This window comes from Monodelphis domestica, chromosome 7 (genome assembly GCF_027887165.1).
Source record: "Monodelphis domestica isolate mMonDom1 chromosome 7, mMonDom1.pri, whole genome shotgun sequence".
Classification (NCBI taxonomy): domain Eukaryota; kingdom Metazoa; phylum Chordata; class Mammalia; order Didelphimorphia; family Didelphidae; genus Monodelphis; species Monodelphis domestica.
In genome coordinates, this window is record NC_077233.1 from 264,613,486 (window position 1) to 264,729,699 (window position 116,214).

Sequence of the window (116,214 nt, forward strand, 5' to 3'; positions counted from 1 at the left end):
CTCATCCCAGACCCCCAAAACACCTTTCCTTTCTAGATATGCCTGTAAAATCACCAGTTGGCACTTCAAAGTAAGGGAACTGAGACAGGTGGCTCATTGGATAGAGAACCAGGCATGGAGACAGGAGGACTTGGATTCAAATCTGGCCTTAGACATTTCCTAGTTGTGTGACCCTGAGCAATTCCCTTTACCCCAATTGCCTAGCCCTTGCCCTTCTGTCTTGGAATTCTTACTAGGACAGAAAGGAAGAATTGTTATAAATGTATTAATTAAAAATTTAAAATAAGAGATAGGCCAAGGGCAGGCCAAGGAAGTCATCAGTAACCTTCTGAATTAACATGCCTCAAGAACTTACTCCCTCTTCCCTTTTCATGGGTGGAAGTTTCTTCCTGTCAAAGGAGTCCTTGTTGAAATCACTGACTAACCCCTGACAATAAATAGCAAACAAAAGAGAGCAGGGGGGGGGGGGAACCTGGATCTTTATTCATTCAGCCTGAGCCACATTTCATCAGCCAACTATGGGATCTCTATTTCATGCTGCTTGCTTTATGAAAGAAAAAATGTATTCTGGCATACTTTATTTTGTTGTGCTGAGCTTTCTTCTATTCCACAAATATTGCATTTTTTTTGCAAACTGAAGGTGTGTGGCAACCCTGCATCAACTGAGTCTTTTGGTGTCATTTTCTCAACATCATGGGCTCACATCATATCTCTTTGTCCCATTTTGGTAACTGTTGCAATATTTTATATTTTTATTATATCAGTTATGCTGATTCGTGATCAGTGGTCTTTGATATTACTATTGTAATTATTTGGGGGTGACACCAACTCCATCTATTTAAAATGGAAAGCTCAATTGATAAATGTTGCTTGTGTTCCGACTTTTCCTCATCTCTCTTCCTGTTCTTGGGCCTCCCTATTCCTGGAAACAGAACAGTTTTGAAAAGAGGCCAATTAAGAACCCTGCAATGGCCTCCAATTTGACCTTCCTAATTCATAGCTTTCATCATGCAGCTCTCCAGTTCAAAACCCTTTAGTGGCTTCCCCCTTGTGTACAGAACAAATTTCAAAAGTGTTCAAGCAAAAGGAAGTGCCAATCAATGCAGCAAACCCTATCATTGTCTTAATTTAAGAAATTGCCACAGCCACCCTAACCTTCTAATCAGTCAATAGCCATCAACATGGAGGTAAGACCCTCCACCAACAAAAAGATTAGGACAGTCTGGAAGCTCAGACGATGGCTGGCTTTTTTTAGCCATAAAATATTTCAAATTAAGGTATGTACTTTTTTTTAGACATAATAGCATCGGACATTTTAATAGACTATAGCTGTGTTGGTGAACCTATGGCATACATGCTAGAGTGTGCCTGGAGGGGGCTGCTCCCTTCCCCCTCTTCATTTCTCATCTCACCTGTCCCTCTGCCCAGCTGCCCAATGGGAGGGCTTCCTCCCTCCCCTGTCTGGTAGGGGACTCACATGTGGTGAGATGGTTTGGGTAATTGGTCTCTAAAAGGTTCACTATCACTGGACTATATAGTCCAGTATAAAACAGTAGTATAGTATAGCATAAACATAACTTTTTTTATACACTGGGAAATTAAAAAATTAATGTGACTATTGAGATATTTGCTTTATTGTAATATTCGATTTATTGCACTGGTTTGGAATTGTACTTCCAAAATCTCTGAAGTGTCACAAATATACAAACTTATTCCTGCCCTCTCTAAGACTTGGGAGGTATAATCCTCTTCCCTCTTTTTTTTTTAAACCCTTACCTTCCATCTTGGAATCAATATTGTGTATTGGTTCTAAGGCAGAAGCGTGGTGGTAAGGGCTAGGCAATCGGGGTTAAGTGACTTGCCCAGGGTCACACAGCTTTGAAGTGTCTGAGGCCAGATTTGAACCTAGGACTCCCCATCTATATGCCTGGCTCTCAATCTACTACCCAGCTGCCCCCTATCCTCTTCCCTCTTGTACCACCTCAGGTTGTGGGGAAGGGATCACCTTAAAATACTTTGTTAAGAAACTGAAAAATGAGGGGCAGTTGGGTAGCTCAGATTCAGTTCTTATATACATTCAAAGACCTGGGCCCCCTCATTATCACAGTGGGATCAGTGATGTTTCTCTACAACCTCAAAACAAACTTGAACCTATCAGCTGAGGCCTAACCTCCAAACTCTTGACCACAAGGTCACTTCTGCATTCCACCCCCCCATTTCCTTCTTTATTGCAAGGCAAAGGAAATTATGCATTTTGCTCCACAGCTTATCTTTGGAGGAGTTTCCTGATGTAACATACCTTTGAGTTAGAGAGTCTTGGGGGTGGAGCTGACCACTACATCTACTGAACAGACCCCCAAAACTCAGAGCCCTCTTCCTTTGGAAAAAAAGGGGGGGCCTGGACAAGGTGGGAATTATGGATCAGAAATGCCAGGGAGGCAGGAAATGGGACTCAAAAGTCGAACATGGAAATCAAGAACTGCTGAGTTTAGCCTTGATAACCCATCAGAAGATCTGAACTGATCCTTTGATGACTCAGGGGGAGTTGCAGCTCCAGGGAGGTAACAGCTGACCAAGTGATGGGTTGGACCCAGGAACACTTTTGAAATCACTGAGGCCATTATCTGTCCCACTCTCGCCCTCATCCTTCTGGTTAGCAATAGATGTGAGTTTGTTGGTTCCTTATGTGTTGTTTGCTATTTAGGTTTTATTTAACCACTCTGAAACCAGATATATTGCTAAAAAATGTGCTTTATTTTTGAGGCTTACAGAGCCAGAGGCAGACAGGAGAGAGAGAGAGAGAGAGAGAGAGAGAGAGAGAGAGAGAGAGAGAGACAGAGAGACAGAGAGACAGAGAGACAGAGAGACAGAGAGACAGAGACAGAGACAGAGAGACAGAGAGAGACAGAGAGACAGAGACAGAGAGACAGAGAGAGAGAGAGACAGAGAGACAGAGACAGAAAGACACAGAGACAGAGAGAGAGAGAGAGAGACAGAGAGAGAGACAGAGAGAGAGAGAGAGAGAGAGAGAGAGAGAGAGAGACAGAGACAGAGAGAGAGACAGAGAGAGAGAGAGAGAAAGACAGAGACAGAGAGACAGAGACAGAGACAGAGACAGACAGAGACAGAGACACAGAGACACAGAGACAGAGAGAGACAGAGAGACAGAGACAGAGACAGACAGAGACAGAGACACAGAGACAGAGAGAGACAGAGAGACAGAGACAGAGACAGAGACAGAGACAGAGAGACACAGAGACAGAGAGAGACAGAGAGAGAGTGAGAGACAGAGAGACAGAGAGAGACAGAGACAGAGACACAGAGAGACACAGAGAGAGACAGAGAGAGGGAGAGAGAGAATAAGACAGAAATAGAGATATCAACAAAAGAAACCATCCTTTATTCTAAAGAGGAAAGGCTGAAACAGCTGGAGCTGTGAGGACATAGTAGAAAGGATCTTGGCATAGGCATAGGGATTCAAATATGCCTAGAAATAAATTGCAAGTCAGATGGAGTAATGGGTTTTAAGGGACCGAAATATAAGAAAGCGTGCTCTTGTTTTTTAGCCACCAGTGACAAATCTTGGGAGAACTGGATTTGAGAGGAAAGCCATTACTCATTACAGGGAAGAAGCCGCTGAATGAAAGTCAGTGCCTCCTAGCACTTAGCATGTGTCTCTTAGAAAAGACTTAAATGTTTGACTTCACTGAGAGGAAAGGCCTTCTTTCCTTCCATCTATCCCATTTCCCCACCCATTTTGGCCACCAGTTTGACCTTCCTAATTCATGATAATTAATAAAAATAATAATTTAAAAAACATAATCAGCTTTGATCATGTAGCTCCCCAGTTCAAAACCCTTTAATGGCTCCCCCACTGTGTATAGAACAAATTTCAAAAGTGCTAACCTGGCTTTCCAGAAACTCCACAATCTACCCTTCAACTTCGAATTCCACTACTCTTTCTACACATCCCCATACACTAGACCAGCATTGGTGAAGCATTGGCACATGTGCTAGATGGTGGGGAGGGGGCACTGCTCCATTCTCCACTCTTCCCAGTGCCTTCGGACATTTTTTTTGCATGGCCCACCCCTCTGTCCAATGGCTCAAAGTGAGCACTTCCTCCCTCAGCTCCCTGGGATATGTGAAGGGCTCAGAGGCATGTTGAAGTTGCAGTTTGGGCACCTGAACTCAAAAACATTCACCAACGCTGCTTAGACAATCTGACTTTATAGTCATTGAGAATATATCTGTATTTTCTCACCTCAGTGCCTTTGGGCAGGCTGTTCTTATTTTTGTCCTTGAGTCCCCAGCACTTAGTAAGTGCTTAAAAAATGATCATTGAATTGAATGAATTGTATCATCATCTCTACCCATCTGTCAAGGCTCAACATAGCCTTCATCTTCTATGAGTGCTTCCTTGACCATTCCAACCCTTAGTGATCTCTTTTTTGCTCTAATTGCTACAGCATTAGTGCTGTTGGTTATAGGAGGTGTTCAGAGAGGACTAGCACCTCTGATGGGAGTGCTTGCCCAAGCCTTTTCAGAACTTCTCAGCCATGTTGGGTGTTCATCTTTCACTCTCCTCTCATCTGTGGCTCCAAGAAGCTGTAGTATGGGCAGCAGATCTACCCACACACATGTGAAGACTTCCCCTGTGGAAAGTGTGGAGGAGGATAATTTGTTCTAACAGCCATGAAGGTGCTGTGGAGCACATAGAGTTTGGTCAGACATGGAAGATGCCAGGATCATCCACTGCCTCCTGGGCCACCACCAGTCATTCTCACTTGTCTTATCACTGGACTTTGATGACTCTAGAAGAGAGAGTGAGACTGAGGCAACTCTGCCTCCTTTTAATCCAATTCATGAGTAAATCAAGACATCACTCTGTAATGTCTTTGGTCCTCTTTGACAACAGCATTAGTGAAAGTATTTGATCCATGGCACGTATTGTTAGCTTTCCTGTATATCAGTGGTCTTCTTATCTGCAAGAGACTCCCCCTCCGCCCAGTGGTTAGAGATTACTCTAGTGATGGTGATCTCTAGTAGAGTGTAAGAAAGACCCTTGAAAGTAGGAGTGGGTCATTTTATTTATTTTTCTTTATAACCCTAATACCTACTTGCTGTATCTTTTACATTCTCATTTGTCTGTGGGGGCAGGAGTGGGAAGAGGGTCTATCCTGTGATTTTTACCAATTTGAGGAACTCCCAGATTATATGGAAACTATTTCATCAGCATGGAAACTCCCTCCATTGACACCAATGAACAATTGGCAGTAATTTATAGTTTAGGAAGTTCTCAATGGTTGTTCAGATAGGGCATTCTGGAAACAGAACTTGAACCCAGGACTTCCCTGTGACCTCTTTCTAAGAACCTTGTACATACTTCTTGAGATGAATTGACTTAAGTTAAATAGGATTGAACTGCTAAATAAATCAGTGCTCTGGGGTCAGGGGAAGGAGAATGAGAGCTCGACATGCTCTGTGATACACATGTCTGTGGTAGCTTACTTTGATGCCCAACTGTTCCAGGTGTGGTGGATGACTCTAATTCCTCTTTGACTAGCCCTAGGACCCTCCACTGCACACATTTCATGAGAGCAACCAGACTTCTAAGTAAGGTACATGCTATATTCTCTGCTCACACTGGCTATTAGTCATGGCAGAAAGTGGCAGAGAGACTCTTATTCAGAAGTGGGGGGAGTAGGTAGGGAGAGGCTCTGTGGAATGGGAATGGGAGCCATTCTTGAGTAAAGGGCTATGGTGCCACCATCTCTGCTCCTTCTCGCCTGAAGAAACTGATCCCCATTCTGGGTAGGAGACGCAAGGAGCGCCTACGCTGCATTTTCTTTTTTAGTGTTTTATCAGTACTGTTTTTTTCTTAATGGCTAGTCATTTCTCAATATCCACCCCACCCCAACACTGAACCGTTCTTAGTAACAGCAAAATATCAACAGCAGCAGCAGCAACAACAACAGCAAAACCCCAGCAAAGCCAAATAACAAAGCAAATATACTTATGTCTCCCAAAGCCCCCAGCTCCTTACTGAGCAGAGGGAAGCGCATTTCATCATGTTTTCCAGGACCAAACTTGTTCATGGGAAGTCACTTAATTTCAACTCACTTTGACATTATGGATCTCAGCTGCCTGATATCACCCGTTGTCACTTTGTGTCTTTCCAGGCTTCTCTGAATTCTTTTATCCATTAATATTCCAATAAATAATCTAATAAAATCCATTAATTCTTATAGCATCTATATCACATTGCTTGAATATGGCATAATTGGGTGAATCATCCCCCCATTCGTAGACACCTACTTTGATCCAGGGGTTTTCCTACCACAAGACACACTGCTCTAATCTTTCTCGTAATGTGGAGTCTTTGAGCCCTCTGGAGGTACATACTCACTAATGAGCTGGCTATATTTTACTCATTGGGAGATTCTCAATGACCAAACAAAAAAGGATATTTTGATGAATGCAAAAAAGATCTCCTTTAGCAGGTCATCTTGCATTGCTTTGTTTTGGAATCGTAATGTTGATTGTTCTGCTGTCATTCGTTCACATTAATTCCTCTGGGTCTGGTTTTGATTGAGAAATGAGGTCTGTGGAGAGAACAAGCCATGAAAGGCAATATAACTGGGTCCAGCAGGAAACTAAATCTAAGGCTATGTGTCAATAGCACCAATGAATGAATTTCTTTCTTTTCCTTCTCCTTTCTCTTCCTCCCTAGCCCCTAGTTTCACGACCATTTCTATCCTGTAGTTCCTCCATCTCTTTCATCAGTTTTCTAGCTGCTACTTAGAAGCAGCTCTGAATCCTGGAGCCCAGAGCATCACAATGGGACAGACTCCACCGGGGGCCTCCGGTGCCCTTTTCCTGCTAATGGGTGAGTAAGGGTCACTCAGAACTGGAACAAGTTCTCCCTCTCTATACCTCAGGGTGCAAGCAGCCTCCCTCCAGGTACATCCCTTCCTCTTTTTTATTTATTTTTTTAAAACATAAGAGAAGAAGACTCCGGGTGGAGAAAGAGGTCAGATATTTTAGGGATTGGTTGGATGGAGAGGAAGAGCTGAATAAACATGAATAGAAATAGAAAGAGAGACTGAGGACGGGGTGGAGGGGTGGAGGAGTTGTGCTGGAGCCAGATCTTACCCTCTACCCATTTTTAAAATTTCAGAGTGAGCATTCAGAGTGAGTAGGTCAGGCACCAACTTTACAAGACAGCTTGATTTATTGACTTAGTTTTAAGAAGGTATTGCAGAAAATGTTAATAATGCAGATTAAATTTAAATGTGCAATGTGCATACATTTTTGGAGAGTCAATTGTTAAACTTTTTTCCTATATACACTTGAACTGAATATACATGAATAAAAAATAAGGGATAGGACTCTATAAAGGGACTGAGATTAGGGGGTTTAAGAACCTATTGGGAAAAGGATTAAACAAGGAGTTCTTACTTTTGTGTGTGGCTAAAATGTCTTTAGCAGTCTAGGGAGGGAAGAGAATAATGTTATATAAGCACCTACCATGTGCTAGGAAAACTATGCTAAGCACTTTACAAATATTATTTCATTTGATCCTCAGAAAACCATGTAAGGTAGATGCTATAATTATGTTCATTTTATAGTTGAGGAAAATGAGGCAAATAAAAGTTAAGTGACTTGTCCAAGGTCACACAGCTTATATGTTTCAGGCAGAAATTCAGCTCAGGTCTTTCTGACCCTAGTTTTCTTCTTTGATTTAACCTTCTTTTTCCTAGTTCTGATTTCCCAGGAAGTAAAATAATTTAAAGTAAATAACATTTATTTACTTTAATAATAATAACTATAGAGAATAAAAAATAACAAATAAACAAATAAATTAAAATAATAAAAATAAAATTATCATCAGATAATAATAAATCTTAAAAGTATACTAAAGTGTTTATTGTATCTAATGTTTGGAGGAGGAGGAGGAGGAGGAGGGATTGGAGCAGAGTTGACTCTTATCTGATTTCTGGAGGAGAAAAGATAGAAATGGACTATTTCCCTTTTGTGTGTGTATATATATATATGTATATATTCCCCCCCCCCAGGGAGTAAGGAAAAATAGTGAAGGTTAAATCAAAGAAGAAAACTGGTTTGTTTTGTTTTGTTTTTTAATGGAGAGATTGCATAACTGAGTAGAAAGAAAAAATGATATTGGGCAGAGCAATAAGATAGCAAAAGGGCAACTAGTTAACAGTGGGACACTGTAGGAAATCCAAGAGCTAGAAGAAATGGCATTAAAATTACCTTAGAGAAAAGTGTGATTGAGGAAAGAGCTAAGCACTGAGGGAAACTACAAACCTGGAATAAGTCTATGAGAAGTCTGGAAAGCGGTAAATTTTAGAAGAGAAATCTAAGGAAAGAAGGAAAACATTTCTCCTCACATCATCTCCCACCATCCCTCTCTTCAGGGCTAATCTCTTGTCATGGTTTCAATTTGGACACTGAGAATCCAACAATCTTCCAGGAAAATGGAGATGGGTTTGGGCAGACCGTGGTCCAGTTCAAGCAAGCTGGGTAAAGACTTTCATTACCTCATCTGTAAAATGGGCAGCTGGGTGTCTCAGTGGATAGAGTGCCTGAAGTCAAGAAGACTCTCATCTTGACTTCAAATCTGACCTTCATTTACTAGCTCTGTGACCCTGGGCAAGTCATTTGACCCTGTTTGTCTCAGTTTCTTCATCAGTAAAATGAGCTAGAGAAGGAAATGGCAAACCACTCTAGTTTCTTTGCCAAGATCAAATTGGGTCACTAAGAGTCAGACATGACTGAAAAGATTGAATAACAACAATAAAATAAAGAGCCTGGATGAAATGACTTCTCCAACCTCTAAGGTCCCTTTTAATTCTAAATCTATAATCTTATAATTTAGAAGTTAAGAGATTTAGAGAAACTTATCCAAAGCCTACCAGTCCCCTCTTTGATCTCAGATGCCTTTTCCATTTTTAACAGTTCAGGAGAAAATCACAACCATCCCTCTCTCAGACTCAAGAATTAAATAAGGATTAAAACAAAGCTCTGAATTACAGCAATTCTTTTTCTGCCTGTGAAAGCCTTCCCTTCCTCTATCTAGATTATGTTCCCCATCTCTTCCCCTTCCCAGTTCCTTCTAGAGAATATCGCTTTCTCCTCCATCTTTATTGCTCCCAAGCGGGAGGTCCTTTGCATAGCTTGTCCCTTATGGTATTATTAGATTCAAGCTTCTCCCCACAGAGTGGTGATTGGGGCGCCCCTAGAGAGAACGTCGCCTAACCAAACAGGGCAACTCTACAACTGTGAATTTGGCACTGGCACCTGTATGACCATTCCCATTAATAGTGAGTAACAGCCCCTGCCCTGGGATGCCATCCTTTATTCTCGCTGTTCTCTCTACTCTAGGACGTTGGGAAATACCTATTAGGATGCCAGGAAACCCCGCTGTTCACCCCTCAGCCTCTGCTCTACCTCCCAGACTGAGTTCCTTGTCTAGAATTCAAGGTGCCTATTCCCCACCATTTAACTGGAACTTTGGCACCCATCCCCATTTCCCTTCCCTCAAAATGTGTGTGTGCACACGCCCATCTAGATAGTTTTCCTCGGACTCTCCGGACACTCTGTGTTTCTTAGGATGGAGACATCCTCCACTGGAGCTCCCAGTACAACGGTGCATACGCCCAAATAGTTGATAGCCCCCAATGCTACGTACTCTCTGTTGTGTGACTATACATGTCTCCGTCCTCTTCTCAGCCCCCCCACAGGCAGTAAACATGGCCCTAGGACTTACTCTGACTGCCAAAGAAAACTCCCAAAAGCTTTTGGTAAGTCAACTCCTATCGTGGAGTCCAGAAGGCAGGGAGAGGTGGGGCCTGGACAGTCCAGTGTCTAAATGTGGCAAGAGAGTTTCCCTCAAACTCCTTCTACTCCCCAGGCCTGTGGTCCTGTCGTCCGCCGAACATGCAACGAGAACGCATATGTCAATGGCTTGTGCTTCATGTTGGATTCAGACCTGAAGCAGGAACTTAATTTCCCTGAATCCCTACAAGGTAAGGCCCTAATTGGGGTGCCTGGATTCTTGGGGGGCCTCAACTGTGGTGGAACTGATAGTGCATACATCAGTGAGCCACAGCTCCCAGCAGCCTGAAATCAGCTTCTTTTACAACAACAAAGACACAATATCTCCGATTTAATCTCAATGCTGAGAAAGCAGAGAGTATTTGTCCGGTGTTGACCCGGGCTTTTTAGGGGTGTTACATCAGACCCTCAAGGACACCCATATTTGATATCTATAACATCAGTTATAGATAGAGGCCACTTTCCAATATAGGACATATGAGTATCCCCAAAGGGGTTGTTAAAATACTGAAATGCTGCAATTAAACAGAGCCCAAGAGAACTGTGGGCCAGATCAGCACCATCCAGAGGATTCTTCCTGAGGTCATCCTATCCCTGAGTCCCAGGCAGAACAAAGATTCATCCATCCATCCATCCATCCATCCATTCATCCATCCATCCATCCATCCATCCATCCATTCATTCATTCATTATTTCAAAACTATTAAGCAGCTACTATGTATCATTCATTCATCATTGTTTCAACAACTTTTAAATGCCTGCTATGTATCACACATTTATTTAACATTGTTTCCACAACTACTAAGTGCCTATCAAATATCCATTCATCATTGTTTCAACAATGTCTACCATGTATCATACTAGGCACTGAGAGGGGAACAAAGAAAAATTATAAAATTCTTATATATTATATATAGTAGTATAATAATAAATTTATTGTTAAAATTATAAATTATAAAAAAGTATATAAAATTACAGAGACTAAGGATAAAAAGACAAAGGCTTTGCTCTTTTGGAGTTTACACGTGTGCAAAGCTACCATTACTTGAAGACACAGAGTGATTTCATCAGCCCAGAGAACTCTCAGCTTGGGAATGCCTTCCACAAATGTATCTCTCCACTTACTGCTAAGAGATCTGTCCTAGGGAGTTACCTGAAGCACACAGAAGTTAAATGACTTCCCCAGGTCACGCAGGTAGTAAACATCGAAGGTAATATTGGAACCAAAGTATTTCAGATTCTGACCTTTATCCTTTATTTACTATCATACTATCTCTTTCTACTGTAATTTAATAAGTAATTAAAATACAGAATAGAGACTAGGACAAGAACATAAGAAGGGTAAAAAGGTGATCTTTCCCAGAAAGAAATTATTTAAGATTGAATGAGGGAGGGGGCAGCTGGGTAGCTCAGTGGATTGAGAGCCAGGCCTAGAGACGGGAGGTCCTAGGTTCAAATCCAGCCTCAGACACTTCCTAGCTGTGTGACCCTGGGCAAGTCACTTGACCCCCATTGCCTAGCCCTTACCACTCTTCTGCCTTGGAGCCAATACACAGTATTGACTCCAAGACAGAAGGTAAGGGTTTAAAAAAAAAAAAGATTGAATGAGGGTAAAGGGAAGGGGATGGCTGTGGAGGAATAGTAAAACTTCACTGAAGTCTTGAAGGTTAACCAGGATTTCAATAAAAGGAGATTGTTACAAATTTTGAAAAGCTTCAGGGGGGCAACTGGGTAGCTCAGTGGATTGAGAGCCAGGCCTAGAGATGGGAGGTTCTAGGTTCAAATCTGACCTTAGACACTTCCCAGCTGTGTGACCCTGGGCAAGTCACTTGACCCCCATTGCCTATCCCTTACCATTCTTCTGCCTTGGAGCCAATACACAGTATTGACTCCAAGATGGAAGGTAAGGGTTTAAAAAAAAAAGAAAGAAAGAAAAGCTTCAGTGCCAGTCTACAATATGTAGATTTTACTTGGCAGTCAACAGGGAACCACTGAAAAGTTTTGAAAAGAAAAATGACTCAGTAAGATCTGTGCCTTAAGAAAGATTAATTTAATAGCGGTGTGAAGGATGGATTGAAGGGAGGCCATTGACCCAAGATGACCTATTAGAAAGCTACTGGAATACTCTAGGCTAGTAGTTCTCAAATTTTTGAGTCTTTGGATCACTTTAAACTCTTAAAAATTATTGAGGACCACAAAGAACTCTTGTTTATATGGGTATACCTATCAATATTTACATGTTAGAAATTGTCCATTAGTAATTAATTAAAATGACAATAATAAGTCCATTACATGTCAACATATAATGTTTTTATGGAAATAACTATATTTTTCAAAATAAAAAATTATAAAAGTAGCATTGTTTGACTTTTTTTGCAAAGTTCTTCAATGCTTGACTTAATAGAAGACAGCTAGATTCTTATGTCTACTTCTGTATTTAATCTGTTTCAATATGTTATGTTGGCTGAAGAATAAGAAGATAAACTAGCCTCCACCCCCAACACACACAAACAATAGCAGCAGGAATAACAGCAGACACAGTGGATAGAGCACTGGACATAGACTCAGAAAGACCTGAATTTATATCCAAACTCAGATACTTACCAGCTATATGGTTCTAGGCAAGCTGTTTTACTCTTATCTACCTCAATTGTTCATCTGAGAAGGAAATGGGGAAACACTAGAGAAGGAAATGGCACACCACTTCAGTATTTTTGTCAAGAAAATTTTAAGATCACAAAGAGTCAGACACAACTGAATGACCATATAACAATCCACATACGTACATACATGTATATGGCCAGGAAAGAGTATTTCAATAAGCAAATAATATCTTATGAACACATTAAAATTTTAATTCAAAGATATTGTATGTTCCTAATTACACATAATAATAATTTTCAACATACATTTCAAAAATTATAAGATCCAAACAATCTCCTTTCCTCCCCTCACTCCCCCCCACCTGGAGATGATAAGAAATTACATGTATTATCATGTAGAACACAATTCCATATTGATCATTGTTGTAAGAGCACATTTATACAAAACCCCCCAATAAAACAATACATTGATGCAAAAGATGTTAGGCTTTGATCCACATCCACCTAGCTGCCCCACTGGGAAACATACGTGATGTCAAAACAAACTAAAGCAATAAAAATTTACGTATAATTGTTAAAAGACAAAAAATATATACAAGATGAGAACACATGATTGAGTTACCTTCTACACTGATGAAAGACCCATGTCAGCAAGATCTCAAACATTTAGAAACTCATTCTCTGAAGGAAAGAGTACTTAGGGATACCAGAATACTTAGAGGTAATGCATTAGGATTCTAGGGAAGAAACAGGGTAGCTGGGTTTTTTTTTTTTAACTCTTACCTTCCATCTTGGAGTCAATACTGTGTATTGGCTCCAAGGCAGAGAAGAGCAGTAAGGGCTAGGCAATGGGGGTCAAGTGACTTGCCCAGGGTCACACAGCTAAGAAGTGTCGGAGGCCAGATTTGAACCTAGGACCTCCCGTCTCTAGGGCTAGCTCTCAATCCACTGAGCTACCCAAGTGCCCCGGTACCTGGGTTTTTGAGTGGACTTATCTAGGGACGTAGGTTAAGGAAATATCAATTGGTTGTGTTCTAATCTCCCCAAAAGCCTAAACACACACACTGACCATGTAATTTTTTCCCTCCCAAATCTATTATTTTGTATCTGAGTGGCACAGTGGATGGAATACCAGGCCTGGGGTCAGAAGGACTCCTCTTCCTGAGTTCAAATCCAGCCTCAAACACTTACTAGCGGTGTAACCCTGGGCAAGTCACATAACTCTGCTTCAGTACCCTCATTTGTAAAACAAGCTGGAGAAGGAAATGGTAAACCACTTCAGTATTTTTGCCAAAGAGAAAAATTTCAAAGGGGATCACAAGGAGTTGGACACAACTGAAAATGACTCAACCACTATTACTTTATGATTATCATTATCTGTAATAAGTAATGTTTCATTTCTTGCCTTTGCCCAGAATGCCCGAAGCAAGCAAATGACATTGTCTTCCTGATTGATGGCTCTGGTAGCATTAGACCTTTGCAGTTTGTACAGATGAAGAATTTTGTCATGACGGTGATGGACCAGTTCAAGGGAACTGATACGCAGGTGAGGGCTTCGAGATGAATTGGGAGATATCCAAATTACGTTACTAGAAATAAGTCGGAATGGGAGTTGGGGATGAGAAGGATGAGCAGTGGGTTTGGAAGTCAAATCGTTTCAAAAAGTCTGATAGAACTGGAGTAAATATCTGGTCTTTCTGGACAGGGGCTCTGAATGGGGACTTCTCTAGAAGCAGTAACCCAAGACATTCTCCCCAAACTCTTCCAGTTTTCTCTGATGCAGTATTCCGATGACTTCAAGACACATTTCACCTTCAACAATTTCAAGAATGATCCTACTTCAAAAAATCTGGTCGGTCCGATTGAGCAGCTAAATGGGAAGACCCACACAGCCTCAGGCATTAGAAAAGTAGTGTAAGCTCTTGATTTACAAGTTGGAATAATACAATTTTAGAGTCTGCAGCGATCTTTGAGATTATTTGGTCCTACCTCTTACACCATGTAGAAATCCTTCCTATGGGATCCTCGAAACATGGTCTTTCAGTCTTTTTATCTAGACTTCTGACAGAAATATTCCCAAGGAGGGATGTTTCATTGTTGGAGAGCTAGTTCTAGTTAATAGTCCTTTCTTATAATGGAAGCAAAACCTGCTTCCTTATAACCTATGGAGGCAGCTTATACAATGGATGCTTTTGGATTCAAGGACCCAGGTTCAAATCTTGTCTTTCACCCTTACTGAGTGACCTTGAGCAAGTCACTTGACCCCTCTGCCTCAGTTTCCTCTATAAAATTAGAAGATTGGACAAGAGAGTCTCTTGATCTAATCTTTGATTCTAAAAATCCTATGTTCTTTCACACAATATTCCTAATGTAACCCCACAAAATACTAAAGAACTAGAGTAGTTCCTCTATTACAGGGAAAGTGGGGCAGCTGGGTAGTATGGTGGATAGAACACTGGGTCTGGAGTCAGGAAGACTCATCTTTCTGAGTTTAAATCTGGCATCAGACACTTACTAGATGTGTAACCCTGAGCACACTAAACCCTATTTGCTCAGTTTCCTCATCTATAAAAGGATCTGGAGAAGGAAATGGTAAATCACTCCCATACCTTTGCCAAGAATACCCCAAATGGAGTAAGGAACAGTCATACATGACTCAACAACTCCAATATAACAGGGAATAGGGTTCCTGCTCCATAGAGTATAACATTTCTATAGAGTATAACAGACTGACATAAAAAGACTGATTAAAATCCTTAGTCTTCTGTTCTTCTGAGTTATTTTTATCTGTTCTTTGTATATTAAGGAAGGTTCAGATCGTCCTATCTAGAGCATTAATGAATACCTCCTCAATCTAGGAGGTATCTTGTGACATCTAGTGGGGATCGTATGAAATAACAGATATAAAGCATGTGGCAAATCTTAAAATGATATTTTCTTCTAAATATTTAATGTGATTGTGATTGTATCAATCAGTTCTTAATATTATTGTTATTTAGTGGAGTGCCATGGGATTCTGTCCAAAAACTCAATTTTATTCAATATTTTTATCAGTTGTTGGATGAAGGTTTCGATTGCAAATTTATATAGATTTGCACATAACACAAAGTTAAAGCAATAGCTAACAAGACGAAAGACAACCCAGAAATCTAAAATGAACTCCATAGATAGGAACAATGGGCCAAAACTAATAAGATGAATACCAGATCACAAAATCTGAGCATTCAAAAGGACTTACAAGTCATATCAAAGATATTTCTAGACAATAGTTATCTCTACAACATTTCCAAGGTCATCCAACCTTCGCTTAAACACATCCATTGAGGGAGAGTCCAGTATCTCCACTGGTACCCAATACTACTTTTGTATTTCTCTAATTGTTAAGAAGCAAAGCCTAAAACTGTGTCTTTGCGACTTCTATTCACTGCACCTAACTCTTTGGTCAAGCAGAACACATCCAATTCCATTTTCACATGACAGAATTAGTAAACAGTCATTCAATGAACATCTAGTAAGGACCCATTTCATTCCAAGTCTAGTGCTAAGTGCCAGGGATATAAAGCAAGCCAAAAAAAGACCCTGCTCTCAAGAAATTCACAGTCTAATGGGGGAGACAGCATGAAAGCAATGGCCAACAAATGTAGTGAACCTTCCACACACACCTGGGAAAAGGAACTCTTTTCCCATGAGTTTCTGGAAGGTTCACTACATCCAAACAAAATGTCTATAGGAGAAATTGAAGAAAATCAACAGAGGGAAGACAAAAGCATTAAAAGGGATAGCCCTTCATAGACTCGAAAAAAATTGGGGTAGAGAGCAATTATTCAGGGTACATATTCAGCGTTTCAATCAGTATGACTATGCTAGAGACTCACTTTAGATACCAAGTTCCTTCCTAAAATATCATGCCTAGAACAGAACAAAATATTCTAGATGCTATGGGACATTGAACACCATGACTCATCCCTAGACAATAACAATAATAATAATAACCAAATAACAATTTGAAATACTTATTATTAGTATTTCATATATTACTCATGTAGTATCTATATTTATTTTAATATATTTGTTATTATAGTATAATTACACAAAATACTGTCTGAAATAACATGTTATTAAATATGAAAATATAATTAAAATTATATCACATATAATATTTTTTAAATATAAAAATAGCATAAGAATAAATAAAAATCGTACACACACTTATAAATATTTATTTAATTATTACTTATGAATGATCTATTATTTTAATATATTTGTTGTTATAATAATTATTTAAATACTATAAAATAATAGCTGATCAGTACAACAATAATAATTATAATTATAATTATATATATATGAGATGCCCACATATATATAATTATCTATTTAATTAATATATATTATATTTATATATATAATTATAAAAATAATAATAAATAATAACAAACGTATTCAGATATGTATTTATAGGATTATTATTTATTCAAATATATTTATTATATTATGATAGTTATATAAAATACCTACTATAATAAGTATATTGCATTATTATTTATTGTGGTGAATAGTTGTTCATTATTATTATTATCATCCTAAAATATGGTGTCTAGAGCTGAACAAAATACTCTAGATACTAGATATCTGGGGCAGATGGTTTACTAAATTTAGAAAAACTAAGTTAGTTACCAGGAAGCCAAGTCTCAATCAAGATTTGTAGCACATGATGCACGGGAAGTCCATAGGCCATGGAGAGAGACTGGGTTAATGTAGAAAAGCCCAATGGAATATGGAATCCAAGTAGCTGAGGGTTCCCTGACCATCAAAATCAGAAGGTTTTCTGCCTTTTCACGTTAGCTAGCTAGCTAGAACAATTCAAATTTTCTTGCTCAACCCTATCCCAATGGATTTAAAGTACCTTGACCAGGTTTGACTGATCTTTCTCATTGTTTGGCAGAAGTAATTTCTCTGGATGAATGAAGAATCCATATTCCATAGGGGCTTGAAACTCAATCCGAACCTTTTCCTCTTCTCTGTTATTGCCCTCCTGGGGATGAAAGTTCAGTCCCACATTTGGCTCAAAAGTTAATTGCAAAAGAACAAGATGAGAGAGTCAAGACTAGACAGGACCTGGGAAAGTTCAAATAGGCTACGGGGCAAAATGAGTCAGCTTTGTAACCTTACTATCATCTAATGTAATCCTGAGATATGGGATTAGAAATGTAGTTTGAGTTCTGCTGAATTTTGGCTTAGTCAAATGGCATAGAATATATAATTTGGTTGTGGGTATCTCATTTTAATCAAGATATTGCCAAATAGAGCATCTTCAAAGGAGAGTGCCAGGATTTCAAGATATTTGGAAACTATGTGCTATGAAGAATGGTTGATGGTTCTGGGCAGCAATGTGCTAGAGTTCTCTTTTACCAGATCTGAAGAGCTTTTTTAAATTTGCAAGAGCTCCTGAGTATCATGGGTTTGTTTTACTCTTTTCCCAGCCTGTGTTTTGCTCTGATCATTATTCCCTGGAATCCTGCTATTTTCTCATGGTATTGAGTGCTGGCTTCTCAGGATCTCTCTCTGGGTTGGCTAAGGCTAGGGACCTCCAAACTTTCACTGTGTCCTAAGTGATCTAGGCTGAAGTCTGATTATTGCCTCTGTAGTCTGTACTTACAATTCTCTGGCCCAGGTTTAGATCTGGGAGACATAAATTCAAGCTTGTTCTGGGTTGAGATGCTAATAAATAGATCACTGGCATATTTCAAGTCTGTGTTGGGGTGGAGTTTGGGATATGTGTGTGTGTGTGTGTGTGTGTGTGTGTGTGTGTGTGTGTGTGTGTGTGTGTGAAGTGTTTATAGAAAATCCTATAAGATTTGAAGTTATCCTTCGGGCATCTTAAGGATTTTTGTTTTTATTTTTTTTGCTTTAACATAGTTTTGAATTGTGGCAGTCATACACTTAACAATTCAAATGTGAGTTTCTCCTTTTGAGAGGTCTCTGAATCTTTATATGTAAAGTATGTCACTGTTTTCATCCCTGTAAGAGGGTTTCCCTTTCAATTCTCTACAATTAATTTTTTCTTCAATCACTGTAAATTTAAAGCTTTTGCTTCTTTATCTGTTCTCCCATTCTGCGACTTCCAAATATGTTACTTTACAATCTTGCTACTTCATTTTTTGCTGATCTTGAGGTTGTTGTCTCATTTATGTCTTTCTTCTCTCTACTATATCAATTCTGATCGTGTTTCCATTTTCTTGACATTTTCTCCATGCTGATTTCAAAATTACAAAATTTCATTATTACTTCCTCCCAAGATGTAATCGTATATTTCAGAAAGTCCTATATTGTTTCTTATGCAACTATGGATGTTGTTTCAATATACATTCCTTCTGAAAACTTCTTCTGTCTCCTATTTCAAAATGCATATTCATTGTGTGAGTGCTCTCAGTTTGTTCACTGTTCATTTTTTATTTTTATGTGAGAATCTCTGAGAATTTAATTTCAACATTCTTATTGGTTTGTGTGTGTGTGTGTGTGTGTGTGTGTGTGTGTGTGTGTGTGTGTGTGAAGGAGATTATAAAAGAGTAGGTTCCTATATAACCATCTACTCTGATATCTTTTCCAAAGTCCTCCTCAAACATTTCCCCTTCACCCAGGTCTAGAAAACTAATTTGTTTGGTTGATGTTTTGTTCAGGTACCTGTAGTACCTGGCACAGAGCCTTTTATTTTCTTATTTATTTATTTTAAACCCTTACCTTCCATCTTCGAGTCAATACTGTGTATCGGCTCCAAGGCAGAAGAGCAGCAAAGGCTAGGCAATAGGGGTTAAGTGACTTGCCCAGGGTCACACAGCTGGGAAGTGTCTGAGGCCAGATTTGAACCTAGGACCTCCTGTCTCTAGGCCGGGTTCTCAATCCACTGAGCCACCCAGCTACCCTCTGGTACAGAGCCTTTTAAAATTAAGGAGGCACTTCATAAATGATGGTTGTAATGGAACAGTGGTTAATGGGCCAATGGTTATTATCAAGGAGACACCTCTATCTTACCTCAGGAACTGACTAAGTCCTTCTTCCATGCATCCCCTCTCCTAGAATTTATTATAGCTCAGTCCTATATTATATTCATCTTCTACTCTCCTTTGCTCCAAATCAAGCACACCTCAGGGATCAGCTAAAAATGTGTCATGTCCCTTTCCCAAATTCTCGGGGCCTTCCCCTCAAAATCCCTTAAATCTTTAGGGGAAATTGAAAACTGTCTCCCTTTCTTTCTTGAACAGACGAGAACTATTTCAGGAATGGAATGGAGCCCGAAAAGATGCCAAAAAGATCCTCATTGTTATCACAGATGGTCAGATACAAGGCGACTCCCTGAATTATAGAGATGTCATCCCCGAGGCAGAGAAAGAGGGAGTCATTCGATATGCAATTGGGGTATGGCACAAGGAGACTTTCTCCCTGGTTCTTTCTCAAGGATAGTTATTCTTGCCTTCTCCTCCCTGCAGTTTTCTCTTAAGACACAAATGCACTCTAAAATTCCTTTGCCAACCCATGAACCTTATTGTCTGCTAACAAAGGAAACAGAGTTGAGATTCCCTTTCCTCAGAGATTTCCAGAAGTTGAGAACCTGCTCCCATGCTGACCCTGATTCTGCTGCTATTCCCTGTTCCCTGCTAATAGGTGGGATATGCCTTTAACACTCCATCTGCCCGACAAGAACTCAGGACCATCGCCTCCCAGCCAGCACAGGAGCATGTGTTTCAGGTGAATAACTTTGATGCTCTGAAGAACATCCAGAACCAATTGCAAGAGAAGATCTTTGCCATTGAAGGTGAGAAGTAGTTCCCAGTGCCCAAGATTGGGGCCGTATCTTCCACCCCCACCACCCCCACCCCCGCACATGTCACTAGATCTCTGGTCTCCTAAGCCTAATTCCAAAGTAATTAATTTTATATTATTCTTTCTAGTAAGCATTCTCCTTCCTTTTTACCAAAACACAAGTCTTTTGATTTCCAGCCTCTAAATCCTTTCTAGTCTGTTCTTTGGAATTAGAATTAACTAGATTCTCTTCCCCTAATTCTCCTTATGCAGTTCTCTTTTTGTTGCTGTTGCTCAGTGATGTCTAATTCTTTGTGACTCCATTTGGGGTTTTCTTGGCAAAGATATCAGAATAGTTTGCCATTCCTTCTCCAGCTCACTTTACAGATGAGGAAACTGAGGCAAAGAGGATTAAGTGACTCTCCCAGGATCATACAGCTTAATATCTAAGGTGGAATTTTAATTCAGGTCTTCCTAACTTCAGGAATGGTGCTCCATCCACTGTACCACCTAGCTGCCCACACAACCTTCTCTACCCTCTCTAAATTTGGGCATTTTGTCTTTCACAGGTACCCAGTCAGGAGGCAATAGTTCTTTCGAGCATGAGATGTCTCAAGAAGGCTTCAGTGCCGTATTCACCAATGTGAGTGGATTTTACACAAAGCCAGGGGAGTGAGGAAAGGGAGGACAAGTTTTGTAAACTAGGTTAGGATCCAGAAGGATGATTGGAAAGTCTGTAGGAATCATTTCTCCTATCTGGAGTACCTCATCAATTCTTTCCATGGCAGAGAAAGTGGAATGTGAGCACAATCCTGCTAAGTAATAAGGATTTCCCCTCTAGTTCTAATATACCCTTTCCTCCTAGGATGGGCCTCTACTGGGTACAGTGGGGAGTTTTGACTGGTCTGGTGGAGCCTTTCTATACCAAACACAGAATAAACCCATCTTCATCAATACAACCCGGGTGAACTTGGACATGAATGATGCTTATCTGGGTAAGGAAGATACCCTCATGTTTGAGAGCATGAGAGTTCTGAAGAAGAATCTTCCCTCATTTCAAGTGGGATCCCCAAGAGAGAATACACTCCCTATTTTGCGGGTTCATCTCTTCAGGTTATTCTGTTGATGTTGCTGTTCAAAAAAACACCCAGAGTCTGATCATGGGAGCTCCTCGATATCAACACATGGGGATGGTGGCAATGTTTAAAAAGAGTTTTAACACCTGGGAGAAGACAGCTGAAGTCAAGGGGCAACAGGTGAGTGATGTGAATGTTGGGTCTAGTGTAAATGCAGAGAGGAAGGGAAGAGAAAAAGATGACAAAATTCAACAGCTTGCTGCTTTCATTCCCACTTTCTGAGGCTGTGGAATTCTTTCCCATGGTTGTAGCCTCAGTATAGCCATCTCCTCACTTTCATGGCAGCTTCTTGTGGTCAGTCATTTTTATCCAAGTTATTTTAAGCATGACAAAAATGAACACAGGAATCAAGACTGATAAGGACATAAACCAGTGAAGGTGAACCTTATAGACCAAGTGCCCAAACTGCAAGCCTCTCACCAGCCCCTCTGCCTTACCCCAGACAGGGTAGGGACAAAATGCTCCCATTGGGCTGCTGGGCAGAGGGGCAGGTCATGTGAGAAATGTGCTCAGGTACTTGTGGAGAGGGGAAGGGAGCACCCCCCCCCCCATTCTCCAGCATATGTGCCATAGGTTCACCAACATCGACACACATGTAAGCAATTACAGATTCATAGGGGAAAAAAAGGATGGTGGTTTGTGCAACTTGGAAGATAAGACTTTCTTCATGATATGCAAATCTGAAGGAATCAGAATTCTCTTTAGCTGCTGGTTAGGTACCTTCAATCAGGTAGACAAGATAATTGATCTGTGGAGGCCGGAGAATGGCAGGTGTTGCCAGTAGTCCTAATAAGAGCACCAGCCTCCCTTTCAATTTGAGACCAAATTGTAGACAACTATAAATAAGCATGTGAGACTTTTAGGCTGGCCCACTACATTGCCCATAAGGGCAGTCAGATGATGCAGTGGAGAAGAGTTCTGGCTCTGAAGTCAGGAAGACTTATCTCCTTGAGTTCAAATCTGGTCTCAGACACTGACTATGTCTCCCTAAGCAAGTTCTTTAGTTCTGTTTGCCTCTGTTTCCTCATTTATAAAATGATCTGGAGAATCAGGTAGGTGGCTCAGTGGAGAGAGATCCAGGCCTCAAGATGAGAGGTCCAGGGTTCAAATGTGACTTCAGACATTTCTTAGCTGTGTGACCCTGGGCAAGTCACTTAACCTCAGTTGCCTAGCCCTTACCACTCTTCTGCCTTGGAACTGATACTTAGTATCAATTCTAAGACAGAAAGTAAAAATTTTAAAATAAAATAAAATGATCCAGAGAAAGAAATGGTAAATCACTTCAATATCTTTGCCAAGAAAACCCCAATTGGGGTCACAAAGAATTAGGCATGACTGAAGTGACTGAATCACAGCTATGCTGCTCTGAGCCAACCCCATATGTTGGAAGAAAAAAGAGCAAGAGAACAAAGCAACACAGTCATGGCAGAACAAGGCAGCTCTGGGGTGGGGAGGTGGCTTCTTGGAGAGCTTTCCCTACTTGAGGTCTTGTGCTATGAGGTTTCCCCAAGGAAATTTTGCAGATCAAACTACCTGCATTCGTAGTTAAAGGTAAGACCTGAGGGTAGGCTGATAATGACAACTCTGTCACAAGGTCAGCCCAGCTGACAATAGAACCTTTTAAACTCTTTACTCTGCTTACTTAGTCAGGGGATATAAGAAACTGATATCATTTGAATGCGTTCCATTTCCTGCCCTGTTGCTTACAAATAAAACATAGAATATGAGAGAAGGAAGGGGCTTTGAGCTCATCTAGTACTCTCCTCATGATCAAAAAGGTTATACGCCCAGTTTTAACCCTTACCTTCTGTCTTAATGTTAATCTAAGACAAAAGAGCATCAAGGGCTAAGCAATTGGAGTTAAGTGACTTGCTCAGGGTCACACAGCTAAGAAGCATCTGAGGTCACATTTGAACCTAGGTCTTCCAAACTCCAGACCTGGTCCTCTATCCACTGTTACCTAGCTGCCCCTGGCACATTTCCTCCACAGGAATAAAGTCAAAATCCCTGTCGAGATCAATAAATAACTTTATCTTTGTCTTCTTCAGGTTGGTTCCTATTTTGGAGCAACTGTCTGTGCAGTAGGTATGAACAGAAAAGGCAACACTGACCTGATCCTTATTGGGGCTCCTCATTATTATGAACGTAACCAGGGGGGCCAAGTATCTATCTGCCCCTTACCTCGGGGGGTAAGTAGATTGATGGGAGACAGGAAACATGGGTCTTGGGTAGAGATGATATCTGAAATGAATGACTGGAAGGGTGTTTAGAGTGTCTTAAAATTTTTGTTTTGCAGAGGGCTAAATGGAATTGTGAAATTGTCCTTCGAGGGCAACAAGGGCATCTACTGGGTCGTTTTGGGGCAGCCCTGGCTGTTCTGGGGGACTTGAATGGAGATAAAATTACAGATGTGGCTGTTGGGGCACCAGGAGAGGAAGAGAATCGAGGAGCTGTCTATTTGTTTCTTGGAATGGATGGATCCACCATCAACTCTTCCTATAGCCAGGTGAACCATTTATGCCTCCCAACTTGATTCCTTTGAGTATCTCATGTTTCTCTAGATTTCTTTAAAGGTAGGCACTTTGCCCTATTGTCTTTGTGACCGAAAGCTTTCCTCCCAAATCATAAGAGTATTATAATCATACTAATTCATACATAAAAGTAATTGTATCTATTCAGTTTAACAAGTATTTCTCCCACACCTGCTGTGTGCAAATCCCTTTGCTTCAAAGAAGAGGGTAAAGATTTTTAAAAGGAGTCTTTGCACTTAAGCATAAATGTTATTATATTTGTTGTTGTTCAGTCATTTCTCCAGCTGTGTCTGACAAATTTTTTTTTTCAATTACACTTAGAGACAATTTTTGACAATTGTTTTCTGACATTTTAGGATTCATATTTTCTCCCTTCATCCCTTGCCCCCTACCCAAGTATGATATAGTTTATATTGTGTGATATACATTATATTGGTATTTTCATGCAATACATATTTCCGTATTGTCCATGTCTCTTCATGACCGCATTTGGGTTTGTTTTTTGTTTTTTGTTTTTTTCTCATTTGAATTAGTTTACTTAGTCAATTTAGAACATTATTCCTTGGTTATAATAATCACATTGTTTCCCTCCCTCCCCTCCACCTACCCTTACCACAGCCTACACGCAATTTCATTGGGTATTACTTGTGTCTTTAATCAGAATCCATTTCCATGTTGTTGGTGTTTGCATTAGGATGTTCATTTAGAGTCTATATCCCCAACCATATCCCACGACCCGTGTATTCAAGCAGTTGTTTTTCTTCTGTGTTTCCACTCCCACAGTGTTTCCTCTGAATGTGGATAGTGTTCTTTCTCATAGATCGCTCTGGGTTGTTCAGGATCACTGCATTGCCACTAATGGAGAAGTCCATTACATTCGATTGTACCACAGTGTATCAGTCTCTGTGTACAATGTTTTCCTGGTTTTGCTCCTTTCGTTCTGCATCACTTCCTGGAGGTTGTTTCAGCTCACATGGAATTCCTCCACTTTATTATTCCTTTGAGCACAATAGTATTCCATCACCAACAGATACCACAATGTGTTCAGCCATTCCCCAATTGAAGGACATCCCCTCATTTTCCAATTTTTGGCCACCACAAAGAGTGCAGCTATGAATATTCTTGTACAAGTGTTTTTCCTTATTATCTCTTTGGGGTATAAACCCAGCAGTGCTATGGATGGATCAAAGGGCAGACAGTCTTTTATCGCCCTTTGGGCATAGTTCCAAATTGCCCTCCAGAATGGTTGGATCAGTTCACAACTCCACCAGCAATGAATTAATGTTCCTACTTTGCCACATCCCCTCCAGCATTCATTACTTTCCTTTGCTGTCATGTTAGCCAATCTGCTAGGGTGAGGTGTTTTGATTTGCATCTCTCTGATTATAAGAGATTTAGAACACTCTTTCATGTGCTTATTAATAGTTTTGATTTCTTTAACTGAAAATTGTCTATTCATGTCCCTTGTCCATTTATCAATTGGAGAATGGCTTGGTTTTTTTGTACAACTGATTTAGCTCTTTATAAATTTGAGTAATTAGACCTTTGTCAGAGGTTTTTGTAATGAAGATTGTTTCCCAATTTGTTGTTTCCCTTCTAATTTTGGATGCATTAGTTTTATTTGTACAAAAACTAATTTGATGTAATCAAAATTATTGATTTCCTATTTTGTGATTTTTTTCTAGCTCTTGCTTGGTTTTAAAGTCTTTCCTTTCCCAAAGATCTGACAAGTATACTATTCTATATTCACCTAATTTGCTTATAGTTGCCTTCTTTATATTCAGGTCATTCACCCATTCCCAATTTATCTTGCTGTAGGGTGTGAGATGTTGATCCAAACCTAATCTCTCCCATACTATCTTCCAATTTTCCCAGCAGTTTTTATCAAATATTGGGTTTTGGTCCCACAAACTGGCATCTTTAGACTTATCATAGACTGTCTTGCTGAGGTCATTTACCCCAAGTCTATTCCACTGATCCTCTTTTCTGTCTCTTAGCCGGTACCAAATTGTTTTGATAACCACTGCTTTATAGTATAGTTTGAGATCTTGGACTGCAAGTCCTCCTTCCTTTGCATTTTTTTTCATATGATTTCCCTGGATATCCTTGATCTTTTGTTCTTCCAAATGAACTTTGTTATAGTTTTTTCTAATTCAGTAAAAAAGGTTTTTTTGGTATTTCAATAGGTATGGCACTAAATAAGTAAATTAGTTCGGGTAGGATTGTCATTTTTATTATGTTAGCTTGTCCTACCCATGAGCAATCAATGTTTTCCAATTGTTTAGATCTAGTTTTAATTGTGTGGAGAGTGTTTTGTAGTTGTGTTCATATAGTTCTTGTGTTTGACTGGGCAGATAGATTCCTAAGTATTTTATATTGTCTAGGGTGATTTTAAATGGAATTTCTCTTTCTAATTCTTGCTGCTGAAAAGGGTTGTAGATGTATAGAAATGCTGATGACTTCTGTAGGTTTATTTTGTATCCTGCACCTTTGCTAAAATTGTTGATTGTTTCAACTAGCTTTTGGGTTGATTCTCTAGGATTCTTTAAGTAAAACATCATATCATCCACAAAGAGTGATAGCTTAATCTCCTCGTTGCCAATTTTAATACCTTCAATTTCTTTTTCTTCTCTAATTGCTACTGCTAGTGTTTCTAGTACAATGTTAAATAATAAAGGTGATAATGGGCATCCTTGTTTCACTCCTTATCTTATTGGGAAGGCTTCAAGTTTATCCCCATTGCAGATGATGTTTGCTGATGGTTTTAGGTATTTGCTGTTAATTATTTTTAGGAAAGGCCCTTCTATTCCTATACTTTCTAGTATTTTCAATAGGAATGGGTGTTGTATTTTGTCAAAGGCTTTTTCTGCATCTATTGAGATAATCATGTGATTTTTGTTGGTTTGTTTATTAATATGGTTTTCCTAATATTGAACCATCCTTGCATTCCTGGTATGAATCCTACCTGGTCATAGTGAATAACCCTTCTGATGACTTGCTGGAGTCTTTTTGCTAGTATTCTATTTAAGATTTTTGAATCTGTATTCATTAAGGTTATTGGTCTATAGTTTTCTTTCTCTGTTTTTGACCTGCCTGGCTTTGGGATCAGTACCATGTTTGTGTTGTAAAATGAATTTGGTAGAACTCCTTCTTTGCTTATTCTGTCAAATAGTTTGTATCATATTGGGATTAGTTGTTCTTTGAATGTTTGATAGAATTCATTGGTGAATCCATCTGGACCTAGGGATTTTTTCTTAGGGAGTTCTTTGATGGCTTGTTCAATTTCTTTTTCTGATATGGGTATTTTTAGGTAATTTATTTCTTCCTCTGTTAGTCTAGGCAGTTTTTATATTTTTGTAAGTATTCCTCCATATCACCTATATTTCTATATTTGTTTCCATATAATTAGGCATAATAGTTTTTAATGATTGCCTTAATTTCCTCTTCATCAGAAGTGAGGTCTCCCTTTTCATCTTGGATACTGTCAATTTGATGTTCTTCTTTCCTTTCTTTAATTAGACTGACCAGTACTTTGTCTCTTTTATTTGTTTTTTCAAAGTACCAGCTTCTAGTCTTATTTATTAAATCAATAGTTCTTTGACTTTCAATTTTATTAATTTCTCCTTTGATTTTTAGGATCTCTAGTTTAGTCTTCATCTGAGGATTTTAAATTTGTTCACTTTCTGGTTTTTTAATTTGCATGCCCAATTCATTGACCTCTGCCCATCTTAATTTGTTAATATATGCGCTCAAGGATATAAATTTCCCCCTGAGTACTGCTTTGGCTGCATCCCATAGGTTTTGAAGGGATGTCTCATCATTGTCATTTTCTTCAATGAAGTTATTAATTGTTTCTAAGATTTGTCCTTTAACTAACTGGATTTGGAGAATCGTATTGTTTCATTTCCAATTAAATTTTTATTTACCTCTCCATGTACCCTTACTAATTATTATTTTCTTTGCATTGTGATCTGAGAAGGTTGCATTTATTATTTCTGCTCTTTTGCACTTGTTTGTAATGTTTTTATGCCCTAATACGTGGTCAATTTTTGTGAATGTACCATGTGCTGCTGAAAAGAAGGTATATTCCATTTTGTCCCTATGTATTTTTCTCCACATGTCTACTAACTCTAATTTTTCTAAGATTTCATTTACTTCTCTTACCTCTTTCTTATTTATTTTTTGGTCTGATTTATCTAGTTCAGATAGAGGAAGGTTCAGGTCTCCCACTAGTATAGTTTTTCTATCTAGTTCATCCTTGCGCTCCACTAGTTTCTCCTTTAGAAATTTGGATCCTATGCCATTTGGTGCATACATGTTGAGTACTGATATTTCCTCATTGTATATACTGCCTTTTATCAGGATGTAATTACCTTCCCTATCTCTTTTAACTAGATTTATTTTTATTTTGGCTTTGTCAGATATCATGATTGTGACTCCTGCCTTCTTTTTTATCAGTTGATGCCCAATAAATTTGGCTCCATCCTCTTACTTTCATCCTATGAGTATTTACCTTCCTCATGTGTGTTTCTTGCAGACAGCCTATGGTAGGGCTTTGGATTCTAATCCACTCTGCTATTTACTTGCATTTTATGGGTGAGCTCATTTCATTCACATTCAGAGTTATGATTACTAGCTGTGTATTTCCCAGCATTTTGATTACTCCTTGTCCGGCCTTTTCTTCTTTCCCTATTTCCTTCTACACCAATGTTTGTTTTTAATCAGTCCCCCTAGTTCCCACCCTTATTTTACTTCCCTTTCTACCCCCCTCCCTTCTTATTCTCCCCTTATTCTCCCTGTAGTCTTTCTAAAACTACCCCCCCACCCTCTCCCTCCCTTATACTGCTTCCCTCCCCACCAATCAATTTGTTACCCTTCTACTCCCCTATAAGGTGCAAATCTATTCTCTGCTCCAATGGATTGGATTGTTCTTCCCTCTTTGGGTCAATTTCAATGCATGTAAGAGTTGAGTATTTCCTATCTCCAACCTCTTTACCCTTCCAGTGTATTGATGTTCTCCCCCCTCCCACCATGAGCTTCTTTGTGACATATAAATTTACCCCCATTTGTTTCTTTTCCCATTTCTTTTAGCATTAATCTCTTTTTTTAGCTCTATATATGTATATATACATATATATTTACATATACATATTTATATGTATTTGTGCATGCATATATCTATATACCTATTTATGTCTTGTCCTTTCATCCTATACAGTTTGTCACTGTTCCATCTGAGTGTAATTCTTCTAGCTGCCCAGGTGATAACAATATTTTTTAAGAGTTACCAATGACCTCTTTTCTTATAGGGATTCATAACATTTTAACTTATTGAGTCTCATAAAAAAGGGGGGGGTTGTTTTGTTTTTCTTTTTCCTCTCTTTTTTTAATTACCTTTTAATGATTCCCTTGAGTTCTGAGCTTGGGCATCAAATTTTCTATTCAGGTCTGGTCTTTTCTTTGCAAATTCTTGGAATTCTTCTATTTTGTTGAATGACCATACTTTCCCCTGTAAGAATATAGTAAGTTTTTCTGGGTAATTGATTCTTGGTTGTAGACCTAATTCTCTTGCTTTCTGGAATATCATATTCCATGCCTTTTGGTCCTTCAGTGTGGATGCAGCCAGATCCTGTGTTATCCTCACTGTGGTTCCATGATATCTGAATGACTTCTTCTTGGCAGCTTGTAATATCTTTTCTTTGGTCTGATACTTCTTGAGTTTGTTTATAACATTACTGGGTGTTGTCAGTTGGGGATTAAGTACAGGAGGTAATCTGTGGATTCTTTCAATCTCCACTTTTCTCTCTTGTTCCAGAATATTGGGGCAGTTTTCCTGAATAATTACCTGTAGTATTATGTCCAGGCTTTTTCTTTTGTCATAGTCTTCTGGTAGACCAATGATTCTTAAATTGTCTCTCCTTGAATGATTTTCTAAATCCTCTGTTTTGTGAATGAGATGCTTCATATTTTCCTCAGTTTTTTCATTCTTTTGGTTTTGTTTTATAGTGTCCTTTTGCCTTGTGAGGTCACTTGATTCTAGTTGTTGTATTCTGGTTCTTAAAGACTGGATTTCATCCCTGGATTTTGGTCATCCTTCTCCTTCTGGCCTGATTTTCTTTGGAGGTCGTCTTTCATTCTCTTTACCTCATCTCTCATCTCCTTTGCCTCATTTTCAAGCTGATTGATTTTTACTTTCAAGACACTATTTTCTGTTTCCAGATGACTTATCTTAGTTTTAAAATTCTTGTCCCAATTTCTTCAGCCTCTCTTAATTGTGCTTTGAATTTCATTTTGAGTTATTCCAAAGCCTGTGTCCAATTCTCTGGGATTTCTGTTTTATTACTTGTGTCCTCCTGTGTATTGTTTGTTCTTGGTTCATTGCCTGTGCAGAAGCTGTCAATTGTAATTTCTTTCTTCTTTTTCTGTTGTTTGCTCACATTTACCCCTTCTTTGCTCCCCATATTTGTCTGTGATCTTGCTCCTCTCTTTTTTTGGTTTTGGGGCTTTCTGTCAGTCTCCCCTCTTGGAGCTTTGTCAGATCTCTCAGTGCAGTCTCTAGCAGATGAGTATTGGAATTTTCCTTTCCTTGTCCTCTGGAGGCTTTTGATTGGATTAAAGTCCAGCAGTCAGTGAGGGAGGAGTGTTGCAGCCTAGGCTTCCCTGAGTTCTGAAGACTTTTGATGGAATGAAATTCAGCTGGGTTGGGCTAGGTGTGCTCTGAGGCCAAAAACCTCCTAGAAGGCTGGAGTAGTATGGAAGATCTCCAGGGCTCTAACCAGGCTGCCAGCTCTATGCTCCCTCTCCACCTCCTTCCCTGCTATCTGTATTTGACGCTCCAAGCTTGGCAATGCCCTGCATGCAAGGTACACCCTCCAGACCAGTGCTTTTGCCTGCCCAGAGGTTCCTGCTGCTGCTTCTGCCTTCCCCTTAAACCTGAGTGTTCTCGGATTCCGGCTTTGGGGGGGGGGTGAACCTTTTGAGTTGAGTCCTGGGTTCCTTGGCTCTGTCTTGTTGTTAGGTTTGATTTTTAGTCCCCTAGGAGCATTCAGTTTGTGATCAGTAAGGAAGTGTATTCAGAGGTCTGAACTTCTGCTCCTTCTATGCGGCCATATTAACTCCACCACCTGGGGTTTTCTTCACAAAGATACTGGAGTGGTTTGCCATTTCCTTCTCCAGCTCATTTTTACAGATGAGGAAAATGAGGTAATCAGGATTAAATGACTTGCCCAGTGTAACACAGTCAGTAAATGCCTAAGGTTAGACTTGAACTCAGAAAAGTGAGTCCTCCTGACTCCAGGCCTGGGATTTTATCCAGTGTTCCACCAAGCTGCTTATAAGTGTGAATACCCACCCACATTTGGATATTAGTTACTTAACAGGATCTTAAGAGTTGAAATGGATCTCTGAGGTTATCACATAAAATTCACAATTGACCAAGAATCCATTAGACAGCAAGCCCCACAATATTGGAAGCTTTTCCTTATATAATTGGAGATGGACAGGCCATACTTATCAAATTTGCAGATCATCTTAAGCCCATTTTGGTGAACCTAAGGCACACATATCAGAACGGGCCTCTCAGATCCCTCTCTGCAGGCACATGCACCATCACCCCAGCACAGATTTCACCAGTGTTCATTGCTAGAAAACCAGAGGGACACAAAGCTGGGCTATTCCCTTCCCCTTCTCCATGCAGTTTGCAGTTTGGGCACTGTCCCTAAAAGGTTTGCCATCACTACCATAAGCTAAGAAGAATAGATTCAGTGACAGAATCAGGATACAAAAAACCTATTGACAGACTGGAATGACCCACAGGTGATAAGATGAAATTTCATAGTGATAAAAATGAATTCTTATACTTGAATTTTAAAAATCAAATTTAAGAATGAAGGATGGACAAATATTTAGAAACCAATCAATCAACAAGCATTTATTAAGTGTCTAATTGTGATGAGAACTAGAGATGCAAAGACAAAAATAAAAGTTTCTATCCTCAAGAGATTTATGTTCTAATAGACATAAATATATATACAAAATAGATACAAGATAATTTCATTTTTTAACCCTTACCTTCTGTCTCATAATCAATATTAAGTAGCCACCTAGCTGACCTTTTCCACATTCTTTTCCAGTCATATCACATGTTCTTGAAGACATCATCCTTAAGTCATATAAACATATGAACGTGTAGTAAAGCTCTCTACAGTTTTCCAGTTTTGACCTACTTGTCAAGATAAACCCATCAGAACTACAGAGTCCGAGTTCTGGTAGGAGGGGGTACAAGAGGATGGCCAAAACAAGGGCTGCAAATTTGGTGGAGCTAAGAGTTTTAGAAGACCCTGAGCTGAATGAACCAATAGCTAAGAACGCTAATCCAGTCTTATGCCTGAGAAAGGCATAATGTTTAGAACTAGGGGAGGTGATAACCTTACTGCCATCCTTCCTGTAGATTCAGAGCACATCTAGGGTACTGTGTTCAATTTTTGCTGTCACATTTCCTGAAGGGTAGTGATAAGCTGCTAAAATGTCCATAGAAGGGCAACCAAGATGGTGAAGGACCTTTAGATCTTTCCATATGAAGAATGGTTGAAAGAACTAGAACTATTTTGCCTATAGAAGAGAAAATGCAGAAGGGACACAATAGATTTCTTCAAGTATTTGAGGTTCCATGTGGAAGATGGATTAAATTTGACCTGCTTAGATCCAGAAGGTAGAACTAGCAGCAGTGAGTAGAAGCTCCAACGGGGCAGATCTAGTCTTGATGGAAGAAAAAAAATTCTAACAATTAGAACCACCTAAAGTAAGGATATCAGGATATCGGGATTTCCACTTCACTGGAAGTCTGCAAATAAAGACCCGATGATGACTTATAAAGTATGTCTTAGAAGAGATTCCTGTTGTGGTCTGTGTTGTCCTGAACAGCCTGTGAGGTCCCTGTAACTCAGGTTCTGCAAGTCTGTGTCTTACTTTTTTAAAGACTCTTCTACCATAGTGCCTAGTCTATCAAATTGGAAGGTCTCAAGCATAGTCTTTTTCTTTTTTAACCCTTACTTTCTGTCTTAGTAACAACTCTATAGCAGAAGGACAAGGGCTAGGCAAACAGGAGCTTGCCCAGGGCCACATATCTAGGAAGTGTCTGAGATCAGATTTGAATCCATTTCCTCTCAACTCCAGGCCTGGTGCTATATCCACTATGCCACCTAGTTGCTCCTCAAGGATATTCTTGGTAAGAGACTATCTGCTATCCAGGTACTGATAGGTAGTAGCAATACTATAGGTACTGATGTTAATAGAGTGATGGAAGAAGGAAGAGTAAATGGTAAGAATCATTTCTATAGACTCTCTAAAGCTCTTAATTTAAATCTTATGTTTAATATGTGAACTTTTCTCAATGACCAACGAGTGAGTACTCTCCTGGTGGGGATAAACCACATCACTATTAACATTTTTGCTACAAGGTTAGCTAGGTGGCTCAGTGGACAGAGAGCCCAGCCTGGAGATGGGAGGTTTGGGGTCCAAATATGACTTCAGAGAGCTCTTCATAGTTGTGTGACCCTGGGCAAGTCACTTAACCCCAATTGCTTAGCCCTTACTACTCTTTTACCTTGGAACCGATACACAGTATTGATTCTTAAATAGAAGGTAAAAGTTCTAAAGAAAATAAATGGACAATGCTCAGTTTTTTGGATGAATAGAACTCAATAGAGAAGAGAAGCATCCTTCAACAGCTGCTAACTCCCATTGCTCTAATCTTCTGCTCACAAAACAATCTTCCCACCTCTAATTTGTTCTCATGAATCTTCTAGGGACCAGAGAAGGAGTTGCCAGTTCTTGTCAGGTGTGTCCCCCACTGTAAACGAACAAATTGGCATTCTTGCTTTGAAGGTAGTTTCTTGGGGATGTAATTAAGCACAGATTAGTCTCTTAAAGTGTCATCATCCTGGGGGCAGCTGGGTAGCTCAGTGGATTAAGAGCCAGGCCTAGAGACGGGAGGTCCTAGGTTCAAATCTGGCCTCAGCCACTTCCTAGCTGTGTGACCCTGGGCAAGTCACTTGACCCCCCTTGCCTAGCCCTTACCACTCTTCTGCCTTGGAGCCAATACACAGTATTGACTCCAAGACGGAAGGTAAGGGTTTTTTAAAAAAAAAAAGTGTCATCATCCTAGAGTGAATTTATCAAAACAAATTTCTGAAACTACTATGCTCAGGACCAGATCTTGTATCTTGGTCACTCCCCCAAGTGAAGTTCATTCTGGATCACCCAGCAGTCTGGTGAGGGCGGAAGGGAGAAATTGTGCAGAGAAGACTCTTCCAAAGAATAGTTTGACAAGCATGAATCCATGGAATCAGAAAGAAAACCCTGGCATGGAAATTTACCTGGATCAATAAAAGGGTCTAGTTGAAGCAAATTCAAGTCACAGAATATAGGACGAGAAAATCAACTAGCATGGGGTTCAAGTGACTTCAGAAAATGAAATTTAAATCTGAAATCAGGAAGGCTGACATTGGAAAACATAACAAAGATCTGGTTTCATCCAAACTTGAGCTGAGCAACTACCAAGTCATGGAGGTTAAATACGTGATATAAAAATTAGACTTGTGTGTTCAAAGCCAAGTGAAGATAAGCTAACTATACTGGGTACCTTGTTAATATACTTAACTCTAAATTACTTAAGTATAACAGGATCCCCAGACATTAATTACATCTCTTTTCTGCCCAGACTAAACTATGTGTAGATAACCCACTTTAAAGGGACTAAAGTGGAACATCGGGGATAGATTCAATCTTAAAGTGGTTGTCTGGAGAGGAAAATTCCCCATAATTCCTTGAGGAAGTTGGCAGCAACGACCATTGGAGATCTTGAGTTTACTCTGTGTGATTAATCAATGTCTCACTTACTCCTTTCTCAACTACCTCTCTGACTTTTCTTTCCCCTCAGAGGATTTCAGGCTCCCAGTTCTCCACCATGCTCCAGTATTTTGGACAGTCAGTGAGTGGGGGACAAGACATTACTCAAGATGGACTCATGGATGTGGCTGTGGGGGCCAATGGGAAGGTGCTGGTACTCAGGTGAGAATTATGCCAATTTTCTATGAGCAACCAAGATATCCCACCACTAAAGTCCATTTTTTCTATTGCCTGGAACCCAGGAAACCTGTTGCCTACTACATTTTGTCTTACCACACCTCTGATCTCTCCCCATAGGGCCCAACCAGTAGTGAGACTGGATGTGTCCATGCAATTCACCCCCAGAGAACTGATGAAGTCTGTGTATGAATGTCAGGAACAAGAGAAAACCAGTGGAGAAGCTGGAGTTGCCAAAGTTTGTCTAATTATCCATAAGAATACAATAGACCGACTAAGTAAGAATTGGTGGTGATGTATTATAGCATTAAAATTCAATTCAGCAAACATTAATTAAGCCCCATGCTGGGCTCAAAGCACTGTGCCAAGGATTCAAAGATGAAAAATAAGCCATTCATTGTTCTCAAGAATCTCATAATGCAATTGGGGTGGGAGGGGGTAGAGATGATAAAACTTGGACTGGCAAAAGAGGAGGTCTATACAAATTATTTGAAGAAAATATTAAGAAGGGGCAGCTAGGTGGTTCAGTGGATAGAGGGCCATGCCTGGAGTTGAGAGGACTTAAGTTCAAATCTGGCCTCAGATATTTCCTAGCCATGTGACCCTGGACAAGTCACTTAACCCAAATTACCTGGTCCTTACCACTCTTCTGTCTTGAAAATAATACTTAGTATGAGAGAGAGAGAGAGAGAGAGAGAGAGAGAGAAATCACTTTCACCTGAACAGATCTAGAAAAATTTCATAAGAAGTTGACTTCAAGATAAGCCTTGAAGGAACAGTAAGAATTCAACAGGCAAAAATGTAACATGTATTCTGCATAAAGGAAAGCCTCCAGCAATTCAGAATAGAAGAGGGCTGACAAAATTGTGGAATAGTTATGGACAACCAGATAATAAGGCATTCAGCCTTCAGCCTTTGCTTACCTATGAAGGCACCCCATTGAAGTTATTGCCATTGTTGAGTCATTTTCAGGCATAGCTGAACCTTCCATGGCCCTATTTGGGTCCACCATTTGGGGTTTTCTTGGCAAAGATATGAAAATGGTTAGCCATTTCTTTACATATGAGGAAGCTGAAGCAGAGTTAAATGGCTTACCTAGGATCATGCATGCAGTAAGCATTTGAGACAAGCTTTGAACTCAGGAAGATAGGACTTCCTAACTCCAGGCCCAGTACTTTATCCACTGCATGACCCTATCTGCCCAACCCTGATGAAGACCATTGGCCAAGACCAGGTTCCCTCAGTTCAGGAGATAATCCGAGAGGCAGCTCAGACATGATTAGTTGGGGAGACAGGAGAGAAAAGATCATCTGAGGCTTCTGCACATGGGTCCCCTGAAAGGTACTCCAAGGTCAAGGAACTCTCTGGGGAAGTAATTATCTACTCAAAAATCCAGCTCAAGAATCCTCAGCCCTGTTTCCTTTTACTTGGCCAACCAAAAAAGACATTAATCTGGGGGCAGCTGGATAGCTCGGTAGCTCAGTGGATTGAGAACCAGGCCTAGAGACCGGAGGTCCTAGGTTCAAATCTGGCCTCAGCCACTTCCTAGCTGTGTGACCCTGGGCAAGTCACTTGACCCCCATTGCCTAGCCCTTACCACTCTTCTGCCTTGGAGCCAATACACAGTATTGGCTCCAAGACAGAAGGTAAGGGTTTAAAAAAAAAAAGACATTAATCTAAAATAAGACCTTAACATGGTTAAATAAGTGAAAAGAAAAATCTCTCCCATATGCACAGGGCTCCTACCCCTTTCACGGTTACTATACTACAAGTGGGAGAGGAAATACATTCAGGGAATGTGCAACATATGGAAGTAGACATGCCTGGGGAATATGTGTAAGAAACACCTATAACCAGATACATTCATAGGGAACACACATGGCTGGGGAACATATCTCCCGTACTGGTGGTGTCATTTCTTTGCTGAACATTGCAGCTGAACTTCTTCCTCTTGGGCAGCTCTGCTGACCTACTGATCCTCTCTGCTACACATCTTCACCTGCAATGTAGTATCATCAATATTGTTGGATTGCATCAAATGCTGGCTGCAATGCAACTTCTTTGTCCAGTTGTTATTGCAAGATTTTAGCAGCATCTTAGCTTAGAGGGAGTTGTTCTCTGCTTCTACCTTGCAGATCTTCTGAGATAAGTCTTCCCCATAGCAGGAAGGGTCCACCAGCTCTCCCATTTATGGCACCAAAGGTATATTTAGGTATATGTGACATGGATCTGAAAGGAAAATTGTCTTTTCTTCTTTTATATTATTGATCATAAACCAAATGATTCTATATAATCTTTTAGATAGATAATTGCAAAACTACAATTTTTAGAAAACATTAGATCCAGTTAGTAAGCTGTGTATAGGATGTCAATTATAATAACAGAATATTAGAAAGGCTAGTTTGGTATAGTAGAATAATGTAGCAACTAGCTATATTAAGAGCTTCTTTTGGGAGAATAAACACTTCAGGTCTGAGAAGCTGAAACTCACAAAGTAAGAAATAAGCCATGTTTATTTGGAATGTGTGGACAGCTGAGTGATGAAATCATAGGAAAACAACCTTGGCATGTCCAGGTGTTGTTTGATCCTGTGAAGATCTGTGCCAATGACAGGTTCCCCCGGGGTATTATGACCAAGCTAGGTTACTTTGACCTAGCTGCTCCCAGAGGGAGTATTATAGTTCTGGACTACTAATTAGAGGATTAATGAAAATTTCTTATCTTACCCTTTGACTAGAATTTACTACTTACTATCAAATGTTACAAAACCTTGTTATCAAACACTATAGCATGCTTCTTAACATACATTCTGCCTTATTAATGACTTGTTTAATTAACTGTCAAAAACCTGTAAAGCACACTGTCGAACATCTAAAGGGGCTCTTTGCCATCAGCTGGGCAAGGTGAGACCTCCAACTTTATCACAATGAAAGTTTGGATCTTCAGCTTAGAATGATGTTCCCTGTCAGTACAAAGGGGAGGAGAGAGGGCAGAGAATTAGCTGACTGGGCCCAGAGATTTCTTTGTTTCTTACAGTTTTCCTCATTTCTTAAGACAGCTAATTAGAGAAATTTTTAGGCATTTTCAAGTCTGTCCTTTAAATTGTTTTTCTTCAATGGCTGCTCAGGTAGCCTCTCAATCAAACCTCTGTTATGATCCAAAAATTCACTTTTATACCAGTTATATACCTCTGGCTTGGGAACCTAGATCAGAAAGTTCAATCATTTCAAACTGTTTTAAGTAGGAAAACTGCAAAGGTGATGGGTGGAGTTGTGGGGAAGATATTACTTTCAAGCCTCATATTTTCCCTGATTGCTGTAGAAATCAACTCAGGAAAAAGAGTAAAAAGGGTCAAATGAGCCTGGTAAAGTTCCTACCTAGACCTTCCTACCAAGAACCAAATCTGCTACTCCATATAAACAGAAAGCCTTTCTGAAGGAGTTTGCATCAGACATCTTTCTCTAACTGTTTTCTGCTCTTCTCCATAAGAACCCAGGATCCTGCTCTCACAATATAAAATAAAGTTTGGCCTCAGGAAAGTGGGGAGGACAGATAATCAAAGGGTGTTACTTCCTGGAGTGGATGTTGCTAAGATAAACATTTATTCACAACCTGCTTAGATACTTACTTCAACAGAGTTTACTTCTCTCCCTAATCACAACTTCCTGTGGGTGAAAATGTATGTATGTGCAGTGCAAGTAGGAACAAGTTGAATAAAAAGAATTAAATCTATTAAATAAACCCATTAATAATGTAACATAACCCAGGACATCCTCATTTCCTCTTATTTTTTTTAAACCCTTACCTTTCACCTTAGAATACTATGTATTGGCTCCAAGGCAAAAGAGTGGTAAGGGCTAGGCAATGGGGATCAAGTGACTTGCCCAGGGTCACACAGCTAGGAAGTATCTGAGGTCATATTTGAACCCAGGACCTGCCATCTCCAGGCCTGGCTCTCAATCCACTGAGCTACCCAGCTGCTCCCATTCCCTCCTATCTAAATGGAAGAGTCAAGAATCTGACACTTGTCCTTAAATATTCCTTCCTACCCAGATGAAATCTGGACTTCTGTGACATATGACCTGGCTTTGGATCCTGGACGCCCTTTTCCTCGTGCCATCTTCGATGAGACAAAGAACAGTACAAGGAGAAAAACTATGACTGTAGGCAGGAAAATGATCTGTGAAGAAGTGAAATTGCTGTTACCGGTGAGCCTGGGGAGATGAAAATATTCATCTATAAGAGAAAGGTCATGAAGACTGTGAGACATGCATTCTTTCTCTTCTTTCCCTCTCTATGTCCCTCCTTTGTGCCAGTAAGAAAGTGACACTTTTTAGTGATGTTTTTCAAGAATTTTTCAGTAATGCCCAACTCTTCAGGACCCTGTTTGGGATTTTCTTGACAAAGATCCTGGAGAAGTTTGTCATTTCCTTCTCCAGCTCATTTTACAGATGAGGAAACTGAGGCAAAAAGAGTTAAATAACTTGCCCAGGACTACACAGCTAGCAAACGTCAGAGGGGCTGCAGGGCAGAGGGGAGAGTGAAGTGAGGAATGTCCTCAGCAAGTGTAGAGAGGTTCTCCCATCTCCTCCAGCTCTGCCTCCTGTAAGCCACCCACCTTACCTGCTGTGTGGTACCATTGGGCTTCTGGGCAGAAGGGCAGGTATTGCAAAAAAAGTCAACAGGAGCAGTGGAGAGGGGAATGAGAGAAGCTCCACCCAAGTCCCTTTGTTTTTCTAGTAACAAACTCTGTTGGGGTGGGGCACCCACATGCCCACAGAGCACATGCATGCCATCTTTGGCACCTGTGCCATAGCTTCACCATCACTGATATATAGCATCCAAACCCTTCTATCCTCCACTATCTTCCAAAGTCAGACCAAGCTCAAGCTCATTGCTTCCATGTCTTCTATCATTAGGTCATATATTTTACATAGGATAATATATTTAGCACTGAAAATGGCTTCACAAATCCTCTACTCCAACCTCTTCATTATATATATATAAAGAAATTGAGGCCCAAAAAGACTAAGTGACTTGCCTAAAGCTACACAGCAGAAAGTAGCAAAAGTGGGATTTGAACCTAGATCCTCAGCTTCAAATCTATTGCCCTTTTTATTACAGCATGCTAAAATATTTTTAAAACAAATTTTATTGATACCATTTGTTTTTACACGTACAGAATTTTTTCCAGAGAAATAATCTCATATAATAAATAACGTAATGAAGAGGGAAAAAAAGAAAGAGAAAAAATCAACAAAATAAATGAATATTTTGAAAAAGTCTGAAAACATATACAATATACCCCAGCCATGGCCCTCCTACTTTTACAAAGGAGAGGGGTGGTAATATCTTTTCATACCTCTTTTTTTTTTAACCCTTAGAATCAATACTGCATATTGATTCCAAGACAGAAGAATAGTAAGGGCTAGGCAATGGAGGTTAAGGGACCTTCCCAGGGTCACATAGTTAGGAAGAGTCTGAGGTCATATTTGAACCCAAGACCTCCTATCTCTAGGCCTCAATACACAGAACCACCTAACAGTTCCCTCATATCTCTTCTTTTGAGCCAGGCTCTGTAATTTTTTTGTTATGATTTGTGTTCTCATTTTGCAATATTTACATTTAATTGATTCATTGTATTTTTATATTGTAGTCGTGGGTTTGTTTGGTTTTTTGCTTACTTCACTTTGCATCAGATGGTGTAAATCTTTCCTAGATTCTCTATATTCTTCATATTCATCATTTCTTACCCTATCCATCACATTCATAGAATTTGCAGAATTTGTGTAGCTATACCCCAGTCTATAGGCATCTACTTTGTTTCCTATTCTTTGCAATTCCAATTCTGAAATCCTCATTCTTTAATAATCTTCTCTCTTTCTACCTTTCCTACTCCTACATCTGATCTTTGTTCTCCGTATAACTTTCAGTTCTTTCCACACTACCTCTTCTGGCCTCGCTTGTGGAAACAAAAATGACTATTATACATTCTTACAGTGGTATAAGGCACAGACCTCAAAGGGAGTCTGTTATCCTAATCGTTGTATCCCAAGTGCTTATCAAGGGACTAGTATTTAGTAGATGTTTATGAAACACTGAAACCATGCAGTGAGACAACATGACCAGATGCTCTAACTCTAATTCTCCCTCAGACCTGTGTAGAGGACCCAGTGACCCCCATCATCCTACGCCTCAACTTTTCTCTGGTGGGGCAGCCCATCCCCTTAACTGGAAACCTCCGACCTGTTCTAGCAGCCAATGCGACCCAAGTCTTCACTGAAGCTGTGAGTTGTGGGCTAGTGCTGCTAGGATGTGGGGAAGCAGACCTCAGCCTGGATTAGACCAGGATGCAATATTCCTCTCTCTTGCAGCTGCCTTTTGAGAAGAACTGTGGCAATGATAATGTCTGTCAAGATGATCTCAGCATCACCTTCAGCTTCCTGGGGTAAGTTATTGCTTTTTGTTGTTGTCCAGTCCTTTGAGTTGTTTGCAACTCAAATGATCCCATTTGGGATTTTCTAGGTAAAGGTACTAGAGGGGCTTGCGACTTCCTTCTCTAGCTCATTTTACAGACAAGAAACTGAGGGAAATAGAGATAAATGACTTGGCTAGGGTCATATAGCTAGTGAGTGTTTGTGGCCAGATTTGAATTCAGGAAAGTGAGTCTGTAGTCATTGCTCCATCTAGATAGAGAAAGAGGTGTTATTAGTCTCATTCTTTGTTCTTAAAATCTGTTCCATTTCAAATATTCAGATGCCTTCCAACTTCAGGATCTCTTAAGCGATTCCTCCTCCAAGATCCTGTACTCTGAAATTCTCCCGCTTTGACAATCTCCTCTTTTCCATTTTTCCTACTCCTAAACCTGCTTTTTGTCCTCAACACAAGCTTCAATTCTCCCAGTACTTCCTCTTCTGGGGGAAAAGAATGAGGGCTTTTCACCCTAATCTGGCCTCATATTCTTCCTAATTCAACCTTGAGCCTTGGGTCATCCATTTCAATCTTGCCTTCCCCCTCAATCTCAAAATACTTGCTCCTTTGATCTTTCAACATTCCCGTCTTATTCAGCCATGAATAAGACATACTATGGGAAATTATAAAACTGGGCAGAATAGGTCTATTACACTGATGCTACATGGCTTCAAGTGGAACTCCACTACTTCACAGCAATCATTTTTCTCATCTCTCTATCACATTCCCTACAAGTCATTCTTCCAAACCTTCTCTTCTCCCTTCAACCCCTCAACTATACAGCCTTTCCCCTCAGATTCAGCAGATAAAACTCCTACTTTATAGAGAAAATTGAAGCTAAATGTGGGAATTTATTTTCCTCAATGATGCATCTTTGTTAAAAGGGTTTGTTTATTTTCCCAGTTGTGGGAAGAGAGAAGGGTAAGAAAATAAATGCTTGAGAGCTAAATATTTTAAATTAAAATTTTACACTCGAGATCATGTAGCAAGAAATTCCTCAACTCCCTTCTTTATCTGTCTTGTGATGACTTATAAATGCTACTTTTCTTCTGATCTAAGAAGTGGCCCTCCTCTTTCCCAAGGCTATTACTTTGCTCCAGATGTCACCTTCTCATTCATATATCTCTGTTTGTTTGGAGTTTTTCCTGGGTCTCTGCCTCTCTGTGTTTCTCTGTCTCTCCGCATGTTTATATCTCCCTAAAAAAATATGCCCTTGATCTTAGCACCCACTCAAGCTGTTAATGTGTTTCTCTGCTTCTTTTTAGGAACAAACTTCTTCAGAGGGTTATCCATACTGACCACTTCTTTTTCATTACCACCCACTTACAACCCCTTACAAGTAGGCTTCCATCTTTGCCAGCCTACTGACTCTGCTTTTTTTCCATGGTCACATGATTTATCAATTGTTAAATCCCAGGCAGCTAGGTGGCTCAGTGGATAGAATACCATGCCTGGAGTTGGGAGGACCTGGGATCAAATCTGGAAACTAGCACTTCTGTATCCCTGAAAAAGTCACTTAACTCTAATTGCCTTATCTTACCATTCTGTTTTAGAATCAATACTTCAATTGATTCTAAGAAAGAAAAGGATTTAAATAAATAAATCCAATGGATATTGTGTGTTCTCATATTCCTTAACCTCTCTGGCACATCTGACCAGTTGATCAGGCCCTTCATCTTTTTTTAATTGAAATTTTTTATTTAATTAATTAATTTAGAATATTTTTCATAGTTACATGAGTCATGTTCTTTCCCTCCCCCTCCCCATAGCCGGCATACATGAAAAAAGAATAGTCAGTCATTTTAACCCTTACCTTCCATCTTGGAATCAATACTGTGTATTGGTTCTAAGACCAAAGAGTGGTAAGGGCTGGGCAATGGGGGTCAAGTGACTTTCCCAGGGTCACACAGCTGGGAAGTGTCTGAGGCCAGAGTTGAACCCAGGACCTCCCATCTCTAGGCCTGACTCTCAATCCTCTGATCTACCCAGCTGCCCCCAACCACTGGTATTTATTGAATAGTGTTGGTGTGTTCTTTAAGAAGAATGATTTGACAGCTAAGTGGAAGCCTTAAATACTAAAATAGGGAGAGTCAAGGAGAGCAACTACCAGGCTATTTCAGTAATCCAGATGTCAGAAGCAACTGGGTTGCTCAGTGGACTGAGAGTCAGGCCTAGAGATGGGAGGTCCTGGGTTAAAAAATCTGGCCTCAGACACTTCCCAGCTGTGTGACCCTGGGCAAGTCACTTAACCCCCATTGCCTAACCCTTACTGCTCTTCTGCCTTGGAACCAATATACAGTATTGATTCTAAGATGGAAGGTAAGGGTTTCAATAATAATAATTCAGGGGTGAGGGGATGAGGACTTGCTCCAGGATGGTGATAGTGTCAAAGAAGAGAAGGGGGTGTATTTAAGATATATTAGGAAGGTAAAATCCACAGGCTTTAGCAATATATTGGATATGGTAGGGCAGGGAGGTCAGGGTATAGAACTGAAGATAAGTCTCAGATTGAAGGCCTTGGTGACTGGGAAGATGACACTTTCCTCCTACATTGCACAAAAATGTTTTTGATCAGATGACTAAGTGACAGCTAAAGATAACAGTTCCTCATGGTTACATTCTTTTTTTTTTAATCCCTACTTTCTTTATATATATATATATATTTTTTTTTTATTTGATCATTTCCAAGCATTATTCATTAAAGACATAGATCATTTTCTTTTCCTCCCCCCCACCCCCCATAGCCGACTCGTAAGTCCACTGGGCATTAGATGTTTTCTTGATTTGAACCCATTGCTATGTTGATAATATTTGCATTAGAGTGTTCATTTAGAGTCTCTCCTCTGTCATGTCCCCTCAACAGCTGTAGTCAGGCAGTTGCTTTTCCTCATGGTTACATTCTTATTGGGGGAGAAAATACACATGGAAGAGTAGCAGCACCATGAAGAACATGTAAATAAATATTGTATGGTAGCACTTATACAACCTATATTATATTACCTGCCATCTTGGGAAAGGGAGAGGGTTGAGAGAGAAAGAGAGAATATGGATTGCAAAATGTCAAAAATGCTTATTAAAATTGCATTGATGTGTAAGCTAAAAAAATTAAAAATTAAGAGGAATGGTAGCTACGGAGGGGAACTTTGGTCTAGAAAGCACTTAGGATGCTAAGGAGGGTCACAAATAGATTTCTATGCCCTTCCAGGGACACTAGCAGAGTGGATTTGATCAAGGCTCTAGAACTAGAGAAGAGAAAGGTAGAAGGGAAGACTTGGTAATAAAGCAGTTGGTAAAACTGTCCAGAAGATGGGCAGGGATTAGAGATGAAGCATGAAATAATTGGCTAGATAAGGGAGTCAGTCATTAACCTGGACAGCAGGGGGTCTTGGGTATAAATTCTGGAGATCAAAGAGTTCAAACTTTTAGGATCAGCCTGCCTCAAGGGTCCCCCCTTTCCCCTCTCTGGTCTATCCTCCATTTGGCCCTCAAAGTGGCTTCCCTCCTTAAAAACTCTAATTTATCCTGCATATTCCTCATTTGTACAAAGGTGTTTTTTATGTTGTCTTCCCTAAGTTCTTAAATACTGACCGAAAATCCCTCATTTCCCTTGCAGCCTACAAACGTTGGTGGTGGGAAGCCTCCAAGATATAAATGTATCCGTGACAGTGAAGAACCAAGGGGAAGATTCCTATCGGACCTTAGTCACTTTCTTACATCCCCCAGGACTGTCCTTCCGACGAGCATCAGTGATTCAGGTAACTCAACTGTAAGCCAGAGTCAGACTGGTCCAGTTTTTGCCCTCTCCAGAGATCTCTGCTCTTTGTGGTAGACTCAGTTATCTCAGCTTTCTTTTTCTCCTACAGAGTCAGCCACAGCGTCGTTTCGCCATTCTGCTCTGTGAGTCAGGGACAGCTGAGGGTGAGAGTATAAGAAGTAGCAGATGTAACATTAATCACCCCATCTTTCGGGAAGGAAGTGAGGTCAGCAATTCCACCTTCATCTCTTTCTTCTTCCCTCCTTTTTAGCCCCTTCTCACTTTCTCTCTTCTCTCCCTCCTCAGATCAACTTCAATGTAACATTTGATGTCTTGCCTGTGGCTTCCCTTGGAAACCAAATGGTCTTCAAGGCAAATGTGGTCAGGTGAGATCGATGCCCTCTATTTGGAAAACCCTTTGCCCCTGGATATCCTCAGTCCAATAAACCTTCCCTGTAGCCTCATCTGAATGGACCTCCTTCTCTTCTCTCCAGTGAGAATAATGCATCCACAACCAACAAGACTTCCTTCCAGTTGACGCTACCAGTGAAATATGCCATCCACCCAACGATCAGAAGGTGCTCACTCCCTTTGTTTCATGCCCCTTATGCAGTCGGCCTTCCTACCAGGCTGAGACTGGTCCACAATTGCAGTAGTGTATGGCTGCATGTTCAGAGGTCATAGGCACCGTTATTATTTGATAATCAGGTTGATAATTTTCTCCTTCTCTTTTACTTTTATTGCTCTAGTTGACCATGTCTCTGGATTCTACCTCCTCTAGGAGGTGTAGAGTCAATGTGGTTCAAGGGAATAGCACTGAATTTCCAATGAAAAGGCCTAAAATTAAATGATGGTTCTGCCATTTAACCACTTGGTGCCATTGGGCAAGCCACTTAATTTCTCTGAGGTTATATTTCCTTGTTTCTAAAATGATGGAACTGGACTAGAGACTTAAAGGATCCCTTCCAGTTCTAAATCTCTGATTCTATATTCTCTTTCTTGTCTCTCACCAACCGGTCCATTTATTCTTCTCTAGCATTCAGAGGTATGCTCCATAACTCTCTCTAATGCTGTGTTTTACACTACACACTTCATTCACCTAGTCAGTAAATAAGTATAGATAATTTATTTTGTGTAAGATACTATAGATAAACCGAATGGTAGTTAAGAAATGACCCATGCAGGGCAGCTAGGTGGCTCAGAAGATAAAGTGCCAGGCTTGGAGCCTGGAGGACCTATGTTCAAATTTAATCTCAGTTACTTACTAGCTGTGTGACCCTGGGCAAGTCACTTCACCCCATTTGCCTAGTACTTGCCCTTCTGTCTTAGAGTTGTTACCAAGATAGAAAATAAAAGTTAAGGGGAAAAAAAGAAAAAGAAACAGTCCATGCCTTCAAGGGGCTTAAAATCTAGTAGAACTGCTTCTAATCTTGTACCATGTCCCATCTTTCTTTCCATCAGCCACGAAGGATCTACAAGATTTCTGAACTTCTCAGCCTCAGAAGAGAATAAAATCCATGTTTTGAAGCACAGATACCAGGTAGGGGAATAGTGCAGAAGATCATGACATCTGGGAGAGAGTTGTAACTAGAAATTCAAACACTTGGCCAAATGCAATTGGGCCTACAGAGGTTGTGGGGATTAGAGATGGGGCATAACTTTAAAGGTATAATCACTCCTAGGCATGGTTGATTGAAACTGGAGAAAACCCATTCTGGTCAACTGGAGGATAAAGAACTGGTAGGAACCAGGTTTTTGAAGGGGTTAGATGGAAAATAGAGCCAAAAATCGGTATTGAATTTCTTAGGTGATCTAGAAAGGTATCGATAATGGCAGCAGAAATCTGGACAAGAATGAGTAATTATTAAAGGAGGAATGATGATTATTGAATGAGAGAGGTAGAGAGGGAGTCTAAAGATGGCAGTGGGGAATAAGGAGTATGTCAACTCTTCATCTTGGCCCTATGTGCCAAGAGATTGAGCAACCAGCCTTGGAGATGGTTCCAAGAGATATGATATATTCAAGGGAAAGCCAGGTTTCAGTGAATATCAGAAGACGGAAAGCCTGTGATGCAAAGATATAAGATGAAAGAAACTCTTATAACAGTAAATCATTCCAGAATACAAACTAAAAGAAGGTAGAGGAAGAAAGAACGGAACAGAACAGGAAAAGGGGAGGATCAGGAGTGAACTGATAGGAATTAGAGCCCTTTTCCTCTCCTGACCTTCCCTGAAATTAATCTCACTCCCTTGCCATCTTCTGGGTCTATTCTCCCTCCCCTCTAGCAGAACATTCTGGCAAATAATCAAGGTTCAAGAAACAGAAAAGAGGAAAGAGTTTATCCCTCCAATCCAACCAGATGGTGTTTGGGACGAAGCCCAAACTACCTTACCCTAGTTACAGTTCTGTACCTGTAGTCCTGAAATCTTGGAAATGAGGGAAGAGCTGACTTCCTGGAGGTCATATTATTTGGTTTTAGATAGGAACATGTAGGAGAACATAGGAAGTAAACAATAAAATCCACAACTTCTCTCTACAGGTGAATAACCTAGGTCAACGGTGTATTCCCATTCAAATTGACTTCTGGATCCCAGTTGAGCTGAACAAGATAGACATTTGGAAAAATCCTGAACTCATTCCCTCACAGGTATTCCTTTGCTATCTTTTTGATTCTCCCTCTCTGTTCCCCTACCTTGGATTTTATAGTATCTCTTAGACCTTTCTTGGATGCAATTCTGGACTCCCTTTCAAAGCTAATTCAAGATTTCCCATTTTAATCTCATCCCTAATAGTCTCTCTCTTTCCTTAGAATCTCTCATGTACTTCAGAGAGAAGAGATCCCAGTCAGTCTGACTTCCAGGAACAGCTTCGTAAAACTTCGGTAGTGGTAAGAATAGACCTAAACTCTAGGAGCAACTGCATGTCTGGAGCTAGAGAAGACTTGCTTTTAAATTCAGATGTTTTTACACCATGTAAGAACCATTCCCTGACTTAGTTAGCCAAATACTACTGCCACTTGTATGACCTTAGGTGAGTCACTTAACCCCAGCCTCAGTTTCCTCATCTATGAGACAAATGAGACAATAACTGTAAAGCACTTTGCAAATATTAAAGTTCTACAAAAATGTTAGCTGCTATTATTATATAGAGTACCACATTGTATTTTCTGATCTGTCACTCTTCCTTATCACTCCTTTCTTATTTAAAAAAAAATCTTACTTTCTGTCTGAATCAATACTAAGTATCATTTCCAAAGCAGAAGAGCAGTAAGGGCTAGGCACTGGAGGTTGAGTGACTTGCACAGGGTCACATGGCTAAGAAAAGTCTGAGACTTCATTTGAACCCAGGACCTCCCATCTCCAGGACTAGCTTTCTATTCCCTAAGCCACCTACCTGGCCCATATCGCCTCTTTCTCCTAGAATTGTTCCATTGCTGTCTGCCTGAAATTTCGCTGTAATATCTCCTCCTTTAAAGTTCAAGAAGAATTGATCTTCAATATCAAAGGTAACCTGAGCTTTGGCTGGATCAAGCAGGTATGTAGACATATGACAAGAGGCTCCCATCTCAAATCAGCTGTTCTGCCCATACAAAATTAGATACATTCTGTATTCTTAGTCTGATCTCATTGTTCTAATTTTTCCCCCATCTTACTTCCCCCCCCCCCCCTCCACAGACAAAGCGTAATGACCTGTTGGTTACCAGCTTGGCTGAAATAATTTTTGATGAGTCCAGGTTTGACTTACTTCCAGGACAGGAGATTTTTGCAAGAGCCCAGGTAATCTGTCTCTATGAGAACTCTCTATTCACATATGAGATCAGAGGATCATAGACTTAGAGCTAGAAAGGGTCTCGGAGGCCATCTAATGCAGCCTCCTCTTTTAACAGATGAACCAGAGAAGTTAAATGACTTGCCCAATGTCATCCAAGTAAGAGCCAGAATTTGAAGTCAGGTCCTCTAATCCCAAATCTACCACCCTATATAACAGAGTATAAATATTCCAAGACAGGAATAGAACTTGGGTTTGGAAAGTCTTATCTAAAGAGCAAAGCTTCCAGACGGCATCATGTACTAATTTGGACCTTTTGGTTTTTTAGGAGTCCAAAATAGAGGGGCTTCATGTTGGGTTAGTAGCTTAGATTCAAGGGGAATAAGGTTCTTATATGAGAACCCAAAATCTAGACAGAGAATCCTCCGAAGATCATATTAGAACAAATCTGGGAGAAAGTGGTAAAAATAGTTAATAGAATTTTTTTTGTTCATTGACATTTCTTTTCCCTCTATATAATACCTCTTGCCAACTGACATCCAGACAGAGACCAAAGTTGAAAGATATGAAGTTCATTCTCCTGTTCCCCTCCTTGTGGGCAGCAGTATTGGGGGGTTGGTGGTCTTGGCACTCATCACAGCCGGATTATACAAGGTAATATCCCTTATTCTACATTCCCTCATCCCTAATGGTCTTCTCAAATTTAAAGATTTTTCTCCCTTTGTAATATATTTCTTCCTTTAAAAATTTTTTATTGATTTGGTTTTGAACAGATCATACAAAACCGCTGCATATTCATCATAGAATACATCATAATGATTAACCCCTTCACAAAAAATAGTTTTAACTTTAGAGGGTAACCCCTAACTCTTACAAGCTATTCTGTTAGTACGCATCAGCTTCAAATCATAGTTCACAGACTCTACTAAAACACTTTTTTAATCAACCAGAGGACACAATGTATTTAAATCAAAGACCATTAATTAAAGATCACAGTAAGAAAGTAGCAATAAAACATTTTCCTTATAAACTTGAGGCATACTCTCACAAATAGGTATACCATCACTGGGGGCCATGGAAGGGGTATGTGGATGAGGTGTAGAAACACAGGGCACATTGGTAGAGAGACATGCATGAAGAAAATATATATGGCATAGAAATGTATATGGAAAGGCAACCCACATTCCAGATGCAACAAGACCTACCATGATTTCTGTTGATGTTATTTTGCTCTTCCTCCTGGACTTGCTCTTCATGCCCTCCCCCCTTGCCCCGCATGAAATTTCTGCCCAATGTTGCTTTCTCCAGGATTCAAAGAGTTTCTTCTGGTTGCTGCCAAGTATGGCTTCAAGGACAGAGAGAAGTTCCAAAAAGGTCTATTCTCTCCCCAACTTCCCTTGCCCATCCCTGTCTAAAACTAGATGCTGTCATATATTATTTTTCCTTTTGACTTCTTTTTTTTCAAAGCTACTTCCTTTATCCTGAATTTGGTTTGTAATTGGTTGTAAAGTTTTGTATGGTTGCTATACTTAGTCTATGCCAAGAAAAATAAAGGAAGCCAGGAGTGAGCTGGAAACATATACTATTTAAATTAGGACTATGCCTGAGCAGTTTTTTGCCCTTAGACTAAAAACAATCCAATTTTTGTGATAGTATGGTTGACAAAAACTGTGGTGTCCAATTACAGAGAAGACCGGAGCAGGGAAGAAAGGGAAAGTCTATGAGAAAGTCATACCCTGAACTGGTCCCAAGAGAGGAGATAGGTATGACCTGGAAATATTCAGCTCCAAACCCTTTTAGAAAAGAGCAGGGAGTAGAAAGAAACAATGACCAATTGACAAAGATTGCCACCTACAGCCATAATGGTGAACCTATGGCACACATGCCACAAAGGACACACAGAGCCCTCTCTGTGGGCATGTGAATCATTGTCCACCAGAATTCATCACTAGAAAGACAGAGAGATTCGGGGAGCTTCTCCCTTTCCCCTCTCAGCTGTGCTGAGGACATTCCTTACTTTACTTACTTCTCTACCCAAGAGGCCAATGGAAGCCCTTCCTCCCCTGTCTGGGGTAAAGGTGGGGGGTATGTGTGGGAGGGGGAGGAATGGCACATGATCTCTAAAAGGTTATTCATCACTGGCCTTGAGCAACACCTACAAGTTACTGTTACATGGGTTGCCATGACAATATTTAGTCATCAAGTGCCCACACTCTTGTTGATGAGTTTCTCTGTATTGAGCTAGACTAATTCTCAGAAAGCACAATTAGTCCGGGGTTATGACCATTCCCTAAGCTTTTCAAACATTGTAGAATCTACCAGAGTTGGCACTAGGTTGATAGTTTTTAAGTACCCAGGATGACTTCCTTACTGTAATGAAGCATCTTAGGGAGACTTAATGGATGTAAGTCTATTTATCCCTTTGGATAACTGTATCTATTCAGATAGATTATTAGATACATAGAATCTATTTTGGGATAAGATGTTGCTTTGGAATTAATTTGTTATTGGGTTTTGTTTTCTAATCCATCCTGAAATTTGCTTCCTTCTTATTGGTGAATTGAGGCTATTAACATCCAAAGTTGTAATTGTTAAGTTTGGTTTTTCCTCCATTCAATTCTATTGCATGACTTCCTCCTTTTTTTTAATTAGTTCAAAATGCCATACTATTTGTTTGGTTCTTAATATTCGAACCTTACTCAATCTCCTGGCCACACCAAACAGAGATAAAATCTCTCTTGTTTCTAAAGAATCTATTATCATTCACTAACCACTTCTCCTAAAAATACCAAAGACAGGCCCTAGGGTTCAGGCCCTAGGCCTGAGAGAATTTTGTTTATTTTTGGTTCTCTTTCTTCAAACAACCTAGATGAAAATGTGGGAAAGGGACTGGTATTTTTTCCTCTATCCCCTTCCTCATCTTGCTTAACTTTGCTTTATGGTCCTTGATTTCAAGAAAAAAAGTTTTTTTCACTTCTCTTCAAACCACCTTCCATTCAATCCTCCAGATGACTTTTATCAAGGGATCTTTCCCTTAAATTCCTAGCTTTTGTTTCTTCAGTGACCCTTATAGTAGCATCATAAGATCATACCAATATAATAGCTGTGATTTCAAAACAGCAAAAGCCCTATTTTAAAAGAGAAAATTCAGAAATGGTATTTATATCATGTGAGTCACTGCAAAGATTGCTTTTGTTAGTAAACAACACCCAGTATACTTCAGTACACATTCAAAAGATAAATATGTTAATAATTCAATTTTAAATATTTTCATCCTATATTAAATTCAAGGATGGATTGTCTTTAAAAACAAAAAGAACATTTTTGGTCCCCAGGAACTCAGGTTAAATAATAAAGCTCTGTCAATAGGTATAAAATATGTAGGAGGATCTAAATTGATTCATTGCTTGAAGAGACCTAATTACAAGAAGGTTCATTTGTATATGACTCAAAACTGAAAGAAATTATTCCACAAGCACTGAATGATCAATTTCCACATAGACAAGCTTCCTCTCTTTCTTTACTATTGCTACTACGTTTTTAAGGTATGTATAAAAACAACTCCCACAACATTTGCAACATACAAATGATACATATATGAAATATGTAAAATACCAGATCCTTAGCTTGACGACAAGTTCCTATATGACTCAGGGAAAACATAAAAAAAGAAGAAACAAAAGATGCTTCCCTTTTTATTCCACAAAAGTAAATGAAAACAGCCAAAACATTTCCTGGTATATTCAATTAACAAAGGTTATTCCTTATTCCCTATTTGCATTCAATTGTATATTGCCTTGTTTAAATTTCATCTACTTGGTTATTTCATATGTCAAAGGCTTTGCCTAGATCTGGATGGATTAATAAAGATGAAAAAATTTCTTACTTTAATGAAGAACCATCTTCTTTCTGTGATGGATTACATTCAAGTTTCGTAGATCCAATTTTGGGACACAGGCCAATTTCCTTTGCTTTTCAACATATTATATTTCAATCTATTATTTCATTTTTTGTCCTCGCTGATTTGTTTTGTTTCACTTAAATTAATGCTTTTTGACGTATAACTTGCTTCCTTTTGGATACTCGTAATACTTATTTCCCTGAATGTGAAGCTCTGAGTGTAAAGAACTTGGCAAATGCACTTCTGGAGAGAGGAAAATTTAAGATTTTTTTTTTTGGACAGCATTCTAAGGACCCTATAAATTTCCTTCTGCCCTCTATTTACAATAATTCTTGGTAATTATCTTGCATTAACTCCTAGATTGATTATTCTAATGGACTTTTTGTTTCTTCTGGCTTGTGAAGATCTGAGCTCTTCTAGTTATGGCATTTTTTTAAATTGACTATTCTTCTCTCTCTTCCTTTTTTTTTTCCCCTGAGTCATTTCTATCATAGTATATTAATATTTCACTAAGATTTTCTACTGAGGTTTTTACTTTCTCAATTCTCCTTCAACTTCTTGAACTATTCCCTCAATGAGTTTCAATCATAGATATATACTATATATATAGTATTATATTACACATAAACTATGCTCATAAAGAATATACCTGCTTTCTTCAAAAAGTATAGTTGTTTTTGTCACCACTTTTTCTTTCATTCTGAAGATTTATCTATCCTTCCTTTCCAGTTCTTTGTAGGATATATTTATTGTTATGGGATCCTTTTGTGCTTACTAATTTCTTTGTCTATTCTGTTAGTTTTCCAGCGAGGTTTTTGTTGTTTTTGTTTTCATTTTCCTTTTTTTCCCCCTCATTGCTATTCTTACATTTTATTTGGGTCGTTTGTCATAGCTTTATGTTAATATACAAAGGCTTAATTTAGTTACAGCCACTTTATCATCTAACATAGCTTTTTCTTCTCTTTTCATTGTTCTTTTACCTCATCTCTCTCATCTCCTCCTGCTTTTCTTACTCCTTATTGGGTGTTTTCCTTCCTATTTCCCCAAGTTTTACCTCCATCCTTGCCTTCTTTTTCCTTGTCCCTACTTCTTCTCGCATTTCCACCTCTTTAGGTTCATGATTTTCTCTTTCCTGGTGGCCTCCCCTTCAGAGTTCCCATTTCCCCGACTTATTCTCGATATACAAAAAATGAGAAAGAGGGAAATGATCCTGGGTCACTAACTCACCATCTCTCCATCCCCACAGCTTGGATTCTTCAAACGTCAATACAAAGAAATGATGACTAGCCCTGGGGAAAATGCACCTGCCACAGCCCCTCCAGAATAAGAGCTCCTTTCACCTCCAACTCTTTGGAAGAAGACCAATAAATAGCCTTTTGTCAAACCTACACCCCAATTCTCCCCTTGCCCAGGGGCCAATCCACTTATTTCCTGCCGAAGAGGGAAATGAAGGCTGGTTTGTTTTTCTTGTGTTTGTTCTCTTGAGGGGTGGAAAACCTGGATTGGTGCCTGCAGGTCATTGAATGAATGAATATGCGAAATGGCTCTATGAAATGAACTGCTTGGTTTCTCTGCTATGTGCGCCCACTTACATTGGTGGCTAACTCCCTTGAGCAGAGGGGGCCCAACTGGCAAAGCCCCTGTGGCCAGATAAGAATCGATCGTGGTTCATGCGTGTGCATAAAACCTGAAAGAGCAGATTACTGCCTGGCCTTTCCCTTGAGTGTGTCCCTCTTGGGATATGGGACAGGGCAAGGCAAGGGAGTGTAAGGAAGGCATCAGCTCGCCGTTCTAGCTGGAAATTCAAAGAAGCGAGACTTTGTTTCTTTCCCCACGTGAGTGTATTCCCACCGGAAGCCAAGAACGCAGTCCCACACAAGAGGCAATATGAGACCAGAGTGGGGTGCTTCAGCCAGTTTTATTAGGCGCAGTAAAGGCAACGCCAAGAATGAGTAGGGGAAGGCAGAGGTTTTTATGGGTTTGGGGAAAGACGGGCTTGTCTCATTGACTGTCTCTGGCCAGGGGGCAGCTGGTTCTCAAGACAGTATAGTTCTTAGCATGGCGCAGACATGTGTAGTTCAAACTACCCATCCATCCTGAATCTGTTGGGTCAAGGTGTAAGAAGTTACAGTGACCTCCTGCTTGGCGCAATGGCTGCTTTGTTCCGAAGTTCCGGCTGGTTTGGGGGAGCGGGAGCTCATCGTTTCCGTTGGGGAAGGGGGAAAAGGGGACTCGGGTCTGTCAAAAGCTGTGGATGGAATGGTTAAGATAAGAGTGGCAAAGCTGGTGAGCTAGGACGGATATCAGCCATGTATGGACTGTTTAGGGGGGAAGAGTTGTTTGGCACCCACTGCAGGGATGTACTAAATAAATGCTTAGCAGGAAGGAAGGCGTGTACCTAGAACCTACCGTATTAGAAAGGTTGGAAGATTTCCTGGGGAAAGAGTAGTTCCCTGTTTCTAAAGTGTATGGTTCTCCGCCCGGGACTTTTATGTATGATTGAGGGGAATGGGATGGGGGCAGGGAGAAAAGGTCCAAGAGAGTAAATTACTTAAAACACTCTATTCTATTCAAAATAAATGTCCGCCTCTCCAAGCTCCAGAATTGCAGATGGCAACATGGCTAAATGTACCAAGAAGAGGGAACATATTTATATAGTGTATCCCTCAGAAAAAGGGGGAAGAAACTGAAATTAGCCAAATAGACCAAAATGAAGAGACGAGCTGGGGGGGTCTGATATTGTGGATCTTGTATGAAACTAGTACCTGGTGATGCATGGACCTCCAATACCAACTCTGCAGTCACACACAATTCTGCCATCAGAAGACTGAAAGAATTGAAAGATTAGTAAAACCTTTTTATCAAGTCTGTAGCCTACAGACCAACAATAAGGAGCTACTTTAGGTAATTAAAAAAAAAAAAGTAAAGTCAAGATGATAAGATCTGATGCATTTATCAAATAAGATTGCATCTCTGTGGTTTATTACATATGAACAAGGTCCAGATATCTCCTTGAATCAATCAAAGCATTTCAGTTAGGTGGCAGAACAGTTAGCCTGTTAGGGTAAGAAACTGGACTATATCCTCAGGACTCTGCCTACAAAAGGAAGAGTAAGTTTAGGACCTGAGAAATTTCAAAGGTGTGGCAACAGAAAAGAAAGAGTAAGGGCATCAGGAGCTGAGCCAGAAAGAAGAGAACACAGAGAGGATCAGTGAAAAAGAAAGAGAAACTAGAACTGAGCAGAAAAGAGAGGGAGGGGATGGCCAGTGGCCCTCAGGGTATCTCAGAACAAAGAACTCTTGCTGAAGCCATCTGTTGTACACAGTTCCACCAGAATGGATGAAAGTTCTAAAAAAAGTTCCACTCTTTCCCCAACTTTCCTGCTGGGTATTGTCAACGTGGAAATCTAGAGATCCCCAGTTTATTTGGTTGGGAGGTAGAGACCCCAGGTTTTGACCTTGCCACAGGAGAGTTTTCCCCTGAGGGAAGGTCCCACTTTGCCAGACAATAGACATCCACTTCAGCTTTGGTCAAAACCTGGGGTCTCTACCTCCCTACCAAATAAACTAGGGATCTCTAGATTTCCACATTGACAGTATCTACTATTCATACACATGGTAATACACTCTGCTACTTCTTCACCCAAATGTTTACAGTAATCTGAAATTTTCCTCGATCACAAAGAGACCAGAAGTTAATGAGAAATAAATATGAGTATAAATTAAGGCAGAGAGTCAAATCTCTGCCCAAATATTATGAATTTTCCTAGCTGGTGGCTCATTGTGATTGTATTGGTATTACTAACTTTTTGTTATTATAAAATTCCTAAAGCAACAGAGGAAGGAACCACAAGGATCTCAAAGGCCATTATACTGCCTCAAGGCTTTAAATGAGCTAATTATTCTAATATAATGTTGTACTAAAATAGCTAATTCCTTCTATTCTCTCTCTCTCTCTCCCTCCCTCCCTCCCCTTTCCCTTAACCCTGTCCTTTCTTTCAAATAAGTTGTTCAAAATCATTCCTTTCCCCCAAACCTCATAGTTTAAGTAATATTCTTTTGTGGCAGCCTTTTCTAAGTTTTCTTTTACTTTGATATAATTACTCTGATTTCTGTTATATTTAGAAATGTTACTCCATTTTACTTTCCCCATCTTCTGTATTAATTATAGGTTGGGTTTTGGTGAAACCTTTTTCTACCATGTTTTACTTTTATACAAATCAAGCCATGTAGGAAAACACGTCATGAGGTTTCTTCTGTATCCTGAATCATGAGCCCAGTCCTATCCTTTGCCCTTACCATGATCTCTCACTGCTCTTAAGGCCAACACTGATTCTATATCATTCCAGATCAACCTGATTTTTGTTTGCTTACCCTAAATGACATAAGACTTGTTCAGAGAAAAGGATCTCTTATTGTATCTTTCTCCCTCATCCAGACAAAAAGTGTTTTAGGGTCCCTGTCACTCAGTGACACAGATCACCCTCTTGACAATGTTCTTTCATTTTTCTTTCTAGAGTAAGGTCTGCCTTAATAGGCCTCTGCCTTAATCTGTCCTCTTTAGAGCCTGTATTTTGCTTTCAAATAGCCCCCTATTTTTGTTGAGAGCTGCCAGAGAAAAGGTCATGTTCATCAGGAAGAATTGTACAAGAGAGGAACTCCCCTGCGCTGCCACTAATGTGGGAGAAGAAATATCTGGGACCCCTCAAGCTTTTTATGGTGCAAAATGACTGAATGCTGCTAGGATGAAGAGAAGTAAGGAAAAGGCTGAGCCTAGGAAGGTGCTGGGTGTGTAGGGGCAGAGGTGGAGTTCATGTGTCCCTTGAGGTAGACATGGGAGGAGGGATATCTTTCCCATTATTTGACCTGAGTCAAGGTCCTGATCATCTCCACCTAATTATGATTGGAGTACACACCTCACAGAGTTATTATGAGGCTCAAAAGAGGCAATGTAGGATCTAGCATGATCTTAACATATAAATGAGAGATTTAAATGGTTAGGGGAGAGACTTAAAACATATTTTGCTATAGTGATATAAAAGATTTTTAAAATTTAAACCAATAAATAGTAAACATTGTGTGACCTCATTTTCTCTACACCTCCCAGGCAATTGTGTGATTGAGATTTGATCTGATGAAGAAAATGATCTGCCTTTTCCTTTCTTAGGTTTTCATGAAGAGTACCATTGTTTTGGCTTTTATTCTTCATCAGTTCTATAATTTTTGTCTTTGTTTATTATTCCTTCTCTTATTTTCTTTTCTTTTTCATTTTTAGAGGTAATTTTATTTATTTATTTTTTATTCAAAGATATTTCATTTTCCCAATTACACATAATAATAATTTTCAACATATATTTTCCAAAATTATAAGATCTAAACCATCTCTCTCCCTCGGTTCCTTCCCCCCACTCAGAGATGGCAAGCAATTTTATCTGGGCCATATATGTTATCATGCAAAACACACTTCCATTTTGGTCATTGTTGTAAGAGCACACTCATATATATAACCAAAACCCCAAAATAAAATCATAAATACACTGATTTGAAAGATCATATGCTTTGATCCACATCCTTCCAACTCAACAGTTCTTTCTCTGGAAGTGGATAGCATTCCCTGTCATAAGTCCTTCAGAATTGTCCTCAATCACTCTACTGCTGAGAGTAGCCAAGCTTTCACAGTTGATCATACTACAATATTGTTGATGCTGTGTACAATGTTCTCCCAATTCTGCTTATTTCACTCTGGAACAGTTTATGTATATATTTCCAGCTTTTTTGGAAATCATCTTGCTTATCATATCTTATAGCACAATAGTATTCCAACCCCAGCAGATGCCACAATTTTTTCAGCCACTTCTGAATTGATGTATAACCCCTCGATTTCTACTTCTTTGCCCCTACAAAAAGAGCTGCTATTAATATTCTGGTACAAGTAAGTCCCTTCTCCTATTTTATGATCTCTTTGGGATTCAGACCCAGTAGAGGTATTACACAATCAAAGAGTATGCTCAGTTTTATGGCCTTTTGGGCATAGTTCCAAATTGCCTTCCAGAATAGTAGGATCAGCTCATAATTCCACCAACAATGCATTAGTGTCCTAATTTTGCCATATTTCCTCCAACATTTATCATTTTCCTTTCCTGCCATATTGGTCAATCTGATAGGTGTGAAATGATACCTCAGTTGTTTTCATTTGTATTTTTCTACTCAAGAGTGATTTAAACATTTTTCACATGATTATTGATAACTTTATTTCTTCATCTGAAAATTACTTGCCCACATCCTTTGACCATTTTTCAGTTGGGCAATGCATGCTCATCATTATCATAAATATCATAAATATTTTACAGAGATAAAAAGTAGGTATATAGAACAATAGTTGTTGACTCAATTCAGTTCAACAAACATTTATTAATATGTGAGGCACTACATGGATTGGGGAAATAGCTAAACAAATTGTGGTACAAGCATGTGATGAAATGGTACGGTGCTGAAACTACACAGGAACATGGAAAACTTTATACCATCTGATAAAGAGTAATCAAAGACAAGAAAGCAATATATGACATGACTAAAACAATGTAAATAGAAAGAACAACCACAAAACAAAAGGGAATGTTGCAAAATGGCAAAAAACAAATACGGTTCCCCAAAAAAGAACTATAAAAAGATGTCCTCCACTTTACTTCTCTGCAGAGTTGGGAAATCCAAGGTTGTGGTACATTTGCATATATATTTAAACTTTTTAGATGTATCAATCAGTTTTGTTGACATGTCTGTCTCTTCTTCCTCTTTTTTCCCCCCTTAAAATATATGATTAGCTATATGAAGTAGCTTTCTGGGAGCACGGAAGGATACTAGAATAAATTTCTGATTAAAAGAACCAAAAGGTCCATAAAAATTTATCTCAAAAAATCTGAGACATTCTACTGGGCAGTAGGAATACAAACACAGAAAGAGTTTACATTTTGCTGAGATGTTATAACATAGAGAGACAGTTTTCACTTTACGTAAATTTACATCTTGTAAAGTTGACTTTACATAAAGATTTTGGAAAGAAATCTATATTTCCCCCTAAAATATGTTAAATAGTACTGTGCTCTCTTGCTTTCCACTCCTGCCCCTCTGCTTGGCAGTGTGCAGCCTCCCACTTTGCCCCACACTCCCCACACACACTCCCCCCCAAAAAAACCTTTGAAAAACCCTCCAAGTGGCATGGAGAAATCACCTTTGCCTTTGGCTGCAGGATTTTGGGACTTGGCTTGAGACCTCCAGTTCAAGGACCCCCACTCTGGCCAACTCACCCACTAGTCTGTCTTCTCTCCATCCTTGCTAAAGTTGCCTGCATCTGTCCTCACCCCATGTGTCACCCATCCTCCCTACTCTCCACACGTCTGCCCCACCACCGCCCACTGTTCTTCCTCTCACTGGCCAGTTGCCCACATGATTACTCTCTCACCACCAGCCCCCTCCAGGTTACTCCTCGTTTTGTTTTGCTTTTGCTTCTCTGTCTCCAGCCATGTGCAGGTTCTCCTTCCTGCCTCCCTCCCTTTCTTCCTCATGTTACAGAAAAAATCATTTTATGTAGAAATCTGCAGAATGGCCCACTTACTAAAGCCAGAACTGTCTGCATACCGATAAGTAAATTGGGGAAGGAGAGAGCACAGCAACTGGGAGGATTCTAGGGGCGAATTAGGAAGACCTTCATGCAGGAGGCAGGTACCAGAGCTGAGGCTTGAAGGAAGCTGGGAATTCTGAGGCCTTGAAGGTGAGGAAGTACATACCAAGCATGAGGATGGCAAGAAATCGAAGACACAATTTCAAATTCCGAGAACATCTGGAAAGCCAGTTTGGTTGCAAGGCAGGATGATGAGGGGAGTGAGATGACATGTTTGAGGAATTAGGTAGAAGAGAGAGGGTAGAGGGCTCCAAATGCCCAACAGAGAAGTTCACATTTTATTCTAAAACCAGAAGGATCTTCTCTCTTTTCCTCATACACAACACTCCATCTTCCCCTGGCATCCTTTCCACCAGTTATCCTCAGTGCCTGGGATATACTCCCAAGTATATCCTGTTCTTGTTCAATCACTTAGCCATGTCCAACCCTTCCTGACCTCATTTGGGATTTTCTTGGCAAAGATACTGGAGTGATTTGTCATTTCCTTCTCTGGCTCATTTTACAGATGGGGAAACTGAGGCAAATAGGAATAAGTGATTTACCCAGAGTCATATAGTAAATGTTTGAGGCCAGATTTGAATTCAGGAATCAATCTATCTGATTCTAAATCTAATACTCCATCCACTATGCCACCTTGCTGCCCTTATGCACCCTCAAATTAACTTCCAATTCATAGCATCCCTCTCATTTCTAGACATGGCTCAAACCTCACCTTTCCTGATGCCCATCCCTATGCCTATCCTCTAGTGTCCTTCTACCTTTGTAAACTTGCTTTTGACGGCCCCTTTTTGCAGTCTAGCAAATTTGCAGGTTATTAGATCTATGTGAGGTATAAGAATGAAACTTTTCTTATATGATCTAATCCCTAAGGCTCAAGTAGTTCATTTGCATGTTAAAAACCAACTGAAAATAGAAACTTACCCCAAGGGGAGGACTTCTTGTTTTCTTCATAGAAAGTAATCTAGGGTAGAGTGAGGGTTAGAAACTCATTTAGGGTTAGGGTTTGGCTTAATATAGAGCCAAACAGAGTAGGTACAAAATCAGTCAATAGTTCAACAAATATTTAGGAAACAACTACTAAAGCTGGTGAAACAAATACAAAGGAAAACAAAGTGATAGTGTCTGCCCTCAAGCAGTTTACAATCTAAGTAAATGTTTGTTGATGGCTCCATGTTAATTTATTGGGCCTTTGGTCTTGGACAAGTATGCAGAACAATAGTGTTTTGGGGCTGATGATATGAATTCTGGGTCCCTAGCAAGAATCCCCACACAACTGAGAGACACAAAGGCTGAGAACATACCCATACAGAGCCCAGGGACGGGAATCCCAGCCTGCACACTTACAACCCAAGGGCAGGTAGGCAAAATCCAAGAAATACACAACCTGGCTCCAGGACAAAATCTCCACCCTTCCAGGAGGTACAGGGCAGGTGCTTTGCACTCTACTCAAAAAACTAGTCTCTGGGGGCCAACTGAACTGACACCCCACTTGAAAAGAGCCCAACCCTGGTCCTAGCTAAAATGTAGTGTGTTGAAACAGGAAACAACTGCCTCTAACACCCCGACACCCCACCCCCCCAGCAGGCACCACCCCATAGCAACCATATGTTAAGTTTTACCTGTCCCCCCAGTAGCCCTGAGAACAGGACTTTGGATTGCTTTTTCTCCCAAGTCCCTTAATATTTATTCTTGTTGATTAAGACAATTACAGCAAAGTCTACACAAATGCATGATTTCCATGACTTACTTCTAAAAGGTCTATTTTAATGCATGAGTTCTCCACAACAAATGGAATCTCCTGGAAGAATTGTTTTCTGTAATGGAAATAAGGAAATATGTGCTGTTGTTTTCAACCTCTCTGATTAATGGAGACCTACTATAATGAACACAATGGGATCAGCCCTAGGAGGCACTCTGGCTAAGAAGCCACTGGACAATAATTTGCCCTTAGCCCCGGGGGTTAACAATTCAAATTCTTCCTCCCCACTCAAAAGACCTGAGCTAATTATTTTAACATTTTATTATACTTAAATAACTTTTCATTCCTTCTTTTCTTTTCTCTGTCACACCCCCTTACTGTATTCCTTTCTCCAAATATGCAAGTTGTTCAAAATTGTCCCTTTCTCCTTTCCCAATCTCATCTTTTAAGTAACAGTATTTTGTAGCACTCTTTTCTAAGAAGTTTTCTTTTACTTTGTTATCCTTCAGGTTTTTGATTCTTTCTAGTTTATTCTAAAATATATTCTCCCATTCATGGGCTAACCTATATTTGTTCTTTATTCTTTTTTGTTCTAGATTTTCTCTATTTCCCTTATAAAAAGTAAGGCTTCTAGGGATAACACTTTCCCCTCTTCCTTTACTTGATTTCTCTTATTAATAATTGTAATTATTACAAGCTTCAGAGCCAGCTTGACTTCTTGAGTTCAAAAAACTGCTACATCTGAACTTGAATCCTGGACCCACTTTCCTTTGCTACCACTAACATTTCCAGATTCCCAACATCCATTTCTTTCTTTCCTTTCTTTCCCATTTCTCCAGATTCCCTAGAAGGTCCAGGTATGTTTCTTTCTTTTTTTTTTTTTGAAAATTTTATTTAATTAGTCAATTTCAAATATTTTCCTTAGTTACAAGAATCATGTTCTTTCCCTCCCCTCTCCCCACCCCCTCCTGTAGCCGATGTGCAATTCCACTGGGTATTACGTGTGTCCTTGATCAGAACCTATTTCCATGCTGTTGATGTTTGCATTAGGGTGTTCATTTAGGATCTACATCCCCAATCATATCCCCTCAACCCATGTATTCAAGCAGTTGGTTTTTCTTCTGTGTTTCTACTCCCACAGCTTGTCCTCTGCTTGTGGATAGTGTTTTTTCTCATAGATCCCTGCAGATTGTTCAGGATCACTGCACTGACACTAATGGAGATGTCATTGCATTTGATTGTACCACAGAGTATCTGTCTCTGTGTACAATGTTCTCCTGGTTCTGCTCCTTTCGCTCTGCATCACTTCCTGGAGGTTGTTCCAGTCTCCATGGAATTCCTCCACTTTATTATTCCTTTTTGCACAATAGTATTCCATCACCAACATATACCACAATGTGTTCAGCCATTCCCCAATTGATGGGCATCCCCTTATTTTCCAATTTTTGGCCACCACAAAGAATGCAGCTATGAATATTCTTGTACAAGTGTTTTTCCTTATTATCTCTTTGGGGTACAAACCCAGCAGTGATATGGCTGGGTCAAAGGGCAGACAGTCTTTTATCGCCCTTTGGACATAGTTCCAAATTGTCCTCTAGTATGGTTGGATCAATTTACAACTCCATCAGCAATGCATTAATGTCCTAATTTTGCTCCAAGTAGGTTTCTTATTGCTTGTTTTGAATAACAAAAAGCATCTACAAATTCAGGAATAATAGTGTTAGGTAAACAAGCGTGCATATAATTTTTTTTCTTTAGTCCAATCAGAAGATTTTCAACTTTTAAATTAACTCATAGGGAAAAAAAAAACATGTATTCTTTCTAGGTCTAACCTAACTATTCTGATTCCCTGTTGGCCCAGAGTGTGAGTTTTAGTAAGTGGCTTAATCATGGTCTGACTCAATTTCCTCATCTATAAAAAATGGGGATACTAATAGCACCTACCTTCGAGGTTTATTGTGAGGATAAAATAGTTATTTGTAAAGTATTTTGTCAACCTTAAAGCACTATATAGAACAGCTAGGTAGCACAGTGGGTAGAGAGGCAAGCCTAGATATGGGAGGTCCTGGGTCCAAATCTGACTTCAGACATGTCCTAGTTGTGTGACCTTGAGCAAGTTACTTAACCCCAAACACCTAGAACTGGTATATATGTCTACCAATTCTAAGACAGAAGATAAAAGGGTTTGTTTTTTTTTAATCATGATATAATGGTAGTCATTTTTGTTCTTATTACTAATAATAATGATTATTAGTGCTATTGCGAATTCCTTTCCTGAGCCCAAAATGATTCTCTTTGGAATGCACACCCATCAAAACCTACCTAGACTCACTGAGCCAAACTATTGATCCATTGTTTAAAAATTAAAACCTTTACCTTCTGTCTTAGAGTCAATTCTATAGATGGGTTCCAAGGCAGGAGAGCCATAAGGGCATTATTAATAAACCCTTTAGCTAACTAGTGGAGAGAAAGCTGAACTTTCGGTCAGGGGTTCTATGTTCGAATCCAGCCTTGTTTGCTCTGCTGTGTAATCATGGGCAGATCATTTAACTTTTCAGAGCCTGGGTTCCCTCATCTGAAAAATGGGGATTAATAATTCCTCTTGTTTTTAAATTATTTTCAATTATTCTGATTCTTCATGACCCCATTTGGAGTTTTCTTGGCAAAAATACTAGAGTGGTTTGCCATTTCCTTCTCCAACTCACGCTCAGGGTTACACACAGCTAGTGTCTAAAGATTAGATTTGATTAGATTTAGGCCCAGCACTCTATCCATGATGCCACTTAGCTGTCCAATAATACCTCTATTAATTTATAGCATTTGTTGTGAAGAAAGCATTTTATAAATCTCAGAATGCTATATAGTATGAAATATTAAACGATGTCATATCATGTCACACATCATATTTTGTTATTTTATATTATTTTGCTCTGCTTACTTTACTTTGCATCAGCTCATGTAAATCTTTCCATGTTTATCTGTATTCATACTATTCTTCATTTCTTTTTTTTTTCATCCTTATCTTTTATCTTAGAATTGATACTAAGTGTTGGCTCCAAGATAGAAGATCAGTAAGGAATAAGCAAATGGAGTTAAGTGACTTGCCTAGGTTCAGGCAAGTAGAAAATATCTGCGATCAGATTCGAACCCAAGTCCTCCTGTCCCCAAAGCCTGGTCCTCTATCCAATGAGCCACCTCACTACCCCTCCATTCACTCTTTCTTACAGCTCAGTAGTATACCATTACAGTAATGTACCATAATTTGCTTGGCTGTTCTCCAATCAATAAACAACTACTTTGTTCCCAATTCTTTGCTATCAAGAAAAATGGAGCCCCTACTTTTTTAAAGGCTTAATCCCAAGTCCAGACCTCGAGATACATTTTCAGATCAGTAACTTGCCTTGGAGACAATTCTGTTCAACTAGACCATGAGTTGTTCAGCTTTCCGTCTTTCCTAGTACCTGCCTACTGCGAGACCTAACATGTTATATGTATTTTGTTGAATGAATGGATACCTCCTTTGCCCTTTGTGCAACCCTAGCCCTAGACTTCCTAGTGGAGTTCTGAGCCCTCCAAAGCTTGGAGGGGAAATGGGCAGTCTTGCATTCTTCACATTTCTCCAAAGAACAGCAACACCAAGGAACCAGTCCTCTAAAGTCTAAACAAGGAACAGGACATGATACCCATAATAGGTGCTTTGATTTAAATATGTGATGAATGAATGGGAAGAACTGGGAAGTGGGGAGGGGTGGGAATTTGACTCTTACCTTCTGTCTTAGAATTGATACTAATGGGGCACCTAAGTGGAACAGTGGATAGAGAGGCAGACCTGGAGATGGGAGGTCCTAGATTCAAATTTGACCTCAGTCACTTTCTATCTGTGTGACCCTGGGCAAGTCACTTAACCCTATTTGCCTCAGCTTCCTCATATGTAAAATGATCTGGAGAAGGAAATGAGAAACTATTTCAGTATATTTGCCAAGAGAACCCCAAATGGGGTCATAGGGAGAGTTGAATACAACTGAAAAACAACTGAACAATAACAAAAATATCAACTACAACTAAGTACCAAAAGTCTACGTTTCTTCTTGCTATGAGGAGAGACCTCTGGCTTCATTTAAATCTTGTGAATCACACCCACCAGAAGAAGGTCTAAGCCAGAAATATCCTTTTTGAAGGTAAGTAATTGATTGGAAGTTCACTCAGCCCCTTAACTAATCTATTTATGTCATTTCTTCTCCGCCTCTATCTCTGAGTCATTAAGAGACTTCCCTTCCTGGCTATTTGGTCTACAAGCCATTTCTCTTCCTCTATTGCTATGTATACTGGTCTTTGTTCCAGTTCCTACTCTGGGATTTCCTTGAAGACTGAAGACATACAACTGTCCTAAACCTTCCACTCATGATGTCTGCTGCCCTTTTCCTGCTAATAGGTGAGTTTGGGACCTTCAGCTTTATTGGTTGCTTGATACAGGTTTCACTTGGAGGGAGGGAAGATTGAGAGTCAATGACCAACTTTGAGAGTGAGAGCTAACATGTGAGATTCTGGAAATGTAGTCCCTATCAGATAAAGTGCAAACTGTGATAACTGAGGCTTAGATATGAAGCTGTTCAAGAAAGTTCAGAGAGAAAAGGTATTCTATGTGGTTGCATTTTAGAGAAGCCTAAAGTAAACAGAATTGAGCTACCTTGATTCAAAGTTAGCCCTTTTCCCTTAAAATGGAAAGAATTAAAAGTGGGTGGAGAGAGAGAAGACTGATGAAAAGAATTAGGGGGTCAGATCAGCCAGAACCCAATGTAATATCATTCTCTGGAACAATGAATGGGCTAGAGATAAAACTAGAACATGTAGAAAGCAGTGAGAAGAGATATAAAGGAACTTTTGAGAATGGGATACAGAAGGCTTAGGAAAGTTAGGACTGAAAGGAAAAGATCCAGCATCAGACTTCTCTTTCTTGCTTCTTCAGCCACCCACACCCACTTTGTCATTCCTTCCTCTCCATCTTTGTTTTCTCATTTCCCTCAGTTCCCCTCAAAACATGAAAAAAGCCACCTTCAAGCCAATCTGTTGCCCCTTCACATCAGGGTTCCATCAATGGGAAAGGCTTACTGTAGAAGATGGGATTTTAGCTTGGACTTGAAGGAAACCAATAGGTACAGATAGAAGAAGGCAGCTCCACCTATGGAGGACAGCCAATGAAAATCAAGTATCTTGTTTGAGGAATGACAACAAAGAGGCCAGTATCAAGGGATTTCTGAGTATGGAGGTAGGGGTGTACAAGGTATACAAAGGCCAAATGTTGATTTGGGAGGAGGGTTAGGTTAGGTAGGACTTTGAAAACCACAGCGGATGTTATATTTGATCCTGGGAGTGATTGTCCGCATTTGCTACCTCACCTACTCCACTCATGTTTCTTTTAATTTAACTTCCTTCCCACTATTGAATTGAGTCAACTTTCTTAAGAGTTCTCATTTCCTCCTCCTCTTGAACCAATTTCTCATCTGCTTTCCTCCCCATTACTGGACTGGATCAATTTTCTTAGTCTTCAGTGACCTAATCATCAGTGGCATCAATGGCATTTCTTGGTTCTCATTCTCCACCCTTGACAACACTTGATATCATTAGTTGACCAACCCCTCCTAGATACTGCCTCCTTCATTGACTTCAGAAACCCTGCTGCCTCCATGGTTCTTCTTAGCTCTTTTCCAATGAGGGACTAAGTTTGAAAAAAAATTTTTTTTTAAACCCTTACCTTCCGTCTTGGAGTCAATACTGTGTATTGGCTCCAAGGCAGAAGAGTGGTAAGGGCTAGGCAATGGGGGTTAAGTGACTTGCCCAAGGTCACACAGCTAGGAAGTGGCTGAGGCCAGATTTGAACCTAGGACCTCCCATCTCTAGGCCTGGCTCTTAATCCACTGAGCTACCCAGCTGCCCCCAAGTTTGAAAATTTTTAAAGCACTAATATTGCTTTATAAAGTGCCTACCTCACAGGGTTGTGGTGAGGACCAAAGCAGATAATGTAGATAAAGCACTTTATAACTGTAAAGGGCTATAGAAAATGGGATTATTCCATTTATTTCCTGAGCCATTTTCCACATGCATTTCTAGTCAATTCCAATTTGTTTTTCATAGGGACCAAAGAAGAGAAAATAAAATGTGTTATTTTTTGGCATAATAATAGCTAACATTAATATAGTTTTAAAACTTACAAAGCTCATTTCAAATATTTTCTTTTTTTTTTAACCCTTACCTTAATCTGAATTGTAGAATGTTGGAAAACAATTGTCAAAAATTGTTTCTACATGCAATTGAAAAATAAGTAAACAAATAAATAACACCTTACCTTCTGTCTTAGACTCAATATTGAATTTTAGTTCCAAGGCAGAAGAGAGTTAAGGGCTAGGCAACTGGGGTTAAATGATTTGCCCAGGGTCACACAGCTAGGAAGCATCTGAGGTCAGATTTGAACCCAGGACCTCCCATCTCCAGGCTCACCTCTTTATTCATTGAACCACCAACTGTCCCTAAATATTTTCTCTTGAGCCCCATAACAATCCCAGGAAGTAGATGCTGTTGTTTTCCTCATTTTACAGGTGAGAAAACTGAAGCTAATAGAAGTTAAATGGCTTATCCTGTGTCCTCTTCAGGCCCACTTCTCTATACACTGTGTGCTCCCTACTTGCTATAATGATTTCTAACTAGGTAACTTGTCATGATTATCCCCTGTGGAATAAAAACCAGATTCTGACTATGCCTCTCAGGTCCCCATTGTTGGTTCCTATTTATCTACCCATTCACCAGTTAGGAGAACTTCCCAAGACTGTACTTCATCCTTGATTTTCTTCTCTCTCTCTGTCTCTCTGTCTCTGTCTCTGTCTCTGTCTCTCCCTCTCTCTCTCTCTCTCATTCTCTCTCACTCTCTCCCCCCTCCATTTCTTCTCCACTGATTCTGAATCTCTTTTACTCTCAATTTTTTTTTGTCATATTTCATCTTTTTTTTCCTTTACTCTCTTCTCCATTCCTCTTCTCCCTGATCTTTCTTTTTTAATTTTACTCTCACTTTCCTCCTTTACCTCTCATCTTCTCCATCTCTTCCTGCCCCCCCCCCCACTCTCATTCTTGGCAATCTTCTTCACATCCATGACTTCAATGGTCGCTTGTATGAATGATGTATCTCCAGCTTAAGTCTCTTCAGGCTTTAAATCTGCATTTCCAACTGTGTCTTCTTCTGGTTATCCCCATAGCACCTTATCTCCTTTTCTTTTCTTTTTTTTTTAAACCCTTACCTTCTGTCTTGGAATCAATACTGTGTATTGGCTCCAAGGCAGAAGAGTGGTAAGGGCTAGCCAATGGGGGTCAAGTGACTTGCCCAGGGCCACACAGCTGGGAAGTGTCTGAGGCCAGATTTGAACCTAGGACCTCCCGTCTCTAGGCCTGGCTCTCAATCCACTGAGCTACCCAGCTGCCCCCCTTATCACCTCTTCTAAAAACCTGCTCCCAAAAATTTCATTTTCATTAGTAGCAACACCATTTTCCCAGATCCCTTGCCTCAAAAATAAAAAAGCATCATTGATTCCTCTCTTATATAAAATTAATTGCTACCATTTCTATTAGTTCTACCTTTGAAATATCTGTGACTTTTTTTCTCCTTCCTACTCCCACTGACGGTTCTGTCTACCTTATTTAAAAACTTTTGATAGCTGCCCATCACCTACTGAATAAAATCTATACTCCTGAGACTCTCCAGAATTTGATTCCAACTTAAAGGTAAATATGGCACTTGGATCTTTTAAAAAATATATTTATTTATTCATTACCAATTACGTGTTATAACAAATTTCCACACAAGTTTTCTCGAGTAACATGATAGATCTTCTCTCCCTTCCTCTCTTCCTTCCCCCTCTGGGTGCTGGCAGACAATTTGATCTGGGTTATGGATGTATTATCATATAAAACAAATTTCCATGATGTTTATTTTTGTTAGTGATCTCATAAAACCAAAACCCCCAAACCTAAATTCAAATAAACAATTGAAAAATGGTCTGTTTTCATCGGCATTCCTACTCCAACAGTTCTTTCTCTGGAGGTGGAGAGCCTTCTTTCCCATAAATCCCCCAGAAGTGCACCTGGGCCTTTTTAGCGGATTCCCAAAGCATCTCGGTGGATAGAGTGCACAGCATGGAATTAGGATGGTGTGTGTGTCTTCTTGCACTAAGAATACAGAGACAGGCGAGATAGTGCGTGCTTTGAGGAGCTCAATCTAAAGAGGGAGACAGGAGGCAAACAACCAGGCACTAGTTTATATAGAGAATAAACTGGAAATGATCAGCAATGGGAAGACACTAGCATTAAAAGGCATTGGGAAGGGCTTCAGGTAGAAAGTGGGATTTTAGGTCAGACATGAAGGAAACCAGGGATGAAGAAGAGAATGCAGATATGGAGGAAGACCCAAGAGTACTTTATTTGAGAAACAACAAGGAGGCCAACAAGTACCACTGGGTTTCAGAGTGGGGTCAGGGGTAGGAGATGGAAGGTTTTAAGTAGACTGAAAAGTTGGGGGTGGAGGATAGGGAAGGAAACTGAACACTCAGTAGATAGGTAGGAAGAGGGAATCATGTCATGAAAACTGAGGGAGAAGAAAATGTCAAGAAGAGAGCAATTAATAGTGTCAAACATTGCAGAGAAATAAAACAGGTTGAGGTTTGGAAAGGCCATTGGATCTGGCAATTAAAAGACTGTTAGTAACTGTGAAGAGAGTTTAGGTTGGATGGTGGAGTCCGAATTCAGACAATGAGATGCAAGAAAGGAAGAGGATGGAGAAGGGATGGGTATATTTTTAGGCTGGAGGGAAGCAGCCAGTAGAGAAGATGAAAATGAAGATGAGCGATCAGTTTATCCTTATAAAGGGAATAATTTTCCAAAGAAGAAAGGGTGGAATAGGACCACTTATTCCCATCGAGCAGTTTTCCTTGGCAAAAAGGGCCCCCTCATTATTCAGAAAAGGGTGAAGGAAGAGATATGGGTAATATCCGATGAGGAGGAGAGAAGAGGGAGTTCTTGGTGAATGGCCTCATGAAGCAAGGTTCTTAACTAAAGGGTTGGGGAGAAGAAACGTGAAAGGTTTGAGGAGGGAAGGAAAAGTTGTCCAAGCCATCATGATGATTGGGAGAATGATTCAATCAGGGAGATATAAAGGGATTGTCCTCTCTTGGTGAGGGGCCTATTTTTTTTTCTAGTGGTTGGTTTTTTTTTTCAGTAGTGTGTCAGCAATAATGGCAGATGGTGGGAGTGACCCAAAGCTGAGACTTGGCAGAGCAAGATGGGTGATACGATAAGGGTACAAGGAACTCAAGAGAACATCAAAGGGTCAAGATGGGGAAAGGAGAAGAGTGTAACTAGTGCTAGAGAGATGGCCTGGGAAGGAACAGAGGGGCCCAGGCATCAGAAGGTATGGTGTAGACAAACAGGGTTTGGGTTTCCAACACAGAAGGAGAGGGGGACCGTTAGGCTGTGCCAAGTTAAGAGAATTTCAGACTGCACAAACATAGAATTACCTCCCCCAGTGCAGAAGTCAAGATATATAATACATAGAACAAGATAGATAATGTGCTATACAATACTTGTTTTTGGACAAGTCATCTTCCTAACTAAATTCCAACTTACTTTGGAAATATAGCAAGTGTATTACACATAGTGGATTTTTATGAGTTTATAATAATTATAGATTATATTTATTATTATATAATAATTATATTTTTATTGTTTATTATTTACTGTGTATATTTAATATTACTATTATATATTATATAATATTTACCACTATATGATAAATATTATAATTTTAAATTATTTTATATAAAACAACATGTAATTTTTTGTATTTTTGTATTTTTATTTTGTATTTTTTGTATTTTTTTTGTATTTTTATTTAATGAGTTAAGTTAAATTGAATTGAGTAGCTGACTCTTCCTAGCTGTGTGACCCTGGGCAAGTCACTTAACCCCCAAATACCTAGCTCTTATTGCTCCTCTGCCTTAGAAGTAATACTTAATATCAATTTTAAGATAGAACGTAAAAATTAACATTAAAAAAATAAACAAAGAAATAAATTGAAATGAGTAGCTGACAGAGTAAGGGTCAGGAAAATAAATTATTCTCTGGTCTCTTTACTATTCTTTCAACAAGAGACTTCACCTCCAAGCTCTGGGCATTTTCATTGGCTGTTCCATGCCTGCTCTCCTTCCCCATCTCCACCTCCAGGCTTCCCTGGCTTCCTTCAAGTCCCAGCTAAAATCCTACCTCAATCCCCCTTAATTCCAGTACCTTCCCTTTGTTGATTACTTCCAGTTTTTCCTATTTGTCACTGATTTGTACAAAACCGTATTCAGGTTCTCTCTCCCATTAGATTTCTAGTTCCTTGAGCTCCTTGTCTTCTTCCTTTCTTTGTAGTCCCAACACTTCGCACACACAGTGACGGGCATTTGTTTATTGATTGCTTTCCTCTCCTCTCTTTAGCTCTGGCCTCTTCTGATGCATTCAACCTGGACACGGAATATCCTACAATTTTCCAGGCAGATGGAGCTGAGTTTGGGCATACTGTGGTCCTGTATGAGGGTTCTCGGTAAGGATATGGGCATAATGTAACTTGGAAGTGGCTTAGGCTAATAGCTAAATGCCCCAATGGATATAATGGAATCAGGAAGACCTATTTAAATCCAGACTCAGATATTGACTACAACCCTGGGTAAATTTGCCTGTTTCCTCAATTGTAAAATGAGGCAAATAATAACGCCTACCCTGCGGGGTTTTCCAAGGATAAAATGAGCTAATAACTGTAAAGTGGCTGGCACATAGTAGGTGCTATATACTTATTCTACCCTGGCCCCTAGCACATAGTAGATACTATATACTTACTCTTCCCTCTCCCTTTCCCTTCCGCATGCCTTCATTTTCCCTAGTATTCTCTTCTTTTAAAAGTTTTCTCTTATTCTGGGAGGGAGAAAAAGTCACAAATAACCTTGTCTCTATATTGGAATTGGGAACATTCTCAAAATAACACTAGGAATTCTAAGTAAATCTCCCCTCCCACATTTCTCGGGGTGATAAGGCTTTGTCCTCCACGTTGACTATTCTCCCTGGTCCTAGTCATGAGAGTTCTGTGATTCTCCATTAAGCTCCAGATTTCTACTTCTCCCCACAGCTTGGTGGTAGGAGCCCCGCTGGAGAGGACATCCTTTAACCAGACTGGCCAACTCTACAACTGTGAATATGGCATCAGGAATTGTGAGCCCATCCCCATGCACAGTGAGTAAAGGCTCCTGTCCTGGGAGCATAACCTCTCTCCTGCTTTCTGCTTCCAACTCTCTCCTGTCCTTGAGCTTTTGTTCTGTTTTAGAGACTTGATGCTTCTACTGGAATTCAGACTTTGGGCTTTCCATTCCTTAATTCATCAGCCTCTGCCCACTCTCCCTGCCCCATCACTGCCCCCCCCCCCAGTATCTTCTCTTTAATTTCTCACATCTCTCAGAACGATAGCCTCATAGCTTTAGAGATGGAAAGGACTTCTAATCCAGTCTTCTTTTACAGAGGAGAAAACTGAGGCCCTGGGGGATTAAGTAACTTGTTCTAGGTCTCACAGGTGGCAGACCTGGGATTTGAGCCTTCATCCTCCAAGTCCCAAACCATTCTACTTTCCACTGTACTATACACTTTGCAGAAGCCCAAGGGGCTCACCTCTCTCGTCTCATGCGCTCTATATGCTCTGTGTCTCTCCAGTCCCTCCAGAGGCAGTGGATATGTCCCTGGGGCTTTCTCTAACAGCTAGTACAAAGCCTTCACAGATTCTGGTGAGTTGGCCTGGGTCACAGGAGGATAATGGAGGGAAGACTGGAATGAAGGGGGATTGGGAAAGGTGGGATTTTAGCTGGGACTTGAAGGAAGCCAGGGAAGCTCAGAGGAGGGGATTGGGAAGAAGAGCAGGTAATAGAGGTTAGGAAGAGTTTGGGGCTGGGGAACACAGGTTAGAGCTCAGGTGGAACCCCTGGGCTCCATCGACCCTTCAAAGCCTTCTTTTGCCTCCTCAGGCCTGTGGACCCACAATACACCAAGCCTGTGGGGTGAACACGTATATGAAAGGTTTCTGTTTTGTGTTGAATTCAAACCTGCAGCAACGTCAGAAGTACCCAGCAGCCCTACAAAGTGAGTCACTATGTGGAGGCTCTAATCCTTTGTGGAAGATATTGTAATAGTTAAAATTATTGTGCAATGATCAGCAATAGTTTTTGAGGTCAAATTTGAATCCAGAACCTCGTGTCTATTTACTGAGCCACCTGATCATGGATACTCCTGATGGGAAGGGGAAAGGGAAGAATACTGAAGAGTATTCATTCATAGAATAAGCACTTATTAAACCACTACTATGTGCCCTACAGAGGCAACTGTGACTCGGTGATTAACAGCACTGAACCTGGAGTCAAAAAGATCTAAGTTCAGGGGGCAGCTGGGTAGCTCAGTGGATTGAGAGTCAGGCCCAGAGATGGGAGGTCCTGGATTCAAATTTGACCTCAGACACTTCCTACCTGTGTGACGATGGGCAAGTCACTTAACCTCCATTGCCTAGCCCTTACCACTCTTCTGCCTTGGAACCAATACACAGTATTGATTACAAGATGGAAGATAAGGGTTAAAAAAAAAAAAGCTCTGAGTTCAAAACAGGCTTCAGATACTTCCTAGCTCTGTGGACCTTGGGAAAGTCACTTAACCCTCTGTATGCTTAGGAGACAGAAAAATTGCTCAATGGATAGAGTGCTAGAAAGATCTGAATTCAAATCAGACCTCAGATACTTCCTATCTCTGTGACCCTAGACAAGTCACTTAACCTCAATTGCCTGACAAAAGAATCCCCTGGAGAAGGAAATGGTAAACCACTCCTGTATCCTTGCCAAGAAAACCCCATGGATAGCTACAGTCCATGGGGTCAAGAAGAATCAGACATGGCTGAACAAGGTTCTGGTTTAAGTGCTGAGAACAAATGACAAAAATTAGGTAGAGCAGCAAGGTGAACACATTCCAGCTGTGTGACCCTGGGAAAGTCACTCAACCCCCATCACCAAGTCCTTACAGCTCTTCTGCCTTGGAACCAATGCACAGTGTTGATTCTAAGATGGAAGAGAAGAGTTTACAGTTTAAAAAGCAGCCCTTGCACTCACGGAGCTCAGGTTCCATTAGGGAGAGATGTTTGCAGATAAGTAAGTACTCAATAGAGACAACGTGAATGTTGTGTCATTTCAGGGGAGGGTGGTCATTATGGGTCTCAGGGTGGAGGGGGCACCTGAGCTGAGCCTTGAAGGAAACCGGGGAGGTAAGCTCTGAAAGGCAAAGATGAGAAGGGAGTACATTCATTCCAGGCAGAGGGGAAGAGACCCCACAAAGGCACAGAGTAGAGGGATGGGATGTCTTGGATGGGGAGTCATAAGTAGTCAGTCAACAAGCATTCATGTTAAGTCCTTCTTACGTGTCAGTCATATCCTGTGCCAAGTGCTGGGGACACCCACAAAACAAGAAAGATCTCTCATTCTAATGGAGGAGACAGCATGCAAAGAACAAGATAGGTCCTGTGTAAATGGAAGGAAATTTCAAAGAGAGGAGGGAACAAGTATTTATTAAGCACCTACTATGTGCCAGGAGCTTTCTAAATATTACCTCATTTGATCCTTGCAGTAACCTTGTGAGGCAGGTGTTGTTAAGACTCCCATTTTCCAGGTGAGGAAACTGGGGCAGACAGAGATTAAGTGACTTGCTCAGTATCTCACACAGCTAGAAAATTTCTGAGACTGGATTTGAACACAGGACTTACCGAGTAAGGGCAGCTAGGATAGAGTGCCAAGCCTGAAATCAGGAAGACTCATCTTTCTTTATAAGTTCAAATCCAGCCTCAGACATTTACTAGCTGTTTGACCCTGGGCAAGTCATTTAACCCATTTGCCTCCGGACATGATTGAAGGACAACTTGCTGCCTCCAAGCACTATCTACTGTGTCACTGACCTGCCTGGAGGAGAGGGAGAGGACAGAGAGTGGACCTTCAACTACCCTCCAAGAACACAGATCATAGGCTGAGAGCTCAAAGTGCCAGCTGGTCTGAATCCCTCATTCTATAGGACATGATGCTCATGATTAGTACACATGTCCCAGACTGACAAGAGCAGGTCCCTTCTGGGCTGGGCATTCAACTCTGGGAATATGCAGGTAGCCAGGAAAAGGTAGGTAATCCAGTTTGGGAGAAGCCATCAATACAGGGTACCTGATCCAAGCTTGGGTCCCATCACCACTCTCTTGAGCCCCAGACAGAATAGAGAGGATGGAAGTTTCAGATTGGAATATTTTCGACTTCGAGGGCATTCCTTCTGAACGTCAAGAGGCCCTTGATGCACTCCCAGGGAATATCATAATAAGTTCTTTGAGGAAAAGGACTCTTTCCTTTAGTTTTTATAGCCAGACCCTCCCCTGTTTGACACCTAGAAGGGGATTGAAACAAGAGAAGGAACTCCTCCCATTCTGATGGAGAGGGCTTCCCTTGTGCTTTGGAAGGGGTTGAAGGCCTCCTTCCTGCCTTGAGAAGAAGGAAGCTGAGTTCCAGCAGAGTGGAGTGGATACCTGTATTTGGTTGAGTGGGACGGGCTCTGAATTTGAAAGGGGAAGACTTTTGGAGGAGAAGACTTTATTGGTAGAGAGAAGAGAAAGAGAAATAAGGGAACTAAAGTGGGAAAGAGGACTGACTGGGTTGGTGTTAGAGGAACTAAATTTAGCTCTGACACTACCTCAACTTCTCTTTGGGACTTTTTCTCTATTTTTAAAGCGCCCCGGTTGAAGGCCTCTTCCATCTACAATCCTGTCTTTTTTTTTTTCTGATAGGGGATGGGAAAGGCCTGAAGAATATATTCTAGTGCTAACGTTAATGAAGGGAAGTGAGTTGTTAAGTCCTGTCAGATTCTTCATGATCCTTTTTTTAATGAAGTTTTCTTGGCAAAGATACTAGAGTGGTTTGCCATTTCTTTCTCCAAGGTCCCCATTTCACAATGAAGGAAAATGAGGCAAGCAACCTAAATGACTCACCCAGGGTCACAGAGCTTGTAAGTGTCTGAGGCTGGATTTGAACTCAGGTTTTCCTTACTCCACGCCCTACACTATCCATTGAACCACCCAGCTGGGAAGTGGGTAGCTCTGGTGAAATAGGCATGACAATAATGATCTGGTACAGTAACAGCTTACAAAATAATCTTTCATATTCTTACCCTTCTTCTCTCTTCCAGAGTGTCCCAAACAGGACACTGATATTGCCTTCCTGATTGATGGCTCTGGAAGCATTTCTTCTTCTGACTTCCAGAAAATGAAAAACTTTGTAAAAGCTATGATAAGTCAGTTTGAAAAACCCAGCACACAGGTAAGCTGCTGGGACAGACTACCTTAGTTTGGTTATGTGGAGGGAAACTGGAGGACACAAATCAAGGAGCATAATAGATAGGCAGGTATTGGGCCATGCAGGAAGACCTTTCTTCTCAGGTTTCCATTCAGTTGTTGATATCAAGGAAGTGATCACGGCTGACTCAGTTTACCTATACATACACATTTCCCACACCTGGTCTTGGGGTTTTCCTCCTCCCAATCACACCACTCCTCAGTCTCCTTTGCTGAATCCTCATTCGGATCATACCTTCTAATCATAAGTGTACTGCTGGTTTCTGTCCTGGACTCTTTTCTTCTCCTATACTTCCTGCTTGGTGATCTCATTAGCTTTCAAGGATTTAATGACCATCTCCATGCTGCCAATTCTTTTAAACCTCCCAATCCTTCCCACACCTCTCTTCTGTTCTCCAATCCTTTCAGACATCTCAACCTTGATGTCCACTTGACACCTTAAACTCAACACATCCAAAACCAAACTCATTATCTTTCCCCCAAAACCTTTTCCCTGATACTAAATGTTCCCTTATTGTCAAGAGCAACGCCATACTCTCTGAGTCCTTTAGGCTTGTAACCTGGATGTCATCCTTAACTCTTCACCAGCGATTCCCCCATATATCCTTCACTTTTGCAACATCTCTCAGATACATCCTATCTCATCTCTGACATTGTCACCCCTCTGGTGCAAACCTTTATCATCTCACACCTGGACTATCACAACAGCCTGCCTCAGATCTTTCCCCACTCCAATTCATCCTTCATTTAGTCACCATAGAGATTTCCTTAAATCATTTCCCTAAACCGTGTCATTTTGCTATTCAATAAAGTCCATGGCTACCTGTAGGATCAAATTCAAAATCTCTTTTGGGGATTCAAAGTCCCTTATAGTCTTGCCCCATCTTAGGTTTCCAGGTTTCTCACCCTGTACTCCTTGGCACTTATTCATATAATACATATTCCATGATACTGGCTTTCTTGCTCTCTTATGAACAAGACACTCCATCTCTGAACTCCAGGCATTTTCTCTGAGTGACCTTCATTCCTAGAAAGCTCCCATTCCTGCTTTCTGCTTACCACCTATTTGGATTCCTTTAAGTCTCAGCTAAAATCTCATCTCCTTCAGGAAGCCTTTCTCAGGCCCTTAATCCTAGTGCCTCTCCCCTTTTAATTATTCCCTACTTATTATACACACACACACACATATATGTAGCTTATTGGTATGTAATTGTTTGCTTGTTTTCTTCTCCATTAGATTATTAGGACACGAGTAGTCTTTTGCCTCTTTGTATCCCAGTGTTTAGCACAATGCCTGATACACATATAGGCATCTAATAAAAGTGAATTGACTGATGCAGCTTTATGTCCTTTACCACCCAACAAAATGTGAACAGAGTGATCTCAAGGGCTTTTGGTTTCCACAGTTTTCCCTGATGCAGTTTGCAAGCAATTTCAAAATACATTTCACATTTGAAAAATTCAAGAACAGTCATGATCCTAGAAGACTGGTGGACGAAATTACTCAACTGAGTGGAGTGACAAAAACTGCCTCAGGCATCAAAAAAGTCATGTAAGTCTCCTTCTGCCAGGCCAAGTCTAACTCCATTCTAGTACAGCTGCCTTGCTCTCTGCTGGGAGTATCAAGGGAGATTTTGGAATGATAGACACTGTTCCTGTCTTGATAGAAAGGAGCAACTCTGGAAAGTAGGGGAGAAGAGATGGAAAAAAAAAAAAGCCCACTTTCCCGATGTCCCTGGGACTGGAACCTTATTCAGGACCAGATCTCCTTCACTTAGTTTAGGAAGAGCTGAATGATTCAGCCGTAAGAATAGTGTTGTCCCATTCCTCCCAGTCTTGGTTATGTTTCAGTGTTGAAGTGTGGTTGGGCTGGGTCTCTTTCCTCCTTGGAGTAGTTGTGTTCCTGCTCATTCTTTCCCTGCGGTCAAATATGTTTCTCGACCTAATGAGTTTTCTAACCTAGGGTCAATCTCAGTAGGCATGAACTCTCCACAAGAACTTGATCCTCTTTCTTCCCTGGGCAGAAATGAACTCTTTCAGAAAACACGTGGAGCACGGCAATACGCCACTAAGATCCTCATCGTCATCACGGATGGAGAGAAATATGATGACCCCTTGGAATATAGTCAAGTCATCCCTATAGCAGAGAAAGCTGGAATAATCAGATATGCAATTGGGGTACAGAGGGACCTCAAAATCTTCTCCCCAAATCTCTTCTCTTTCCTATCCAAGTCACAAATAAACTTCTCTCTCATAGCTTTTTTTTTCCAAAATGGGGGCAGCCTCTTCCTCTCTTTGTGTCCTCCAGTGGTAAGGCCCTCTGTCAAGTCCAACTTCCTTATCACTCACCCACCTGCCTTTTCTCAAGAGTATGCAAATCTTGTCCTATCTTGGAAGATATGAGCCTTACACCCCTCCCCCCCCCAGAACTTCCTGCGATGAGGACCTTTTTCCTGTAGCTCTAACCCTCTTCTTCCTCGTTGAAGGTGGGAGAGGCCTTTGAACGTCCATCCTCCAGACAAGAACTAGAAGAAATAGCATCAGAACCCTCAAAGGATCACATATTCTGGGTTGACAACTTTGGAGCACTCAGCAACATTCAAAACCAGCTAAAAGAAAAGATCTTTGCCATTGAGGGTAAGTCAGAGCCCTAGTCCTGAGCCCTTAAAATGTTTCCTCCCCAAAACCCGTCTTCCATGATGTAGGCATCCTGTCCCTAGTCCAAGTTTCTTCAGTGGCTAGAGCAATGGCTCCGGAATCAGGAAAACCTGAATTCAAATCAGGCACTTTCTAGTTGTGTGATCCTGGGCACACCCTGTTTTCCTCCCTGGTAAAATGAGGACCCTGACAGCAGGATTATTGAAAGTGCTTAGCTGATTCCTGGCATATAGTAGGTAACTAATAAATACTTGTTTCCTTCCTTCCCTACAAAATCTAGAAATATACTGAATCCCCCATCCTAGCCATTGCACGCCACACACTGCCAAACCTCATGCCCCTCTCCCTTCACTATCCACATTCCTTTCCATCAAACATTTAAGCACCTTTACTCTTCACAGGTACTCAGTCCAGGGACAGTATCTCCTTCCAGCATGAAATGTCTCAGGAGGGCTTCAGTGTGGCAGTCACACCGGTGAGTGCGGACCCCTCACTAGGTGGGGCAGGGTGATAGGGGAGAGGAGGGAGAAGGAAGGGAAGAGAGGAAAGGAAGAGAAAGGCTCAGAAGAAAGCTGGCCAATCAACGATAGGCACCTCTGTTTGGGAGAGTGTATCTTCATTCTCCAAATATCCCCAGCTCTGAAAAGCTTTCTTCCAGGAAGGGCCAGCCCTTGGAGCCGTGGGAAGCTTTGACTGGTCAGGGGGCGTCTTCTTGTACTCCCTAACTGGATCCTCCACCTATATCAAGGCATCCAGTGAGGATAAGGACATGAACGATGCTTACCTGGGTGAGTATGGAGAGGCTGGGAAGAAGAAAAGAACTAAGGGGATGGGACCAAGAAGGGTTGGAAGTGGGGGTCTGGGAAGAGATTGGCTTGACGAAGAACATTATGGGGGTCAAGCTTGAGACTGAAGTTTTGTCTTTTCAGGTTATGCTACTGAAGCATTCATTTGGAATATTGCTCCAAGTCTTGTCCTGGGAGCCCCCCGATACCAGCACGTAGGGAAGGTTGTGCTCTTCATCAATAGACGTGGAACCTGGGAACAGAAGGCTGAGGTCAAAGGGACACAGGTAAAGAACTCAGAACCTGGGGTTACACGGAAGAAGGGGCAGCTCTGGCAAGGGGAGAAAAAGTTCTATGAGTTCTATGAGAGGGAGAGCAGTCTAGGTATTGGGAGGGGCTCCAAGAAGACTTTTGTCCTTAGGAGACACAGGCATGAAAGTGGCTCTTTTCCTTGGGAGTGGGAGGAGAACGTAATTTCCGCTTCTGTCTCCTCAGATTGGCTCCTATTTTGGGGCCACACTCTGTCCTGTGGATGTCAACAGAGATAGCAACACTGACCTGATCCTCATTGGAGCTCCCCATTACTATGAACAGAACCATGGAGGCCAGGTGTCCATCTGCGTATTACCTGTTCAGGTAAGGAGGTTAGAGGTGGGGATGGGAGTTTAGTGAGGGGAATTGTCTAAAGACGCCTCTAAAGAGACTAAAGAGAGGGGCAGCTGGGTGGCTCAGTGAACTGAGAGCCAGCCCTAGAGACCTTCCTAGCTGTGTGACCCTGAGCAAGTCACTTAACCCCCATTGCCTTGCCCTTACTGCTCTTCTGCCTTGAAACCCATATACAGTATTAATTCTAAAATGGAAAGGAAGGGTTTAACAAACAAACAAGTAAGTAAATAAATGATAAGCATGCAAATAAATAAGCAAACAAATAAGGAACTAAGTAAATAAATAAGTAAAAAACAAACAAGCAAATGAATGAATAAACAAATAAATAAATAAACAAAGAGACTAAGGTGAATTCACAGAGAAAATTCATTAGTCCATTTAGATTTTTAAATGGTGTGGATAGAAGGCAGAAGCACCTCCAAGACTAGTGTCAGGACTAAATCAGAGAATGAGCCCAGGATAACAAAGATATATATATATATATATATATATATATATATATATATATATATAAATTGTGTATGTATATAAAAGTTGCGCATGTTTATATATGTAATTGTGGCTCTATATGTGCTTGGATACATATACATATGTACATGCAGAGGCCCCACATGTTAAAAACAGCAAAATCAAACAATTAAAAACAACAAAAGGGAAGGAGACTATAGATGTAATAGTATGTTTGTGTATTATAAAATATGTTCATATATAAATGCACACACACATATAAGATAAGACACAAGCCGAGGATACATACGTGTTATATACATGAAATTTACATGTGCAGATGCATGTTCTATGTTTTTAATATACACCGATTTTCATCCATACCCTCTTTTACTTATTGACACACATATAGGCACTGGAGAAAGGAGGAGACCAAGGAAAGGACCACTCTTTGCACTAGATAGGATGGTAGTATTGGATTGTGGAAAACTACTTAACTCACATTTAGCTTCAGCTTTCTCAGCCAAGAAAAGTGATCTCTGTCCTGGAGAGCATAACAAAATGGTCAATAGGGAGTCAAAACCCGAGGTAAGAAGGTAGGGAGAGCATTTGGCCCATCTGGATCCCCAGGCACAGGCAGATCACATTCTAATGCAAGAACTAGGTGCTGAGATGAAGCAAAGTTAGTGGGGCTTTCTTTGGTATTTCTCTTATGGCTATTTCTTTTTCTGAGAGTGCCTTACTTCAGATCTCTATCTAATCTTCTGATGATTTAGGTAGTTTGTATTTTTGAAGGTGTTCCCCTATTTCTTTTTTCTTTTTTAATCCTTACATTCCTTCTTAGAATTAATACTGACTATTGATTCCACAGCAGAAGAGGTAAGGGCTAGGTAATGGGAGTTAAGTGACTTGCCCAGGCTCATATAGCTAGGAAGTGCCATAGGCTAGATTTGAACCCAGGACCTCCTGTCTCTAGGCCTGGCTCTCAATTCACGGAGCCACCTCACTGCCCCTTCCCTATTTAACCTATTTCTTTTGTGTGCTCAATTTTTATCAATGTTACTAGCACATAACTGGATATGACAGGTTCTGATTACTTATTTGTAATTTCTCCTGCTTTTGTATTGATTTCACCTTGCTCATTTGCTTTTTCTGTTTTTCTTTTTTTTTCTAACTTCTATCTTAAAATCCATACTAAATAAGTAAGGGTTGGGCAATTGGGGTTAAGTGACTTGCCCAGCTAGGAAGTATCTGAGATCAGATTTGAACCTAGATCCTCCTGTCTCCAGTCCTGACTTTCTTTCTATCCACTGAGCCATCTAATTTCCCCTTATGATTTTATTGATTTGATTTTCTTCTCTCTTTTTAATCAGATTAGCTAAAAGGCTATCAAATGTATTGGTCTTTTCAAAGAACTGGCTTTTAGTTTAATATTTCTGTGGAGGTTTTTTGTTTTCAATGAATTCTCTAATTGTTAATATGTCATTTCATACTTATTTTAGTTTTGTTTACTTGTTGGCTTTTTAATTTTTAGAATGCATATTCAATTTATAAATCCTGTCTTTTCCTGTTTTGTTAGTGTATATTTGTTAGCATTCTATTTTTCTTTTCTTCCTTCTGAGTGGCACTATTAATGATCTTTGAAAGATTATAGAAAATAGGAGAGGTTCCATAGATAGGAAAAGACCAAATATTCCCATTTTCTAAAGAAGGGGAAAGGAGAGCCGATAAATTGTAAACCAGTGAATCTGAATTCAAATTCCACCAAAATTCCAGAATGCATTTAAAAAACAAACAAACCTTTCCTTTTTCATATCAATTCTAAGACAGAAGAGTGGCAAGAGCTAGGCAATTTGGGTTAAGTGACTTGCCCAGGATCACACAGCTGGGAAGTATCTATCTATCTATCTATCTATCTATCTATCTATCTATCTATCTATCTATCTATCTATCTATCTATCCATCTATCCATCCATCTATCTATCTATCTATCTATCTATCTATCTATCTATCTATCTATCTATCTATCTATCTATCTCTATGTGTATACATATATATATATATATATATATATATAAAACTTTGATTTTAGGAAAAAACTGTTGCTAAAAATGTTTTGGTATACCAAAATCAAAGTTTTTGACTAAAATATAGAATATGAGTATAATGGAATATTGGTATGCCATAAAAATTATAAAGATGAAAAAAGCAGGAAAACATTGAAAGAATTCTACAAACTGAGCAGAGCAAAGCAATCCAAACCAGTGGAACCATGTACGTGATGACCACAATAATGTAAAATTTTAGTTTTAGTGTCATTTTTGACACATAGTATCTTTGTGGCCAAGGGCAGATTTGAACCCTGGTCCTTCTGACTCCGGGCTTGGTATTTTATCTACTCTGCTACCTAGCTGCCCTTCAGATGTATTATTAAAGGGATGAATAGAGACTTCCTAGAAAAGGAAGTTATGATCACAGAGAGCTTACATGGCTTCCCCCCAGATAAATCCCATTTCCCTCTATGAGCAGTGATTCTAGACTGATGGATTAAGGGCGGTATCTGACAAAGTGTTTCATGCCATACTTGTAGAAAATAGTGGAAAGATGTGTGCCAGATCATACTGGATAGTTCAATTCACTGAATTTAAAACTAGTTGAATTACTGGAACCAAAATAATCATTAATGGCCAATAGCAACCTGAAGAGAACTCCCTGAGCACCCCAGAGATATGTCTGTGACTCTGTGCAGCTTATTATTTTTAGCTGTGATTTAATAATAATAATAGTTGATGCATATATACAGCCTAAAGTGTGCCAGACACCATGCTACGCACTTTACAAATATTATCTCATTTTAGTCCCACACCAACCCTGGGAGGTAGGTTGCTATTATTATCCCCATTTAACAAATAAGGAAACTGAGGTAGTCAGACAATGTGACTTGCCCAAGGTTACACAGCTAGTGTCTGATCCTGGATTTGAACTCGTCTTTGTTCTCTGTCCACCAAGCCACTTAATTATATGAAGAAAAGCATAGGGTTCATCCTAACCAAAAATAACAGATGATCATAGCTGGGGGAGGTAGTTAATTGTTGTTCAGTTAAGTCCAACCCATGATGAGCCCATTTGGGGTTTTCTTGGCAAAGATATTGGATATTTCTTTCTCCAGTTCATTTTACCCCAGGGGTCACAAAGCTCTAATAAGTGTCAGATCAGATTTGAACTCAGGTCTTCCTGACTCCAGACTGGGCATTCTATACACTACCCATGAGAGAGCTAATACCCTAATTGTATTAGCGCGTACAGTGTCAGCGTTGTTATGCTTATCAGTGACAGATGACACAAAGTTGGGAGGAATATATAGTTAATAACACTGGACAATAAAGTCAGCATTCAAAAACTTATTGACAGGGTAGAACACTGGACTGAATGAAGAGCTGACATATGTCGGATGACAGAATGGAGATCCCCAAAGACCTCCACAGTCTAGAACATTGGACCAAACCGAATACAGCCGAACTTAATAGGCATAGATATAGTCTTACACGTAGGACACACACACACACACAAAATGGAGCAAGTCTGAGAATTTTAGTGGATTGCAAGCTGGATATGAGTCAACGGTATAATAAGGTCACAACAATAAAATAAATAGAACTAAAACTACATTAAGAAAAGGATTGTGCCCAAAATAAAGGAAATTATCTTCTGGAGCATTTTGTCTAGTCTTTTAGAAAAGACTCTGATAAACTGGAGAAGTCCAAAAAGCAGAATGATGTAAAGGAGGACCCATTGAAATGATGTTTCGACTGAAGAAGAGGAGAGGGGAGGGAGGGACAACAGGGTAGTTTTCTTCAAGAATTTGAGATCCATGACACGGAAAGGGAGTTGGGCTCTGTTCTGCTTAATGCCAGAAGACAAAATTAGAGAAAAAGGATAGACGCTTCTGGCATGTCCACGTGGAATGGGCTGCCTCTGGAGGGAGTGGGTATCCCCTTACTATTGATCCCCAAGTAAAAGCTATGTGAGTACTTGTTGGATATGTTGAAGGTGGGGATTCTTAGATCCTGGTCAGAGTAGGTGACCCCTGATATTACTTCTGGATCTGGGATCCTGTGACTTTGTAGGATGACAATCTGATACGTAACTGGAAGGGCTGTCTGGATTTTCAAACCAATCACAACCTTCCTTTTGCAGAAGGCCAAATGGCAGTGTAACAACATTCTTCGAGGGCAGCAAGGACACCCCTTTGGACGTTTTGGAGCAGCATTGGCTGTGCTGGGGGATATAAATGGAGATAAGTTAACAGATGTGGCTGTGGGGGCACCAGGGGAGGAAGAAAACCATGGCGCTATCTATGTGTTTCATGGAGTGTTTGGATTTAGCATCAACCCTTCCTATAGCCAGGTAAGCTTCTGTCACTGTCTGGATGAATGAATGCATAGGCTCCAGGCTAATTCACCTTGCTTCTAATGTCTCCCACTCTAATCCATCCTATGCCATACTTCTTCTGATCACATTATTGTTCAGTCATGTCTGACTCTTTGTGACCCCATACACCACAACACCCCAGATCCTTCTATTCACCATGATCTCTCAGGTCTGATGAAGTTTGTGTTCATGGTGTCCATGAAACAATGCTGCTCCTCTTCTCCCTTTACCTTCAATCTTTCCCAGCATCAGGGTCTTTTCCAATGAGTCCTGTCTTCTCACTATGTAGCCAAAGTATTTAAGATTTAGCTTCAGTTTTTTGTTTTACTTTTCAGTGAATAACTTGAATTAATTTCTTTTAAGTATTGGCTGGATTGTTCTCCTTACTGTCTAAACAATTGGAGAAATATTCATTGCTCATGGGTAGGCCAAGCCAATATAATAAAAATGACAATTCTACCTAAATTAATTGGTTTATTCAGTACCATACAAAACAAACTATCAAAAATTATGTTAAAGAGCAATAAAACAAGTAACAAAATTCATCTGGAAGAACAAAAAAGATCAAGAATATTAAGGGAATCAATGGAAAAAATGTGAAGGAAGGTGGCTGAGAATACCAGATCTCAAAGTACATAAAAACAAATTGGTACTGGCTAAGGAATAGAGTAGTGGATACGTGGAATAGAATTGGCACACAACACACAATAGTAAATGACCATTGTAATGTAACATTTGATAAACCTAAAGATCTAAACTTCTGTGACAAGAAGTCACCTTTTGAGGATCTTTTGAAAAAACCTGGGAAGGCTTATATGAACTGATGTAAAGTGAAGTGATCAGAACCAGAAGATAATTGTGTACCATAATAGCAATATTATACAATAATTATGACTGAATGACTTAGCTATTCTGATCAATACAATGGTCTATGGCAATTCCAAAGAATCTATGATGAAAAATGCTACCCACCTCCAGAGGAAGAATTGATGAATGCAGATTGAAGCATCATTCTTTTTATTTTTTTTTAACATGGCTAATATTTAAATATAATTTCACACATATAATTGATGTATTTCTTGCTTTCTCAATGAGTTAGGAAATGATAGAAGGGAGTAAGAGAATACCGAACTCAAAAAAGAAATTTTAAATGAATATTTAAATAATAAATTTAAAAAAAAAGGAATAGTTAATTAGTAATTGGTAGGGGAGAATATTAATATATTGTCTCTCTGAAATTCCCTGTTCCCTAATAACCTCTTCAATATCATCATAATACTTATATATGATACTTTAAGGTTTATAAAGGATTTTAAGTATGTTATCTCATTTGATGTTCATGACAACCTTGTGAAGTCCGTGCTATTATTACACCCTCTCCCCCCATTTTACAGATGAGGAAATAGGCTGAGAAAGGTTAAGTGACTTACCCAGAGTCATAGATCTAGTAAGTGTCTGAAATTTGAATCTTCCAGACTTTTAAGTCCAGCCCTATCCATTTCAACACCTAGTAACCTCCAACACATTCTCTATGCAGGTCAGGTTAATCCTTTAGTCCCAATTCCTCAACACAAAAGCTCTCTTCCACCCTGATGCCTTTTATCATAATATATCTCTTACCTCCCAATCTAAAATGAGATCTCTTGTGTTCTCTGCCAGTATGAATCTTGTATTCTACTCACCAAGGCCCAGCTTAAAGTTGAACTTCCTTTCATTCCCACATTTTCCCTAATTCTAACCAACGAGGATCTTTCTCATCATGATCAAACTCTTTATATAATCCTAATTATTTCTTGAGGAGGATTGGTGAAGGGTTCCCATTTGTTCATGTAAAAATCTAATGAGATAGACTTCCCTGTGCATCTTTAGAATCTGTCTCATTATTTTTGCCAGACAACTCAGTGGCACAGTGAATAGAGTACGGGATCTAGAGTCAGAAAGACCTGAATTCAAATTTGTCCTCAGATACTTACTAGCTATGTGACCCTGGACAAGTCATTTAACCCTGTTTGCTGACTGAACTACAATAACAATCTTATTACTTTACATTCATGCCTTTTCTTCCCCCGCTATTAAACCAAAGGTACTGAGGGCAGCACGGATATACATTTTTTATTTCCTGTGCAACATCTAAAACTGTGTTGGGTATACAGAAGTCATTTAATAAGAGCTTGATAAATGAACAAATGGAAGTGACCCTTCCCTGGCTCTTGCCTCTGGTCAGTTGGTTGATTATCTCTCTTTAATGTTTTTCCCCATCCCTCGAAGTCATTCCTAACATACCCACTTTTCTTGATGGCAATTCCCCTCCCTCCATTAGGTTAAGGATTTCCTCTAGCCACCTTCGATTTTCTTCCCCTCTTTTGTGATCTATCTCCCAATATCTCCATGTTCCAGTTGTACGCAATTCTTCCAATTCATTAGCTCTGTGATCTCTGATTCTACTTTCAATTTCTCCCCAGAGAATCAGTGGCTCCGTCCTTTCTCCCACACTCCAGTATTTTGGTCAGTCACTGAGTGGGGGACAAGACGTCACCCAGGATGGACTCATGGATGTGGCAGTAGGGGCCCACGGACAGGTCCTGCTCTTCAGGTAAGGACATTCTTTCTTCCTGTTGCCATCCTTAAATCAATATACGCCTCTTTACAACCCACCCTGCGCCAAGAATAAAAGTATATTGTTCTTAGCCTCTGTTTTGTGCTCCACAGGACACAGCCAGTATTGAATGTTAAAGTGTCCATAGAGTTTATGCCAATGGAATTGGCAAGGTCTGTGTATGACTGCCAGAAACAGGAGGCCACCAACATAGAAGCAGGGAGTGCCACTGTCTGTCTCAATATCAAAAAAATTATTCAAGACAGGCTAGGTGAGTCCCTTACCATCAGACCCCAATATCCTCCATCCAGATTCTCCTGTAGAGTCTATTATCCCACTCCTGAGGGTACACGGCTGAGTACCCAAGAATCTCCATCCTACCTCCGGAAGGGATTGGGAAATTCTAGGTTTTCTCTGCCTCCTCTACGCCCTTGTTTCACCTTCAGGTGACATCCAGAGTTCTGTGAGTTATGACCTGGCCCTGGACCCCGGACGCCTAAGTCCTCGTGCCATCTTTGATGAGACAAAGAACCGGATACTAAAACGAGTTAAAACCCTGAAATTGGGGGATCACTGTGAGAATGTGAAGCTGCTGTTGCCGGTGAGTCGGGAGATGATTGTGTGGGTTTCTGAGAAGGGAATGATGCTTATGAAGACAATCATGAAGAGCCAGTAGAGTTTTTGATCAGGAAGAGAATAAGCTAAATGTGTCTTCTGAGAAAATACTGTGGATGGATCGAAGGGCTAGAAAGAGACCTAGAAGCTAAACTACCTGGCTCATTCTATCTTTGCATGGCCTGTATCTAGCACAGTTCCTTGCCCATGGTAAAAAAGTTTTGATATTGATTCATTCATTCATTGATTCTTACAGGAATGCGTGGAGGACTCAGTGACTCCCATTGTTCTGCGTTTCAACTTTTCTCTGGAGGGAATACCCATCGATCTTTCTGGAAACCTCCGACCTGTTCTAGCAATGGGCTCTCAGAACCACTTCACAGAAGCTGTGGGTCCCAATCTCGGGATACCTTGGTGATGGGAAGGTGATGGGATTTCAGGAAGTTAAAAAAAAAAACAAACAAACAACCGAGATTCAGAGCAAACTCCTTTCTTCTCTTTCACAGCTCCCTTTTGAAAAAAATTGTGGTGAGGATCACATTTGTAAAGATGATCTCAGTGTCATTTTCAGTTATCCTGGGTGAGATATTTTGCTTTTATCCTCTTTTGAGTTCCCAAGCTTCCCTCAAAGAATCCAAGAGCTTTAGGAGGCAGCTAGGTGGTTCAGTGGATAGAGAGCCAGACTTGGAGATGGGAGGTCTTGGGTTCAAATATGGCTCAGGCACTTCCTAGCTGTGTGAGCCTGGGTAAGTCACTTAACCCCCATTGCCTAGCTCTTGCTGCTCTTCTGCCTTAGTATTGATTCTAAGATGGAAAATAAGGGTTTAAAAAGAAAAAAAGAATCCAAGATCCTCATCATCTACCTCTGTATTTTGGCCTTTAGTTTTCCCTGACCACCTAGTTCTTGAGCTAGAACCCATGTAACCCATTTCAACAGTCTCTCACTCTCCCATGGCCAAACCCAGTCCCAGGCCATATGGAAATTTTCCCTTTTGCATCCCTTTCCTCTTCAGGCTGCAGACCCTGTTGGTGGGGCATTCGCTGGAGCTGGATGTTGAAGTGACAGTGAGTAACCAGGGGGAGGACTCTTACAGGACTGTGGTCACCTTCGAATATCCCCCAGGACTGTCCTATCGGCGAGTGTCAGTGACCCAGGTAAGCCAGCCCATTAGTACGGAATGAGTGAGGGGGGGAAAGATGAAAACCAACCAATCACCAACATTTATTACGTACGTACTCTATGCCAGGCTCTGTGCTAAGCAAGAGGGAATACCAAGGAAGACAAAACACAAAAATGGTCCTCACCTTCATAATGGAGGAGACAACATAGAAATATGGTCAAGAAAATATGGAGAGAGTAGAATGAAGGGTTGTAGTCAGAGTAGAAATCGAGGACAGACACAAGCTCAAACGTTCACTTGCACCAATACAGAATGGAGGAGACCTCGTGACAGGGTCATGGAGAAAATATCTGATTGCACTCAGGGTTTGGGGGGGGGGGTAATTAAATATGATTTTTGTGTATTGTTCCCTACTTTCTCACATCTCAAAATAAGTCAGGATTCCTAGATTCGTGCATTTAGAGCTAGAGGAGATCTCTGAAATCATCAAGTCCAATTCCCTTATTTTACCATGCTAAAGGAATATAAAAAGAGTAAGAGACTTGCCCAGGGTCATGCAACTAGTAAGTATTTGAGGTAGGATTTGAACCTGGGTCCTCTTACGTCCAAGTCTAGAACCCCATGCACTATACCATGCTGTTTCCCACATCACTCTTGGGGTTCAAAAATAATTGAAAAGGAGAATGGTTAGATCTCCCTCTTCCCAGTATTTCCTACATTTATTATCCCTTCAATGAGTGACTTGTGATAAACTGCCATAGCCATGGGAGAAGAAAGCAGGACACATTAATATATCTAAGAGTTTTCCAATGGATTTCTTTGTAGTCAGTAGCAGGCGGACAAAGGCAAGTTAGGATGCTTCTCAGTGCTGTTGAGTTGGATCTCGATCAGCTCTCTGAAACTGAGGGAAGTGAAAGGATATGAAGAAATCTCAATTTGTGTGGTCTCAGCTTGGCCAGAGAGGGAAGTAAAAGGATATGAAGAAATCTCAATTTAACGTATAGTATTACTTACACAAAAGCTTCACCTACATTTGCTTCTGCGTCAAAAGAATATGAATCATGCATTTTTTTTCTACTGCGGAAGGGTTATACGGTAATCCCTAGAAGTTCCAAGAAGCTCAGAGGCTGTCTCAGATCACCAAGGGTTGGGGGTCGGGAATCTAGGATCTCCAAACTCCAGATTATTAGGCCCAAAGAGAGCAGGAGGAAGGCCCTATCCCAATCCCCAAATGGCTCACAAGCTTTCCCTTTTTGTGTGAAAGGAGTCTCCATTTCTGACACTCACAAGAGATACTTACCTTTTTTTTTAAACCCTTACCTTCCATCTTAGAATCGATTCTGTGTGTTGGTTCCAAGGCAGAAGAGTGGTAAGGGCTAGGCAATAGGGGTCAAGTGACTTGTCCAGGGTCACACAGCTAGGAAGTGTCTAAGGTCAGATTTGAATCCAAGGCCTCCCATCTCTAGGGCTGGCTCTCTAGTCACTGAGCCACCCAGCTGCCCCCGTCCCCCTTTTTTTTTTCCAGTTTTTAAGGGATTCTAGGACAGTGATTGACTAAAATGCATGGTAAACATGAGCGTGGAAGACTCATTCTTCCTACCTCTTCTTAGTATTTTTAATCTGTTATCCTGGCTTTGCAAAAGACTACGTTAATCTCTGTTAATGGCTTAGGTTTTTTATATTTCCCTTTCCCCCATCTAGATCTCAATGCATCAGCGGCTTTCTTTCCGTCTGACTTGTGATTCGGCAGTGGTCTCAGACTCAGAGAATCTGAGAAGCAGCAGCTGTAACATCAACCATCCAATCTTCCGAATGGGAGCAAAGGTCAGCTTCTTCGGGTCCCAGCTTTACCTCTGCTTATTTTCCCAATTTCATTCATCCCATGACTCCCTACTTTCTGCTTCATTCTCTTCCCTCAGATCACCTTCATAGCGACATTCGATGTGTCCCCTACAGCCAATCTTGGGGACCAGATACTCATCAAAGCCACCGTGAGCAGGTAAGACCAGAGTACATAAAAACTCACTCCTTCATGGGGCAGCTAGGTGGTTCAGTGGGTTGAGAGACAGGCGGTCCTGGATTCAAATCTGAAGGTAAGGGTTTTAAAAAATTGTTCTGGAAACATTTAGTTAACATCTTTTATATGCTCTGTGTGCTGAGACATTATAATTATCTTTTCTTGGTACTCCTTAATGCTAAAACCTTCTCTCTGAGATTATCTCTAATTTTTCCTGTATCTATCATTTTTTTTTAACCCTTACCTTCTATCATAGAATCCATATTATGTATTGATTCCAAGGCAGAAGAGTGGTAAGGGTTAGGCAGGGGGGGTCAGGTGACTTGCCCAGGGTCACTCAGCTGGGAAGTGTCTGAGGTCATATTTGAACCCAGGACCTCCTGTCTCTAAACCTGGAGCTCTAATCACTGAGCCACCTAGCTATCCCTATCCTGTATAAATCTTGTTCATTCTCCTTTCTGATCTATAAAAAACGATTTCCTTTTTCCCCTGGACCTCTCAACTCCTTCATAAACATGTTTGTTTTTCATATTTAATGCTTCCCTTAGAATCTGCTTCCATATCTTCTCTCCTATTAGATCATCAGCTTCCTAAGGGCAAGGATTGTTTTTGCCTGTCACTGTATCCCCAGAATTCAGCACAGTGCCTGACACATAGTAGGCACTTAATAACTGCTTTTAAAAAAAAAAACCCTTATCTTCTGTCTTAGAATTGATATTAAATATCAAATTAAAGAAAAATAAGATATTAAATATCAATTCTAAGACAGGAGAGTAGTAAGGGCTAGGCAATGGGGGTTAAGTGACTTGCTCAGATTCACACCACTAGGAAGTGTCTCAAGCCAGATTTGAACCCAGGACCTCCAGATCTGACTCTATCCACTGAGCCACCCAGTTGCTCCTTAATGAATGCTTGTTGATTTGACTTTAGGATAGTTCATCCTTCTTAAAACAGGAAAGCATTCTCCTCTGCGGTCCCTTCCCAAATGATCTCTTTTCTCTCTTTTTTTTGCAGTGAGAACAACATGCCTATGACCAGTAAAAATGTCTTCCAGCTGAAACTACCAGTGAAATATGCCACCTACGTGGTGATTAGGAGGTACCACCCGCCACTCTCCCCCGAGGGCTTCCTTCCTAACCCTTATGGGAGCTGCCCTTTTACAGTAATGGTATTTTAGTACTGTGCTTCATGTGGGATATCATGCCAATCAGGGCTGCATGCTGGAGGGCCAGCAACAGCCTCCAGCATATCAAGATGATATTGATTTAGCACTAGAACTATACAAAGCACATCACCTCATTTCGTTCTCACAGCAGCCAGAGACGGTGGAAGGAGCACAAGTTAGTTGTTTAGTTGTTTCAGTTGTCTCTGACTCTCTGGAAGGGTTTTCTATTTCCTTCTCCAGCTCATTTTTACAGATAAGGAAACTGAGGCAAGCAGAGTGAAGTGACTTGCCCAGGGTCACAAAGCTAGTCATTGTCTAAGGCAGATTTGATCTTGAGAAGATGAATCTTCCTGGCTTCAGGTTTGGCACTCTATCCACCGCACCACTTAGCTGCCTTGAGATAGCTAATGCTTTTGATGTTGTCACTTCAGTCTTCTTGATTTCATTTGGAATTTTCTTGGCAAAGACCACTAACCACTAACGTGGTTTGCCATTTCTTTCTCTAGTTCATTTTACAGGTGAAGAAACTGAGGCAAATAGGATTAAGGGTCTTGCCCAAGGTCACAGAGCAAGGAAGTGTCTGAGGCCAGATTTGAACTTAGTGCTTCCTGATCCCAGACCCAGCGTTCTATCCACCTTGTCACCTAGCTACCTCTCCCATTTTATAGATGAGGACATTGAGTCTCAGAAAAAGTGATCTGTTCAAGGTCACACAAATAAGTGGGAAAGGCAGGACTCCAACCCAGCTCTAGTGGTTCTAAAGCCAGGGTTCTCTCCATGACACCAAAGCTGGTTTAGTTCATTTCTGCTCAGTCTAACAACAGAAGGAAAAGACACAGCCTCTACCCCTGCTGTCAGTACCTTTACAAATGTGTAGCGGGAATAAAAACCTAAAACAGAGAGACAGAGACAGAGAGAGACAGAGATGGAGGGAGGGAGAGAGAGACAGAGATAGAGGGAGGGAGAGAGAGACAGAGACAGAGAGAGACAGAGATGGAGGGAGGGAGAGAGAGACAGAGATAGAGGGAGGGAGAGAGAGACAGAGACAGAGAGAGACAGAGATAGAGGGAGAGAGAGACAGAGACAGAGAGACAGAGAGAGACAGAGATGGAGGGAGGGAGAGAGAGAGAGAGAGAGACAGAGAGGCAGAAGATAATCGAGTGTTAAATTCCTCGATTACAGTTCACGTTCTCTGAGAGTTCTGAGAAGGACCAAGTCAGTCTACATCCCAAGTATGATATATCACTTGCAGAGAACAGGGGACTTGAGCAGGTCTTGGCCCATGGCCAGGCAGAAGGGAGGATGGATGGATGGAAGAGAGAGACAATGTGGTGTTTGAAGAGGGCAATGAAGACCCCAGCTAGGCTGGAGTCAAGGGACTCTGCTTTTATTTGTTTGTGTTTTGGGAGTTGTTGAAGTTGAAGGATGAGGCAGGTGTATAGTAATGGCTACCATTTAGGTAGTGCCAGATAGGTTATAAATATTATCTGATCCTTGGAGCCACAGAGGGAGGTGGGTGCTATTTATCACACACACCCATTTTACAGATGAGGCAGACAGCAATTAAGTGCTTTGCCCAGGGTCACACAGCTAGAAAGTATTTGGAACTGTGAACTCCTCAGGTCTTCCTGACTCTAGGCCCAGGACTAGACTGGTACCATCTAGCTGCCAGAATACTAGAAACCTTGAAAGCCAGATGGAAGAGTTTAAAAGAGATGGTAGGTGGGGAGATGAACCAAGCCCAGAGACAGTAGATCCTAGGTTCAAATCTGATCTCAGACACTTCCTAGCTGTGTGACCCTGGGCAAGTCACTTAACCCCCATTCCCGAGCCCTTGCCACTTTTCTGTCTTGGAACCAGTATACTATATAAATTCTAAGACAAAAGATAAAAGTTGTGGTTTTGTTTTTTTTTTTTTAGAAAGTTTTTAGAGGTATGCTTCAATCTGCATTTAGACACAATCAACTCTTAACACATAAAGTAAAGGTTTAAAAAAAAGAGATGGCAGGTAATGGGACTCATGGAAAGTTCTTGAGCAAAGGAATGGCAATAAATCAGATCAAACCAACAAATACTTGTTGAACATCTGCATTGTGTAGTTCCTCGAGGAAAAAGACTGTTTCGTGATTCTTAATGCTTCAAATAGGTCTTTCACTGGTTTACCGGGTTGGTTTGGGTTTGGTTTTTATGGATTGCACTTGGTATTTTATCAGTATAGAAAATTCTCTCTCCTAAGGCAGATCAACATTCATTCTGAAACTGATACTCTAATAATCTCTAAGCGTAGGGCCCTGAGAGATTGAATGACTTGCCTAGGGTGAACCCAGGTTACCAGCCCTCCTCCATCTAAGCCACAGGGTCTCTAGCCTAGCACATAATCAGTATTTTTAAAATGTGCCGGATCTTGGGACACGGAGGCCTTCTGTATCTGCGCCTTGGGTAACTACTGCTAAAGCTACTGTTCCAGTTCCATGTCTGCCTACAGCGTCCCTCTGAAACGATTTCCTTACACATCAAACCTTTCATATTCATATCTATCCCCTTCTGTATGTATTGTTGAAACTGACAGGCACTGGAATATTTCATTTTATTTATATATATTAGGATAGATAGATAAGCAGACAGATAGATAGAAAGATAGACAGACAGATGGATGAATGGATAGACAGACAGGTAGACAGATAGATGGACAGGTGGATAGACAGATAGATAGATAGATAGATAGATAGATAGATAGATAGATAGATAGATAGATGGATGGATGGATGGATGAATGGATAGACAGACAGGTAGACAGATAGATGGACAGGTGGATAGACAGATAGATAGATAGATAGATAGATAGATAGATAGATAGATAGATAGATAGATGGATGGATGGATGGATGAATGGATAGACAGACAGGTAGAGAGATAGATGGACAGGTAGATAGACAGATAGATAGATAGATAGATAGATAGATAGATAGATAGATAGATAGATAGATAGATGGATGGATGAATGGATAGATAGACAGGTAGACAGATAGATGGACAGGTGGATAGACAGATAGATAGATAGATAGATAGATAGATAGATAGATAGATAGATAGATAGATAGATGGAGAGATGGAGAGATGGAGAGATAAATGAATAGACGGAGGGCGAGATAGATAAACAAATGGAAAGTTAGATGGATGGATAGATATAAGAACCCTTATGTTCTTAGAATCAATCCTAAGTGTTAGTTCCAAGATAGAAGAGTGCTAAGGGCTAGGCAACAGAGGTTAAGTGACTTGCCCAAGATCACACAGATAGGCAGTGTCTGAGGCCAAATTAGAACCTAGGACCTCCTGTCTCCAGCTGCCCCAATATGCCATTATACTTTAAATTTAATTTTATACACAAGCCACTGTCAATGAACATGCAGATTTGCACAGTCCTGGAGTCATGTTGAGTTCACCATCATATATTTTTGCTTTAGGCAAGCCTTGCTCTGCCCGTAAAAGGTTTCTGAAAGGGAAATCTGCCAGTTAATAAGATATGACCTTTTCTGAAAGGTCTTTTGGTTGAGGTGAGAGGGGAGTACAAAGGAGTACAAAGGAGGATGTGGCCAATGGTTTGATTTTCATGGTAGCAGAAGAAAAAGAAGGGCTAGAGCAAAAGCCTTGGGGAACAGAAGTGTGAAAAGCTCAAGGAAGGGTGATTAGCTGCAGGATTTGAGCAATAGATTGGGGGTGGAAGGCATTGACTAAGGACCTGAAGAGGCCTTACAAATTATCAAGTCAGGGGCAGTTAGGTAGCACAGTGGATCAAGTGACAGGCCTGAAGTTTAAAATCTAGATATTTCCCTGCTGTGTGACCCTGTGAAAGTCATTTCACCTTCCTCCTTCAGTTTCCATAAACTGTAAAATGGAAATTTATAACAACACCTACCTCCCTGGCTTATTGTGAAGATCAAATGAGGTATTTGTAAAGTGCTTAGCATAGTGCCTGGTGCACAGTAGGCACTATATAATTGTTAGCTACTATTAAAGTGCTTTGCAGACCTTAAAAAACCATGTAAAAGTCAGTCTTTGTTAACTAAGTATATTCCAGCTTTTGTCTCAGACTCCTAGGACCCTAGAACTTGTGAACTGGCATTTATATATCAAATTCCCTTTGACTCATGTGATCAAGCAGTTGTTTTTCTTCTGTGTTTCTACTCCCACAGTTCTTTCTCATAAGTCCCTCAGAATGTCCTGGATGCTTGCATTGCTGCTAGTAGTAGTCCATTACATTCAATTGCACCACAGTGTATCCATCTCTGTGTACAGTGTTCTGGTTCTGCTCCTTTCGCTCTGCATCAATTCCTGGAGGTCGTTTCAGTTCACATGGAATTCCTTGAACTTTGGCATTTATATTAGAGAAGTTAGAGTCCAGATCCTTCATTTTACAGAGTAGGAAACTGAGAAATCCAAAGGGGAAATGAACTTGGCCAAGATCACACAGCAAGTTAGTGCCCATCTGAAGTAGAGTGCAAGTCACTTGGTGCTCAGGGCAGGACTATACTTATTTTATTGTTATAGGGGAAGCTAGATGGCACAATCAATAGGGCATCTGGTCTAGAGTCAGGAAGACTCATCAAATCTGGCATCAGACACTTATTAGTTTGTAACCCTGGACATTTCACTTAACCCTGTTTGCCTCAGTTTCCTCATCTATAAAATGAGCTGGAGAAATGGCAAATCACTCCAGTATCTTTGCCAATAATACCCCAAATTAGGTCACGACACAGAGACATAACTGAACAACAACAACAACAACCCTTCCTCCAATTCACATTAGAGTCCCATCAGCCCCACTACCACAATTATGTGTCTTTCAATAAGTCACTTCCCCCCTGAGGGGACTAGATGAGCTGTTCCTCTAGAAATTCTGCCTATACATTGACTAATCACAAACCTGATCCAGTTTGTTCAGCCTGAAGCTTATTGTGGGGCTTTCCATGGTGTTATTTATTTCATTAATCCTTTCTTTTTTTTTCCACCAGCATTGAAGATTCTACCAAATATCTCAACTTCTCAGTTTCAGAAATGAATCAAAGTAACATCACTGAGTACAAATACCGAGTGAGGGACTTGGGGGCCCCTGTCATCTGGGAGGGATATAGTGACTAAAGAGAAGAACCCAAACTAAAATGGAACAAATAGGGCTTTACCCCATGGCAGAGAGACATGGAGTGAAGATACTTCCTTGCCTGAAAAAGTACCTTCTGCTCCCACTCTTATGGTGGCATCCTTCACTCTTGGATCCCAGCCTTCCATAACGGGGTCAAGTTCCCTCTAGAGCATGGGCTACCTATGATCTTCCAGCCTAAATATATCAGTGGTAGGATATATTATATGCCACCATCTTCCATACCTTGCCCCATCCCCACTGAATTAGTCTTAGGCTTGGTCTCAGTGGGTTTTGGTTGTACTTAAGTATAAAATGTTATGGGTTGGGGAGTAGAAATAGGATGTGACACAAGTTGAGAAAAAAATAAGGAGAGGGCAGAGTTCAAAACCTTCCTTTCCATCCTCTCTTCAGGTGAATAACCTGGGACAGAGGGACCTTCCTGTCCATATCAACTTCTGGGTCCCCATGGAATTGAATAAGGTGTCTGTGTGGAACTTGACTGAGATCATCATTCACCCCCAGGTATTCTTGGATCAGGTGCAAGAGTTAACGTCGCATGTCCCTGCTTTGAAATGGACCACTGTCTCCCTCCCCCCACTCCCAACACATACCTTATGAGTTCTCAAGCTCCCATTTCACACTAAAGATCTTGTCTCTTTGATTTTTTCCCTCTAGGATTCCTCAATTAATTGTGCCCAAGAAATTAAAGAACCCAGTCACTCTGACTTCCTGACACACATTCAGAAGACCCCAGTGCTGGTGAGGATGGATATCAGTTATCCCCAATTTGTTAGGAGAACATAAAAGTTCAACGATATGTTCAGTGGTTGTTATTCTACCTCAGAGACGGCTCTGACTCATATCTAATTGTCCCTACTCTTTAACCTCGAACTAAAAGAAATCAATACTATTTTAAATCCCCAAACCCAAATCTTCCTCCTTCAGAACCTAATCTTCTCCCTTCTCCAGAACTGCTCCATTGCTGTCTGCTTGAAAATTATCTGTGATATCCCCACCTTCAACATCCAAGAGGAGTTACTCTTCACCATTAAAGGCAATTTGACCTTTGACTGGGTCAGCCAGGTATGTGGGGGGCAGGATAGATGTAGGAATATGGCTCTAGAACTGGGAGGGACAACAGAGGACATCTGATGCCAATGCCCTTATTTTACAAATGAGATAACTGAGAATCTGGGAGGTCCCACAGGTAGAAAGCAATAGAGGACATATTTGAACCCAGGTCCTATGACTCCTCTAGACCAAGGATTCTCTTTTTATTCAGAGGCATTTTATTTGCCCAATTCCATATATTAACAATTTTCGACATATATTTTCCAAAATTATAAGATTCAAATTGTCTCCCTCCCTCCCTCCCCCTCTCAGAGATGATATGCAATTTGATTGGTCATTGTTAATCCAAACCCCAATGTAAAACCATAAGTAGACTAATGTGAAAGTCTGTTTTGATTGGCATCTGACTCTAACAATTCTTCCCCTGGAAGTGGATAGTATTCTTTGTCATAAGTCCTTCAGAATTATTCCAAATCATTGTATTGGTGAGAGAAGTTAGTTGTCATGCAATATTACTGTTACTGTGCACCATGTTTTCCTGGTTCTGCTTGTTTCACTCTGCATCAGTTCAAGGATTCTTAATCTGAATGCTATGATTCCTTCTCCCCCCCCCCCCCCCCAATCAACATATATCTATTAAGTGTCCATGGGCCAAAGACAGTGGTAAGGATACAGAGATACAAGTACTTCTCATGATTTTCTCTTGCATAATATTTAATCAATAAACATTAAGTGCCTACTGTGTGCCAGTAAGGGTGGCATTAAGTGATTAGGAGATAAAAACGAAAGAGACAAAAAGCAGTCTTTGAGTGATGGGTAACTCTAGAACTTGTTTCATATATTTTTAAACATTTTGATAACTATATTCCAATGTAATTGGCTTCCTTTGAAATCCGATGTATTTTGTTTTATGCATTTAAGAATATTATTCCGAGATGGAGTTCACAGGTTTCATTAGACTGACATAGGGGTCCATGACACAAAAAGAAGTTAAATACCTCTACTCGTGCCTATTCTGCCTCCCAAAGGTCCTATTTCCCATGTGGTCCTCCTTAGATGTTGACGCTCTCCACCCCAAAGTAGACATTTTCCCTGCTCTTTGGCTGCCCTAGAACCAGCTACTTCAGCTTTCCTTCCTCTCTTTGGCAGACTCTGCAGAAGAAGCTATCGTTCATGAGTTCAGCTGACATTATTTTCAATGAATTGAAGTATTCCCAGCTTCCGGGACAAGAGGCCTTTTTAAGAACCCAGGTGATTGACCACGGACCCAATAAGGCCCACAAATCTTTCTTAGTGTCTCATAAGTTGGTATTTAGTGGGCTTTTTTGCTTAAGTTTGGGAGCATACAATAAAAGGTGGGTGTCTCCAGGTACTTCTATGTAGGGGTAGGTCCTAGGGGTCCCAGGGAAAAAAAGTGGTTGGAGACTCATTTGGTACACTGGACCCAGAGTCAGGGAGTTGAATCATTTTTTATTTACATCTGCCTCTTCATGACCCTATTTGTGTTTTTCTTGGCAAAGATACTGGAAGTAGTGGGCCATTTCCTTCTTCAGCTCATTTTCCAGATGAGGAAACTGAAGCAAACAGGGCTAAATGACTTGCCCAGGATCACACAGCTAAGTGTCTGAGACCAGATTTGAACTCAAAGAGATTAGTATTCCAGTCTCTAGGCTTAGCACTCTGTTATACCACTTAGTCTCCCTAGAAAGGAGGAGTCAGGGAGACATGGGTTCAAATCTCGCCTCAGATACTTGATATTTGACCTTGGGCAAGATTGACTTTAGTTTCCTCATTTGTAAAATGGGGCTAATAATAGCACCTCCACAGCCCCACCCCCAGGTTTGTTGTAAGGATCAAATGAGATAATATTTGTAAAGAACTACCCAAGCCTTCAAGCATTATATAAATGCTAACTATTCTTAACCAAGATGAAAATGGGGTATGTCAGCAAAATTTGATCCTTTCTAATGGAAAGGACTGGGTTAGTATAATGTTTGGCACATAGTAGGTCCTGAATAAATGTTGATTCATGGATTGATTACTACCTTCTCCCCAAACCAGATAGAGACAGTGGTGGAACAATATAAGATCCATGACCCCATCCCCCTCATTTTGGGGAGCACCGTAGGGGGACTCCTGCTGCTGGCTCTCATCACAACCGCACTGTATAAGGTGAGATTTCTCCCCAGCCCCACCATCCGACTTTTCCCCCGCTTTTAAGTTCCCTTTACTCCCCAACACTTGTTCTTCCTGACTCTACTTCCTTGTGTGCCCCACATAGCTTGGTTTCTTCAAACGTCAGTATAAGAACATGATGAAAGATGAAGCTGAAGATGTTGCTCTGAAAGAAGAATCCGGACCCACAGCTCCCAGTGCAACAGCCACACTCTCCTAGGGCCTATTTCTCATGGGGTAGTCTCAGCCCTGCCTTTCCCTGGACCAAGCTAGACCTGAGATAACAGCCATTGGTTGGGTTAGTTGTACAAACTCTTTCCTATCAGGCTAGCGTTGGGCCCGAGACCTTTATATGGCAACAATCCCAGGGTATAAAAGGCTTTTCACACTTCCCAAGAAGCACCGTTATTTTGGTATGTTTGAATGGACCCTCTTGTCTATGAGTCAACGGGCCAGTTCTCTAGCCTGGAAACCCTCCTTTTGGGACTGGCAGGTTAAAGGGCTATAAGAACCATCATTGGGTGTAACTGTAGTGAGTCTTTCCCCTTCCCTTTCTAATGGAAAATAAATTAAATAAAGTGATGGGGATGACTGAATGTGGGTTGATCCTGTCAGTGTGGAGGGTGGGAAGGCGTCCATAGGAAAGAGAAGAGTCACTAGACACAAGGTTCCCAGCCTTGGGGGCCAGAAATCTTTGTCTCAGGAAAGGACAAAGGTGTTTGGCCTTTTCTCTATTTCCCTCATTGCTACTAAATTATCATCAGTGTTGACTCTTGTTTTTCCATTGAAAAGCTGAGTTAATTTTTCCCCAAACTAAAAAATAATACCACACGCACATTCTGAAAAGTAGAAACAGTGACTGTAGAATCAGTGTAGAAGTAGAAAAAGTGAATTTCCCAGCAAAAGTTGGGGAACACTGGCTAACGCCTCCAGGGTTGTTTATTCCAGGACCGAAAGGGTTGTTCTGATCAACCAACCTTGAAGTGGGGACAAGTAACTTTTCGCGCCAGCTGTCCAAAGTGAGAAAAGTGGGGAGGGAGGAAATAAAATTACAGGACACTGTGTTGAGCTGTCAGCATCAACGGTGATTTCCCATACAGAGCCCCCCTTCCCTGCCCACCTCCTCACCCCACATCCCAACTGAACACTCGGAATAACCTTTTATTTGATCCCCAATAGCTCAGATCAGTGGGCTGGGGAAAAGAGAGGAAGATGATCAGTCCTTTGTTCTCTTCTTCCTAAAAGTCCTTCCACCACATTCTTCAAGGTAGGTAGAGCTCATTAGACAAATCTAATTATTGATGGGCATCAGAAAACAGAATCAGCAATAGCTGGAGGGATCTTAGGAGTCATTCTATCTAATTCTTTCAATTTACATATGAAGAAGAAAGTGATGCAGAGAAAAGTTAAGTGATTTGCCCAGGGTACCACAACTGTAAGTGGCTGAGGTGAGATTTGGATCTCTCTATCCACTATGCCATTCTGCCTCAAGATTTTCCTCAGCTCTTTCTGAATGACATTCTGAACTCAAGATCGAAATGAAACACTTCACTCCCATGTGGGAAGGATGACTTTATTGCTTCTTGGGTCCCCATAATCTTATCTGTCCACCAACAATCATGGGGCTCAAGGAAACTTGGGTATTTTCTTAATTCTTATATTCTGTCTTAGAACTGATACTGTAATGATGGGAAGTAGGAAAGAGAACCATTGGGGGGGTGAATGGAATGTTGAGGATTGACAGTTGTATGAGGCAAGAATGACAGTTGGGAACTAAACAAAGACTTCTGGGAAATTCTCCTGAGGAGCAGCAGAGTCTTGAGGGCTGAGACACAGAAGGGAGTGGAAGGAGGAGATGTTTTTTGGGGGCCATTCAAGACACCTGTGGAGATTTCTGTCACTAACAGAAATCTTAATATCTAGGGTTCCTGTTTAAACATTGATGGTTCCTTTCAAGAAACCTAATTTCTTCAAAGATTTTCATTTCCATGAACTATTGAGATATCGGACTCAAATCAGTGAGCAGTGATCTCCCCTATTCTACCTCTCACTTAGGTATGAGAAAACCTTGTGTTTCTGTAATGAGTTTTATTTAAAAAGAGACTTAGGGCAACCAGAACCCCTCTAACCTCAACCCTTTGCTCCAATCAACAATTAAACAAGCAGTCAGATAGCGAATTCAGTCTCATTTATATCTTTAGAATAAGCACATTGGCAAACTCCATCTTGTTGCCAGCTTTCAAGAAGACACAAGGGGGAGGCTTGTGAGCTCCCTAAAACAGTGCATATCTGGATTGAGGTACCATACACTTCTCCATGGAGAGAAGACTTCCTTGCCCATCTTCACTGAGGGGAGATCTCCATTTTGTCTCCCTCAAGTAATTCAGGGACTCAGGGAGAGAGTAGTGAGGGAAGCCATTTTCATCAACCCTTTCCTCATTGCCTTCAACCCTCATTTCTCCATCTAAGCATTGGGAGGTCCCCCTCCAAAATTACAATTGGCGAGCCAGCTAGGAGTCAAACAGCTCCTCCGTTCACTCGCTTTTGTGTCTTAGCTCTCAAGACCCTGCTTCTCAGGAAAATTTCCCAGAAGTCCTTATATGGATTCTAAGGCAGAAGAGTGGAAAGGGCTATGTAACTGGAGTTAAGTGACATATTCAAGGTTACACAGGTAGGAAGTGTCTGAGTCCAGTTTTGTACTCAGGTCCTCCTCACTCCAGCCCTAGCATGCTATACTCTATGCTATCTAGCTGTCCAGACTCACTGTTCTTGCTTGAATTGTTTCCGTTCTGTATGTGTTTATTCTGTACATGTTGATTCCTCAGAATAAAAATTCCTTGATGACAGAGACCATGCTTCACTTTTGTCTTGACATTACTAGGAAGGTTTTGACTTTTTAAAAAACCATCTTGATATCAATTTTAAGACAGAAGAGTGGTAAAGACTAAGCAATCAGGGTTAAGTGACTTGCCTAAGGTCACATAGCTAGGAAGTCTCTCAGGTCAGATCAAATTTGAACCCAGGTCCTCCTGACTCTAAGTCATTATCCTAAATTCTCTCCATTGTGTTACCTAGTTCTGCCTCTGGGAAGGGTTTTTAAACCTAGATTTCATGAACTTTTTCCCCTTTAACAATGTGGTAATTATTTCAATATAATTGGATTCCTTTGTAATCCTATGTATTTTATTTTATGCTCTTAGAAATATTCTGAGAGGAGATTAATAGGCTTCAACAGATTGACAAGGAGGCTAATCACCCCAAAAATGTTAAGATTCCCTTCCTCAAAATCTAGCACAGTGTAAGGCAAATAATATGCACCTAATAAATGTTATGTTGATTAAATAATAAAAATAGTTACAGTTGTATAATGTTTCTAAGTTGATCACAAAACAATGCTTTTACAGTTGAAGAAAATGAGATTCAGAGGGAAGATGGTTTGTATATCTGTTCAACTGTATGAATCAAGAAGGAAGTGGTTAATCAAGAGCAGGAACAGTCTGGGAAGTAGGTTTTATGATTTGGGAGATGCCAGGAGTGCTCTACGACATCTTTATCTGTCTATGATGGGTCTTGAAATTCCATCAGGACATTCAATCCTTTAAGTCTTGAAGGCCTTTGAGTCCCCTGTTAAAATATAAATATTAAGCTTCTTTCAATTATTCTGATAAGCAATTGGTTGAAAGCAATATCCCAAGTAAAACAGGAAATAAGCAGGGGAGGGATTTGACAGACTTTTGTCTAAAAAGGGCAGTTAAGGGAAGGAGGATGTGGCTCGCTCATCCTAGGCACAAATTTAACCTTAAAAATAACTTTTGGAAGCAGCTAGGTAGCACAGGAGTCAAGAGGACCTGGGATCAAATCTGATCTCAGACCCTACCATGCTGTGTGACCCTGGGCAAGTCACTTAGCACCAGTTGCCTAGCCCTTTCCACTCTTCTGTCTTAGAATAATATTAAGATAGAAATTCAGGTTTTTTTAAAAAAAGAAAAAATTTTGGTTTTGAAACCAGACCACAATAAAAATAAGTGAAATACGAACATAAAAAGACCAACAGTATCTCGAATAATGAGTGGGTCCTTAACAAATTTAATGAAAATAAAAGGAAAAGAAATTGTAAGGGACGAGAATATTTATACCAAATATCACTGATAAACATCTTCTATCCAGTAGATATAGGAACTGACACATATATGATCAAGAGCAATTCTCCAATAAATAAATGCTTAAAAGATATAAACAGTTTTCAAAAGGAGAATGTGAAAACATACACCAAATTACTAAAAGAAATGCAAATTAATTCTGAGGTATCACTTCATTCTCCAAATATTTAGTCAAAGGTGATAAAAATGGATAGTCATTGCTGAAGGGACTGTGGGAAGGCAGGCACACTGATATATATAAATATATATATATATATATATACTGTTGGAGCCATGAATTGGTCCAACTCTGGATAACAAGTTGAAATTATACAAGAAAAATAATTAGACTATTATGTGCATTATACAGCCTTTGAAACACTGCTCCTACCTCTGGGTAAAGTTAAAGATAGAAGTAAAGGTCCAACATATGCCAAAATATTAATAGTACCTTACTTATATGGTAGCTTCAGAGGGCTAGGGACCCTGGTCATAGTTCCAGGGTTGTTTGGGTTGGGGGTTTTTTAAGACTCACAGACCAAAGCCCAGACCAGGAGACTAGTAAGCACACCTCTCTCTTATAGTATACCATCTTGGAAGAACTGAAAACTTACGGACCTCCAGAACTATATCTGAAAACAGTTGCCCAAAAAACCTTAAAGTTCACCTTTAACATAAAATTAAGTCAAGAAATAGGCTGGAAAACAAGAAAAAAAGAACCTGACCACAGATAGGTACTATGGTGATGGGGAAGATCAAAACACAAACTCAGGAGACAACCAAGTCAAAATTGCTACATCCAAAACCTCAAAGAATTGGTCTCCTGGAAGAGTTATTAAAAAAGACTTTAAAAATCAAATAAGAGTGATAGAGGAAAAATTAGGAAAAGATGAGAGAGATGCAAGAAAACCATTTAAAGTTTGATAACAAAATCTTATCAACAGTTTGATAAAGGAGAAACAAAATAGAATAAAGTAATACATAAGCAGAATAGGTCAAATAGTAAAAAGGACACAAAAATCCACTGAAGTGAAGAAATACATAAAAAGAATTGGCCAAATATAAAAAGGTGCAGAAAAATTCACAGAGGAGAAGAACTTAAAAGTTGGAATTGGCCAAATACAAAATGAGGCACAAAAATTCCCTGAATAAAATAACTTCTTAAAAAGTAGAATTGGCTAAATGGAAAAGGAGATACATAAGCTCACTGAAGAAAATAATTATTTAAAATTAGGATTGGGCAAATGGAAACTAATGACTCATGAGACATCAAAACAATAAAATCAGAAGAATGAAAACAGAAGAAAATCTGAAATATTTCATTGGAAAAACAACTGACCTGGAAAATAATTGAGAAGAGGCAATTTAAGAATTATTGGACTATCTAAAATCTATGATCAAGAAAAAAGCCTGGATATCATCTTTCAAGAAATTATCAAGGAAGACTGCCCTCAAATTCTAGAAGGTAAAATGGAAATAGAAAGAATCCACCAATCGCCTCCTAAAAATACCCAAAATGAAAACTCCCAAGAATATTATATCCAAATTCTAGAACTCCCAGGTCAAGAAGAATATATTATAAGCAGCCAGAAAGAAATAATTCAAATATCATGGAACCATAATCAAGATCATACAAGATTTATATGATATTCTGGAGAGCAAATAAAACCAAGAATCATCATCTACCCTGTAAAACTTAAGAACTTTATCATTATTAGGGGCATTAGAAGGAATATACATAGACAGAGGGCTTGAGTGTGAGGAGGATATGATGAGATGATATCTAAAAAAATAAAATCAAGGGTGAAAAAGAGAAACACATTTGGAGAAGTGGAATAAAGGGGTAGGATGGGATAAATTATCACAAATAAAAGAAGTATAAAAGAGCTATTATAATAGAGGGAAAGAGTTTGAACCTTGATCTCATGAGAATTGCCTTAAAGAGAGAAAAATATATACACTCGGTTGTAGAAATCTATCTTTTTATATAGGAAAATAGGAAGGGAAGAGGATAAAAGAAGGGGTCTAGGGTTGATAGAAAGCAAGGTGCATTGGGGGAGGTGGTAGTCAAGAATAAAATACTTTTGAGGATGGGCAGTGGGAATGAAGAGTAGGATAAACATGAGAAAAATAGGATGGAGAGAAATACCCAATAATTACAAACAAAAAAAAATTTTTAGTAAGTTCCTTTGATAATAACCTCATTTCCCAAATATAGAGAGAACGGCATTAAAATTATCAGAATGTCAATCTCCATTTAAGAAATGGTGAAAGGATATGAACAGATATTTTTCAGGTGAAGTTATCAAAGTTATCTATAGTCATATGGAAAAATACTCTAAATCACCATTGATTAGGTAGCCACATGTACATAGCTGGGACTTGGGGAGCTGCTGTTCTGTAAGATTTAAAATGGTTGTCTGCCTTAAACTGTGGCAGTTAAAAGAGTTAATGCTATAAACTGTAGTGAGTAAAAATGGGGGAAGATACAAATTATGCTAGATATAAGAGTAGGTGAGTAAATTTGTGACCGCAGAAAATATGTTTCACTACAGTGTCTTGGTTTTAAATCAAATATAAGGTGGTCGCCAGGGAAATATTCCCAATTATGAATATACCCAAGTCAACTGGGTTTTATAGAGAATTTTAATTAATAATACAATGAGGAATTAAAGAAAAGAGAGAAAGAGAGAAAAAGGAAATAAGTATGAAGGGCCTTAAGCCAACATGGCCTAGACCTGAGTCTTAAGAGAGAGAGATCAGTCAGTCAGTCTATTATCACTCACCACAAGGTCTGTCTAAGCAAGGATTCTAGTGACAGAGTCTCCTCAAAGAGAGTTCCAGCCAGAGTCCTCCTCAAAGAGCCTTCTAGCCAGAGACTGTTTCAAAGGGCCTCTCTCAAGAGCCTCCAGTGGGACAGAGTCCCCTCAGAGGAGCTCCAGTGAGACCTCCGTAGAGATTGTCCTCCAAGAGCTTCCCTTCTCCAGAGCCTCTCCTCAAGAGATTCTCCAAAAGGCTTTTTCTCAATTGATCCTCATAAGAGATTTTCCAAAAGGATTGTCTTTCAAGAGATTCTGCTTTTTCTTATATAGGGGGTTTTCTCCTATGTCACCTCCCCTAAGTTCTTACATCCACCAATCACAGTAGACGTTTTCCAAAGGACTAGCCATTCTTAATTCACATTTTGTTATCACCTTCTTAATTCACATCTTGCTCTCACCTTTTCTGGGTAGACCAAAACTTCTGAGTAATTCACATCAGGAAAGCTCTGAGTAAGTTTTCACCTCTTTGCTCCTTGCAAGTTTACAAGTTGCCTGACCTTTAATAGGTGCTTAGCAACCTATTGTATAAATTCTAAAAATGGGCATGGCTTAAAGAACTTTTTGCCTCATTATAAGGATGGGTTTAAGTACTTTCATTGTTTAGCAAGGAGTTTTCTCCCCTAAAGTAGTCTTAAGTACAGGTGGAGCAGAGGCCCTCCCATTTCTGATCTAAGTAGAGTTCTCACTGTCAAAATGGGGAATGCTCCCAGTAGGGAATTGTTCCAATGGAGAATTCCCCAATGTGGAAATTTTTAACATTCACAAGTCTGAGAAATTTCAATATTCACAGTTCTCTCTATTCCCAGGGCCCCAAAATATTTTTTCCATGCCCTACCCCTCTGTCCAAAGTGAAAACTTCCTCCCTCAGCTCTCTCCAGTAATGCATGGGTTCACAGACATCTTGAATTTGCCCTCTGAGCACTCAAATTCTGAAAAGGTTTACCAATGCTGGATTAGAGTAATGCAAATTAAAACAACCCTAAAGTACCATCCCATATGAATAAAATTGGCTAATTTGACAGAACAGGAAAATGACAAAATGCTGGGGGATGGGGGGGAAGGAGAGAGAATATAGGAAAATTGAGACATGAATGCACTATTGGTATAGTTGTGAACTATTTCGATCCTTATGGAGAGAAATTTGGAACTATGTCTAAAGGGCTCTAAAACCATATGCTTTGACCCAGAAGTACCACTTTTATGTCTATCACAGAGATGAGTAACAAAAAGGGAAAGGACCTATATGTCCAAAAATATTTCTAGCAATTCTTTCATGGTGAGAAAGAATTGAAAATTGAGAAGATGTTCATCAATTGGGGAATAGTTGAACAAATTGTGGTATATGGTTGTGATAGAATACTATTGTCCTATAAAAAATGACAAACAGGATATTCTCAGAAAAACCTGGAAGACTTACATGAACTGATGCAAAATGAAGTACACAGAACCAGGAAAACTTTGCACGCTATAACAGTAATATTGCACAATAATCAACCATGAATGACAGCTATTCTAATCAATATAATGATGCAAGACAATTCTGAAGAACTCATGTTGGAAAATGTTGCCACCCCCAGAGAAAGAAATAGTGGAGTCTGGATGCAGATTGAAGCATATGTGTTAAAAACCGTCTTTATTTTTCTTGTTTCTTTGGGTTTTGTGCTTGTAGTTTGGTTTTTTATCTGTTTTCTTTCACAACATTACTAATGTAGAAATAATAGTTTCAAGATTAGCTACTACACTGATGGTAAACTATTTAATGTGAAAAGGCTATAAGCCAAGACTAAAGTGGAAGAACATTTGGTCTACAATTTTCTATTTGCAGATGATTGTGCTGTCAATGCTGCCTCAGAGACAGATGCAACAGAGCATGGATCAGTTCTCTGTCACTTGTAGTCATTTTGTCCTGACAGTTAATATCAAGAAAACAGAGGTTCTCTACCAATCAGCACCACACCAACTATAAGTGGGACCATTGGTTACAGCAAATGGAGAAATTTTGAATGTTGTGATGGCAGTATGTGTTCCATCATCCACATAGATGCTGACATTGACTCATATATTGTCAGAGCTAGTTCAGTATTTCTGAGGCCCTAATCAAAAGTGTTGGAGAGAAAAGGTCTTAGGTTACCTACTGTGGATGAGAGAATTACAGTCTGCATTGCAAGGACTTGGTTTGCAGGAAAACCTCATGCAGGAAGAGAATGGAATTTTGCTGACAACAGGGGATGGGGCTAGAACCTCTAGCCAAGAAAAGCAGGTGAACAGTTGGAGAGGGATTCTTATCTCTTTTAAATCTGAAGGGAGAGGAGCATCTTGCTGAGCTCAACCTGCTGTGATCCCTCATCTATCTGAAGAAATCTGATTAGCCATCCTTCCTCAGTAGTGGTGGATAGAGACTTTTTCCCTTTGGGGAAGATGAGAGACTATCCACCCAAGAAGATTTTCAATTATCTTTTCAATAACAGTACATCTCCCTATATCAGGAAAATACAACAGCCTGACTCTACAATCTCCTCAGGGACTCAGGTCCTCAGACCTGAGCCCTCAACCCCTGAAGGGAATTTAGGTTAAAATAGAATTAGGGACTTCCTAATTTTCCCTCTTCCCTAAACCTATGATTCCTAAATACCAAAAGAATAAATAGGTCTTATTAATCCAGAAGAAATTGAACATCTTATTCTTCTAATGTACTAAGGGGATCAAGATCACATCTATCAAGGGAAGAAACCAGAAACCAGAAACTGAAGGGGATTTCTTCCTTACCTTTCAGCTCTGGACTTTGATCAAATCTCTCACCTTCCCTTTTGTAGCTCTACCCAAGAGAGGAAGTAGTGTTTCTTTTTATCTGTCCCCTCTCTCTCTTAGACCTTTCAAACTTTGGTTCCTGATTCCCTGCTAGTACAGTTTGGCACCCCAGATTGGACCTGAACCCACAAATCCTGGCTTAGGATAAAACCTTAACACCTGAAGTCACAGGGGCACACAAAATTATGCCTCTTCATGACGTGGATAGGCTGACTGATGGTTCTGGGATCCAACATACAAAAATTCACAAGTCTTTTATGACATAAAACCTGGAATCTCTGAAGAAGAGATTTCCAAAATTTATATCAGAACCCCACAGATGTGTAAAAGAGTTAAAAAAGCCATTCAAAGTCTATAAGCCTGATTTCAAGGATGTTGAATTAATTATAGGGGAAGTTTTTAGTCCACACAAACAGAGACAATTTGTAGAAAAGACAAGGCAGGATGAAAATCTGACAGACTGGCCTAGGACACATGAGAGGGAAAATTTTGATTTCATGAGACCTGCAAATTTTTCCTACCTTAAGAAATGCAGAGAAGACCTCCTCCAAGCTATTAAATCATTTTGTGATCGACCTAATGCTTGGAGCAAATTTGATAGAATGACACAAAATCAAAATGAACATCTTGCTAGTTTTATCAACCACCTAATGGAGAATGTGGAAACAAACTTGGGAACTAGTCAGGAATTGCAAGAGTCGGTAGCTCATGTCATGACAGTTTCTGAAAGGTTACAACCACCAAATTAAGTACTTTTTTTTTTAAACCCTTACCTTCCGTCTTGGAGTCAATACTATGTATTGGCTCCAAGGCAGAAGAGTGGTATGGGCTAGGCAATGGGGGTCAAGTGACTTGCCCAGGGTCACACAGCTGGGAAGTGTCTGAGGCCAGATTTGAACCTAGGACTTCCCGTCTCTAGGGCTGGCTCTCAATCCACTGAGCTACCCAGCTGCCCCAAAATTAAGTACTTTTTCAGAAATTTCTTCCCCAAATTTGACTCGATTTCTTTTGTTGACCTGAGAGACACTGAAACTTATCTGTATGAAAATCAGAAAGAACAAGGAAGAGAAAAAGATGAATTAAAACAAAAGTTGCAAGAAACAACAGTGTCTCTGAAGAAAGAGGAGATAGAAGAAGTTAAGAATTTAAATACTATTAGAACTTATAATATAGACAAAGCTATCAATCACAACAGAGAGGTCAAAGAGATACAAGACAATGTTTCCTATGTCGCAATATTGGTCACATAATAAAAAAAAATTGTTCATTGAAACAGAAATATGAACAAGGAGATAATAGGAGCAGTAGGTATCAAAGCAATACCAGAACAAAGGATATTATATAAACTATGACAGGAACAATAAGAGTTGTTGTGATCATTGTAGGCTAAAGGAAGCTGAAACTCCTGATTTAAAATCAATGCAAGCAGCCATCAATAAGGGGAAGAAACCTCATTACTCAGATGTGGTTGGAAAAGGACAGAGATACACAACATGAAGCCAGAACCTTGCTTCATTAAAACTAAAAATTTCTATGGGGGCAATGACTGGAAAATAGTTAAGAGGAAGAAACATTAGGGACTAGACATAAATTACAAAAAAGGTGATGGTGACAAAAGGGAGATATCAACAAATGTGATTTTGGGTTCTGTAAGCATTTTTCAAGAAGGGTTGGAATAAAACATTAGTAAAAAGAGAGAAGTTATGGAGATGGAGAAAGATATTCAAAATGTTATAGCAGAGATACAACAAGATACATATGATTCAGATAAAGGGAGCATACAAACAGAAAAAGAGAAAACCAAAGAACAGGTTAGAGCATATCTAGAAATTTTCTTTGCATGTAGATTTGGTTTAGGGATTGGAAAGGGAAGGAGAAGTTATAAAATTTTAATCAACAACAGTATAATGTTACATCAGTAGAGGAAAACATCAATTCTCTAGACCATCCTAATATAATATTAGCAAAGAAAACAGATACAAAGAAATCTACAACTAAAGAAATGAAACACATTACTGATCGTCTTACAGAACCAAACCAATCCACACAGGCTCTAATTGAAACAACCAAAGATCATTTAGGGACAGCTCAAGAGAAGAAAAAGAAGACAAGTTTAAATGCAGAAGCAGCAACATTTTACCCATCACAATTTAAAAAAGTATCAAAACATATTCATTGTAAACTTGGGAAAGGGGTTGACATGCATATACAATCACACAAACAAGATATGTTAGCCCTAGTACCAAAGTGTGCAACAACAACTGAAAGCATGGGTAAAATAGAGCAAGGAACACCTTTCACAGACACTCAGTCTTCAAGCAGCTTACCATTCACCAACATTCTAAAAGTAGACCCAGTTTCTCCCCTCACACTGGAAAAATGAGTTGGGAGCTGTTCTCAGGCCTGAACTTGACCACAGGAATGCATGGAGAAGGTGCAGATGGCAGGAAACAAACAGAAAGTACTTTAACCCAGGAAGCTTCAATTAGTCCAACCACACAGGCAGTAGCTAATGTAACATTACACATTAACAACATGTCATTGCACATTAACAGCATGACAACTGGTTCAATAACAACAGACATGAACCATATGTATGGATTAAAGTGGGAAAGAAGGAATACAAAGCTCTTGTTGATACTGGTGCTTCCAAGTCTGTGTTAAAGTCATTCCCAGGAGATACTACAATTGAAGGTATGGTTTCAGTGGCAGGAGCTACTGGGGAAATACAAGAGGTCCCAGAACTCAAAAGCACAGTGGTAAAACTAGGTCCTCTGTCCATTGACCATACATTTCTCCTAATTCTGGATATCCAGACAACCTTTTGGGATGGGATTTTTTATGTAAAATAGGAGCAACTTTGCAATGTGAACAATCTGGAACACATATTTACATTTACCTAAGCAGTCTCTCAAACACTATCCTTTATTATTTCTGGGACAACTAGATGAAACAACTGAACAGCAGCAAGCAGTAACATAGATGTATAAAATACCCAATGACATTCCACAAGGATTATTTGCTAAACACCAAAATGATGTGGGCAGAATTAAATCAGCAACAACAGTAAAAATAGAAGTCAGGGATTGCGTACCTCCTAAGATACCTAAGTATAAGCTCAGTAAAGAAGCAATTCTATGCACCACCTCTATAATTAATAGTTTATTGGAGCAGGGCATATTAAGGACTACAGTGTCAGAATTTAACAGTCCAATATTAGTCATCAAGAAAAACAAACAAAATTCTGATGGGTCATATTCATGAAGATTTGTATAGGATCTTAGAGCAGTCAACAACTTCATTAAAAAGACACACACCATAACACCATCACCGAATGACATCATTACAGACATACCCCCCAAATCACCTTCCCTTGTGTAGCTCTACCCAAGAGAAAAAGTAGTGTTTCTTTTTATCTGTCCCCTCTCTCTCTCTTAGACCTTTCAAGCTTTGGTTCCTGATTCCCTGCTAGTTTGATTGAAGGTCTACAGAGCCTTTTGTGTTGACCTCATTGTTGAATGCCTTTGAAACCTGAACAGTATATCATTGCCATGCCAGGTAACTGAATTGCTTCCATTTCAGTTGTCTTAGAAAGATTCTCCAGATGACCCAGAAAGATAAGATAATCCCTAAAGGTTCTTTCTCAAGCTGAACTGCCAAGCATTCAAAATATATTGCAGAGACCACAATTCCTTTGGGCTGGTCACATTGTTCAAAAGCCAAACACACACGTGCCTAAAAGATTATTTTATGGAGTACTGACACAAGGCAAGTACTCCCAAAGAAGTCAGAAAAG

The 116,214-nt window shown here is 40.2% G+C and overlaps 2 protein-coding genes across 2 annotated transcripts; both read left to right on the plus strand.

The window, feature by feature from the left end:
* The first annotated feature begins 6,840 nt into the window (after window positions 1-6,840).
* LOC100016833 (integrin alpha-M-like) lies at window positions 6,841-54,462 on the plus strand. Its single transcript, XM_001370543.4, has 30 exons — window positions 6,841-6,889; window positions 8,442-8,547; window positions 9,244-9,347; window positions 9,757-9,827; window positions 9,938-10,052; window positions 13,880-14,010; window positions 14,233-14,378; window positions 19,727-19,880; window positions 20,127-20,277; window positions 20,834-20,907; window positions 21,130-21,259; window positions 21,378-21,520; window positions 23,449-23,589; window positions 23,697-23,906; window positions 34,871-35,001; window positions 35,137-35,294; window positions 39,070-39,224; window positions 41,172-41,303; window positions 41,391-41,464; window positions 45,101-45,242; window positions 45,351-45,467; window positions 45,548-45,627; window positions 45,736-45,819; window positions 46,703-46,781; window positions 47,781-47,888; window positions 48,051-48,128; window positions 48,662-48,775; window positions 48,916-49,017; window positions 49,553-49,663; window positions 54,157-54,462. Exons 1-30 carry the CDS (start codon window positions 6,841-6,843, stop codon window positions 54,235-54,237), a joined length of 3,471 nt encoding a protein of 1,156 aa, XP_001370580.1. The 3' UTR covers window positions 54,238-54,462.
* Window positions 54,463-66,572: 12,110 nt separating this feature from the next.
* On the plus strand, window positions 66,573-103,244 carry LOC100016794 (integrin alpha-X). Its single transcript, XM_007497978.3, has 30 exons — window positions 66,573-66,719; window positions 72,803-72,908; window positions 73,488-73,591; window positions 74,063-74,133; window positions 74,371-74,485; window positions 77,597-77,727; window positions 79,169-79,314; window positions 79,787-79,940; window positions 80,249-80,399; window positions 80,822-80,895; window positions 81,079-81,208; window positions 81,350-81,492; window positions 81,701-81,841; window positions 86,516-86,725; window positions 89,212-89,342; window positions 89,459-89,616; window positions 89,792-89,946; window positions 90,217-90,348; window positions 90,467-90,540; window positions 90,974-91,115; window positions 92,783-92,905; window positions 93,001-93,080; window positions 94,113-94,196; window positions 99,276-99,354; window positions 99,815-99,925; window positions 100,079-100,162; window positions 100,373-100,486; window positions 101,624-101,725; window positions 102,536-102,646; window positions 102,756-103,244. Exons 1-30 carry the CDS (start codon window positions 66,689-66,691, stop codon window positions 102,867-102,869), a joined length of 3,501 nt encoding a protein of 1,166 aa, XP_007498040.2. The 5' UTR covers window positions 66,573-66,688; the 3' UTR covers window positions 102,870-103,244.
* Window positions 103,245-116,214: the final 12,970 nt, after the last annotated feature.

What these genes read in the sequence shown, in the direction of transcription:
- LOC100016794 (XM_007497978.3), top strand. Translation starts at nt 66,689, where the DNA reads ATGATGTCTGCTGCCCTTTTCCTGCTAATAG. An exon ending in GTACCCAGCAGCCCTACAAA is followed by an intron (nt 74,486 to 77,596) that starts GTGAGTCACTAT and finishes TCTCTCTTCCAG; the next exon opens with AGTGTCCCAAACAGGACACT. An exon ending in ACCTACGTGGTGATTAGGAG is followed by an intron (nt 94,197 to 99,275) that starts GTACCACCCGCC and finishes TTTTTCCACCAG; the next exon opens with CATTGAAGATTCTACCAAAT.
- LOC100016833 (XM_001370543.4), top strand. Translation starts at nt 6,841, where the DNA reads ATGGGACAGACTCCACCGGGGGCCTCCGGTGCCCTTTTCCTGCTAATG. An exon ending in AAAACTCCCAAAAGCTTTTG is followed by an intron (nt 9,828 to 9,937) that starts GTAAGTCAACTC and finishes TCTACTCCCCAG; the next exon opens with GCCTGTGGTCCTGTCGTCCG. An exon ending in ATCCACCCAACGATCAGAAG is followed by an intron (nt 45,820 to 46,702) that starts GTGCTCACTCCC and finishes TCTTTCCATCAG; the next exon opens with CCACGAAGGATCTACAAGAT.